Source organism: Camelina sativa, chromosome 9 (genome assembly GCF_030686135.1).
Source record: "Camelina sativa cultivar CO46 ecotype springtype chromosome 9, ASM3068613v1".
In the NCBI taxonomy this organism is placed as follows: domain Eukaryota; kingdom Viridiplantae; phylum Streptophyta; class Magnoliopsida; order Brassicales; family Brassicaceae; genus Camelina; species Camelina sativa.
This window is the reverse complement of record NC_141888.1, coordinates 27,687,690-27,831,868: the sequence shown is the minus strand read 5'-3', so window position 1 is coordinate 27,831,868 and position 144,179 is coordinate 27,687,690. Positions and strand designations below refer to the sequence as shown.

Genomic DNA, 144,179 nt, shown 5'->3' with positions numbered 1-144,179 from the left:
TTACTAAAAAGTTTATCATTCCAGGCCTTCCAGATATACCACAAAATCCAAGGAAAGATTTCCTGATTTTGAATATTTGGGAACCGCCAAAAAAGAAAATCCATATTTGTGAAGATTGATTCCAAGGGAAAAACACCTGGGGCCGTCGGAAACTGCGACAAGGCCCAAACCTGGCAAGCTGGCGGACATTCAAAGAGGGTATAATTAATCGTCTCGTCCCCAATTCCACAGAGCCCACATGTAGCATCACAACTCAGACCATATTTCCGTAGATTAGTTGTAACCGCCACACAACCCGAAAGCACTTGCCACATAAAATTCCAAATTTTTGGTGGACATCGAATTTTCCACACAAAGGCATGAAGGGGCACAACAGTCGGTCCAAAAACCTCTGGCCCGGCAGGAGCCATCGAACTGGAACGAAGAATGTGGTACCCTGATTTAACCGAGTATTTATTAGACTTGGTAAAATGCCATCCCAATAGATCCAATTTATCCGGTTGTCGCAATGGTAAGTCATAAATTATAGCCACATTTTCCGGTACAAACGTAGCCGTAAGCTGGGCCATATCCCAGGAATTGGAACTGATGTCAATAAGATTTGTAACGCGGAGTAGAGGATCAAAAGGTAACCCTGTACTCAGTGCTGGTCTCGGAGATTGAGCAGGGATCCATGGGTCAGACCATACAGAGATGGACACACCAGATCCTACCCGTTTAATAAGTCCTTTATTAACCAGAGAGCGAGCATAAACTATACTTCGCCACCCATAAGACGGCGAGTAAGATTTAATTGGATCTAAAGGATCAGAATGTCGATAGTAACGTCCTTTAAATACCCGTGCAAAAAGTGAATCCAGTACTGTGATCAAGCGCCAAAGCTGCTTCGCCAATAGAGCGGTGTTAAAATCATCTAGGCAGCAAAAACCCAGACCCCCTACATCTTTACCATTACATAGTTTATCCCACGCCACCAAATGTAAGTCTCTGGATTCTGCAGAGGAGCTCCACCAAAAATTAGAAATCGCACTTATCAACTTCCGCGTGACCTTCTTAGGCAGTCAAAAGCACGACATGACAAAAGTAGGAACCGCCGTAGCAACAGATTTAATTTTTATCTCTTTGCCTCCTTTCGATAACAATCTAGCCGGCCACCCACTTGCTCTGGCTTGCAATTTGTCTTGAACAAACGAAAAAATTTTCGTCTTTGCCCCGCCCAGGCTTTCCGGGATCCCTAAATAGGATCCCATTCCACCCAAATTTGTGATCCCCAACACCCCTTTAAACTCCTCACGCAAAGCATTATCCACCGTATGACCAAACTGGACCGAAGATTTCTGGAAATTGATTTGTTGGCCAGAAACCCGCTCACACTTCTTAAGGATACCTAAAACCACCTCGCATTGCTCCCGCGTGGCCCGACAGAAAAAAAACTATCATCCGCAAACAAAAGATGGGAAATGGTTGGACTAGCAGTCGAAACCTTCATACCGGTAAGAAGTTTCAGCTGTTTGGCTTTCCAAAAATGTGCAGTAAGCACCTCCATACAAAGAATGAAAAGATATGGCGAAAAGGGGTCCCCTTGACGTAGCCTCCTATGAGGAATAATGGAACCATATGCCTGACCATTAATAAGGACCCTTGTATTGAACCGACTTGATACAACACATAATCCAGGATATCCACTTTTCACAAAAACCAAACCGGCGAAGCAAATACTCAACAAAAGACTACTCCACCCGGTCGTAGGCCTTACGCATATCCGTTTTAATGGCCATGAACTTACCCTTACAATAAGGATTAGTCCGCAAACCATGAAACATTTCTTGAGCAATCAAGATGTTATCCAAAATTAACCGACCCTCCACAAACGCTGACCGCGTCTTTAAGACTAGAGATGGTAAATTAGTGCGGAGTCGCTGACATAGAACCTTAGAAATAATTTATACCCGACATTACACAGCCTAATAGGCCGTAACTCCGTCATCCTCGTTGGCTTGTCCACCTTTGGAATGAGACATATGTTTGTCACATTTAACCGTTTATCAAAATCCCCATTATGCAAGAAGGAATTGACAACCAGTACCAAATCTGCTTTAATCGTGGCCCATGCTTTTTGGTAGAAAAGGGCAGTCATACCATCCGGGCCTGGAGCCTTACCCAGATGCATTATGAAAAGTGCGTGTCTGATCTCTTGCTCGGGGAAATAGATGGTTGGATCTCATCCAACATCTCCACAAAATCCGATGGGTCCGAGTAAGTAAATAAATCCTGAAAGTAGGAGACTGCAATATTCTGAATATCACTCTCCTCCATCATCCAATTACCGTCCTGGTCATGGAGTCCAACAATGCGATTCCGGACCCGTTGTTGCTTCGTCTAAGCATGAAAATAACTGGTATTACGGTCACCAAACCGCATCCACCGACTCCTGCTCTTTTGATACCAATATACCTCCTCGTCCTGATACGCTTCCCGTAACCGCCAAGTAAGCTCCGCAAGCTCAGCAACCAAAGTAGCATCATTTTCCTGGGCAACCGCTTGTTTGGACTTTAAGTCCTCAATTGTCTCCCGCCTGTGAGGCACTTGCTCCTTCCGCCACCGAGATATGGCTCGGCGACATTTTGAAATTTTATCCACCAGGGTGGGAGCGGATGCTTTCCCTTGCGTAGACTCCCAACCCGCGGCAACCACACCTAAGAAACCCTCCTTGTCCAGCGTCTGTTAAAACGAAAACCACTCCGACCCCGCCGAGTGTTATCCTCAATAACAGCCCACAAGGGTTTATGATCCGACGCAATCATTGGTAGATACTCCGTAAACGAATCCTTGAACAAGTCATGCCATCCCTCATTTGCCAAAGCCCGGTCTAAACGACAGCGGATTGGTTTCTTGTCCCTCCACCCTCTCTAGGAAATACTATCCCCAAGAGCAGGGAACTCAAATAATCCGTAGTGTCGGATCATTGTGTTGAAAGGCACAAAAGAAGAGGCATGGCGCAAGGCACCACCCCGCTTCTCATGATTACCTTTTAACTCATTGAAATCCCTAATTAAAAACCAAGGAGAATCTCGACTTAACCCAATCCTTGTTAACCGTTCCCAAACCAAATACCGTTTCTTTGGAACCGAATCACCATAGATAAAAGAAATATAAATTAATTGTCTCTTAAATACAATTTCCACATCAATAATACTGTTGGACTCATAAAAAATGGAAACATTATTATTATTATTATTATTATTATTATTATTATAAAATAGTGCAAGACCACCACTACAACCAACAGGTTCAACCGCTTTTAAATCTGAAAAACCAAATTAACAAACAAAAGGCTCTAAAACAGAAAAAGATTGTCTAGTTTCATAAAGAAACAGAAAATCTGGCCTATGTTTCCCCCATAAATCCCTAAGATACCCAATAGAGGCTTTGTTACCAAGCCCTTGGAAATTCCAGCTTAAAATCTTCATTTATCAATCTTTGGAAGTGGTGGCTTGGATCCACCTGTTGCACCCGTATCCTCCTCCTTCGGTTTCGGGTTAGTCGGCTCCCCAGCCTGGCCACCGTTCTTTAAAGCAGGCCTCCTTCGGTTTTGGGTTAGTCGGCTCCCCAGCCTGGTGTGCCCCATAGATACAGATTGAGCTTCTTTGAGCCCACACCCTTCAGGCCCATTAATCCTTTGCCCTTGCGTGATTTGTCCAGCAAGCCCGAAGGTGCACCCGCAACCACCGAAGGTAAATCAGTGTCCATGGAAACATCAGTAGGGTTGGTGTAATGACCCTCACCAAGATTAAAAATCCAAATTAAAATTTTGGAGAAAAAGACTCGAAAAGGACTCAGCCAGAAAAATAATAGAAAAATAATAAGAATTGCTGAAGGGAAGACCGACGAAAAATCAACGAGTCGGGAGATGGCCGGTGATTGGTGGTCAAGAGGCTAAGTCGAAAAGAAAACCGAAGAAGAAGGAGGTTCGAGCCAAAAACCACAAAATGGCCAAAATGCGGTTTGGACACATCGGACGTAACTGGACGGAGACAAACCAGACGGACGAGGATGGCCAAAGACGTTACGGACGCATCGGACGAACATGGCCAAGCACAGACCGGACGCACTGAGACACACCGAGGATTACCGAGAAGTACCGAGACGCACCGAGAAGTACCGAGAAGTACCGAGAAGTGCCGAGACGCACCGAGAAGTACTGAGGATTATCGAGAAGTACCGAGGCATATCAAGAAGTACCGAGAAGTACCGAGGATTACCGAGACACACCGAGGATTACCGAGAAGTGCCGAGACGCACCGAGAAGCACTGAGACGCATCGAGGAAAGCTTAGGCGCACCGAGAGTGCTGAGAAACTTGCGGTACTGCCGAGGATTTGCGGTACTACCGAGAGACTACGGACGAGACCGAATAACCATTGGACGTATCGGGCTTGACCGAGAAATGCCGGATGCAGCCGACGATTGATGGACGCAACACCGAGGAGCCGACAGCGTTCCGGATTTTGCGGCGTTTGTTGGCGGCGCAAGGAGGAGAGAATATTTTTTTTCTCTTGAATCAACCAACGAGGTTTCATGCAACCTTAAAAGTATAATCATTGTGTTGTTGAATCATAAGAAAGGAGACATAATCAATTTGTCTTTGGGAATTGGCCAATGGATGATCAAGGAGTGGAAAAGTGGAGGACAAAGGAGATTCATCCCCCACAAATCGCCCAATACTATTACATGCAAGGAGGAGAGGAGTTTCACTTGATCTTGTATAGCTTGCTCACCAAGTCGCCAAAGGAGTGGGGGAGAAGTAAGCAATGTGTTCGACATGCATTGGAGAAGTGCACCGCCCATAAACCTCTATAAAAGGAGAAGTTCAGTTCTCAAGTGTGACATTCTCTCAAACACAAAGAAAGCTCAAAAATTATCTAAGTATTTGCTCTTCTAAATCGAGAGAGCGAGAGAGAGAGAGAGACGGAGTTGAGAGGCGAGATGCTGATCGAAGACAAGGCGAGACGATGATCGAAGACGAGGCCAGACGCGGTTTGAGACAATGGAAGACGATGTTCAGAGACAAAGCAGGCGCGAAGAGAGGTTGTCTGATCCGTGGTGCCGTGAATCTCAAGACATCGATCCGCCGAAATCATTGTGAGTTCTGTGGTAGTTTTGTGTGGGGTACCGCATGGATCCTACGGACCGTGTGCGTACCTATTGCTTGCTGCATTTAGTCTAGGTTCATGTTAGAACTAGGTAGATGTTGCATGCTTAATATGGTAGGATTTATGCTAGAATTCATGCTAAAACACATAGAATTATGCTAGGAATCACCATGCATGTGAGAATTGAGTAGAATTGAACCGCATATTTTCATGATGAATTTTAAGCTATTTTAGCAATATTGGCTTGCTTAAAATTTGGACTATGGAATTGCATGTAGAAAGAACTGATAGATTTTTTAACCGCAATAAATTCTTGCTTAAAAATTGGTAGATCGGTTGCATGCATGTAGAACAATCTAGGATTGCTTGAATTTCTATTCTTGTTGCTGTTGCTTGTTGTGTGTTTCTTGCTTGATTTTTGTTGATTGCCTTGCTTGATTTAAGAGTAGAGAGTCTAAGTTTCGAGTCCAAGTTGAGTCTTGCTTGAACTAACCCTCTTTGATTGCTTGTTTGTTATTTACTTACGCTATCGTTTCTGTTGCGTTTGCTTTGATTGATTTGCTTTCTTGTTTCCTTGTTTGTTGGGGTAGTTGGGTTGGGGAAAAAGTAGAATGCATATCTAGGTTGGGGTACCCAGGCTCACTGAGTAATATTAGATTACTCATGATAATATTTTGTCTCGTAGGTAGTCTAGGTGGAGTCTAGTGCTGGAGCAAACTTAGGGTACCGGATAGGGCTTGTTTTCATGTGTTTTTGTAAAAACCCTATATTTTCAAAGACGTATTCTATGAATTATCCGACTATTTGCGTGTATTGCTTGATAAACTATTTTCAATGTAATAATTATTAAGTAATATAATCGGTGTTCAAGGAAACATGGCAAGTTGCATTTGATACATTGGCCTTGTCTGGGCCAACACAACGCGCCATGGCCGCGAGGGTTGCAAAGCCTAAGCGAACCTCGGCCGCGGGCGGAGTCGCGTCCAGGAGGAGTGGTCGGGAAGCTGCAGCTTCCGTCCCTCGACCGGACCACCAGGGTGCGGTTCCCATACGTAGCATTCCGCGGGCCGTCCATGCTCTTGTCCGGGGCTTAGGACCGGTTTGGGGGCGTTACAGTTGGGATCATCACGAGGGACCAGAGTCTCCACAGCGGACTCATCCCTAATACCATTCGTGCTAGAGTCCCCTTCCCCCTCGACCGAAACCTCCGTACCATCAGCAGCTACACCTCCTGACATGGTAGTATCCTCCACATCCTCCATAGCCAAACCTGCAACACCCATAATAATACATGTATCCGGTAATCCAGAATCAGCACCCTGAGTAGTGTCATCTCCAGTAGAAGCAGCCATTGGATCCGCTACAGGCAGCACCGGTACCATATCGCCTGAAGTGGCCATAAGACCATCTGTCCTGGTAGCAGCAACCGGGTCATCAACCGCAACCACTTCCTCGGTCTGCTGTACAGACTCTGCAACTGCAGGCACCAAGACGTCCACCTCACCGTCCTGAAATAAAGCTTTACGGACCACCTCGACTGCTACAGAAAGGTTATCCTTGCCCCGAGAAGTGGATGCCCTTGTGTCCTCCGCCTCTGCTTGCGGGTGGACTGGTTCCTGAGCAGCAGCAGCAGCCCTCGAGAACCTATGGTCATTGTATTGCACATAGGTTTGAAAACGCCGTTGCTTTGCCAAAGGTTCACCTACTACTGACTCCGATTGAGGCTTTGAGCTCCTCCCAAGCTTCCCTTCAAAAGGACGCTTGCCCTCAGCCTGAGAACCTTCCCCATTGGACCTCCCTCGATATCCCCTACGAGAAGGACCAGCCTTTTCATACCCTTGCTTCCGATCGGACTTAACAGCCCCCTTGTAACTCTGGTTGCGTCTGACATCAACCACCTCTGGTAGAGGGAGCACAACTGCCTCCTCAGGAACCACTTGCAACAGTGGACAATGCACCTTATCATGACACAAACTGAAACAATGAGAGCAGTAACCAAACAGAGGCTCATAGCGGAGAGATACAATGGTTTCTTTGCTATTATAGAACTCCACCTCAGTCTGAAAGCATAAGGGTTTAAACCCATCAACCATCACCTGAACTCGCCCCACCCCATCAATATCGACCTCCTGGACACGCCCGATGTCCTCACCAATGCTCCAGAAAGTAGGTTCAGCCCAGAACTGAAAGGGGACCCCCATGACACGAACCCAAAAGATCAAGGACGAAGGATACATGGGATCGATAGTAGGTTTCCATCGAACCATAGACACCATCCAGTGATCGAAGTGGAAAGGAGCCATTTTCAGCACCTCAATTATGTCCGCTTTATCGTCGAAATCAAACTGGAATTTACCCATTCCTAAGTCAGCACCAACAACCTTGCCCTCTAAATGCCAGATGCGAGGAAACATGAACAAAAGCATCTTCATGTCCTGCGATCGTGGGTTCATGCACCTGCCGATCACCGTCTTGGAATAACCCTCAATCAACGCCATATTATCGAAGTAAGGAATCTTGACCTTGCGTATCACAACCGCTGGTACTACACTCTTTGTAGCCGAACTCTGACTAAGAACCATGCTCTGAGACATGATGAAAAGCCAAGAAAAAGACGGGAGAACAAAAAGAAGCAACAACTGAACTCGACAAGAGGCAAAAGAAACCAGAGAGAAGTGTGTGCGATGAATCTGCTCAAACGAGGGAAGAATCCGTTTATACACCTGCACTAGAGAGATCCGCATATCCTCCGTCTCAAACCACACAATCAAATCACAATCAATCAGATCCCGCAGAGGAGGGCAAACCTCGATACCATTAAAGTATAGATCCAAAGAATCGTCCCAAAGCCCAGACCAGAACGGATCCTTACCCCCATTCAACCAATCAATCTGGATCTGTGATACTGCCAAAACTATTTGCTTTCCCTTTTCGTAATAGATGATGAAGAAAGCCTATAAATGAAAATCCTCAAAAAGATCGATAAACGATCGAGGACACCGTGAGATCCCAAGTTTCCAAAGGTTTCTTCAAATGCAAAATCGGATCTGCAATCCAATCATAAGGAGAAACAAGCGGAGATGAAACTCCAAGATCCCCAATATACCATCGTAATAACCATAAAAAACCAAAAGCACAACCGAATGAAACACTCGCATCAGAGATCAAAACCATGGGAACATTATCGCCATCGCTGTCGCTTAGGGTTTTTTCCTCTTAATGTGGATGTAAGAGTTTTTTACTCGGTTTAACTTTAAATACTACTAAATTTACATAATTTTAGAATTACTGTACTTGTTTTTAATATAGATGTCAATTTTGAAATGATGGTTTATTATAGTGTATATAGAGATGGTTTATTTTGAATATGGGATAGCTTGTGTTTCCCTTAGTATTATAGATTTCCTTTGTATCACTTGAATGAAGATATTTTTTCAAATTTTTTTTATCTCCGGATCAGTTAAAGTGTATTTATTTTGGTTGAACTGTCTTGAAACCTCTCTCTTCGGTAGCGTTCGCCCTAGCCATCATTTTCAGATCTACGAAAGAGCCTCCGCTCTCCGGCGCCGGTATAGCTTCGGCTTGCCGGCGTCGGACCTTGTCCTCGTCTTGATGCTCCGTTGTTCTCCCGTCAAATCCAAGTCCGTCTCGTTCCAAGATCTCGTCTAAACCGCACTTGCGGTGTCTTCTCCGGCGTTATTTCCGTCGTGAGTTGTCTCCTCCTCTCGCCTCTGGTGGCCTTTCACCTCCGCTCGCCTATTGGTGTTGTGGGTTCTTCGGATACTTCTCCGGGGTTTGCCCTTCTGCTCTCGCTCTTCAGTCAGTTTCTGGGGCTGAGATCTCCTCGATGAGCCTATGGAGACCCTTCCTCTCCCAACCCGTCGGCTTCCGCCTCCCGTCTAAGCTCTCAACCGCCTCTCTCCTTCTGGGCTACTTCTGTGATTTTCCGGATATGCCTCCTCCCAATTTAAATAAATGTCAATCGAAGTTTTTCTTATGTTAATAATCAAAACTCACAGGTTTTGGAAAACAGAATGGAATCAAATTGTTGTTTTCTTTGTTTACAAAGGATTCACATATAGAACATCTTCAAAACACAACAGAATGTGTGATTAAATATATGATAGTTTCTATTTCCATATTGATTGCTTTATTTTTTAGTTGGAATAAAATGTAAAATATTTAGGAAACAAAATCTGGAGTAATGTTAATTTTAGAAAATATTTAGGGGTTAATATTGTAAATAAATTTTTAAATAAACAAAAGTAAAAAAGCATAACACAAAATGTACTTAAAAAATGTTAATATAAATTTATCACTGATGCAAATAATTTATAGATGATGGAATTTTTTTTCTTTTTTTTTTTACATAGGGTCAAAGACCAAGCTTTAGGAATATTGCGGAAATGTATCTATCCTAAGTATATCACTCAAATGTGCCGAACGAGCTAAAATCTCATAACACCCTTTCTATCAAAACAAATTCTCAAAACTCCCTCAATGGTAAAAGGACAATATTACCCTTAATGAAGATTGTTTTAGGTTAAATATAATTAAATAAGTAATTGTTCAACGAAAAACACAGTAGCTTAGTGGTTGTGAGCTCCATGCGCACGCGCGCGCGCCCAGGGTTCGAATCCCACTATGCGCGGTACAACTGGTACAACTAGGGTGCAACTGGTACAACTAGGAGATATATGGTACAACTATGCGAGGTGCAACTGGTACAACTATGGTGCAACTGGTACAACTAGGGGATATATGGTACAACTATGCAAGGTGCAACTAGGAGATATATGGTACAACTATTCTTTAAAAATTGTTAGAGGGGTAGTTTCGTCCTTTCGTTAAAAAAAGGGGTAGTGAGATTAAGTGGGGGTAATGCAGAGATGAATTTCTGGTATAGGGACACTAGAGATGAATTCTCCTTTAAGGGGATTACTATTATCTTAACCTTTTTTTGTTGTACACCGAACTTTTATATTAAATCAAAAAATGTTTCCCTTATACAAACTTAAACATAGCTTCGCAACAGAGTCAGCCAGTGGTGGATCTAGGAATTATTTTTATCGGGGTCAAAACATAACTAAAACTTTTTTTTATATAAATATAAAAACATCTTACAAAACTATTCTAAGAGTTTTAAAATCCGGAAATCTCTTTTTCACAGTTTCATTTGTAATAGATAAAAAATACATCTTTTTCGATAAAAAAAACTAAACAGTCATTCAAAAACTGATCTACAATCTGATTGCGTTGATGAGTTTTCACAATCTTCATCGCTAAAAAGCATCTCTCAACAGTTACAGTAGCAACAGACAAAATCAAAAACAACTTCAACAGTCCAAACACCAAAGAATGTGACATATATATATATATTACTAAATATATGTATACTAAATTTTTACTAAACTAATATATGTATTACTAATTTTAAAAAAAATTAATGAGAAGTCAATTGACCCCACACCCTTGTACGTGGATCTGCCCTTGGAGTCAGCTAACACATTTGCTGCTCGTGGGATATAACGACAGGTAAAACTAAGAAAACTATCTGCTCCCAACAGGATATCCGATAATACACCATGAACTTCCAAAAGAATTGATCGAGAGTTGATAGTTCCAACTAATTGTAGACAATCCGATTCAAGATAAAAATGCTTGACTCCCATTCTGATCGCATCCTGAATTGCAGCTCTGCATGCAAGGCTTTCCGCCATTAGAGCTGAAGATACATTCTTACAAATAGCAGAATGTTGAGTGAGAACACCAGACGATAAGAAGGTTCTTGTCCAACCAAGCCCCGCAACTCTTAGCTCTGCCCTCCAAGCGGCATCTGAGGTACTAGCCATACTTACCCCCGGCACTCGAATGGGCTCTGGAGTAGTTCACTTTTGTCTGGGACATGAAGAAACTAGAGAGAGTTTCTGGAATGAAAACCACTCCTTGGCATCCGCAATAGCTTTTGTCATGGTCTCTTGTGCAATAAACAAGCGATCACTGAAGACACTTTGATTTCTTGATTTACAAAGATTCCATCAGACCCACGGTGCCAAAGGACCTGCACTGATCCCAACGGTGGGAGGCAAATTTGGAAATTTGCCAACTTCAGACCATTTCTTACGTTTTCCACCTGAATACAGGGAAGTACCTGCTTAAAAGGCGCAACTCGCCAAACATCTTGTACAAAAAGACATGTGAAAAGTAAATGCACAATAGATTCAGATTCTTTACACCGGGGACAGGCTACATCAGTGTTAACATGTCTTTCCGCGAGATTTTGCTTTGTGGGTAAAGCCCCCAGAAGAGCCTTCAAGAGGAAAAGCTTAATCTTAGGCGCTGTAACAACAGACCAGACCTCAGCAATCCAATCTACTACTCCTAGATGCTGTCCCGGCACCAAGCTTTAGGAATATCGCGGAAATGTCTCTATCCTAAGTATATCACTCAAATGGGATTACTATTATCTTAACCTTGAAACCAATATTAAGTAGTAGATTGTTTGATGTTGTGATTGGATGGTGCTTTAGAGTCGGTAGTTTTAAAAAATGAAGTCACAGCCCAAAAATTTTAAAAGAAATTATATTGGCTGTGAGAAACAAGTCTTTTTCTTACCATTTTTCTTGTTACAAATTGAATAGAAACTGAACTTCATAGTCTTTTTTCTCATGAACTCTTAATAACTCTTAAGTATTATCTATTGGAACAAAAAAAACACTTCCGCTTTATTATCTACAGAAATTGAGTAAAATATATTTTTTTAAATTTTAAATAATATAAGGTCAACATATATATATAGTAACAGCTAAAAAAAGGGGAAAAATTATGGACATATATGCAAAAAAATACTTAAAAGATAAGATTATATGAAAATCATGACATGTGGTGATAAACAAATGGAGAAATTTGAATTACAAAAGAGAAAGAATCTTTTAAGTAATAGTTTTCATTTTTCATTCTTTCCCCTTCCAAGTTTGAATTATGGGAAAAATGTCATTAAAATCCCCAAGTCTACATTTTCGTTGATTTAAATCCCAAACTCTGCTTTTGGAGGAAAAAAACACCAATTATTTGTTGATTTCCAAATAAATCGCAAACTCTTGTTGACCTAGCCTTTTGAGGCACAACATTAAGTGGTCAAACGGAAAAATTAAACGGGGTTAATTATCTGTTAACGAGATCCGTTAATAGCAAAACGACGCTGTTTATAACACCCTAAAACCCCCAAATTAAGAAATCGATTCTCAATTCTCTCAATTCACAAACCCTAATCGATCTCAATTTATCTTTTTTTCTTTATTTTCAATTTTCTTCTTCGGTTTCTCTCTTCTTCTTCGAGTTGACGAGATGAGTTCTAGCTCAAAGACATCGGTGGTAGCTTCGTTCGACCGTGGAGTGCCATTGAAGTTTGTTTGTGGAGCCGGTGTAACGATCTTTACATCGAGAACTGAAGAGAATCTTGGTCGACCGTTCTTCCGGTGTATAACAAAAAGAGATCTGGAATCTTCTCGTCATCGAAGATATCATGTTCGACTAGGGTTAGATCGATTAGGGTTTGTGAATTGGAGATATTGAGAATTGATTTCTCAATTTGGGGGGTTTTAGGATGTTATAAACAGCGTCATTTTGCTATTAACGGATCTCGTTAACAGATAATTAACTCCGTTTAACTTTTCTGTTTGACCACTTAACGGTGTGCCTCAAAAAGCTAAGTCAACGAGAGTTTACAATTTATTTGGAAGTCAATAAATAATTAGTGTTTTTTTCCTCCAAAAACAGAGTTCGGGATTTAAATCAACGAAAATGTAGACTTGGGGATTTTAATGACATTTTTCCCTTTGAATTATCAATTATAACAAAGAAATATTCCATTTTTTTATTTCGTCTAATCACATTTTTGGCGTAGTAAAGACTAATGAAATTACATGAGTATCCATCCATCCCCATCACTCCTCACTTCAAGTCATGAAAATGAAATCTCAAATGTACCAGCGAGTCCCAACAATGTCCACAGCCTCTTCAATGATGCTTTACCCGAACTATCCTTTTCTCATGTCATCATTTGGCCGCTCAGATGACCGTTGTGAGTCTGACGAGCAATTCAATTTCACTAGGATGTCGTGATGGGACATATGATTGGAGAAGGAGACAAGGCCACGTCTACAAAGGAATGTGAGTTTCACCCCTCTCTTTTAAAAATATATTTTTTAAATAAAAGATCACGATATTGCTAATATTATATACACAAATCAGAGCTGTTTGTAATATATACAACTCTACATTTAATAGATGCAACTTTCTAAAGAGACGTTACCATATAATCTTTTTGTCAAAAGAATAATTAAATAATATTTTTTAATGAAAAGTCACGATAAAAAGACGCAACTGAATTTTTTAATAAAAAGTCACAATTTTTTGAATAAAAAGTGTCACGATGAAAAGACGCAATTGTTCTTTGCATTTATTCATGCTAATATTATATACAAAAATCTCAACTGTTTGTAAAAGACACAACTCTACATTCAACAGATGCAACTTTCTAAAGAGACGTAACTATATAATTTTTTTGTCAAAAGAATAATTAAATAATATTTTTTTTGAATGAAAATTCACGATGAAAAGATGCAACTGAATTTTTTTAATGAAAAGTCACAATTTTTTTAATAAAAGATCAAGATGAAAAGATGCAATTGTTCTTCCCATTTATTCATATTGCTAATCTTATATACAAATGTCTTCGTATTTATTCATATTGTTAATATTATATACTTTCGCATTTATTCATATTGCTAATATTATATACAAAAGTCACAACTGTTTGTAAGAGACACAGCTCTACATTCAACAGATACAACTTTCTAAAGAGACGCAACCATATAATTTTTTTGTCAAAAGAATAATTAAATAAATTTTTTTTAATGAAAAGTCACGATGAAAAGATGCAACTGAATTTTTTTTAATGAAAAGTCACGATGAAAAGATGTGATTGTTCTTCGCATTTATTCAGATTGCTATTATTATATACATTAAACATCTCTAGGTGATATGGGAAACAAATAAATGTATGTAGATAGAAATTTGAAAGAATACCTCAAACGACCTATCGTCTTTTAGATAATTTTTTTTGTCCTATTTTTTTTGTTTTTTGTCAATCTTGCTCTAAGATTAAATCACTTTATTTAATCTTGAAAATAAATTTCAAATTATTTTGGTGGAACAGACGGAAAAATAAAAGAGCAACTTTGGTAGATGACCATGTCATTTTGTAAAATAGAGAAAATATCATAGTGGCAGAAAAACTTAGTAAATAACGTTTTCTGGGGGGCTGAAAAATCGAAACAATCCTCGGCGAGTAGGCGGGAGTAAAGGTGCCCCACCAGTAGGTTATCCTATATAGGGAACAACTTTGGTAGGAGGTAATGATGACTGATATAAATTAAAATAACTTGTTACAACAACCGTTGTTTGGTTGTAATTTTTTTGGAGATAAACTGAGTATAAGCAGATGACACCTACGAATATTATTTACGATTCCCTTCTAAACGCATATTGTAGATTGTGCATAACTCATGCTTTGACGTAATAATTGATCGAGTGATTATGCAATGGCTTGATTTATTCCTGTACATGTAATACTAGTACGCATGCATTCGTGAAACTCCATTCCTGGAAATAACATATGTATGTCGTAGAACACTCACATGTACCCTACGTTATGCATTTGTGGGTTTCCGTTGTCCCTGTTCCAGGTTCTTTTGTACAAGTTTGACATACAGGTTCTTCGATATATGGAAAACGTTAACGGACCGCTAGTGGTGGTTACGGAAGGAAGTTTTAATCAAGTAAGCCCATGGGCCAAAAAAATGATTCTCGAGGAAGATCAATTAAAAACTGGTCCGATTGATAAACCAAATTTGGAAGATCAAACAAAAATAACACGCAATTTTATAAGAACCCACGAATCATGACATCACAATTTGAGTTGCTCCAAAAGTCGTCCACTATACGGTCGACATGACACATTAAGGAGAGAGAAAACCTATCGGTGATACGTATCTAAGACATTTAATGCAGATGCATAGCCAGTAGCAGCTAGGACAGTAGCATTAGGAGGAAAACATTTTGGACTATCAATATATAGTATAATAACATGGGTTAATCTCATACAACAGAAACGCAAATTTGTATCCTGGCCACACGTGTATCGAAGGCAGCTAATACTCGCTAAGAAAAACATTGAAATACGCGGATGGTGTATGACTATCTCAAAAAATATCATGGTGCAGAAAGGTTAAACATTGTCACTTTGACATGACAGCCGCTTTGCTGTGTAAACCTTCCTATCGCATCCCTCGGTTTATGGGGGGGGGGAATAATGAGGATTCGAAAATTTAAAATATGTGGACACTAGCCCCACATACACTATTCAGCAAAATATCTGAGTAAATATTGTAGCCCTAAAGTGGTTCTGCCTCGTTGACATATATATCTGATGCCGCCATAGCTAGCATTTACAGAGGAACACACTTATAAAAAAAAAACAAAGGTTGGCAAAAGAAGATCAAGGTAGAAGTAAAAGTTGCAGAGGTAGGTAAATACACTGTGGGTATAAGACAACTTAAATATTTCGTTTTGTTTTTTTAGTACAACTACATCTACTTTGCTACATTTAATAATGTATATCCTTCTCATAGGTACAAATGGTTGTTATAACTGAAATAACAGACCATAATGTTCGAGTAGTCAGCGGTTCATGGGGCATCGGTGGCGATAGTAGTTGGGTCTTCATATCAAACCCATTCAACGCCATGCGGAGAATGACTATACGTGAAGGAGAACGAGTAACAGTTGTTCGTGAGCTCGTTAGAGCCGCGTTCGGGTTGGAATATGATGGATGGGAAGTCCACCTTTCATATCAATGGCCGGAGTGGATGGATCTCAAATTCTCCACCGGCTGTCAGGTCCAGACCCGTTACAATACGTACTGACAAGACCATGACCATATTCCAAGCACTCCATCTTGACCTAGACAATATTTGTCTGTATTTGTCAAAGGTTTCGATCGACGGAATATAAACGTACGATGGCAACAGCGCAGCGGCGAGCGCTGAGTTGCGCAACAACCCCGACAACTTTAGGCTATGTAAAGGAATGATGGATACTGATGTTGGTAGCACATCGGCAGCCCATGACAAGCGGGACAAAGGAAAACTGCCAATGGCATTTGATGGTCTCCCTCCACTCCCGAGTTACGACTCCAGTCTTGCGGAAAAACTACTCGATGAAGAAGCCATTCTATGTTGGATGATGGCAACAAAAAAAACTAATGAAAGCAATGGTGATTCGTCTTCTATGAACAAATATGATGGACAACGCAGTGACGCATGCCGCCAACTATTTTTCGACGAAGAAGATTCCGACACTGTATCAACACCAGAGGTACGTCTACAAACGCGTATACACCATATCATAGTAATACACGTACATGATACTAATGTGTGTTTTTGTCTAATACATGACATAGTGTAGATGTCAGCCCGGTTGAAGTGGATTTCCTGGCTCACCTTGGTAGCCAAACAATTAACTTAGGAGATGCTACCGAGCCAGACTTTGAAATTGATGCAAGTGATGGAGTTGTACCAGTAAAGGAGTGTATTTTCTTTGGACCGTCGGCAAACTATATGGCTGAACCATTAAACCATGAACTGGACCTCAGGGTCCCCCTTCAGGCGGCGCTTGAAGATATGTGTCTCAACTTCGCATCATTCAATCGAGATGCACAACCAACCCTAGATGAGCAACGAGAAGAAGGTAATGATATTTAATACATGATATATAGTAAAAACACATGCTATCTTAGTTATAACAGAGTCTCATATTTAACAAATGTAACATGCTAAGAGTATTTGTGTGATATATGAACAGATCGACTAGGGATGGAACTAGCTGTGCATGATGTATTGTACAAAGGGGACGAACTGTTCGTTGGGTGGGTTTTCAAAAATAAACAAGATTGCAACGTCAAATTAGCAGTTCACGCACTAAACCGGCGTTTTCATTTTCGAAGGGATCGGTCATGCAAAAAACTTCTCACGCTGAAATGCATTTCACCAACTTGCCCATGGCGTGTCTACATAATCAAACTAGAAGACTATGACAACTACCAAATCAGGAGTGTTACGCTGACACACACGTGCACCATCGAAGAGCGCAGCAATTACCATAGACAAGCAACCACGCGGGTGATCGGTAGCATCATGCAGTAAAAATTTGAGGGAAACACACGCGGTCCCCGGGCAGTCGACCTCCAGTGCCTCTTGCTAGCAGATCACTCTGTAAGGATCTCATATTGGAAGGCGTGGAAATCAAGAGAAGTGGCCATGGAGGGCGCACAAGGATCAGCTGCTAATAGTTACTCCCTCCTGCCGGCTTTCATACATGTTTTACAGCAGGCAAATCCTAGCTTTGTCATTAAACTAAAAACAGAGATCGATGCTGTCGGGCAGTATAGGTTCAATTACATGTTCTTAGCATTTGCTGCATCGCTAGAGGGATTGCGGATCGTTATCGACGGGACACACTTGAAGGGGAAGTATGGTGGCTGCCTGTTAACGGCGAGCTGTCAAGATGCGAACTTTCAAATATTCCCACAAGCATTTGCCATAGTTGATAGCGAGAACGACACTTCTTGGTCATGGTTCTTCCGTGTTTTGATCTCTGCCATACCAGATTCGGAGAAACTGACTTTCGTCTCTGACAGACATTCTTCAATTTACACAGGCTTGCGAAGGGTACGTTTCTTAAGTATTGCTCAACCAATAGCTCTATTATTTTTGATTTTACAATAGAAAATAGTACTAAACATGTTAGCGTACAAGTTACATGACCATCAGCATAATATACGATGGCTGCAATGACATAGAATACAGGAATAATGTATGCAAGTAAATTGTCATGTTACATTACATAGTGCCTTGTTATAATGTTAAAGAACTTATGTAAAAAAGTAAAATGACATGTTACATTAAATAGTGTCTTGTTATTCTGTTACAAAAGCGTATTGGTATTAGTATATTATTAACAACCATGTCGTGCCTTACAACGGCGTACATGTTTTAAACGTAACCTAATCGTATTCACCACGTGTTGATCATACAGGTTTATCCCAGGTCACATCATGGTGCATGTATTGTTCACCTACAATGCAACATCACATCAAGTTTTAAGAAGAAATTTCTGGCGTTTCACGTGTAAAGGGCGGCAAGAGCATACCATATTTTCGACTTCCATACGTACTTCAACGAAGTCATCAAGCTTGATCCAGCATGTGGGGCTTACCTTGAAAACATCGGGTTCAACCACTGGACACGTGCTTACTTTCTTGGCAACAGATACAATGTTGTGACAAGCAACGTAGCTGAATCATTTAACTCGGTTCTCAAGGAGGCACGGGAGCTACCGGTAATCCCACTAGTGGAATTTATTTGGACGACCCTTATGAGCTGGTTTGCAATGCGTCGTGAAGCATCAAAGAAAGAGATGTCAACACTACCACCAAAGATGCGTGAAGTAACTCATCAGAACTTCGAAAAATCTGTAAGCTTCTCGGTCAAGAATGTTGACAAGTTCGATAACCAAGTCTAGTCAAACAGTGGTGGAAATTACCATGTTAACCTAGGGAAAAGGTCCTGCACGTGTAGAGCGTTCGACATGCTACGTTACCCTTGCCCACATGCCATATCTATAGCAGTGACAGAAGGCATAACACTGCAGTCCATCATGGCGTCGGAGTACTCGGTAGACAATTGGAGGCAATCCTACAAGTCGTCCATCAAGCATGTTCCAGATGTTTCCAACGCGTATACACTACCAGCCTCGATTGCATCTCTAGATTTGCAGCCCCCATTCATGCGTAGGCTACCAGGAAGACCAAAGAAAAAACGCATAGCATCACGTGGAGAGTTCAAGGTAATGCGATACCGGAATTACACATTTGTTTTTTTTTGGCGTAGGCCGCGTTTAGTACATTCAAATAGAGCTAAGTATTAATTATCATTTTCAGGGGAGGCGGAGGAACGAGACTAGGTGTTCATGGTGTAATGGTGTGGGGCATATTCGTTCTACATGCACTGTGCCTATATGAAGGTAAAAAAAAAAACATGTTTCTTATACATCATGCATGAGAACCACCTCAACATTACTAATAATCACTTCGCATTAGGTTGCAATGAAGTGGGGGTTCTCGTGTCTTAGCAATGGGTTCTACTCAGTAGGGGAAGTCCATCAACGTATGGAAGAATTAAGTGGAGGGTTCTTACTATCTTGTACATATACGCATGGAGGTACTGTACTTTATGGTTGCAAATGGGGGTACAGGAGTCTGAATGTGTTGAAGAACCTACCACAAGCAGCCAGTGGCGCGTTTCTTATCTTCAGTTTTTTGTTGTTTCAGTATGTATAATATTGCACCTATCCCCCTTATTTTATGTATAACCCATGCTATTTAATGAAAACACGAGTGTTTAATATATATATCTGAAAACGATCACTATTACTGCCTTAAATAGGATGCTAGATGAGGTTCATCCAAAAACCTATGCTTGGAGTTATTCACTTATCTTCTTTGAAATTTGGTGAGTATTTATTGAAGAAGTGCCACTGACCAACTTCCTACCCACTTTTAACATAAATGAAGGGGTTTGCATTAAACTACTATAAATTCATATTTGAGGAGACACTACCACAACCACAAAAATGGGAGAAAACGTGTGGGGAGGGATAATGCGGCAGTTTTTAGAACATCCTTCACAGATGACTAAACATGGCATGTTCAGGAAGCAGTTCGAGAGAGCGTTGGCAGACGAAATACCGGAGGCAGACTACCTGGAAGGATTACGTTTAGCTTGCTGGGAGAAATATCTGACTTTAGCAAAAAAAACACATGTTCAAGGCGGTGAACAGAGTCGATGAGGCTGTTTTCGTCATGGCGATGTTGGCTGCGTGTGGTGAGGAGACAGACGTAGGAGAGTTCTTCACGGAGCAATTGATAGGCATGCCCTGGGCAACTGTTCTGGGAATGGGGGAACAGTATTTGCAACACTGGAAAGAATGAAGGTCAGACAGGGAACCACGTACACCCTAACATGGAACTGTGCTGTACCAGAATGTTCAGAATTCCACAATATCTACGACCGCTGTGAGGAATGCTACATTTTCTGGTGCACCAAAGAGTTTTGCCGCCGTTGCTAACTCTTTATGTTTTATATCCTACGCATGTTTTAAAACGAAAACAGCCTATGAAGCAAAAAAATCAAAACCGTATAAACATGTTGTCTAATATATTATGAGTGAACTACTTTCAATTTTTAAATGAATGCGTATAACTTCTACAATTACCAAGGCAGACTTTGAATTAACAAATGAGTTTTGGAAAATCAAACTTATGTTTACATGAAACTTTTGTTTAAAGCATGTGTTTGCGATACTAACGTTGTGAGAAAATAAAATAACATTGTTTAAAAACAACCCCCATGTTCGCAGTAGTACTGAATTGCTTAACGCATATAGACAGATATAGTTTCGTCGGACCGGTAAAAAATCGTGTCTACCATTTTACAGGCCAATCAAAGAAGAAGGAAAAAAGTTGTGGAGGTATAAATCAGGCCGGCCCGTTCGCATGCTTGTAGGCGTCAATGAAAAGTTTTTTCGCAGCCGCAAAAACATCACACACCTTCACTTCCCTGCAGCCATCATTGCCAGCTGCCGCATGCAGTTCAATCAGGTGAGCTGTCATGACACCAGAATGCCGACGCAGACAAGCCTGTGGGATATCCTTATATCGCTGAATAGTCAAAGGTGCGAAATTGACGTTCTTCTTTCCAACCTGAGAGGACGCAAGCCAGAGTAGGTATGGGATCATCTCAGCCAATGGGAGAAGGCATGTTTTTATCTTCGACTCCCGCCAAAAAAGACACAAAGCAGTCAAGAACATACATGTGTCAGTCAGCCATTCTAACACACAGACCAACCCATTGTTGTTTGTCCAAACTATAAGGCATGTATAACCAGTCCACCCCACAGGGACATAGAGCAAGAGTAGCTGCATCAAACGCATACATTCCTTTCTCCGTCGCCTTACAGAATTTTGGGTAATGCTTCATCAACGCGGAGACGAATTCAGAATCACAGAACGCAACATTTTGTTCAACCGTTGCACACCATCCTGACGCCCAATTGTCCCTGATGCTATGCATGAAAGTGTCCATAATCTGCAAGAAAAACAGTAATGGGTTACTAAATATAGAAGCATAGCTATATTGAACAGTAACAACTTTGGCTAGGTAACCTCTGTAGAAATGTCTTCACGCATCTCAACAATATCTACAACAAATTTCACCGGAAATACCCGACCGCCACCAAAGTAAACATCACTAAAACAACAAGGAACATGAGTTCAGTTCGAACACATTAGACATATGTTATTGTAGCCAAATATTACTAACTTGGTTGTAGATGTGATGGCATACAATCTTCTCTAATTGCAACAAGTCATAGTCGGAGATTTGACTGGGCACAATTGCGGTTGACACTGAGGCATTCGAAGATTTAGCCTACAAATGAACGCATGCAATATTAGCTGTACATGAATAAAAGCCATGGGATATGAAATAAAAAATACTTAACCCTAAACCATGAACCCGTCCAATTTAAAAAAAAAAAAAAAAACCAACACATGTAACATACCAGTGAGGGGATAGCAACAACATTTCATACATGTGGGTTGCCATGTTGTGAAACTTTGGTTGGAGGCAAAGGGTCAATCTCGGATGCCTTGGTAGATGCTAATACATGGTCCGTTTCGTCTGCATCAGGAACTCCGTCTATATCAGCAACCACATGTCAAGTTTCTTCTGTAGAACCCTATGAGTAAAGTAAACATGCGTGCATTGAGTTTGCTAACTAGAAACAAATGAAGTGTTACACGGTGGCAGTACAAGCATTTTCCAACAGATAAGCGTAAGAAATATTGACGTTTATCAACAAAAACACATGAGATGAAATGAAACCAAATGCCGTAAGATGTTAAAACATGTTTTAAAAAAAATCGAAGCTAAACCACTACAAAGAATATACTCTAAATGGGCATGGGATAAACAGATATATATTTGTGGCAGACATGGTTACCTCAGAGATAACATGGCAATATGGTTTCACAACTTCTGCGCTAATTCTGTCTTGTCCAAATATATCATATGTTGTCCTCTTCTTCTACAATGCAAAGAAAATATTAAAAACGGAAACGGTTAGATAGTACCCAGAACCAACTAAGTATCTTGGGCATACCAAACAACTATGCGACGCTTTTGCTTGGAGATCCATTGCCGTTTCGGCTAGGGACTCTTTTGGATGGATATAAAGTAAGATGCAAAGTAAGGAGATTTATGTATTAAACATACTAACGCAGGTAGACGTCTTGAAAAACAAATGTTCAAAGTGGACATACCAAAGGTGGTCCCTGAATGTTTACGTGATGATTAGAACTGCTACAATTCCCAACGTTTCCTGTGAGAGGCCGACCGTTTTCCACATTGGAAGAGACTGTTGGCACAGTTCCGACCGGGGAAGAAGAAGTTTGAGGCACTCAAACTGGATCAGAAGCCGAGGCTCCCTTGTCTGATTTGTCTACTTTCTAGCCAAAAGACCCGGATGTCATTTTCTGGATGGCCTGTGTTATCATATCCGATATCCTAACCTCTGAGTCTGCTATGGCTTTCATGACACGTTTCTCAGACCGTTTAACCTTCGTTTCCACATATTCTTTCAGCCCCTCCGATAGGTGATCATTTGCCTTCCGCTTCCCATTTGAGCCTGGTCTCTGCTCAGATGGTATGCCTGGTTCTACACCTTTGCAAACTGTTGTGTCTATGCTACAAAGGTTGCTATTTTCATTCTTATCAACCCCGATGTCATCACTGTTCTTACCTCCCGCAAACATTGTATCCATAAAGTTGCAGTTGTCGTTGATCATCTCCAATAGTCTATCAACCCCTTCGTCTGGCTTGTCGTCAATGGCATCACCTAATTTGGGTCCAAGCAGAGAGTTAACTGTACACTACACGGACAAAAAGAAACATGTCAGATGGCAATCATAGAAAATATTAAGCACCAATCATCTATCATTGCAAATCGCCATCGTTACTATGGGTACTATGTCTAACAGCATAAAACTGTTAGCGAAATAGCGCAGATGCACGTTTACCCTGTGTTTTTATCGGAAATCACATATCTTTTTAATATAACACATGGATTTATCGAACATTCAAGCAAAGATGAGTGCAAAAACATACGACATGACTTACAACATAGTGTGCACGCGGACATCATGCAACAAAATTAAAAACAATCACACATTCTTCTGACAACATGTTATTTACTGAAATAAAGTGGGATTCTACAAAAGAACGTAAACGGATTATTCAATTGACGGAAGGACTTCGTGTGATTTAATAGTTAAAGGTATACTAAATGGTTTGGAAATCGAGATCTTACCGCTGCTTTACCATCGACTTTCCAAACAACATCCAGCTTCAATGTCCAGAGGCGCTCAATCACTTGTGTTTCTTCCATATCAGAATCACCATCATCGTTAGGGCCCAAAAACTGCACCTTGATCTGTGGAACGGCTTGAAGAAGTACCAGTTGCAGCGCTAAAGGAAATCCTTGTACGATTGTTGATTTCTTCTTTAATTTACGTGGCCCCCTCGCCTTTATAGAACGCATCGTTAGTTTGAAAGCCTCTGTCCCCCAAGGATAATTCAGAAACTCTTCCAAATTCTCAGACAGGTCAACGTGTACCGGCGAGATTTTGCTTTTCGCAGAAGTAGGGCAAAGGACCCCATCGAGCAGAGCAAGTACGGCGTAACGGATCGGATTATCCCTCTCAGGGACGAGGTGCCTCTTTAATCTGCTGACTAGCCAGTCGGCAGATACATCGGCCCGGTCAAAGTATTTATACCAATATTTACCGGCGACTACTTTCAGTTTGCCCTTCTTCTCTTTTCCGTAGGAAGCTTCTCGCATCTTAAACTGGTGACAGCTGTAAATTCCACAATTGAGAACCGAATCGGGAACCCACCATAAATAACCCATATTTCGTAGTCTTTCTTCACCAGGAGTTGTCTCGTCAATAGAAAATGAATGAGTTTTCCAGAATAAGCCGCGCTCTCCGGTACCTCAAAAATTTTCCCAAACTGAGAGGATTTTATGATCTCGAGTTCAGATGGGACCAAGATTGAGGCGAGATCGTCTATGATAGAGAGCTCGCTGTACGAGTGTACCCTCTCACCGATGGGTTCGGATCCTTTAGCAAACATTCGTTCTGGCAAGCCCAGATTCGCCATCTAAATAGAGAAAATAACAACAGAAAATCAGTTGATCACGAAATAGAGACGAATCAAATGGAATCACCAGTTAATATGAAAACGAACCTCTCTATAATCGGCGACTGCTGTGAGTAAGGATGTCGGGAACGGCCGCCCAAAAAGCTGAGCCAAGTAAAACACAGTGGTTTTTTAGGGTTGGAGAGAACCGGCAGTTGTAAATATTTAGTTTCTTTATTTTTTGATGTTGTGAAACCCTAAAAACCACTGTGTGACTTTTGGGTTGCGAGTGAAATGTACAATCCTTTATGGGGAAACTATTAGAATACTAAATGACAAATGTGTGAGAGTAGATAACTTTCAAAATTCAAACTAGGTAATCATTTTGTGGCAGACAAATGGGTCCCTTGTGTTTGGTGGACACGGGAGGAGACAACGTAATTTTATGTTGCATAGGAAACATACAGACATGGCTCATAGTCATTTTATGAATTATTCTAAAAAGTATAGACATGGCTCATAGTCATTTTATGAAGATCGCCTTAAAGGTTCACAAGGTTTGGGAGGCAATTGAACCTGAAACAGCAGCAGCCGACAATGAAAAGAATAACATGGCTATGGCTCTACTGTTTCAGTCCATACCCGAGGCTCTAGTTCTGCAAATTGGTGATCTGGATACGGCGAGAAAGATTTGGGGCGCCATTAAATCGAGACATGTTGGGGAAGAACATGTTAAAGAAGCACGTCTACAAACACTTATGGCCAATTTCGAGAGACTTAAGATGCAAGATACAGAGAAAATTGATGAGTTTGCAGGAAAGATGTCCGAGATAGCCCCAAAGTCCGCTTCTCTTGGTGTAGTGATTGAAGAAGCCAAGATGGTTAAGAAATTTCTTAACTGTCTTCCTCCCAAGAAGATAGTGGCATCTTTAGAACATGTGTTGGACCTTAATACCACTATGTTTGGAGACATCATCGGACGTCTCAAGGCCTACGAAGAGAGAATCAGTGAAGTCGGTGATGTGCAAGAGGGTCAATCTAAACTCATGTATGCAAAAATGGAGACACATAACTACAGTCGCGAGTATAAAAGCGATTTTTGGAACAGAGGACGAGGAGGTCGCTTCTACAGAGGGAGAGGGAGAGGACGAAGTAGTGGAGAAGCATTACAAGCTTAAGGAGGAGAATGTTGGAGTAAGCTTGACGCATAAGCAAGCCTAAAGAGATTAGAATTGGAAGTTTAGAAAGTTGTGAGAAATAAGAAAATTGTCTTCCTAGAGAGATTAGGAAAGTGAGGTTATGAAGTTCGTTATAAATAGAGATGTCGGGTTATGACTTCCTATCATTCAAGATGTGAGAGTTTGTGAGCTTTAGGTTTTTGAGGTATTTTTCCTAAAATAATAAAGAGAGTTCTTTTGAGGTTGTGTTAATTCTCTTTCTTGAATCCTAGAAGTTACGTCTTCCTACTTGTATTTTGGATGTCGTCTCACTATTACGTATTTACGATTTGGGTTAGCGGCGTTCAGTTTTGTATTAGGGATTAAATTTCACAGATTTAAATTTACACGGTTTTTTTTTTTTGTCAACCATTGGGTCACAACTGGCCGGTCCATTAGCCAAATTCCTACATTCATAGGAACCGGGACTCGATCCCGGGTGTGATGGTACCTTCTACAAATAGATTTACCCCCTGCCACTGCACTAAAGTCACTTCACATTTACACGTTTTTTTATAGATGTCAACTTTGAAAATTATGGCGTATTTATTTGGGTTGAACCATCATGAAAAAAAAAAAAACTCTTATCCATTATATATATCCATTCCTAAAATAACAATCTATTTAATTTTGGTAGATAAAACATCTTCATCGCCTATCCAAATATTTGGATATGTATAAGATATACAAATTGTGTAGGTAAGTTATAATCTATTCAAAAAAGCTGTAGCAATTTTAGCAAAGACTTAATGTTTTCTTGTATATATAATAACCTTAATGACCAAATTCTGCAGGATAATTGATATTTGTGATTCCTACTTGCATTTCTGATGTATCACTATTACTTATTTACGATTAGGATATAGGGTTAGGTTTTATATTTCTTATTTACAGTTTAACTTTTAACAGTATACAGGATAGACCCAAACAAGCCAATGCGAAGGAACATTGTTTACATAGGTAACTAGGTGCGGAACTGTGCGAACACGTCGCGCTAAACTATCCGCTTTACCATTCTGAGAGCGAGGGACATAGACTAGGGCAAAGGAAACAAACTCCTCTCTATCCGCCTGGATGTCCTCCAAGTAAGGTGTAAAGGCTGGCCACTCGAAAGGCGAAGACACCATCTTCACTAAATCAGAACAGTCGGTGAGGAAGACGACAGATTGATTATCCGCCCCAATCATACAACACATAGCCCAGATAAGGGCTTCAAACTGGGTGTAAAGAGGAGAAAGACTGCGGCGAAGGTTGGCAGCACCCATAGTGGGATTGTCACCCCAAAGCGACGTGCAAAACCATCCTCTTCCCGCAAAAAGATCTACTATTTTCGAGGAACCATCAATATAACAAGTATAACTTGAGAAAGACCTAGGAACCCCAAAACTCCCCCTCACACAGGGGACAGCCGTACTGGTAGTATCCGGTGCTAAGACCACATCGTCTGTCTGAGCCAGAACCCATGCTTTTGCCTCATCCTCCGCTAACCACAAGATGGCTAGGGGGTTGGAATCCATATTACTAAAAAGTTTATCATTCCAGGCCTTCCAGATATACCACAAAATCCAAGGAAAGATTTCCTGATTTTGAATATTTGGGAACCGCCAAAAAAGAAAATCCATATTTGTGAAGATTGATTCCAAGGGAAAAACACCTGGGGCCGTCGGAAACTGCGACAAGGCCCAAACCTGGCAAGCTGGCGGACATTCAAAGAGGGAATAATTAATCGTCTCGTCCCCAATTCCACAGAGCCCACATGTAGCATCACAACTCAGACCATATTTCCGTAGATTAGTTGTAACCGCCACACAACCCGAAAGCACTTGCCACATAAAATTCCAAATTTTTGGTGGACATCGAATTTTCCACACAAAGGCATGAAGGGGCACAACAGTCGGTCCAAAAACCTCTGGCCCGGCAGGAGCCATCGAACTGGAACGAAGAATGTGGTACCCTGATTTAACCGAGTATTTATTAGACTTGGTAAAATGCCATCCCAATAGATCCAGTTTATCCGGTTGTCGCAATGGTAAGTCATAAATTATAGCCACATTTTCCGGTACAAACGTAGCCGTAAGCTGGGCCATATCCCAGGAATTGGAACTGATGTCAATAAGATTTGTAACGCGGAGTAGAGGATCAAAAGGTAACCCTGTACTCAGTGCTGGTCTCGGAGATTGAGCAGGGATCCATGGGTCAGACCATACAGAGATGGACACACCAGATCCTACCCGTTTAATAAGTCCTTTATTAACCAGAGAGCGAGCATAAACTATACTTCGCCACCCATAAGACGGCGAGTAAGATTTAATTGGATCTAAAGGATCAGAATGTCGATAGTAACGTCCTTTAAATACCCGTGCAAAAAGTGAATCCAGTACTGTGATCAAGCGCCAAAGCTGCTTCGCCAACAGAGCGGTGTTAAAATCATCTAGGCAGCAAAAACCCAGACCCCCTACATCTTTACCATTACATAGTTTATCCCACGCCACCAAATGTAAGTCTCTGGATTCTGCAGAGGAGCTCCACCAAAAATTAGAAATCGCACTTATCAACTTCCGCGTGACCTTCTTAGGCAGTCAAAAGCACGACATGACAAAAGTAGGAACCGCCGTAGCAACAGATTTAATTTTTATCTCTTTGCCTCCTTTCGATAACAATCTAGCCGGCCACCCACTTGCTCTGGCTTGCAATTTGTCTTGAACAAACGAAAAAATTTTCGTCTTTGCCCCGCCCAGGCTTTCCGGGATCCCTAAATAGGATCCCATTCCACCCAAATTTGTGATCCCCAACACCCCTTTAAACTCCTCACGCAAAGCATTATCCACCGTATGACCAAACTGGACCGAAGATTTCTGGAAATTGATTTGTTGGCCAGAAACCCGCTCACACTTCTTAAGGATACCTAAAACCACCTCGCATTGCTCCCGCGTGGCCCGACAGAAAAAAAACTATCATCCGCAAACAAAAGATGGGAAATGGTTGGACTAGCAGTCGAAACCTTCATACCGGTAAGAAGTTTCAGCTGTTTGGCTTTCCAAAAATGTGCAGTAAGCACCTCCATACAAAGAATGAAAAGATATGGCGAAAAGGGGTCCCCTTGACGTAGCCTCCTATGAGGAATAATGGAACCATATGCCTGACCATTAATAAGGACCCTTGTATTGAACCGACTTGATACAACACATAATCCAGGATATCCACTTTTCACAAAAACCAAACCGGCGAAGCAAATACTCAACAAAAGACTACTCCACCCGGTCGTAGGCCTTACGCATATCCGTTTTAATGGCCATGAACTTACCCTTACAATAAGGATTAGTCCGCAAACCATGAAACATTTCTTGAGCAATCAAGATGTTATCCAAAATTAACCAACCCTCCACAAACGCTGACCGCGTCTTTAAGACTAGAGATGGTAAATTAGTGCGGAGTCGCTGACATAGAACCTTAGAAATAATTTATACCCGACATTACACAGCCTAATAGGCCGTAACTCCGTCATCCTCGTTGGCTTGTCCACCTTTGGAATGAGACATATGTTTGTCACATTTAACCGTTTATCAAAATCCCCATTATGCAAGAAGGAATTGACAACCAGTACCAAATCTGTTTTAATCGTGGCCCATGCTTTTTGGTAGAAAAGGGCAGTCATACCATCCGGGCCTGGAGCCTTACCCAGATGCATTATGAAAAGTGCGTGTCTGATCTCTTGCTCGGGGAAATAGATGGTTGGATCTCATCCAACATCTCCACAAAATCCGATGGGTCCGAGTAAGTAAATAAATCCTGAAAGTAGGAGACTGCAATATTCTGAATATCACTCTCCTCCATCATCCAATTACCGTGCTGGTCATGGAGTCCAACAATGCGATTCCGGACCCGTTGTTGCTTCGTCTAAGCATGAAAATAACTGGTATTACGGTCACCAAACCGCATCCACCGACTCCTGCTCTTTTGATACCAATATACCTCCTCGTCCTGATACGCTTCCCGTAACCGCCAAGTAAGCTCCGCAAGCTCAGCAACCAAAGTAGCATCATTTTCCTGGGCAACCGCTTGTTTGGACTTTAAGTCCTCAATTGTCTCCCGCCTGTGAGGCACTTGCTCCTTCCGCCACCGAGATATGGCTCGGCGACATTTTGAAATTTTATCCACCAGGGTGGGAGCGGATGCTTTCCCTTGCGTAGACTCCCAACCCGCGGCAACCACACCTAAGAAACCCTCCTTGTCCAGCGTCTGTTAAAACGAAAACCACTCCGACCCCGCCGAGTGTTATCCTCAATAACAGCCCACAAGGGTTTATGATCCGACGCAATCATTGGTAGATACTCCGTAAACGAATCCTTGAACAAGTCATGCCATCCCTCATTTGCCAAAGCCCGGTCTAAACGACAGCGGATTGGTTTCTTGTCCCTCCACCCTCTCTAGGAAATACTATCCCCAAGAGCAGGGAACTCAAATAATCCGTAGTGTCGGATCATTGTGTTGAAAGGCACAAAAGAAGAGGCATGGCGCAAGGCACCACCCCGCTTCTCATGATTACCTTTTAACTCATTGAAATCCCTAATTAAAAACCAAGGAGAATCTCGACTTAACCCAATCCTTGTTAACCGTTCCCAAACCAAATACCGTTTCTTTGGAACCGAATCACCATAGATAAAAGAAATATAAATTAATTGTCTCTTAAATACAATTTCCACATCAATAATACTGTTGGACTCATAAAAAATGGAAACATTATTATTATTATTATTATTATTATTATTATTATTATAAAATAGTGCAAGACCACCACTACAACCAACAGGTTCAACCGCTTTTAAATCTGAAAAACCAAATTAACAAACAAAAGGCTCTAAAACAGAAAAAGATTGTCTAGTTTCATAAAGAAACAGAAAATCTGGCCTATGTTTCCCCCATAAATCCCTAAGATACCCAATAGAGGCTTTGTTACCAAGCCCTTGGAAATTCCAGCTTAAAATCTTCATTTATCAATCTTTGGAAGTGGTGGCTTGGATCCACCTGTTGCACCCGTATCCTCCTCCTTCGGTTTCGGGTTAGTCGGCTCCCCAGCCTGGCCACCGTTCTTTAAAGCAGGCCTCCTTCGGTTTTGGGTTAGTCGGCTCCCCAGCCTGGTGTGCCCCATAGATACAGATTGAGCTTCTTTGAGCCCACACCCTTCAGGCCCATTAATCCTTTGCCCTTGCGTGATTTGTCCAGCAAGCCCGAAGGTGCACCCGCAACCACCGAAGGTAAATCAGTGTCCATGGAAACATCAGTAGGGTTGGTGTAATGACCCTCACCAAGATTAAAAATCCAAATTAAAATTTTGGAGAAAAAGACTCGAAAAGGACTCAGCCAGAAAAATAATAAGAATTGCTGAAGGGAAGACCGACGAAAAATCAACGAGTCGGGAGATGGCCGGTGATTGGTGGTCAAGAGGCTAAGTCGAAAAGAAAACCGAAGAAGAAGGAGGTTCGAGCCAAAAACCACAAAATGGCCAAAATGCGGTTTGGACACATCGGACGTAACTGGACGGAGACAAACCAGACGGACGAGGATGGCCAAAGACGTTACAGACGCATCGGACGAACATGGCCAAACACAGACCGGACGCACTGAGACACACCGAGGATTACCGAGAAGTACCGAGACGCACCGAGAAGTACCGAGAAGTACCGAGAAGTGCCGAGACACACCGAGAAGTACTGAGGATTATCGAGAAGTACCGAGGCATATCAAGAAGTACCGAGAAGTACCGAGGATTACCGAGACACACCGAGGATTACCGAGAAGTGCCGAGACGCACCGAGAAGCACTGAGACGCATCGAGGAAAGCTTAGGCGCACCGAGAGTGCTGAGAAACTTGCGGTACTGCCGAGGATTTGCGGTACTACCGAGAGACTACGGACGAGACCGAATAACCATTGGACGTATCGGGCTTGATCGAGAAATGCCGGATGCAGCCGACGATTGATGGACGCAACACCGAGGAGCCGACAGCGTTCCGGATTTTGCGGCGTTTGTTGGCGGCGCAAGGAGGAGAGAATATTTTTTTTCTCTTGAATCAACCAACGAGGTTTCATGCAACCTTAAAAGTATAATCATTGTGTTGTTGAATCATAAGAAAGGAGACATAATCAATTTGTCTTTGGGAATTGGCCAATGGATGATCAAGGAGTGGAAAAGTGGAGGACAAAGGAGATTCATCCCCCACAAATCGCCCAATACCATTACATGCAAGGAGGAGAGGAGTTTCACTTGATCTTGTATAGCTTGCTCACCAAGTCGCCAAAGGAGTGGGGGAGAAGTAAGCAATGTGTTCGACATGCATTGGAGAAGTGCACCGCCCATAAACCTCTATAAAAGGAGAAGTTCACTTCTCAAGTGTGACATTCTCTCAAACACAAAGAAAGCTCAAAAATTATCTAAGTATTTGCTCTTCTAAATCGAGAGAGCGAGAGAGAGAGAGAGACGGAGTTGAGAGGCGAGATGCTGATCGAAGACAAGGCGAGGCGATGATCGAAGACGAGGCCAGACGCGGTTAGAGACAATGGAAGACGATGTTCAGAGACAAAGCAGGCGCGAAGAGAGGTTGTCTGATCCGTGGTGCCGTGAATCTCAAGACATCGATCCGCCGAAATCATTGTGAGTTCTGTGGTAGTTTTGTGTGGGGTACCGCATGGATCCTACGGACCGTGTGCGTACCTATTGCTTGCTGCATTTAGTCTAGGTTCATGTTAGAACTAGGTAGATGTTGCATGCTTAATATGGTAGGATTTATGCTAGAATTCATGCTAAAACACATAGAATTATGCTAGGAATCACCATGCATGTGAGAATTGAGTAGAATTGAACCGCATATTTTCATGATGAATTTTAAGCTATTTTAGCAATATTGGCTTGCTTAAAATTTGGACTATGGAATTGCATGTAGAAAGAACTGATAGATTTTTTAACCGCAATAAATTCTTGCTTAAAAATTGGTAGATCGGTTGCATGCATGTAGAACAATCTAGGATTGCTTGAATTTCTATTCTTGTTGCTGTTGCTTGTTGTGTGTTTCTTGCTTGATTTTTGTTGATTGCCTTGCTTGATTTAAGAGTAGAGAGTCTAAGTTTCGAGTCCAAGTTGAGTCTTGCTTGAACTAACCCTCTTTGATTGCTTGTTTGTTATTTACTTACGCTATCGTTTCTGTTGCGTTTGCTTTGATTGATTTGCTTTCTTGTTTCCTTGTTTGTTGGGGTAGTTGGGTTGGGGAAAAAGTAGAATGCATATCTAGGTTGGGGTACCCAGGCTCACTGAGTAATATTAGATTACTCATGATAATATTTTGTCTCGTAGGTAGTCTAGGTGGAGTCTAGTGCTGGAGCAAACTTAGGGTACCGGATAGGGCTTGTTTTCATGTGTTTTTGTAAAAACCCTATATTTTCAAAGACGTATTCTATGAATTATCCGACTATTTGCGTGTATTGCTTGATAAACTATTTTCAATGTAATAATTATTAAGTAATATAATCGGTGTTCAAGGAAACATGGCAAGTTGCATTTGATACATTGGCCTTGTCTGGGCCAACACAACGCGCCAGGGCCGCGAGGGTTGCAAAGCCTAAGCGAACCTCGGCCGCGGGCAGAGTCGCGTCCAGGAGGAGTGGTCGGGAAGCTGCAGCTTCCGTCCCTCGACCGGACCACCAGGGTGCGGTTCCCATACGTAGCATTCCGTGGGCCGTCCATGCTCTTGTCCGGGGCTTAGGACCGGTTTGGGGGCGTTACAGTTGGGATCATCACGAGGGACCAGAGTCTCCACAGCGGACTCATCCCTAATACCATTCGTGCTAGAGTCCCCTTCCCCCTCGACCGAAACCTCCGTACCATCAGCAGCTACACCTCCTGACATGGTAGTATCCTCCACATCCTCCATAGCCAAACCTGCAACACCCATAATAATACATGTATCCGGTAATCCAGAATCAGCACCCTGAGTAGTGTCATCTCCAGTAGAAGCAGCCATTGGATCCGCTACAGGCAGCACCGGTACCATATCGCCTGAAGTGGCCATAAGACCATCTGTCCTGGTAGCAGCAACCGGGTCATCAACCGCAACCACTTCCTCGGTCTGCTGTACAGACTCTGCAACTGCAGGCACCCAAGACGTCCACCTCACCGTCCTGAAATAAAGCTTTACGGACCACCTCGACTGCTACAGAAAGGTTATCCCTGCCCCGAGAAGTGGATGCCCTTGTGTCCTCCGCCTCTGCTTGCGGGTGGACTGGTTCCTGAGCAGCAGCAGCAGCCCTCGAGAACCTATGGTCATTGTATTGCACATAGGTTTGAAAACGCCGTTGCTTTGCCAAAGTTTCACCTACTACTGACTCCGATTGAGGCTTTGAGCTCCTCCCAAGCTTCCCTTCAAAAGGACGCTTGCCCTCAGCCTGAGAACCTTCCCCATTGGACCTCCCTCGATATCCCCTACGAGAAGGACCAGCCTTTTCATACCCTTGCTTCCGATCGGACTTAACAGCCCCCTTGTAACTCTGGTTGCGTCTGACATCAACCACCTCTGGTAGAGGGAGCACAACTGCCTCCTCAGGAACCACTTGCAACAGTGGACAATGCACCTTATCATGACACAAACTGAAACAATGAGAGCAGTAACCAAACAGAGGCTCATAGCGGAGAGATACAATGGTTTCTTTGCTATTATAGAACTCCACCTCAGTCTGAAAGCATAAGGGTTTAAACCCATCAACCATCACCTGAACTCGCCCCACCCCATCAATATCGACCTCCTGGACACGCCCGATGTCCTCACCAATGCTCCAGAAAGTAGGTTCAGCCCAGAACTGAAAGGGGACCCCCATGACACGAACCCAAAAGATCAAGGACGAAGGATACATGGGATCGATAGTAGGTTTCCATCGAACCATAGACACCATCCAGTGATCGAAGTGGAAAGGAGCCATTTTCAGCACCTCAATTATGTCCGCTTTATCGTCGAAATCAAACTGGAATTTACCCATTCCTAAGTCAGCACCAACAACCTTGCCCTCTAAATGCCAGATGCGAGGAAACATGAACAAAAGCATCTTCATGTCCTGCGATCGTGGGTTCATGCACCTGCCGATCACCGTCTTGGAATAACCCTCAATCAACGCCATATTATCGAAGTAAGGAATCTTGACCTTGCGTATCACAACCGCTGGTACTACACTCTTTGTAGCCGAACTCTGACTAAGAACCATGCTCTGAGACATGATGAAAAGCCAAGAAAAAGACGGGAGAACAAAAAGAAGCAACAACTGAACTCGACAAGAGGCAAAAGAAACCAGAGAGAAGTGTGTGCGATGAATCTGCTCAAACGAGGGAAGAATCCGTTTATACACCTGCACTAGAGAGATCCGCGTATCCTCCGTCTCAAACCACACAATCAAATCACAATCAATCAGATCCCGCAGAGGAGCTCAAACCTCGATACCATTAAAGTATAGATCCAAAGAATCGTCCCAAATCCCAGACCAGAACGGATCCTTACCCCCATTCAACCAATCAATCTGGATCTGTGATACTGCCAAAACTATTTGCTTTCCCTTTTCGTAATAGATGATGAAGAAAGCCTATAAATGAAAATCCTCAAAAAGATCGATAAACGATCGAGGACACCGTGAGATCCCAAGTTTCCAAAGGTTTCTTCAAATGCAAAATCGGATCTGCAATCCAATCATAAGGAGAAACAAGCGGAGATGAAACTCCAAGATCCCCAATATACCATCGTAATAACCATAAAAAACCAAAAGCACAACCGAATGAAACACTCGCATCAGAGATCAAAACCATGGGAACATTATCGCCATCGCTGTCGCTTAGGGTTTTTTCCTCTTAATGTGGATGTAAGAGTTTTTTACTCGGTTTAACTTTAAATACTACTAAATTTACATAATTTTAGAATTACTGTACTTGTTTTTAATATAGATGTCAATTTTGAAATGATGGTTTATTATAGTGTATATAGAGATGGTTTATTTTGAATATGGGATAGCTTGTGTTTCCCTTAGTATTATAGATTTCCTTTGTATCACTTGAATGAAGATATTTTTTCAAATTTTTTTTATCTCCGGATCAGTTAAAGTGTATTTATTTTGGTTGAACTGTCTTGAAACCTCTCTCTTCGGTAGCGTTCGCCCTAGCCATCATTTTCAGATCTACGAAAGAGCCTCCGCTCTCCGGCGCCGGTATAGCTTCGGCTTGCCGGCGTCGGACCTTGTCCTCGTCTTGATGCTCCGTTGTTCTCCCGTCAAATCCAAGTCCGTCTCGTTCCAAGATCTCGTCTAAACCGCACTTGCGGTGTCTTCTCCGGCGTTATTTCCGTCGTGAGTTGTCTCCTCCTCTCGCCTCTGGTGGCCTTTCACCTCCGCTCGCCTATTGGTGTTGTGGGTTCTTCGGATACTTCTCCGGGGTTTGCCCTTCTGCTCTCGCTCTTCAGTCAGTTTCTGGGGCTGAGATCTCCTCGATGAGCCTATGGAGACCCTTCCTCTCCCAACCCGTCGGCTTCCGCCTCCCGTCTAAGCTCTCAACCGCCTCTCTCCTTCTGGGCTACTTCTGTGATTTTCCGGATATGCCTCCTCCCAATTTAAATAAATGTCAATCGAAGTTTTTCTTATGTTAATAATCAAAACTCACAGGTTTTGGAAAACAGAATGGAATCAAATTGTTGTTTTCTTTGTTTACAAAGGATTCACATATAGAACATCTTCAAAACACAACAGAATGTGTGATTAAATATATGATAGTTTCTATTTCCATATTGATTGCTTTATTTTTTAGTTGGAATAAAATGTAAAATATTTAGGAAACAAAATCTGGAGTAATGTTAATTTTAGAAAATATTTAGGGGTTAATATTGTAAATAAATTTTTAAATAAACAAAAGTAAAAAAGCATAACACAAAATGTACTTAAAAAATGTTAATATAAATTTATCACTGATGCAAATAATTTATAGATGATGGAATTTTTTTTCTTTTTTTTTTTACATAGGGTCAAAGACCAAGCTTTAGGAATATTGCGGAAATGTATCTATCCTAAGTATATCACTCAAATGTGCCGAACGAGCTAAAATCTCATAACACCCTTTCTATCAAAACAAATTCTCAAAACTCCCTCAATGGTAAAAGGACAATATTACCCTTAATGAAGATTGTTTTAGGTTAAATATAATTAAATAAGTAATTGTTCAACGAAAAACACAGTAGCTTAGTGGTTGTGAGCTCCATGCGCACGCGCGCGCGCCCAGGGTTCGAATCCCACTATGCGCGGTACAACTGGTACAACTAGGGTGCAACTGGTACAACTAGGAGATATATGGTACAACTATGCGAGGTGCAACTGGTACAACTATGGTGCAACTGGTACAACTAGGGGATATATGGTACAACTATGCAAGGTGCAACTAGGAGATATATGGTACAACTATTCTTTAAAAATTGTTAGAGGGGTAGTTTCGTCCTTTCGTTAAAAAAGGGGTAGTGAGATTAAGTGGGGGTAATGCAGAGATGAATTTCTGGTATAGGGACACTAGAGATGAATTCTCCTTTAAGGGGATTACTATTATCTTAACCTTTTTTTGTTGTACACCGAACTTTTATATTAAATCAAAAAATGTTTCCCTTATACAAACTTAAACATAGCTTCGCAACAGAGTCAGCCAGTGGTGGATCTAGGAATTATTTTTATCGGGGTCAAAACATAACTAAACTTTTTTTTATATAAATATAAAAACATCTTACAAAACTATTCTAAGAGTTTTAAAATCCGGAAATCTCTTTTTCACAGTTTCATTTGTAATAGATAAAAAATACATCTTTTTCGATAAAAAAAACTAAACAGTCATTCAAAAACTGATCTACAATCTGATTGCGTTGATGAGTTTTCACAATCTTCATCGCTAAAAAGCATCTCTCAACAGTTACAGTAGCAACAGACAAAATCAAAAACAACTTCAACAGTCCAAACACCAAAGAATGTGACATATATATATATATATTACTAAATATATGTATACTAAATTTTTACTAAACTAATATATGTATTACTAATTTTAAAAAAAATTAATGAGAAGTCAATTGACCCCACACCCTTGTACGTGGATCTGCCCTTGGAGTCAGCTAACACATTTGCTGCTCGTGGGATATAACGACAGGTAAAACTAAGAAAACTATCTGCTCCCAACAGGATATCCGATAATACACCATGAACTTCCAAAAGAATTGATCGAGAGTTGATAGTTCCAACTAATTGTAGACAATCCGATTCAAGATAAAAATGCTTGACTCCCATTCTGATCGCATCCTGAATTGCAGCTCTGCATGCAAGGCTTTCCGCCATTAGAGCTGAAGATACATTCTTACAAATAGCAGAATGTTGAGTGAGAACACCAGACGATAAGAAGGTTCTTGTCCAACCAAGCCCCGCAACTCTTAGCTCTGCCCTCCAAGCGGCATCTGAGGTACTAGCCATACTTACCCCCGGCACTCGAATGGGCTCTGGAGTAGTTCACTTTTGTCTGGGACATGAAGAAACTAGAGAGAGTTTCTGGAATGAAAACCACTCCTTGGCATCCGCAATAGCTTTTGTCATGGTCTCTTGTGCAATAAACAAGTGATCACTGAAGACACTTTGATTTCTTGATTTACAAAGATTCCATCAGACCCACGGTGCCAAAGGACCTGCACTGATCCCAACGGTGGGAGGCAAATTTGGAAATTTGCCAACTTCAGACTATTTCTTACGTTTTCCACCTGAATACAGGGAAGTACCTGCTTAAAAGGCGCAACTCGCCAAACATCTTGTACAAAAAGACATGTGAAAAGTAAATGCACAATAGATTCAGATTCTTTACACCGGGGACAGGCTACATCAGTGTTAACATGTCTTTCCGCGAGATTTTGCTTTGTGGGTAAAGCCCCCAGAAGAGCCTTCAAGAGGAAAAGCTTAATCTTAGGCGCTGTAACAACAGACCAGACCTCAGCAATCCAATCTACTACTCCTAGATGCTGTCCCGGCACCAAGCTTTAGGAATATCGCGGAAATGTCTCTATCCTAAGTATATCACTCAAATGGGATTACTATTATCTTAACCTTGAAACCAATATTAAGTAGTAGATTGTTTGATGTTGTGATTGGATGGTGCTTTAGAGTCGGTAGTTTTAAAAAATGAAGTCACAGCCCAAAAATTTTAAAAGAAATTATATTGGCTGTGAGAAACAAGTCTTTTTCTTACCATTTTTCTTGTTACAAATTGAATAGAAACTGAACTTCATAGTCTTTTTTCTCATGAACTCTTAATAACTCTTAAGTATTATCTATTGGAACAAAAAAAACACTTCCGCTTTATTATCTACAGAAATTGAGTAAAATATATTTTTTTAAATTTTAAATAATATAAGGTCAACATATATATATAGTAACAGCTAAAAAAAGGGGAAAAATTATGGACATATATGCAAAAAAATACTTAAAAGATAAGATTATATGAAAATCATGACATGTGGTGATAAACAAATGGAGAAATTTGAATTACAAAAGAGAAAGAATCTTTTAAGTAATAGTTTTCATTTTTCATTCTTTCCCCTTCCAAGTTTGAATTATGGGAAAAATGTCATTAAAATCCCCAAGTCTACATTTTCGTTGATTTAAATCCCAAACTCTGCTTTTGGAGGAAAAAAACACCAATTATTTGTTGATTTCCAAATAAATCGCAAACTCTTGTTGACCTAGCCTTTTGAGGCACACCATTAAGTGGTCAAACGGAAAAATTAAACGGAGTTAATTATCTGTTAACGAGATCCGTTAATAGCAAAACGACGCTGTTTATAACACCCTAAAACCCCCAAATTAAGAAATCGATTCTCAATTCTCTCAATTCACAAACCCTAATCGATCTCAATTTATCTTTTCTTCTTTAATTTCAATTTTCTTCTTCGGTTTCTCTCTTCTTCTTCGAGTTGACGAGATGAGTTCTAGCTCAAAGACATCGGTGGTAGCTTCGTTCGACCGTGGAGTGCCATTGAAGTTTGTTTGTGGAGCCGGTGTAACGATCTTTACATCGAGAACTGAAGAGAATCTTGGTCGACCGTTCTTCCGGTGTATAACAAAAAGAGATCTAGAATCTTCTCGTCATCGAAGATATCATGTTCGACTAGGGTTAGATCGATTAGGGTTTGTGAATTGGAGATATTGAGAATTGATTTCTCAATTTGGGGGGTTTTAGGATGTTATAAACAACGTCATTTTGCTATTAACGGATCTCGTTAACAGATAATTAACTCCGTTTAACTTTTCTGTTTGACCACTTAACGTTGTGCCTCAAAAAGCTAAGTCAACGAGAGTTTGCAATTTATTTGGAAGTCAATAAATAATTAGTGTTTTTTTCCTCCAAAAACAGAGTTCGGGATTTAAATCAACGAAAATGTAGACTTGGGGATTTTAATGACATTTTCCCTTTGAATTATCAATTATAACAAAGAAATATTCCATTTTTTTATTTCGTCTAATCACATTTTTGGCGTAGTAAAGACTAATGAAATTACATGAGTATCCATCCATCCCCATCACTCCTCACTTCAAGTCATGAAAATGAAATCTCAAATGTACCAGCGAGTCCCAACAATGTCCACAGCCTCTTCAATGATGCTTTACCCGAACTATCCTTTTCTCATGTATTCATTTGGCCGCTCAGATGACCGTTGTGAGTCTGACGAGCAATTCAATTTCACTAGGATGTCGTGATGGGACATATGATTGGAGAAGGAGACAAGGCCACGTCTACAAAGGAATGTGAGTTTCACCCCTCTCTTTTAAAAATATATTTTTTAAATAAAAGATCACGATATTGCTAATATTATATACACAAATCAGAGCTGTTTGTAATATATACAACTCTACATTTAATAGATGCAACTTTCTAAAGAGACGTTACCATATAATCTTTTTGTCAAAAGAATAATTAAATAATATTTTTTAATGAAAAGTCACGATAAAAAGACGCAACTGAATTTTTTAATAAAAAGTCACAATTTTTTGAATAAAAAGTGTCACGATGAAAAGACGCAATTGTTCTTTGCATTTATTCATGCTAATATTATATACAAAAATCTCAACTGTTTGTAAAAGACACAACTCTACATTCAACAGATGCAACTTTCTAAAGAGACGTAACTATATAATTTTTTTGTCAAAAGAATAATTAAATAATATTTTTTTTGAATGAAAATTCACGATGAAAAGATGCAACTGAATTTTTTTAATGAAAAGTCACAATTTTTTTTAATAAAAGATCAAGATGAAAAGATGCAATTGTTCTTCCCATTTATTCATATTGCTAATCTTATATACAAATGTCTTCGTATTTATTCATATTGTTAATATTATATACTTTCGCATTTATTCATATTGCTAATATTATATACAAAAGTCACAACTGTTTGTAAGAGACACAGCTCTACATTCAACAGATACAACTTTCTAAAGAGACGCAACCATATAATTTTTTTGTCAAAAGAATAATTAAATAAATTTTTTTTAATGAAAAGTCACGATGAAAAGATGCAACTGAATTTTTTTTAATGAAAAGTCACGATGAAAAGATGTGATTGTTCTTCGCATTTATTCAGATTGCTATTATTATATACATTAGACATCTCTAGGTGATATGGGAAACAAATAAATGTATGTAGATAGAAATTTGAAAGAATACCTCAAACGACTTATCGTCTTTTAGATAATTTTTTTTGTCCTATTTTTTTTGTTTTTTGTCAATCTTGCTCTAAGATTAAATCACTTTATTTAATCTTGAAAATAAATTTCAAATTATTTTGGTGGAACAGACGGAAAAATAAAAGAGCAACTTTGGTAGATGACTATGTCATTTTGTAAAATAGAGAAAATATCATAGTGGCAGAAAACTTAGTAAATAACGTTTTCTGGGGGCTGAAAAATCGAAACAATCCTCGGCGAGTAGGCGGGAGTAAAGGTGCCCCACCAGTAGGTTATCCTATATAGGGAACAACTTTGGTAGGAGGTAATGATGACTGATATAAATTAAAATAACTTGTTACAACAACCGTTGTTTGGTTGTAATTTTTTTGGAGATAAACTGAGTATAAGCAGATGACACCTACGAATATTATTTACGATTCCCTTCTAAACGCATATTGTAGATTGTGCATAACTCATGCTTTGACGTAATAATTGATCGAGTGATTATGCAATGGCTTGATTTATTCCTGTACATGTAATACTAGTACGCATGCATTCGTGAAACTCCATTCCTGGAAATAACATATGTATGTCGTAGAACACTCACATGTACCCTACGTTATGCATTTGTGGGTTTCCGTTGTCCCTGTTCCAGGTTCTTTTGTACAAGTTTGACATACAGGTTCTTCGATATATGGAAAACGTTAACGGACCGCTAGTGGTGGTTACGGAAGGAAGTTTTAATCAAGTAAGCCCATGGGCCAAAAAATGATTCTCGAGGAAGATCAATTAAAAACTGGTCCGATTGATAAACCAAATTTGGAAGATCAAACAAAAATAACACGCAATTTTATAAGAACCCACGAATCATGACATCACAATTTGAGTTGCTCCAAAAGTCGTCCACTATACGGTCGACATGACACATTAAGGAGAGAGAAAACCTATCGGTGATACGTATCTAAGACATTTAATGCAGATGCATAGCCAGTAGCAGCTAGGACAGTAGCATTAGGAGGAAAACATTTTGGACTATCAATATATAGTATAATAACATGGGTTAATCTCATACAACAGAAACGCAAATTTGTATCCTGGCCACACGTGTATCGAAGGCAGCTAATACTCGCTAAGAAAAACATTGAAATACGCGGATGGTGTATGACTATCTCAAAAAATATCATGGTGCAGAAAGGTTAAACATTGACACTTTGACATGACAGCCGCTTTGCTGTGTAAACCTTCCTATCGCATCCCTCGGTTTATGGGGGGGGAATAATGAGGATTCGAAAATCTAAAATATGTGGACACTAGCCCCACATACACTATTCAGCAAAATATCTGAGTAAATATTGTAGCCCTAAAGTGGTTCTGCCTCGTTGACATATATATCTGATGCCGCCATAGCTAGCATTTACAGAGGAACACACTTATAAAAAAAAAACAAAGGTTGGCAAAAGAAGATCAAGGTAGAAGTAAAAGTTGCAGAGGTAGGTAAATACACTGTGGGTATAAGACAACTTAAATATTTCGTTTTGTTTTTTTAGTACAACTACATCTACTTTGCTACATTTAATAATGTATATCCTTCTCATAGGTACAAATGGTTGTTATAACTGAAATAACAGACCATAATGTTCGAGTAGTCAGCGGTTCATGGGGCATCGGTGGCGATAGTAGTTGGGTCTTCATATCAAACCCATTCAACGCCATGCGGAGAATGACTATACGTGAAGGAGAACGAGTAACAGTTGTTCGTGAGCTCGTTAGAGCCGCGTTCGGGTTGGAATATGATGGATGGGAAGTCCACCTTTCGTATCAATGGCCGGAGTGGATGGATCTCAAATTCTCCACCGGCTGTCAGGTCCAGACCCGTTACAATACGTACTGACAAGACCATGACCATATTCCAAGCACTCCATCTTGACCTAGACAATATTTGTCTGTATTTGTCAAAGGTTTCGATCGACGGAATATAAACGTACGATGGCAACAGCGCAGCGGCGAGCGCTGAGTTGCGCAACAACCCCGACAACTTTAGGCTATGTAAAGGAATGATGGATACTGATGTTGGTAGCACATCGGCAGCCCATGACAAGCGGGACAAAGGAAAACTGCCAATGGCATTTGATGGTCTCCCTCCACTCCCGAGTTACGACTCCAGTCTTGCGGAAAAACTACTCGATGAAGAAGCCATTCTATGTTGGATGATGGCAACAAAAAAAACTAATGAAAGCAATGGTGATTCGTCTTCTATGAACAAATATGATGGACAACGCAGTGACGCATGCCGCCAACTATTTTTCGACGAAGAAGATTCCGACACTGTATCAACACCAGAGGTACGTCTACAAACGCGTATACACCATATCATAGTAATACACATACATGATACTAATGTGTGTTTTTGTCTAATACATGACATAGTGTAGATGTCAGCCCGGTTGAAGTGGATTTCCTGGCTCACCTTGGTAGCCAAACAATTAACTTAGGAGATGCTACCGAGCCAGACTTTGAAATTGATGCAAGTGATGGAGTTGTACCAGTAAAGGAGTGTATTTTCTTTGGACCGTCGGCAAACTATATGGCTGAACCATTAAACCATGAACTGGACCACAGGGTCCCCCTTCAGGCGGCGCTTGAAGATATGTGTCTCAACTTCGCATCATTCAATCGAGATGCACAACCAACCCTAGATGAGCAACGAGAAGAAGGTAATGATATTTAATACATGATATATAGTAAAAACACATGCTATCTTAGTTATAACAGAGTCTCATATTTAACAAATGTAACATGCTAAGAGTATTTGTGTGATATATGAACAGATCGACTAGGGATGGAACTAGCTGTGCATGATGTATTGTACAAAGGGGACGAACTGTTCGTTGGGTGGGTTTTCAAAAATAAACAAGATTGCAACGTCAAATTAGCAGTTCACGCACTAAACCGGCATTTTCATTTTCGAAGGGATCGGTCATGCAAAAAACTTCTCACGCTGAAATGCATTTCACCAACTTGCCCATGGCGTGTCTACATAATCAAACTAGAAGACTATGACAACTACCAAATCAGGAGTGTTACGCTGACACACACGTGCACCATCGAAGAGCGCAGCAATTACCATAGACAAGCAACCACGCGGGTGATCGGTAGCATCATGCAGTAAAAATTTGAGGGAAACACACGCGGTCCCCGGGCAGTCGACCTCCAGTGCCTCTTGCTAGCAGATCACTCTGTAAGGATCTCATATTGGAAGGCGTGGAAATCAAGAGAAGTGGCCATGGAGGGCGCACAAGGATCAGCTGCTAATAGTTACTCCCTCCTGCCGGCTTTCATACATGTTTTACAGCAGGCAAATCCTAGCTTTGTCATTAAACTAAAAACAGAGATCGATGCTGTCGGGCAGTATAGGTTCAATTACATGTTCTTAGCATTTGCTGCATCGCTAGAGGGATTGCGGATCATTATCGACGGGACACACTTGAAGGGGAAGTATGGTGGCTGCCTGTTAACGGCGAGCTGTCAAGATGCGAACTTTCAAATATTCCCACAAGCATTTGCCATAGTTGATAGCGAGAACGACACTTCTTGGTCATGGTTCTTCCGTGTTTTGATCTCTGCCATACCAGATTCGGAGAAACTGACTTTCGTCTCTGACAGACATTCTTCAATTTACACAGGCTTGCGAAGGGTACGTTTCTTAAGTATTGCTCAACCAATAGCTCTATTATTTTTGATTTTACAATAGAAAATAGTACTAAACATGTTAGCGTACAAGTTACATGACCATCAACATAATATACGATGGCTGCAATGACATAGAATACAGGAATAATGTATGCAAGTAAATTGTCATGTTACATTACATAGTGCCTTGTTATAATGTTAAAGAACTTATGTAAAAAAGTAAAATGACATGTTACATTAAATAGTGTCTTGTTATTCTGTTACAAAAGCGTATTGGTATTAGTATATTATTAACAACCATGTCGTGCCTTACAACGGCGTACATGTTTTAAACGTAACCTAATCGTATTCACCACGTGTTGATCATACAGGTTTATCCCAGGTCACATCATGGTGCATGTATTGTTCACCTACAATGCAACATCACATCAAGTTTTAAGAAGAAATTTCTGGCGTTTCACGTGTAAAGGGCGGCAAGAGCATACCATATTTTCGACTTCCATACGTACTTCAACGAAGTCATCAAGCTTGATCCAGCATGTGGGGCTTACCTTGAAACCATCGGGTTCAACCACTGGACACGTGCTTACTTTCTTGGCAACAGATACAATGTTGTGACAAGCAACGTAGCTGAATCACTTAACTCGGTTCTCAAGGAGGCACGGGAGCTACCGGTAATCCCACTAGTGGAATTTATTTGGACGACCCTTATGAGCTGGTTTGCAATGCGTCGTGAAGCATCAAAGAAAGAGATGTCAACACTACCACCAAAGATGCGTGAAGTAACTCATCAGAACTTCGAAAAATCTGTAAGCTTCTCGGTCAAGAATGTTGACAAGTTCGATAACCAAGTCTAGTCAAACAGTGGTGGAAATTACCATGTTAACCTAGGGAAAAGGTCCTGCACGTGTAGAGCGTTCGACATGCTACGTTACCCTTGCCCACATGCCATATCTATAGCAGTGACAGAAGGCATAACACTGCAGTCCATCATGGCGCCGGAGTACTCGGTAGACAATTGGAGGCAATCCTACAAGTCGTCCATCAAGCATGTTCCAGATGTTTCCAACGCGTATACACTACCAGCCTCGATTGCATCTCTAGATTTGCAGCCCCCATTCATGCGTAGGCTACCAGGAAGACCAAAGAAATAACGCATAGCATCACGTGGAGAGTTCAAGGTAATGCGATACCGGAATTACACATTTGTTTTTTTTTGGCGTAGGCCGCGTTTAGTACATTCAAATAGAGCTAAGTATTAATTATCATTTTCAGGGGAGGCGGAGGAACGAGACTAGGTGTTCATGGTGTAATGGTGTGGGGCATATTCGTTCTACATGCACTGTGCCTATATGAAGGTAAAAAAAAAAACATGTTTCTTATACATCATGCATGAGAACCACCTCAACATTACTAATAATCACTTCGCATTAGGTTGCAATGAAGTGGGGGTTCTCGTGTCTTAGCAATGGGTTCTACTCAGTAGGGGAAGTCCATCAACGTATGGAAGAATTAAGTGGAGGGTTCTTACTATCTTGTACATATACGCATGGAGGTACTGTACTTTATGGTTGCAAATGGGGGTACAGGAGTCTGAATGTGTGGAAGAACCTACCACAAGCAGCCAGTGGCGCGTTTCTTATCTTCAGTTTTTTGTTGTTTCAGTATGTATAATATTGCACCTATCCCCCTTATTTTATGTATAACCCATGCTATTTAATGAAAACACGAGTGTTTAATATATATATCTGAAAACGATCACTATTACTGCCTTAAATAGGATGCTAGATGAGGTTCATCCAAAAACCTATGCTTGGAGTTATTCACTTATCTTCTTTGAAATTTGGTGAGTATTTATTGAAGAAGTGCCACTGACCAACTTCCTACCCACTTTTAACATAAATGAAGGGGTTTGCATTAAACTACTATAAATTCATATTTGAGGAGACACTACCACAACCACAAAAATGGGAGAAAACGTGTGGGGAGGGATAATGCGGCAGTTTTTAGAACATCCTTCACAGATGACTAAACATGGCATGTTCAGGAAGCAGTTCGAGAGAGCGTTGGCAGACGAAATACCGGAGGCAGACTACCTGGAAGGATTACGTTTAGCTTGCTGGGAGAAATATCTGACTTTAGCAAAAAAACACATGTTCAAGGCGGTGAACAGAGTCGATGAGGCTGTTTTCGTCATGGCGATGTTGGCTGCGTGTGGTGAGGAGACAGACGTAGGAGAGTTCTTCACGGAGCAATTGATAGGCATGCCCTGGGCAACTGTTCTGGGAATGGGGGAACAGTATTTGCAACACTGGAAAGAATGAAGGTCAGACAGGGAACCACGTACACCCTAACATGGAACTGTGCTGTACCAGAATGTTCAGAATTCCACAATATCTACGACCGCTGTGAGGAATGCTACATTTTCTGGTGCACCAAAGAGTTTTGCCGCCGTTGCTAACTCTTTATGTTTTATATCCTACGCATGTTTTAAAACGAAAACAGCCTATGAAGCAAAAAAATCAAAACCGTATAAACATGTTGTCTAATATATTATGAGTGAACTACTTTCAATTTTTAAATGAATGCGTATAACTTCTACAATTACCAAGGCAGACTTTGAATTAACAAATGAGTTTTGGAAAATCAAACTTATGTTTACATGAAACTTTTGTTTAAAGCATGTGTTTGCGATACTAACGTTGTGAGAAAATAAAATAACATTGTTTAAAAACAACCCCCATGTTCGCAGTAGTACTGAATTGCTTAACGCATATAGACAGATATAGTTTCGTCGGACCGGTAAAAAATCGTGTCTACCATTTTACAGGCCAATCAAAGAAGAAGGAAAAAAGTTGTGGAGGTATAAATCAGGCCGGCCCGTTCGCATGCTTGTAGGCGTCAATGAAAAGTTTTTTCGCAGCCGCAAAAACATCACACACCTTCACTTCCCTGCAGCCATCATTGCCAGCTGCCGCATGCAGTTCAATCAGGTGAGCTGTCATGACACCAGAATGCCGACGCAGACAAGCCTGTGGGATATCCTTATATCGCTGAATAGCCAAAGGTGCGAAATTGACGTTCTTCTTTCCAACCTGAGAGGACGCAAGCCAGAGTAGGTATGGGATCATCTCAGCCAATGGGAGAAGGCATGTTTTTATCTTCGACTCCCGCCAAAAAAGACACAAAGCAGTCAAGAACATACATGTGTCAGTCAGCCATTCTAACACACAGACCAACCCATTGTTGTTTGTCCAAACTATAAGGCATGTATAACCAGTCCACCCCACAGGGACATAGAGCAAGAGTAGCTGCATCAAACGCATACATTCCTTTCTCCGTCGCCTTACAGAATTTTGGGTAATGCTTCATCAACGCGGAGACGAATTCAGAATCACAAAACGCAACATTTTGTTCAACCGTTGCACACCATCCTGACGCCCAATTGTCCCTGATGCTATGCATGAAAGTGTCCATAATCTGCAAGAAAAACAGTAATGGGTTACTAAATATAGAAGCATAGCTATATTGAACAGTAACAACTTTGGCTAGGTAACCTCTGTAGAAATGTCTTCACGCATCTCAACAATATCTACAACAAATTTCACCGGAAATACCCGACCGCCACCAAAGTAAACATCACTAAAACAACAAGGAACATGAGTTCAGTTCGAACACATTAGACATATGTTATTGTAGCCAAATATTACTAACTTGGTTGTAGATGTGATGGCATACAATCTTCTCTAATTGCAACAAGTCATAGTCGGAGATTTGACTGGGCACAATTGCGGTTGACACTGAGGCATTCGAAGATTTAGCCTACAAATGAACGCATGCAATATTAGCTGTACATGAATAAAAGCCATGGGATATGAAATAAAAAATACTTAACCCTAAACCATGAACCCGTCCAATTTAAACAAAAAAAAAAAAAACCAACACATGTAACATACCAGTGAGGGGATAGCAACAACATTTCATACATGTGGGTTGCCATGTTGTGAAACTTTGGTTGGAGGCAAAGGGTCAATCTCGGATGCCTTGGTAGATGCTAATACATGGTCCGTTTCGTCTGCATCAGGAACTCCGTCTATATCAGCAACCACATGTCAAGTTTCTTCTGTAGAACCCTATGAGTAAAGTAAACATGCGTGCATTGAGTTTGCTAACTAGAAACAAATGAAGTGTTACACGGTGGCAGTACAAGCATTTTCCAACAGATAAGCGTAAGAAATATTGACGTTTATCAACAAAAACACATGAGATGAAATGAAACCAAATGCCGTAAGATGTTAAAACATGTTTTAAAAAAAATCGAAGCTAAACCACTACAAAGAATATACTCTAAATGGGCATGGGATAAACAGATATATATTTGTGGCAGACATGGTTACCTCAGAGATAACATGGCAATATGGTTTCACAACTTCTGCGCTAATTCTGTCTTGTCCAAATATATCATATGTTGTCCTCTTCTTCTACAATGCAAAGAAAATATTAAAAACGGAAACGGTTAGATAGTACCCAGAACCAACTAAGTATCTTGGGCATACCAAACAACTATGCGACGCTTTTGCTTGGAGATCCATTGCCGTTTCGGCTAGGGACTCTTTTGGATGGATATAAAGTAAGATGCAAAGTAAGGAGATTTATGTATTAAACATACTAACGCAGGTAGACGTCTTTGAAAAACAAATGTTCAAAGTGGACATACCAAAGGTGGTCCCTGAATGTTTACGTGATGATTAGAACTGCTACAATTCCCAACGTTTCCTGTGAGAGGCCGACCGTTTTCCACATTGGAAGAGACTGTTGGCACAGTTCCGACCGGGGAAGAAGAAGTTTGAGGCACTCAAACTGGATCAGAAACCGAGGCTTCCTTGTCTGATTTGTCTACTTTCTAGCCAAAAGACCCGGATGTCATTTTCTGGATGGCCTGTGTTATCATATCCGATATCCTAACCTCTGAGTCTGCTATGGCTTTCATGACACGTTTCTCAGACCGTTTAACCTTCGTTTCCACATATTCTTTCAGCCCCTCCGATAGGTGATCATTTGCCTTCCGCTTCCCATTTGAGCCTGGTCTCTGCTCAGATGGTATGCCTGGTTCTACACCTTTGCAAACTGTTGTGTCTATGCTACAAAGGTTGCTATTTTCATTCTTATCAACCCCGATGTCATCACTGTTCTTACCTCCCGCAAACATTGTATCCATAAAGTTGCAGTTGTCGTTGATCATCTCCAATAGTCTATCAACCCCTTCGTCTGGCTTGTCGTCAATGGCATCACCTAATTTGGGTCCAAGCAGAGAGTTAACTGTACACTACACGGACAAAAAGAAACATGTCAGATGGCAATCATAGAAAATATTAAGCACCAATCATCTATCATTGCAAATCGCCATCGTTACTATGGGTACTATGTCTAACAGCATAAAACTGTTAGCGAAATAGCGCAGATGCACGTTTACCCTGTGTTTTTATCGGAAATCACATATCTTTTTAATATAACACATGGATTTATCGAACATTCAAGCAAAGATGAGTGCAAAAACATACGACATGACTTACAACATAGTGTGCACGCGGACATCATGCAACAAAATTAAAAACAATCACACATTCTTCTGACAACATGTTATTTACTGAAATAAAGTGGGATTCTACAAAAGAACGTAAACGGATTATTCAATTGACGGAAGGACTTCGTGTGATTTAATAGTTAAAGGTATACTAAATGGTTTGGAAATCGAGATCTTACCGCTGCTTTACCATCGACTTTCCAAACAACATCCAGCTTCAATGTCCAGAGGCGCTCAATCACTTGTGTTTCTTCCATATCAGAATCACCATCATCGTTAGGGCCCAAAAACTGCACCTTGATCTGTGGAACGGCTTGAAGAAGTACCAGTTGCAGCGCTAAAGGAAATCCTTGTACGATTGTTGATTTCTTCTTTAATTTACGTGGCCCCCTCGCCTTTATAGAACGCATCGTTAGTTTGAAAGCCTCTGTCCCCCAAGGATAATTCAGAAACTCTTCCAAATTCTCAGACAGGTCAACGTGTACCGGCGAGATTTTGCTTTTCGCAGAAGTAGGGCAAAGGACCCCATCGAGCAGAGCAAGTACGGCGTAACGGATCGGATTATCCCTCTCAGGGACGAGGTGCCTCTTTAATCTGCTGACTAGCCAGTCGGCAGATACATCGGCCCGGTCAAAGTATTTATACCAATATTTACCGGCGACTACTTTCAGTTTGCCCTTCTTCTCTTTTCCGTAGGAAGCTTCTCGCATCTTAAACTGGTGACAACTGTAAATTCCACAATTGAGAACCGAATCGGGAACCCACCATAAATAACCCATATTTCGTAGTCTTTCTTCACCAGGAGTTGTCTCGTCAATAGAAAATGAATGAGTTTTCCAGAATAAGCCGCGCTCTCCGGTACCTCAAAAATTTTCCCAAACTGAGAGGATTTTATGATCTCGAGTTCAGATGGGACCAAGATTGAGGCGAGATCGTCTATGATAGAGAGCTCGCTGTACGAGTGTACCCTCTCACCGATGGGTTCGGATCCTTTAGCAAACATTCGTTCTGGCAAGCCCAGATTCGCCATCTAAATAGAGAAAATAACAACAGAAAATCAGTTGATCACGAAATAGAGACGAATCAAATGGAATCACCAGTTAATATGAAAACGAACCTCTCTATAATCGGCGACTGCTGTGAGTAAGGATGTCGGGAACGGCCGCCCAAAAAGCTGAGCCAAGTAAAACACAGTGGTTTTTTAGGGTTGGAGAGAACCGGCAGTTGTAAATATTTAGTTTCTTTATTTTTTGATGTTGTGAAACCCTAAAAACCACTGTGTGACTTTTGGGTTGCGAGTGAAATGTACAATCCTTTATGGGGAAACTATTAGAATACTAAATGACAAATGTGTGAGAGTAGATAACTTTCAAAATTCAAACTAGGTAATCATTTTGTGGCAGACAAATGGGTCCCTTGTGTTTGGTGGACACGGGAGGAGACAACGTAATTTTATGTTGCATAGGAAACATACAGACATGGCTCATAGTCATTTTATGAATTATTCTAAAAAGTATAGACATGGCTCATAGTCATTTTATGAAGATCGCCTTAAAGGTTCACAAGGTTTGGGAGGCAATTGAACCTGAAACAGCAGCAGCCGACAATGAAAAGAATAACATGGCTATGGCTCTACTGTTTCAGTCCATACCCGAGGCTCTAGTTCTGCAAATTGGTGATCTGGATACGGCGAGAAAGATTTGGGGCGCCATTAAATCGAGACATGTTGGGGAAGAACATGTTAAAGAAGCACGTCTACAAACACTTATGGCCAATTTCGAGAGACTTAAGATGCAAGATACAGAGAAAATTGATGAGTTTGCAGGAAAGATGTCCGAGATAGCCCCAAAGTCCGCTTCTCTTGGTGTAGTGATTGAAGAAGCCAAGATGGTTAAGAAATTTCTTAACTGTCTTCCTCCCAAGAAGTTCATCCACATAGTGGCATCTTTAGAACATGTGTTGGACCTTAATACCACTATGTTTGGAGACATCATCGGACGTCTCAAGGCCTACGAAGAGAGAATCAGTGAAGTCGGTGATGTGCAAGAGGGTCAATCTAAACTCATGTATGCAAAAATGGAGACACATAACTACAGTCGCGAGTATAAAAGCGATTTTTGGAACAGAGGACGAGGAGGTCGCTTCTACAGAGGGAGAGGGAGAGGACGAAGTAGTGGAGAAGCATTACAAGCTTAAGGAGGAGAATGTTGGAGTAAGCTTGACGCATAAGCAAGCCTAAAGAGATTAGAATTGGAAGTTTAGAAAGTTGTGAGAAATAAGAAAATTGTCTTCCTAGAGAGATTAGGAAAGTGAGGTTATGAAGTTCGTTATAAATAGAGATGTCGGGTTATGACTTCCTATCATTCAAGATGTGAGAGTTTGTGAGCTTTAGGTTTTTGAGGTATTTTTCCTAAAATAATAAAGAGAGTTCTTTTGAGGTTGTGTTAATTCTCTTTCTTGAATCCTAGAAGTTACGTCTTCCTACTTGTATTTTGGATGTCGTCTCACTATTAAGTATTTACGATTTGGGTTAGCGGCGTTCAGTTTTGTATTAGGGATTAAATTTCACAGATTTAAATTTACACGGTTTTTTTTTTTTGTCAACCATTGGGTCACAACTGGCCGGTCCATTAGCCAAATTCCTACATTCATAGGAACCGGGACTCGATCTCGGGTGTGATGGTGCCTTCTACAAATAGATTTACCCCCTGCCACTGCACTAAAGTCACTTCACATTTACACGTTTTTTTATAGATGTCAACTTTGAAAATTATGGCGTATTTATTTGGGTTGAACCATCATGAAAAAAAAAAAACTCTTATCCATTATATATATCCATTCCTAAAATAACAATCTATTTAATTTTGGTAGGTAAAACATCTTCATCGCCTATCCAAATATTTGGATATGTATAAGATATACAAATTGTGTAGGTAAGTTATAATCTATTCAAAAAAGCTGTAGCAATTTTAGCAAAGACTTAATGTTTTCTTGTATATATAATAACCTTAATGACCAAATTCTGCAGGATAATTGATATTTGTGATTCCTACTTGCATTTCTGATGTATCACTATTACTTATTTACGATTAGGATATAGGGTTAGGTTTTATATTTCTTATTTACAGTTTAACTTTTAACAGTATACAGGATAGACCCAAACAAGTCAATGCGAAGGAACATTGTTTACATAGGTAACTAGGTGCGGAACTGTGCGAACACGTCGCGCTAAACTATCCGCTTTACCATTCTGAGAGCGAGGGACATAGACTAGGGCAAAGGAAACAAACTCCTCTCTATCCGCCTGGATGTCCTCCAAGTAAGGTGTAAAGGCTGGCCACTCGAAAGGCGAAGACACCATCTTCACTAAATCAGAACAGTCGGTGAGGAAGACGACAGATTGATTATCCGCCCCAATCATACAACACATAGCCCAGATAAGGGCTTCAAACTGGGTGTAAAGAGGAGAAAGACTGCGGCGAAGGTTGGCAGCACCCATAGTGGGATTGTCACCCCAAAGCGACGTGCAAAACCATCCTCTTCCCGCAAAAAGATCTACTATTTTCGAGGAACCATCAATATAACAAGTATAACTTGAGAAAGACCTAGGAACCCCAAAACTCCCCCTCACACAGGGGACAGCCGTACTGGTAGTATCCGGTGCTAAGACCACATCGTCTGTCTGAGCCAGAACCCATGCTTTTGCCTCATCCTCCGCTAACCACAAGATGGCTAGGGGGTTGGAATCCATATTACTAAAAAGTTTATCATTCCAGGCCTTCCAGATATACCACAAAATCCAAGGAAAGATTTCCTGATTTTGAATATTTGGGAACCGCCAAAAAAGAAAATCCATATTTGTGAAGATTGATTCCAAGGGAAAAACACCTGGGGCCGTCGGAAACTGCGACAAGGCCCAAACCTGGCAAGCTGGCGGACATTCAAAGAGGGTATAATTAATCGTCTCGTCCCCAATTCCACAGAGCCCACATGTAGCATCACAACTCAGACCATATTTCCGTAGATTAGTTGTAACCGCCACACAACCCGAAAGCACTTGCCACATAAAATTCCAAATTTTTGGTGGACATCGAATTTTCCACACAAAGGCATGAAGGGGCACAACAGTCGGTCCAAAAACCTCTGGCCCGGCAGGAGCCATCGAACTGGAACGAAGAATGTGGTACCCTGATTTAACCGAGTATTTATTAGACTTGGTAAAATGCCATCCCAATAGATCCAGTTTATCCGGTTGTCGCAATGGTAAGGCATAAATTATAGCCACATTTTCCGGTACAAACGTAGCCGTAAGCTGGGCCATATCCCAGGAATTGGAACTGATGTCAATAAGATTTGTAACGCGGAGTAGAGGATCAAAAGGTAACCCTGTACTCAGTGCTGGTCTCGGAGATTGAGCAGGGATCCATGGGTCAGACCATACAGAGATGGACACACCAGATCCTACCCGTTTAATAAGTCCTTTATTAACCAGAGAGCGAGCATAAACTATACTTCGCCACCCATAAGACGGCGAGTAAGATTTAATTGGATCTAAAGGATCAGAATGTCGATAGTAACGTCCTTTAAATACCCATGCAAAAAGTGAATCCAGTACTGTGATCAAGCGCCAAAGCTGCTTCGCCAACAGAGCGGTGTTAAAATCATCTAGGCAGCAAAAACCCAGACCCCCTACATCTTTACCATTACATAGTTTATCCCACGCCACCAAATGTAAGTCTCTGGATTCTGCAGAGGAGCTCCACCAAAAATTAGAAATCGCACTTATCAACTTCCGCGTGACCTTCTTAGGCAGTCAAAAGCACGACATGACAAAAGTAGGAACCGCCGTAGCAACAGATTTATTTTTTATCTCTTTGCCTCCTTTCGATAACAATCTAGCCGGCCACCCACTTGCTCTGGCTTGCAATTTGTCTTGAACAAACGAAAAAATTTTCGTCTTTGCCCCGCCCAGGCTTTCCGGGATCCCTAAATAGGATCCCATTCCACCCAAATTTGTGATCCCCAACACCCCTTTAAACTCCTCACGCAAAGCATTATCCACCGTATGACCAAACTGGACCGAAGATTTCTGGAAATTGATTTGTTGGCCAGAAACCCGCTCACACTTCTTAAGGATACCTAAAACCACCTCGCATTGCTCCCGCGTGGCCCGACAGAAAAAAAACTATCATCCGCAAACAAAAGATGGGAAATGGTTGGACTAGCAGTCGAAACCTTCATACCGGTAAGAAGTTTCAGCTGTTTGGCTTTCCAAAAATGTGCAGTAAGCACCTCCATACAAAGAATGAAAAGATATGGCGAAAAGGGGTCCCCTTGACGTAGCCTCCTATGAGGAATAATGGAACCATATGCCTGACCATTAATAAGGACCCTTGTATTGAACCGACTTGATACAACACATAATCCAGGATATCCACTTTTCACAAAAACCAAACCGGCGAAGCAAATACTCAACAAAAGACTACTCCACCCGGTCGTAGGCCTTACGCATATCCGTTTTAATGGCCATGAACTTACCCTTACAATAAGGATTAGTCCGCAAACCATGAAACATTTCTTGAGCAATCAAGATGTTATCCAAAATTAACCGACCCTCCACAAACGCTGACCGCGTCTTTAAGACTAGAGATGGTAAATTAGTGCGGAGTCGCTGACATAGAACCTTAGAAATAATTTATACCCGACATTACACAGCCTAATAGGCCGTAACTCCGTCATCCTCGTTGGCTTGTCCACCTTTGGAATGAGACATATGTTTGTCACATTTAACCGTTTATCAAAATCCCCATTATGCAAGAAGGAATTGACAACCAGTACCAAATCTGCTTTAATCGTGGCCCATGCTTTTTGGTAGAAAAGGGCAGTCATACCATCCGGGCCTGGAGCCTTACCCAGATGCATTATGAAAAGTGCGTGTCTGATCTCTTGCTCGGGGAAATAGATGGTTGGATCTCATCCAACATCTCCACAAAATCCGATGGGTCCGAGTAAGTAAATAAATCCTGAAAGTAGGAGACTGCAATATTCTGAATATCACTCTCCTCCATCATCCAATTACCGTGCTGGTCATGGAGTCCAACAATGCGATTCCGGACCCGTTGTTGCTTCGTCTAAGCATGAAAATAACTGGTATTACGGTCACCAAACCGCATCCACCGACTCCTGCTCTTTTGATACCAATATACCTCCTCGTCCTGATACGCTTCCCGTAACCGCCAAGTAAGCTCCGCAAGCTCAGCAACCAAAGTAGCATCATTTTCCTGGGCAACCGCTTGTTTGGACTTTAAGTCCTCAATTGTCTCCCGCCTGTGAGGCACTTGCTCCTTCCGCCACCGAGATATGGCTCGGCGACATTTTGAAATTTTATCCACCAGGGTGGGAGCGGATGCTTTCCCTTGCGTAGACTCCCAACCCGCGGCAACCACACCTAAGAAACCCTCCTTGTCCAGCGTCTGTTAAAACGAAAACCACTCCGACCCCGCCGAGTGTTATCCTCAATAACAGCCCACAAGGGTTTATGATCCGACGCAATCATTGGTAGATACTCCGTAAACGAATCCTTGAACAAGTCATGCCATCCCTCATTTGCCAAAGCCCGGTCTAAACGACAGCGGATTGGTTTCTTGTCCCTCCACCCTCTCTAGGAAATACTATCCCCAAGAGCAGGGAACTCAAATAATCCGTAGTGTCGGATCATTGTGTTGAAAGGCACAAAAGAAGAGGCATGGCGCAAGGCACCACCCCGCTTCTCATGATTACCTTTTAACTCATTGAAATTCCTAATTAAAAACCAAGGAGAATCTCGACTTAACCCAATCCTTGTTAACCGTTCCCAAACCAAATACCGTTTCTTTGGAACCGAATCACCATAGATAAAAGAAATATAAATTAATTGTCTCTTAAATACAATTTCCACATCAATAATACTGTTGGACTCATAAAAAATGGAAACATTATTATTATTATTATTATTATTATTATAAAATAGTGCAAGACCACCACTACAACCAACAGGTTCAACCGCTTTTAAATCTGAAAAACCAAATTAACAAACAAAAGGCTCTAAAACAGAAAAAGATTGTCTAGTTTCATAAAGAAACAGAAAATCTGGCCTATGTTTCCCCCATAAATCCCTAAGATACCCAATAGAGGCTTTGTTACCAAGCCCTTGGAAATTCCAGCTTAAAATCTTCATTTATCAATCTTTGGAAGTGGTGGCTTGGATCCACCTGTTGCACCCGTATCCTCCTCCTTCGGTTTCGGGTTAGTCGGCTCCCCAGCCTGGCCACCGTTCTTTAAAGCAGGCCTCCTTCGGTTTTGGGTTAGTCGGCTCCCCAGCCTGGTGTGCCCCATAGATACAGATTGAGCTTCTTTGAGCCCACACCCTTCAGGCCCATTAATCCTTTGCCCTTGCGTGATTTGTCCAGCAAGCCCGAAGGTGCACCCGCAACCACCGAAGGTAAATCAGTGTCCATGGAAACATCAGTAGGGTTGGTGTAATGACCCTCACCAAGATTAAAAATCCAAATTAAAATTTTGGAGAAAAAGACTCGAAAAGGACTCAGCCAGAAAAAGAATAGAAAAATAATAAGAATTGCTGAAGGGAAGACCGACGAAAAATCAACGAGTCGGGAGATGGCCGGTGATTGGTGGTCAAGAGGCTAAGTCGAAAAGAAAACCGAAGAAGAAGGAGGTTCGAGCCAAAAACCACAAAATGGCCAAAATGCGGTTTGGACACATCGGACGTAACTGGACGGAGACAAACCAGACGGACGAGGATGGCCAAAGACGTTACGGACGCATCGGACGAACATGGCCAAACACAGACCGGGCGCACTGAGACACACCGAGGATTACCGAGAAGTACCGAGACGCACCGAGAAGTACCGAGAAGTACCGAGAAGTGCCGAGACGCACCGAGAAGTACTGAGGATTATCGAGAAGTACCGAGGCATATCAAGAAGTACCGAGAAGTACCGAGGATTACCGAGACACACCGAGGATTACCGAGAAGTGCCGAGACGCACCGAGAAGCACTGAGACGCATTGAGGAAAGCTTAGGCGCACCGAGAGTGCTGAGAAACTTGCGGTACTGCCGAGGATTTGCGGTACTACCGAGAGACTACGGACGAGACCGAATAACCATTGGACGTATCGGGCTTGACCGAGAAATGCCGGATGCAGCCGACGATTGATGGACGCAACACCGAGGAGCCGACAGCGTTCCGGATTTTGCGGCGTTTGTTGGCGGCGCAAGGAGGAGAGAATATTTTTTTTCTCTTGAATCAACCAACGAGGTTTCATGCAACCTTAAAAGTATAATCATTGTGTTGTTGAATCATAAGAAAGGAGACATAATCAATTTGTCTTTGGGAATTGGCCAATGGATGATCAAGGAGTGGAAAAGTGGAGGACAAAGGAGATTCATCCCCCACAAATCGCCCAATACCATTACATGCAAGGAGGAGAGGAGTTTCACTTGATCTTGTATAGCTTGCTCACCAAGTCGCCAAAGGAGTGGGGGAGAAGTAAGCAATGTGTTCGACATGCATTGGAGAAGTGCACCGCCCATAAACCTCTATTAAAGGAGAAGTTCACTTCTCAAGTGTGACATCCTCTCAAACACAAAGAAAGCTCAAAAATTATCTAAGTATTTGCTCTTCTAAATCGAGAGAGCGAGAGAGAGAGAGAGACGGAGTTGAGAGGCGAGATGCTGATCGAAGACAAGGCGAGACGATGATCGAAGACGAGGCCAGACGCGGTTTGAGACAAAGGAAGACGATGTTCAGAGACAAAGCAGGCGCGAAGAGAGGTTGTCTGATCCGTGGTGCCGTGAATCTCAAGACATCGATCCGCCGAAATCATTGTGAGTTCTGTGGTAGTTTTGTGTGGGGTACCGCATGGATCCTACGGACCGTGTGCGTACCTATTGCTTGCTGCATTTAGTCTAGGTTCATGTTAGAACTAGGTAGATGTTGCATGCTTAATATGGTAGGATTTATGCTAGAATTCATGCTAAAACACATAGAATTATGCTAGGAATCACCATGCATGTGAGAATTGAGTAGAATTGAACCGCATATTTTCATGATGAATTTTAAGCTATTTTAGCAATATTGGCTTGCTTAAAATTTGGACTATGGAATTGCATGTAGAAAGAACTGATAGATTTTTTAACCGCAATAAATTCTTGCTTAAAAATTGGTAGATCGGTTGCATGCATGTAGAACAATCTAGGATTGCTTGAATTTCTATTCTTGTTGCTGTTGCTTGTTGTGTGTTTCTTGCTTGATTTTTGTTGATTGCCTTGCTTGATTTAAGAGTAGAGAGTCTAAGTTTCGAGTCCAAGTTGAGTCTTGCTTGAACTAACCCTCTTTGATTGCTTGTTTGTTATTTACTTACGCTATCGTTTCTGTTGCGTTTGCTTTGATTGATTTGCTTTCTTGTTTCCTTGTTTGTTGGGGTAGTTGGGTTGGGGAAAAAGTAGAATGCATATCTAGGTTGGGGTACCCAGGCTCACTGAGTAATATTAGATTACTCATGATAATATTTTGTCTCGTAGGTAGTCTAGGTGGAGTCTAGTGCTGGAGCAAACTTAGGGTACCGGATAGGGCTTGTTTTCATGTGTTTTTGTAAAAACCCTATATTTTCAAAGACGTATTCTATGAATTATCCGACTATTTGCGTGTATTGCTTGATAAACTATTTTCAATGTAATAATTATTAAGTAATATAATCGGTGTTCAAGGAAACATGGCAAGTTGCATTTGATACATTGGCCTTGTCTGGGCCAACACAACGCGCCAGGGCCGCGAGGGTTGCAAAGCCTAAGCGAACCTCGGCCGCGGGCGGAGTCGCGTCCAGGAGGAGTGGTCGGGAAGCTGCAGCTTCCGTCCCTCGACCGGACCACCAGGGTGCGGTTCCCATACGTAGCATTCCGCGGGCCGTCCATGCTCTTGTCCGGGGCTTAGGACCGGTTTGGGGGCGTTACAGTTGGGATCATCACGAGGGACCAGAGTCTCCACAGCGGACTCATCCCTAATACCATTCGTGCTAGAGTCCCCTTCCCCCTCGACCGAAACCTCCGTACCATCAGCAGCTACACCTCCTGACATGGTAGTATCCTCCACATCCTCCATAGCCAAACCTGCAACACCCATAATAATACATGTATCCGGTAATCCAGAATCAGCACCCTTAGTAGTGTCATCTCCAGTAGAAGCAGCCATTGGATCCGCTACAGGCAGCACCGGTACCATATCGCCTGAAGTGGCCATAAGACCATCTGTCCTGGTAGCAGCAACCGGGCCATCAACCGCAACCACTTCCTCGGTCTGCTGTACAGACTCTGCAACTGCAGGCACCAAGACGTCCACCTCACCGTCCTGAAATAAAGCTTTACGGACCACCTCGACTGCTACAGAAAGGTTATCCTTGCCCCGAGAAGTGGATGCCCTTGTGTCCTCCGCCTCTGCTTGCGGGTGGACTGGTTCCTGAGCAGCAGCAGCAGCCCTCGAGAACCTATGGTCATTGTATTGCACATAGGTTTGAAAACGCCGTTGCTTTGCCAAAGGTTCACCTACTACTGACTCCGATTGAGGCTTTGAGCTCCTCCCAAGCTTCCCTTCAAAAGGACGCTTGCCCTCAGCCTGAGAACCTTCCCCATTGGACCTCCCTCGATATCCCCTACGAGAAGGACCAGCCTTTTCATACCCTTGCTTCCGATCGGACTTAACAGCCCCCTTGTAACTCTGGTTGCGTCTGACATCAACCACCTCTGGTAGAGGGAGCACAACTGCCTCCTCAGGAACCACTTGCAACAGTGGACAATGCACCTTATCATGACACAAACTGAAACAATGAGAGCAGTAACCAAACAGAGGCTCATAGCGGAGAGATACAATGGTTTCTTTGCTATTATAGAACTCCACCTCAGTCTGAAAGCATAAGGGTTTAAACCCATCAACCATCACCTGAACTCGCCCCACCCCATCAATATCGACCTCCTGGACACGCCCGATGTCCTCACCAATGCTCCAGAAAGTAGGTTCAGCCCAGAACTGAAAGGGGACCCCCATGACACGAACCCAAAAGATCAAGGACGAAGGATACATGGGATCGATAGTAGGTTTCCATCGAACCATAGACACCATCCAGTGATCGAAGTGGAAAGGAGCCATTTTCAGCACCTCAATTATGTCCGCTTTATCGTCGAAATCAAACTGGAATTTACCCATTCCTAAGTCAGCACCAACAACCTTGCCCTCTAAATGCCAGATGCGAGGAAACATGAACAAAAGCATCTTCATGTCCTGCGATCGTGGGTTCATGCACCTGCCGATCACCGTCTTGGAATAACCCTCAATCAACGCCATATTATCGAAGTAAGGAATCTTGACCTTGCGTATCACAACCGCTGGTACTACACTCTTTGTAGCCGAACTCTGACTAAGAACCATGCTCTGAGACATGATGAAAAGCCAAGAAAAAGACGGGAGAACAAAAAGAAGCAACAACTGAACTCGACAAGAGGCAAAAGAAACCAGAGAGAAGTGTGTGCGATGAATCTGCTCAAACGAGGGAAGAATCCGTTTATACACCTGCACTAGAGAGATCCGCATATCCTCCGTCTCAAACCACACAATCAAATCACAATCAATCAGATCCCGCAGAGGAGGGCAAACCTCGATACCATTAAAGTATAGATCCAAAGAATCGTCCCAAAGCCCAGACCAGAACGGATCCTTACCCCCATTCAACCAATCAATCTGGATCTGTGATACTGCCAAAACTATTTGCTTTCCCTTTTCGTAATAGATGATGAAGAAAGCCTATAAATGAAAATCCTCAAAAAGATCGATAAACGATCGAGGACACCGTGAGATCCCAAGTTTCCAAAGGTTTCTTCAAATGCAAAATCGGATCTGCAATCCAATCATAAGGAGAAACAAGCGGAGATGAAACTCCAAGATCCCCAATATACCATCGTAATAACCATAAAAAACCAAAAGCACAACCGAATGAAACACTCGCATCAGAGATCAAAACCATGGGAACATTATCGCCATCGCTGTCGCTTAGGGTTTTTTCCTCTTAATGTGGATGTAAGAGTTTTTTACTCGGTTTAACTTTTAATACTACTAAATTTACATAATTTTAGAATTACTGTACTTGTTTTTAATATAGATGTCAATTTTGAAATGATGGTTTATTATAGTGTATATAGAGATGGTTTATTTTGAATATGGGATAGCTTGTGTTTCCCTTAGTATTATAGATTTCCTTTGTATCACTTGAATGAAGATATTTTTTCAAATTTGTTTATCTCCGGATCAGTTAAAGTGTATTTATTTTGGTTGAACTGTCTTGAAACCTCTCTCTTCGGTAGCGTTCGCCCTAGCCGTCATTTTCAGATCTACGAAAGAGCCTCCGCTCTCCGGCGCCGGTATAGCTTCGGCTTGCCGGCGTCCGACCTTGTCCTCGTCTTGATGCTCCGTTGTTCTCCCGTCAAATCCAAGTCCGTCTCGTTCCAAGATCTCGTCTAAACCGCACTTGCGGTGTCTTCTCCGGCGTTATTTCCGTCGTGAGTTGTCTCCTCCTCTCGCCTCTGGTGGCCTTTCACCTCCGCTCGCCTATTGGTGTTGTGGGTTCTTCGGATACTTCTCCGGGGTTTGCCCTTCTGCTCTCGCTCTTCAGTCAGTTTCTGGGGCTGAGATCTCCTCGATGAGCCTATGGAGACCCTTCCTCTCCCAACCCGTCGGCTTCCGCCTCCCGTCTAAGCTCTCAACCGCCTCTCTCCTTCTGGGCTACTTCTGTGATTTTCCGGATATGCCTCCTCCCAATTTAAATAAATGTCAATCGAAGTTTTTTTTATGTTAATAATCAAAACTCACAGGTTTTGGAAAACAGAATGGAATCAAATTGTTGTTTTCTTTGTTTGCAAAGGATTCACATATAGAACATCTTCAAAACACAACAGAATGTGTGATTAAATATATGATAGTTTCTATTTCCATATTGATTGCTTTATTTTTTAGTTGGAATAAAATGTAAAATATTTAGGAAACAAAATCTGGAGTAATGTTAATTTTAGAAAATATTTAGGGGTTAATATTGTAAATAAATTTTTAAATAAACAAAAGTAAAAAAGCATAACACAAAATGTACTTAAAAAATGTTAATATAAATTTATCACTGATGCAAATAATTTATAGATGATGGAATTTTTTTTCTTTTTTTTTTTTACATAGGGTCAAAGACCAAGCTTTAGGAATATTGCGGAAATGTATCTATCCTAAGTATATCACTCAAATGTGCCGAACGAGCTAAAATCTCATAACACCCTTTCTATCAAAACAAATTCTCAAAACTCCCTCAATGGTAAAAGGACAATATTACCCTTAATGAAGATTGTTTTAGGTTAAATATAATTAAATAAGTAATTGTTCAACGAAAAACACAGTAGCTTAGTGGTTGTGAGCTCCATGTGCACGCGCGCGCGCCCAGGGTTCGAATCCCACTATGCGCGGTACAACTGGTACAACTAGGGTGCAACTGGTACAACTAGGAGATATATGGTACAACTATGCGAGGTGCAACTGGTACAACTATGGTGCAACTGGTACAACTAGGGGATATATGGTACAACTATGCAAGGTGCAACTAGGAGATATATGGTACAACTATTCTTTAAAAATTGTTAGAGGGGTAGTTTCGTCCTTTCGTTAAAAAAAGGGGTAGTGAGATTAAGTGGGGGTAATGCAGAGATGAATTTCTGGTATAGGGACACTAGAGATGAATTCTCCTTTAAGGGGATTACTATTATCTTAACCTTTTTTTGTTGTACACCGAACTTTTATATTAAATCAAAAAATGTTTCCCTTATACAAACTTAAACATAGCTTCGCAACAGAGTCAGCCAGTGGTGGATCTAGGAATTATTTTTATCGGGGTCAAAACATAACTAAAACTTTTTTTTATATAAATATAAAAACATCTTACAAAACTATTCTAAGAGTTTTAAAATCCGGAAATCTCTTTTTCACAGTTTCATTTGTAATAGATAAAAAATACATCTTTTTCGATAAAAAAAACTAAACAGTCATTCAAAAACTGATCTACAATCTGATTGCGTTGATGAGTTTTCACAATCTTCATCGCTAAAAAGCATCTCTCAACAGTTACAGTAGCAACAGACAAAATCAAAAACAACTTCAACAGTCCAAACACCAAAGAATGTGACATATATATATATATATATTACTAAATATATGTATACTAAATTTTTACTAAACTAATATATGTATTACTAATTTTAAAAAAAATTAATGAGAAGTCAATTGACCCCACACCCTTGTACGTGGATCTGCCCTTGGAGTCAGCTAACACATTTGCTGCTCGTGGGATATAACGACAGGTAAAACTAAGAAAACTATCTGCTCCCAACAGGATATCCGATAATACACCATGAACTTCCAAAAGAATTGATCGAGAGTTGATAGTTCCAACTAATTGTAGACAATCCGATTCAAGATAAAAATGCTTGACTCCCATTCTGATCGCATCCTGAATTGCAGCTCTGCATGCAAGGCTTTCCGCCATTAGAGCTGAAGATACATTCTTACAAATAGCAGAATGTTGAGTGAGAACACCAGACGATAAGAAGGTTCTTGTCCAACCAAGCCCCGCAACTCTTAGCTCTGCCCTCCAAGCGGCATCTGAGGTACTAGCCATACTTACCCCCGGCACTCGAATGGGCTCTGGAGTAGTTCACTTTTGTCTGGGACATGAAGAAACTAGAGAGAGTTTCTGGAATGAAAACCACTCCTTGGCATCCGCAATAGCTTTTGTCATGGTCTCTTGTGCAATAAACAAGCGATCACTGAAGACACTTTGATTTCTTGATTTACAAAGATTCCATCAGACCCACGGTGCCAAAGGACCTGCACTGATCCCAACGGTGGGAGGCAAATTTGGAAATTTGCCAACTTCAGACCATTTCTTACGTTTTCCACCTGAATACAGGGAAGTACCTGCTTAAAAGGCGCAACTCGCCAAACATCTTGTACAAAAAGACATGTGAAAAGTAAATGCACAATAGATTCAGATTCTTTACACCGGGGACAGGCTACATCAGTGTTAACATGTCTTTCCGCGAGATTTTGCTTTGTGGGTAAAGCCCCCAGAAGAGCCTTCAAGAGGAAAAGCTTAATCTTAGGCGCTGTAACAACAGACCAGACCTCAGCAATCCAATCTACTACTCCTAGATGCTGTCCCGGCACCAAGCTTTAGGAATATCGCGGAAATGTCTCTATCCTAAGTATATCACTCAAATGGGATTACTATTATCTTAACCTTGAAACCAATATTAAGTAGTAGATTGTTTGATGTTGTGATTGGATGGTGCTTTAGAGTCGGTAGTTTTAAAAAATGAAGTCACAGCCCAAAAATTTTAAAAGAAATTATATTGGCTGTGAGAAACAAGTCTTTTTCTTACCATTTTTCTTGTTACAAATTGAATAGAAACTGAACTTCATAGTCTTTTTTCTCATGAACTCTTAATAACTCTTAAGTATTATCTATTGGAACAAAAAAAACACTTCCGCTTTATTATCTACAGAAATTGAGTAAAATATATTTTTTTAAATTTTAAATAATATAAGGTCAACATATATATATAGTAACAGCTAAAAAAAGGGGAAAAATTATGGACATATATGCAAAAAAATACTTAAAAGATAAGATTATATGAAAATCATGACATGTGGTGATAAACAAATGGAGAAATTTGAATTACAAAAGAGAAAGAATCTTTTAAGTAATAGTTTTCATTTTTCATTCTTTCCCCTTCCAAGTTTGAATTATGGGAAAAATGTCATTAAAATCCCCAAGTCTACATTTTCGTTGATTTAAATCCCAAACTCTGCTTTTGGAGGAAAAAAACACCAATTATTTGTTGATTTCCAAATAAATCGCAAACTCTTGTTGACCTAGCCTTTTGAGGCACAACATTAAGTGGTCAAACGGAAAAATTAAACGGGGTTAATTATCATGTTTCGTCTCGATTAGGGTTTGTGAATTGAGAGAATTGAGAATCGATTTCTTAATTTGGGGGTTTTAGGGTGTTATAAACAGCGTAAGATGGCAACAGCGCAGCGGCGAGCGCTGAGTTGCGCAACAACCCCGACAACTTTAGGCTATGTAAAGGAATGATGGATACTGATGTTGGTAGCACATCGGCAGCCCATGACAAGCGGGACAAAGGAAAACTGCCAATGGCATTTGATGGTCTCCCTCCACTCCCGAGTTACGACTCCAGTCTTGCGGAAAAACTACTCGATGAAGAAGCCATTCTATGTTGGATGATGGCAACAAAAAAAACTAATGAAAGCAATGGTGATTCGTCTTCTATGAACAAATATGATGGACAACGCAGTGACGCATGCCGCCAACTATTTTTCGACGAAGAAGATTCCGACACTGTATCAACACCAGAGGTACGTCTACAAACGCGTATACACCATATCATAGTAATACACGTACATGATACTAATGTGTGTTTTTGTCTAATACATGACATAGTGTAGATGTCAGCCCGGTTGAAGTGGATTTCCTGGCTCACCTTGGTAGCCAAACAATTAACTTAGGAGATGCTACCGAGCCAGACTTTGAAATTGATGCAAGTGATGGAGTTGTACCAGTAAAGGAGTGTATTTTCTTTGGACCGTCGGCAAACTATATGGCTGAACCATTAAACCATGAACTGGACCTCAGGGTCCCCCTTCAGGCGGCGCTTGAAGATATGTGTCTCAACTTCGCATCATTCAATCGAGATGCACAACCAACCCTAGATGAGCAACGAGAAGAAGGTAATGATATTTAATACATGATATATAGTAAAAACACATGCTATCTTAGTTATAACAGAGTCTCATATTTAACAAATGTAACATGCTAAGAGTATTTGTGTGATATATGAACAGATCGACTAGGGATGGAACTAGCTGTGCATGATGTATTGTACAAAGGGGACGAACTATTCGTTGGGTGGGTTTTCAAAAATAAACAAGATTGCAACGTCAAATTAGCAGTTCACGCACTAAACCGGCGTTTTCATTTTCGAAGGGATCGGTCATGCAAAAAACTTCTCACGCTGAAATGCATTTCACCAACTTGCCCATGGCGTGTCTACATAATCAAACTAGAAGACTATGACAACTACCAAATCAGGAGTGTTACGCTGACACACACGTGCACCATCGAAGAGCGCAGCAATTACCATAGACAAGCAACCACGCGGGTGATCGGTAGCATCATGCAGTCAAAATTTGAGGGAAACACACGCGGTCCCCGGGCAGTCGACCTCCAGTGCCTCTTGCTAGCAGATCACTCTGTAAGGATCTCATATTGGAAGGCGTGGAAATCAAGAGAAGTGGCCATGGAGGGCGCACAAGGATCAGCTGCTAATAGTTACTCCCTCCTGCCGGCTTTCATACATGTTTTACAGCAGGCAAATCCTAGCTTTGTCATTAAACTAAAAACAGAGATCGATGCTGTCGGGCAGTATAGGTTCAATTACATGTTCTTAGCATTTGCTGCATCGCTAGAGGGATTGCGGATCGTTATCGACGGGACACACTTGAAGGGGAAGTATGGTGGCTGCCTGTTAACGGCGAGCTGTCAAGATGCGAACTTTCAAATATTCCCACAAGCATTTGCCATAGTTGATAGCGAGAACGACACTTCTTGGTCATGGTTCTTTCGTGTTTTGATCTCTGCCATACCAGATTCGGAGAAACTGACTTTCGTCTCTGACAGACATTCTTCAATTTACACAGGCTTGCGAAGGGTACGTTTCTTAAGTATTGCTCAACCAATAGCTCTATTATTTTTGATTTTACAATAGAAAATAGTACTAAACATGTTAGCGTACAAGTTACATGACCATCAGCATAATATACGATGGCTGCAATGACATAGAATACAGGAATAATGTATGCAAGTAAATTGTCATGTTACATTACATAGTGCCTTGTTATAATGTTAAAGAACTTATGTAAAAAAGTAAAATGACATGTTACATTAAATAGTGTCTTGTTATTCTGTTACAAAAGCGTATTGGTATTAGTATATTATTAACAACCATGTCGTGCCTTACAACGGCGTACATGTTTTAAACGTAACCTAATCGTATTCACCACGTGTTGATCATACAGGTTTATCTCAGGTCACATCATGGTGCATGTATTGTTCACCTACAATGCAACATCACATCAAGTTTTAAGAAGAAATTTCTGGCGTTTCACGTGTAAAGGGCGGCAAGAGCATACCATATTTTCGACTTCCATACGTACTTCAACGAAGTCATCAAGCTTGATCCAGCATGTGGGGCTTACCTTGAAACCATCGGGTTCAACCACTGGACACGTGCTTACTTTCTTGGCAACAGATACAATGTTGTGACAAGCAACGTAGCTGAATCACTTAACTCGGTTCTCAAGGAGGCACGGGAGCTACCGGTAATCCCACTAGTGGAATTTATTTGGACGACCCTTATGAGCTGGTTTGCAATGCGTCGTGAAGCATCAAAGAAAGAGATGTCAACACTACCACCAAAGATGCGTGAAGTAACTCATCAGAACTTCGAAAAATCTGTAAGCTTCTCGGTCAAGAATGTTGACAAGTTCGATAACCAAGTCTAGTCAAACAGTGGTGGAAATTACCATGTTAACCTAGGGAAAAGGTCCTGCACGTGTAGAGCGTTCGACATGCTACGTTACCCTTGCCCACATGCCATATCTATAGCAGTGACAGAAGGCATAACACTGCAGTCCATCATGGCGCCGGAGTACTCGGTAGACAATTGGAGGCAATCCTACAAGTCGTCCATCAAGCATGTTCCAGATGTTTCCAACGCGTATACACTACCAGCCTCGATTGCATCTCTAGATTTGCAGCCCCCATTCATGCGTAGGCTACCAGGAAGACCAAAGAAAAAACGCATAGCATCACGTGGAGAGTTCAAGGTAATGCGATACCGGAATTACACATTTGTTTTTTTTTGGCGTAGGCCGCGTTTAGTACATTCAAATAGAGCTAAGTATTAATTATCATTTTCAGGGGAGGCGGAGGAACGAGACTAGGTGTTCATGGTGTAATGGTGTGGGGCATATTCGTTCTACATGCACTGTGCCTATATGAAGGTAAAAAAAAAAACATGTTTCTTATACATCATGCATGAGAACCACCTCAACATTACTAATAATCACTTCGCATTAGGTTGCAATGAAGTGGGGGTTCTCGTGTCTTAGCAATGGGTTCTACTCAGTAGGGGAAGTCCATCAACGTATGGAAGAATTAAGTGGAGGGTTCTTACTATCTTGTACATATACGCATGGAGGTACTGTACTTTATGGTTGCAAATGGGGGTACAGGAGTCTGAATGTGTTGAAGAACCTACCACAAGCAGCCAGTGGCGCGTTTCTTATCTTCAGTTTTTTGTTGTTTCAGTATGTATAATATTGCACCTATCTCCCTTATTTTATGTATAACCCATGCTATTTAATGAAAACACGAGTGTTTAATATATATATCTGAAAACGATCACTATTACTGCCTTAAATAGGATGCTAGATGAGGTTCATCCAAAAACCTATGCTTGGAGTTATTCACTTATCTTCTTTGAAATTTGGTGAGTATTTATTGAAGAAGTGCCACTGACCAACTTCCTACCCACTTTTAACATAAATGAAGGGGTTTGCATTAAACTACTATAAATTCATATTTGAGGAGACACTACCACAACCACAAAAATGGGAGAAAACGTGTGGGGAGGGATAATGCGGCAGTTTTTAGAACATCCTTCACAGATGACTAAACATGGCATGTTCAGGAAGCAGTTCGAGAGAGCGTTGGCAGACGAAATACCGGAGGCAGACTACCTGGAAGGATTACGTTTAGCTTGCTGGGAGAAATATCTGACTTTAGCAAAAAAACACATGTTCAAGGCGGTGAACAGAGTCGATGAGGCTGTTTTCGTCATGGCGATGTTGGCTGCGTGTGGTGAGGAGACAGACGTAGGAGAGTTCTTCACGGAGCAATTGATAGGCATGCCCTGGGCAACTGTTCTGGGAATGGGGGAACAGTATTTGCAACACTGGAAAGAATGAAGGTCAGACAGTGAACCACGTACACCCTAACATGGAACTGTGCTGTACCAGAATGTTCAGAATTCCACAATATCTACGACCGCTGTGAGGAATGCTACATTTTCTGGTGCACCAAAGAGTTTTGCCGCCGTTGCTAACTCTTTATGTTTTATATCCTACGCATGTTTTAAAACGAAAACAGCCTATGAAGCAAAAAAATCAAAACCGTATAAACATGTTGTCTAATATATTATGAGTGAACTACTTTCAATTTTTAAATGAATGCGTATAACTTCTACAATTACCAAGGCAGACTTTGAATTAACAAATGAGTTTTGGAAAATCAAACTTATGTTTACATGAAACTTTTGTTTAAAGCATGTGTTTGCGATACTAACGTTGTGAGAAAATAAAATAACATTGTTTAAAAACAACCCCCATGTTCGCAGTAGTACTGAATTGCTTAACGCATATAGACAGATATAGTTTCATCGGACCGGTAAAAAATCGTGTCTACCATTTTACAGGCCAATCAAAGAAGAAGGAAAAAAGTTGTGGAGGTATAAATCAGGCCGGCCCGTTCGCATGCTTGTAGGCGTCAATGAAAAGTTTTTTCGCAGCCGCAAAAACATCACACACCTTCACTTCCCTGCAGCCATCATTGCCAGCTGCCGCATGCAGTTCAATCAGGTGAGCTGTCATGACACCAGAATGCCGACGCAGACAAGCCTGTGGGATATCCTTATATCGCTGAATAGCCAAAGGTGCGAAATTGACGTTCTTCTTTCCAACCTGAGAGGACGCAAGCCAGAGTAGGTATGGGATCATCTCAGCCAATGGGAGAAGGCATGTTTTTATCTTCGACTCCCGCCAAAAAAGACACAAAGCAGTCAAGAACATACATGTGTCAGTCAGCCATTCTAACACACAGACCAACCCATTGTTGTTTGTCCAAACTATAAGGCATGTATAACCAGTCCACCCCACAGGGACATAGAGCAAGAGTAGCTGCATCAAACGCATACATTCCTTTCTCCGTCGCCTTACAGAATTTTGGGTAATGCTTCATCAACGCGGAGACGAATTCAGAATCACAGAACGCAACATTTTGTTCAACCGTTGCACACCATCCTGACGCCCAATTGTCCCTGATGCTATGCATGAAAGTGTCCATAATCTGCAAGAAAAACAGTAATGGGTTACTAAATATAGAAGCATAGCTATATTGAACAGTAACAACTTTGGCTAGGTAACCTCTGTAGAAATGTCTTCACGCATCTCAACAATATCTACAACAAATTTCACCGGAAATACCCGACCGCCACCAAAGTAAACATCACTAAAACAACAAGGAACATGAGTTCAGTTCGAACACATTAGACATATGTTATTGTAGCCAAATATTACTAACTTGGTTGTAGATGTGATGGCATACAATCTTCTCTAATTGCAACAAGTCATAGTCGGAGATTTGACTGGGCACAATTGCGGTTGACACTGAGGCATTCGAAGATTTAGCCTACAAATGAACGCATGCAATATTAGCTGTACATGAATAAAAGCCATGGGATATGAAATAAAAAATACTTAACCCTAAACCATGAACCCGTCCAATTTAAAAAAAAAAAAAAAACCAACACATGTAACATACCAGTGAGGGGATAGCAACAACATTTCATACATGTGGGTTGCCATGTTGTGAAACTTTGGTTGGAGGCAAAGGGTCAATCTCGGATGCCTTGGTAGATGCTAATACATGGTCCGTTTCGTCTGCATCAGGAACTCCGTCTATATCAGCAACCACATGTCAAGTTTCTTCTGTAGAACCCTATGAGTAAAGTAAACATGCGTGCATTGAGTTTGCTAACTAGAAACAAATGAAGTGTTACACGGTGGCAGTACAAGCATTTTCCAACAGATAAGCGTAAGAAATATTGACGTTTATCAACAAAAACACATGAGATGAAATGAAACCAAATGCCGTAAGATGTTAAAACATGTTTTAAAAAAAATCGAAGCTAAACCACTACAAAGAATATACTCTAAATGGGCATGGGATAAACAGATATATATTTGTGGCAGACATGGTTACCTCAGAGATAACATGGCAATATGGTTTCACAACTTCTGCGCTAATTCTGTCTTGTCCAAATATATCATATGTTGTCCTCTTCTTCTACAATGCAAAGAAAATATTAAAAACGGAAACGGTTAGATAGTACCCAGAACCAACTAAGTATCTTGGGCATACCAAACAACTATGCGACGCTTTTGCTTGGAGATCCATTGCCGTTTCGGCTAGGGACTCTTTTGGATGGATATAAAGTAAGATGCAAAGTAAGGAGATTTATGTATTAAACATACTAACGCAGGTAGACGTCTTTGAAAAACAAATGTTCAAAGTGGACATACCAAAGGTGGTCCCTGAATGTTTACGTGATGATTAGAACTGCTACAATTCCCAACGTTTCCTGTGAGAGGCCGACCGTTTTCCACATTGGAAGAGACTGTTGGCACAGTTCCGACCGGGGAAGAAGAAGTTTGAGGCACTCAAACTGGATCAGAAGCCGAGGCTCCCTTGTCTGATTTGTCTACTTTCTAGCCAAAAGACCCGGATGTCATTTTCTGGATGGCCTGTGTTATCATATCCGATATCCTAACCTCTGAGTCTGCTATGGCTTTCATGACACGTTTCTCAGACCGTTTAACCTTCGTTTCCACATATTCTTTCAGCCCCTCCGATAGGTGATCATTTGCCTTCCGCTTCCCATTTGAGCCTGGTCTCTGCTCAGATGGTATGCCTGGTTCTACACCTTTGCAAACTGTTGTGTCTATGCTACAAAGGTTGCTATTTTCATTCTTATCAACCCCGATGTCATCACTGTTCTTACCACCCGCAAACATTGTATCCATAAAGTTGCAGTTGTCGTTGATCATCTCCAATAGTCTATCAACCCCTTCGTCTGGCTTGTCGTCAATGGCATCACCTAATTTGGGTCCAAGCAGAGAGTTAACTGTACACTACACGGACAAAAAGAAACATGTCAGATGGCAATCATAGAAAATATTAAGCACCAATCATCTATCATTGCAAATCGCCATCGTTACTATGGGTACTATGTCTAACAGCATAAAACTGTTAGCGAAATAGCGCAGATGCACGTTTACCCTGTGTTTTTATCGGAAATCACATATCTTTTTAATATAACACATGGATTTATCGAACATTCAAGCAAAGATGAGTGCAAAAACATACGACATGACTTACAACATAGTGTGCACGCGGACATCATGCAACAAAATTAAAAACAATCACACATTCTTCTGACAACATGTTATTTACTGAAATAAAGTGGGATTCTACAAAAGAACGTAAACGGATTATTCAATTGACGGAAGGACTTCGTGTGATTTAATAGTTAAAGGTATACTAAATGGTTTGGAAATCGAGATCTTACCGCTGCTTTACCATCGACTTTCCAAACAACATCCAGCTTCAATGTCCAGAGGCGCTCAATCACTTGTGTTTCTTCCATATCAGAATCACCATCATCGTTAGGGCCCAAAAACTGCACCTTGATCTGTGGAACGGCTTGAAGAAGTACCAGTTGCAGCGCTAAAGGAAATCCTTGTACGATTGTTGATTTCTTCTTTAATTTACGTGGCCCCCTCGCCTTTATAGAACGCATCGTTAGTTTGAAAGCCTCTGTCCCCCAAGGATAATTCAGAAACTCTTCCAAATTCTCAGACAGGTCAACGTGTACTGGCGAGATTTTGCTTTTCGCAGAAGTAGGGCAAAGGACCCCATCGAGCAGAGCAAGTACGGCGTAACGGATCGGATTATCCCTCTCAGGGACGAGGTGCCTCTTTAATCTGCTGACTAGCCAGTCGGCAGATACATCGGCCCGGTCAAAGTATTTATACCAATATTTACCGGCGACTACTTTCAGTTTGCCCTTCTTCTCTTTTCCGTAGGAAGCTTCTCGCATCTTAAACTGGTGACAGCTGTAAATTCCACAATTGAGAACCGAATCGGGAACCCACCATAAATAACCCATATTTCGTAGTCTTTCTTCACCAGGAGTTGTCTCGTCAATAGAAAATGAATGAGTTTTCCAGAATAAGCCGCGCTCTCCGGTACCTCAAAAATTTTCCCAAACTGAGAGGATTTTATGATCTCGAGTTCAGATGGGACCAAGATTGAGGCGAGATCGTCTATGATAGAGAGCTCGCTGTACGAGTGTACCCTCTCACCGATGGGTTCGGATCCTTTAGCAAACATTCGTTCTGGCAAGCCCAGATTCGCCATCTAAATAGAGAAAATAACAACAGAAAATCAGTTGATCACGAAATAGAGACGAATCAAATGGAATCACCAGTTAATATGAAAACGAACCTCTCTATAATCGGCGACTGCTGTGAGTAAGGATGTCGGGAACGGCCGCCCAAAAAGCTGAGCCAAGTAAAACACAGTGGTTTTTTAGGGTTGGAGAGAACCGGCAGTTGTAAATATTTAGTTTCTTTATTTTTTGATGTTGTGAAACCCTAAAAACCACTGTGTGACTTTTGGGTTGCGAGTGAAATGTACAATCCTTTATGGGGAAACTATTAGAATACTAAATGACAAATGTGTGAGAGTAGATAACTTTCAAAATTCAAACTAGGTAATCATTTTGTGGCAGACAAATGGGTCCCTTGTGTTTGGTGGACACGGGAGGAGACAACGTAATTTTATGTTGCATAGGAAACATATAGACATGGCTCATAGTCATTTTATGAATTATTCTAAAAAGTATAGACATGGCTCATAGTCATTTTATGAAGATCGCCTTAAAGGTTCACAAGGTTTGGGAGGCAATTGAACCTGAAACAGCAGCAGCCGACAATGAAAAGAATAACATGGCTATGGCTCTACTGTTTCAGTCCATACCCGAGGCTCTAGTTCTGCAAATTGGTGATCTGGATACGGTGAGAAAGATTTGGGGCGCCATTAAATCGAGACATGTTGGGGAAGAACATGTTAAAGAAGCACGTCTACAAACACTTATGGCCAATTTCGAGAGACTTAAGATGCAAGATACAGAGAAAATTGATGAGTTTGCAGGAAAGATGTCCGAGATAGCCCCAAAGTCCGCTTCTCTTGGTGTAGTGATTGAAGAAGCCAAGATGGTTAAGAAATTTCTTAACTGTCTTCCTCCCAAGAAGTTCATCCACATAGTGGCATCTTTAGAACATGTGTTGGACCTTAATACCACTATGTTTGGAGACATCATCGGACGTCTCAAGGCCTACGAAGAGAGAATCAGTGAAGTCGGTGATGTGCAAGAGGGTCAATCTAAACTCATGTATGCAAAAATGGAGACACATAACTACAGTCGCGAGTATAAAAGCGATTTTTGGAACAGAGGACGAGGAGGTCGCTTCTACAGAGGGAGAGGGAGAGGACGAAGTAGTGGAGAAGCATTACAAGCTTAAGGAGGAGAATGTTGGAGTAAGCTTGACGCATAAGCAAGCCTAAAGAGATTAGAATTGGAAGTTTAGAAAGTTGTGAGAAATAAGAAAATTGTCTTCCTAGAGAGATTAGGAAAGTGAGGTTATGAAGTTCGTTATAAATAGAGATGTCGGGTTATGACTTCCTATCATTCAAGATGTGAGAGTTTGTGAGCTTTAGGTTTTTGAGGTATTTTTCCTAAAATAATAAAGAGAGTTCTTTTGAGGTTGTGTTAATTCTCTTTCTTGAATCCTAGAAGTTACGTCTTCCTACTTGTATTTTGGATGTCGTCTCACTATTACGTATTTACGATTTGGGTTAGCGGCGTTCAGTTTTGTATTAGGGATTAAATTTCACAGATTTAAATTTACACGGTTTTTTTTTTTTTGTCAACCATTGGGTCACAACTGGCCGGTCCATTAGCCAAATTCCTACATTCATAGGAACCGGGACTCGATCCCGGGTGTGATGGTGCCTTCTACAAATAGATTACCCCCTGCCACTGCACTAAAGTCACTTCACATTTACACGTTTTTTTATAGATGTCAACTTTGAAAATTATGGCGTATTTATTTGGGTTGAACCATCATGAAAAAAAAAAAAAAACTCTTATCCATTATATATATCCATTCCTAAAATAACAATCTATTTAATTTTGGTAGATAAAACATCTTCATCGCCTATCCAAATATTTGGATATGTATAAGATATACAAATTGTGTAGGTAAGTTATAATCTATTCAAAAAAGCTGTAGCAATTTTAGCAAAGACTTAATGTTTTCTTGTATATATAATAACCTTAATGACCAAATTCTGCAGGATAATTGATATTTGTGATTCCTACTTGCATTTCTGATGTATCACTATTACTTATTTACGATTAGGATATAGGGTTAGGTTTTATATTTCTTATTTACAGTTTAACTTTTAACAGTATACAGGATAGACCCAAACAAGCCAATGCGAAGGAACATTGTTTACATAGGTAACTAGGTGCGGAACTGTGCGAACACGTCGCGCTAAACTATCCGCTTTACCATTCTGAGAGCGAGGGACATAGACTAGGGCAAAGGAAACAAACTCCTCTCTATCCGCCTGGATGTCCTCCAAGTAAGGTGTAAAGGCTGGCCACTCGAAAGGCGAAGACACCATCTTCACTAAATCAGAACAGTCGGTGAGGAAGACGACAGATTGATTATCCGCCCCAATCATACAACACATAGCCCAGATAAGGGCTTCAAACTGGGTGTAAAGAGGAGAAAGACTGCGGCGAAGGTTGGCAGCACCCATAGTGGGATTGTCACCCCAAAGCGACGTGCAAAACCATCCTCTTCCCGCAAAAAGATCTACTATTTTCGAGGAACCATCAATATAACAAGTATAACTTGAGAAAGACCTAGGAACCCCAAAACTCCCCCTCACACAGGGGACAGCCGTACTGGTAGTATCCGGTGCTAAGACCACATCGTCTGTCTGAGCCAGAACCCATGCTTTTGCCTCATCCTCCGCTAACCACAAGATGGCTAGGGGGTTGGAATCCATATTACTAAAAAGTTTATCATTCCAGGCCTTCCAGATATACCACAAAATCCAAGGAAAGATTTCCTGATTTTGAATATTTGGGAACCGCCAAAAAAGAAAATCCATATTTGTGAAGATTGATTCCAAGGGAAAAACACCTGGGGCCGTCGGAAACTGCGACAAGGCCCAAACCTGGCAAGCTGGCGGACATTCAAAGAGGGTATAATTAATCGTCTCGTCCCCAATTCCACAGAGCCCACATGTAGCATCACAACTCAGACCATATTTCCGTAGATTAGTTGTAACCGCCACACAACCCGAAAGCACTTGCCACATAAAATTCCAAATTTTTGGTGGACATCGAATTTTCCACACAAAGGCATGAAGGGGCACAACAGTCGGTCCAAAAACCTCTGGCCCGGCAGGAGCCATCGAACTGGAACGAAGAATGTGGTACCCTGATTTAACCGAGTATTTATTAGACTTGGTAAAATGCCATCCCAATAGATCCAGTTTATCCGGTTGTCGCAATGGTAAGGCATAAATTATAGCCACATTTTCCGGTACAAACGTAGCCGTAAGCTGGGCCATATCCCAGGAATTGGAACTGATGTCAATAAGATTTGTAACGCGGAGTAGAGGATCAAAAGGTAACCCTGTACTCAGTGCTGGTCTCGGAGATTGAGCAGGGATCCATGGGTCAGACCATACAAAGATGGACACACCAGATCCTACCCGTTTAATAAGTCCTTTATTAACCAGAGAGCGAGCATAAACTATACTTCGCCACCCATAAGACGGCGAGTAAGATTTAATTGGATCTAAAGGATCAGAATGTCGATAGTAACGTCCTTTAAATACCCGTGCAAAAAGTGAATCCAGTACTGTGATCAAGCGCCAAAGCTGCTTCGCCAACAGAGCGGTGTTAAAATCATCTAGGCAGCAAAAACCCAGACCCCCTACATCTTTACCATTACATAGTTTATCCCACGCCACCAAATGTAAGTCTCTGGATTCTGCAGAGGAGCTCCACCAAAAATTAGAAATCGCACTTATCAACTTCCGCGTGACCTTCTTAGGCAGTCAAAAGCACGACATGACAAAAGTAGGAACCGCCGTAGCAACAGATTTAATTTTTATCTCTTTGCCTCCTTTCGATAACAATCTAGCCGGCCACCCACTTGCTCTGGCTTGCAATTTGTCTTGAACAAACGAAAAAATTTTCGTCTTTGCCCCGCCCAGGCTTTCCGGGATCCCTAAATAGGATCCCATTCCACCCAAATTTGTGATCCCCAACACCCCTTTAAACTCCTCACGCAAAGCATTATCCACCGTATGACCAAACTGGACCGAAGATTTCTGGAAATTGATTTGTTGGCCAGAAACCCGCTCACACTTCTTAAGGATACCTAAAACCACCTCGCATTGCTCCCGCGTGGCCCGACAGAAAAAAAACTATCATCCGCAAACAAAAGATGGGAAATGGTTGGACTAGCAGTCGAAACCTTCATACCGGTAAGAAGTTTCAGCTGTTTGGCTTTCCAAAAATGTGCAGTAAGCACCTCCATACAAAGAATGAAAAGATATGGCGAAAAGGGGTCCCCTTGACGTAGCCTCCTATGAGGAATAATGGAACCATATGCCTGACCATTAATAAGGACCCTTGTATTGAACCGACTTGATACAAAACATAATCCAGGATATCCACTTTTCACAAAAACCAAACCGGCGAAGCAAATACTCAACAAAAGACTACTCCACCCGGTCGTAGGCCTTACGCATATCCGTTTTAATGGCCATGAACTTACCCTTACAATAAGGATTAGTCCGCAAACCATGAAACATTTCTTGAGCAATCAAGATGTTATCCAAAATTAACCGACCCTCCACAAACGCTGACCGCGTCTTTAAGACTAGAGATGGTAAATTAGTGCGGAGTCGCTGACATAGAACCTTAGAAATAATTTATACCCGACATTACACAGCCTAATAGGCCGTAACTCCGTCATCCTCGTTGGCTTGTCCACCTTTGGAATGAGACATATGTTTGTCACATTTAACCGTTTATCAAAATCCCCATTATGCAAGAAGGAATTGACAACCAGTACCAAATCTGCTTTAATCGTGGCCCATGCTTTTTGGTAGAAAAGGGCAGTCATACCATCCGGGCCTGGAGCCTTACCCAGATGCATTATGAAAAGTGCGTGTCTGATCTCTTGCTCGGGGAAATAGATGGTTGGATCTCATCCAACATCTCCACAAAATCCGATGGGTCCGAGTAAGTAAATAAATCCTGAAAGTAGGAGACTGCAATATTCTGAATATCACTCTCCTCCATCATCCAATTACCGTGCTGGTCATGGAGTCCAACAATGCGATTCCGGACCCGTTGTTGCTTCGTCTAAGCATGAAAATAACTGGTATTACGGTCACCAAACCGCATCCACCGACTCCTGCTCTTTTGATACCAATATACCTCCTCGTCCTGATACGCTTCCCATAACCGCCAAGTAAGCTCCGCAAGCTCAGCAACCAAAGTAGCATCATTTTCCTGGGCAACCGCTTGTTTGGACTTTAAGTCCTCAATTGTCTCCCGCCTGTGAGGCACTTGCTCCTTCCGCCACCGAGATATGGCTCGGCGACATTTTGAAATTTTATCCACCAGGGTGGGAGTGGATGCTTTCCCTTGCGTAGACTCCCAACCCGCGGCAACCACACCTAAGAAACCCTCCTTGTCCAGCGTCTGTTAAAACGAAAACCACTCCGACCCCGCCGAGTGTTATCCTCAATAACAGCCCACAAGGGTTTATGATCCGACGCAATCATTGGTAGATACTCCGTAAACGAATCCTTGAACAAGTTATGCCATCCCTCATTTGCCAAAGCCCGGTCTAAACGACAGCGGATTGGTTTCTTGTCCCTCCACCCTCTCTAGGAAATACTATCCCCAAGAGCAGGGAACTCAAATAATCCGTAGTGTCGGATCATTGTGTTGAAAGGCACAAAAGAAGAGGCATGGCGCAAGGCACCACCCCGCTTCTCATGATTACCTTTTAACTCATTGAAATCCCTAATTAAAAACCAAGGAGAATCTCGACTTAACCCAATCCTTGTTAACCGTTCCCAAACCAAATACCGTTTCTTTGGAACCGAATCACCATAGATAAAAGAAATATAAATTAATTGTCTCTTAAATACAATTTCCACATCAATAATACTGTTGGACTCATAAAAAATGGAAACATTATTATTATTATTATTATTATTATTATTATTATAAAATAGTGCAAGACCACCACTACAACCAACAGGTTCAACCGCTTTTAAATCTGAAAAACCAAATTAACAAACAAAAGGCTCTAAAACAGAAAAAGATTGTCTAGTTTCATAAAGAAACAGAAAATCTGGCCTATGTTTCCCCCATAAATCCCTAAGATACCCAATAGAGGCTTTGTTACCAAGCCCTTGGAAATTCCAGCTTAAAATCTTCATTTATCAATCTTTGGAAGTGGTGGCTTGGATCCACCTGTTGCACCCGTATCCTCCTCCTTCGGTTTCGGGTTAGTCGGCTCCCCAGCCTGGCCACCGTTCTTTAAAGCAGGCCTCCTTCGGTTTTGGGTTAGTCGGCTCCCCAGCCTGGTGTGCCCCATAGATACAGATTGAGCTTCTTTGAGCCCACACCCTTCAGGCCCATTAATCCTTTGCCCTTGCGTGATTTGTCCAGCAAGCCCGAAGGTGCACCCGCAACCACCGAAGGTAAATCAGTGTCCATGGAAACATCAGTAGGGTTGGTGTAATGACCCTCACCAAGATTAAAAATCCAAATTAAAATTTTGGAGAAAAAGACTCGAAAAGGACTCAGCCAGAAAAAGAATAGAAAAATAATAAGAATTGCTGAAGGGAAGACCGACGAAAAATCAACGAGTCGGGAGATGGCCGGTGATTGGTGGTCAAGAGGCTAAGTCGAAAAGAAAACCGAAGAAGAAGGAGGTTCGAGCCAAAAACCACAAAATGGCCAAAATGCGGTTTGGACACATCAGACGTAACTGGACGGAGACAAACCAGACGGACGAGGATGGCCAAAGACGTTACGGACGCATCGGACGAACATGGCCAAACACAGACCGGACGCACTGAGACACACCGAGGATTACCGAGAAGTACCGAGACGCACCGAGAAGTACCGAGAAGTACCGAGAAGTGCCGAGACGCACCGAGAAGTACTGAGGATTATCGAGAAGTATCGAGGCATATCAAGAAGTACCGAGAAGTACCGAGGATTACCGAGACACACCGAGGATTACCGAGAAGTGCCGAGACGCACCGAGAAGCACTGAGACGCATCGAGGAAAGCTTAGGCGCACCGAGAGTGCTGAGAAACTTGCGGTACTGCCGAGGATTTGCGGTACTACCGAGAGACTACGGACGAGACCGAATAACCATTGGACGTATCGGGCTTGACCGAGAAATGCCGGATGCAGCCGACGATTGATGGACGCAACACCGAGGAGCCGACAGCGTTCCGGATTTTGCGGCGTTTGTTGGCGGCGCAAGGAGGAGAGAATATTTTTTTTCTCTTGAATCAACCAACGAGGTTTCATGCAACCTTAAAAGTATAATCATTGTGTTGTTGAATCATAAGAAAGGAGACATAATCAATTTGTCTTTGGGAATTGGCCAATGGATGATCAAGGAGTGGAAAAGTGGAGGACAAAGGAGATTCATCCCCCACAAATCGCCCAATACCATTACATGCAAGGAGGAGAGGAGTTTCACTTGATCTTGTATAGCTTGCTCACCAAGTCGCCAAAGGAGTGGGGGAGAAGTAAGCAATGTGTTCGACATGCATTGGAGAAGTGCACCGCCCATAAACCTCTATAAAAGGAGAAGTTCACTTCTCAAGTGTGACATCCTCTCAAACACAAAGAAAGCTCAAAAATTATCTAAGTATTTGCTCTTCTAAATCGAGAGAGCGAGAGAGAGAGAGAGACGGAGTTGAGAGGCGAGATGCTGATCGAAGACAAGGCGAGACGATGATCGAAGACGAGGCCAGACGCGGTTTGAGACAAAGGAAGACGATGTTCAGAGACAAAGCAGGCGCGAAGAGAGGTTGTCTGATCCGTGGTGCCGTGAATCTCAAGACATCGATCCGCTGAAATCATTGTGAGTTCTGTGGTAGTTTTGTGTGGGGTACCGCATGGATCCTACGGACCGTGTGCGTACCTATTGCTTGCTGCATTTAGTCTAGGTTCATGTTAGAACTAGGTAGATGTTGCATGCTTAATATGGTAGGATTTATGCTAGAATTCATGCTAAAACACATAGAATTATGCTAGGAATCACCATGCATGTGAGAATTGAGTAGAATTGAACCGCATATTTTCATGATGAATTTTAAGCTATTTTAGCAATATTGGCTTGCTTAAAATTTGGACTATGGAATTGCATGTAGAAAGAACTGATAGATTTTTTAACCGCAATAAATTCTTGCTTAAAAATTGGTAGATCGGTTGCATGCATGTAGAACAATCTAGGATTGCTTGAATTTCTATTCTTGTTGCTGTTGCTTGTTGTGTGTTTCTTGCTTGATTTTTGTTGATTGCCTTGCTTGATTTAAGAGTAGAGAGTCTAAGTTTCGAGTCCAAGTTGAGTCTTGCTTGAACTAACCCTCTTTGATTGCTTGTTTGTTATTTACTTACGCTATCGTTTCTGTTGCGTTTGCTTTGATTGATTTGCTTTCTTGTTTCCTTGTTTGTTGGGGTAGTTGGGTTGGGGAAAAAGTAGAATGCATATCTAGGTTGGGGTACCCAGGCTCACTGAGTAATATTAGATTACTCATGATAATATTTTGTCTCGTAGGTAGTCTAGGTGGAGTCTAGTGCTGGAGCAAACTTAGGGTACCGGATAGGGCTTGTTTTCATGTGTTTTTGTAAAAACCCTATATTTTCAAAGACGTATTCTATGAATTATCCGACTATTTGCGTGTATTGCTTGATAAACTATTTTCAATGTAATAATTATTAAGTAATATAATCGGTGTTCAAGGAAACATGGCAAGTTGCATTTGATACATTGGCCTTGTCTGGGCCAACACAACGCGCCAAGGCCGCGAGGGTTGCAAAGCCTAAGCGAACCTCGGCCGCGGGCGGAGTCGCGTCCAGGAGGAGTGGTCGGGAAGCTGCAGCTTCCGTCCCTCGACCGGACCACCAGGGTGCGGTTCCCATACGTAGCATTCCGCGGGCCGTTCATGCTCTTGTCCGGGGCTTAGGACCGGTTTGGGGGCGTTACAGTTGGGATCATCACGAGGGACCAGAGTCTCCACAGCGGACTCATCCCTAATACCATTCGTGCTAGAGTCCCCTTCCCCCTCGACCGAAACCTCCGTACCATCAGCAGCTACACCTCCTGACATGGTAGTATCCTCCACATCCTCCATAGCCAAACCTGCAACACCCATAATAATACATGTATCCGGTAATCCAGAATCAGCACCCTGAGTAGTGTCATCTCCAGTAGAAGCAGCCATTGGATCCGCTACAGGCAGCACCGGTACCATATCGCCTGAAGTGGCCATAAGACCATCTGTCCTGGTAGCAGCAACCGGGTCATCAACCGCAACCACTTCCTCGGTCTGCTGTACAGACTCTGCAACTGCAGGCACCAAGACGTCCACCTCACCGTCCTGAAATAAAGCTTTACGGACCACCTCGACTGCTACAGAAAGGTTATCCTTGCCCCGAGAAGTGGATGCCCTTGTGTCCTCCGCCTCTGCTTGCGGGTGGACTGGTTCCTGAGCAGCAGCAGCAGCCCTCGAGAACCTATGGTCATTGTATTGCACATAGGTTTGAAAACGCCGTTGCTTTGCCAAAGGTTCACCTACTACTGACTCCGATTGAGGCTTTGAGCTCCTCCCAAGCTTCCCTTCAAAAGGACGCTTGCCCTCAGCCTGAGAACCTTCCCCATTGGACCTCCCTCGATATCCCCTACGAGAAGGACCAGCCTTTTCATACCCTTGCTTCCGATCGGACTTAACAGCCCCCTTGTAACTCTGGTTGCGTCTGACATCAACCACCTCTGGTAGAGGGAGCACAACTGCCTCCTCAGGAACCACTTGCAACAGTGGACAATGCACCTTATCATGACACAAACTGAAACAATGAGAGCAGTAACCAAACAGAGGCTCATAGCGGAGAGATACAATGGTTTCTTTGCTATTTTAGAACTCCACCTCAGTCTGAAAGCATAAGGGTTTAAACCCATCAACCATCACCTGAACTCGCCCCCCCCCATCAATATCGACCTCCTGGACACGCCCGATGTCCTCACCAATGCTCTAGAAAGTAGGTTCAGCCCAGAACTGAAAGGGGACCCCCATGACACGAACCCAAAAGATCAAGGACGAAGGATACATGGGATCGATAGTAGGTTTCCATCGAACCATAGACACCATCCAGTGATCGAAGTGGAAAGGAGCCATTTTCAGCACCTCAATTATGTCCGCTTTATCGTCGAAATCAAACTGGAATTTACCCATTCCTAAGTCAGCACCAACAACCTTGCCCTCTAAATGCCAGATGCGAGGAAACATGAACAAAAGCATCTTCATGTCCTGCGATCGTGGGTTCATGCACCTGCCGATCACCGTCTTGGAATAACCCTCAATCAACGCCATATTATCGAAGTAAGGAATCTTGACCTTGCGTATCACAACCGCTGGTACTACACTCTTTGTAGCCGAACTCTGACTAAGAACCATGCTCTGAGACATGATGAAAAGCCAAGAAAAAGACGGGAGAACAAAAAGAAGCAACAACTGAACTCGACAAGAGGCAAAAGAAACCAGAGAGAAGTGTGTGCGATGAATCTGCTCAAACGAGGGAAGAATCCGTTTATACACCTGCACTAGAGAGATCCGCATATCCTCCGTCTCAAACCACACAATCAAATCACAATCAATCAGATCCCGCAGAGGAGGGCAAACCTCGATACCATTAAAGTATAGATCCAAAGAATCGTCCCAAAGCCCAGACCAGAACGGATCCTTACCCCCATTCAACCAATCAATCTGGATCTGTGATATTGCCAAAACTATTTGCTTTCCCTTTTCGTAATAGATGATGAAGAAAGCCTATAAATGAAAATCCTCAAAAAGATCGATAAACGATCGAGGACACCGTGAGATCCCAAGTTTCCAAAGGTTTCTTCAAATGCAAAATCGGATCTGCAATCCAATCATAAGGAGAAACAAGCGGAGATGAAACTCCAAGATCCCCAATATACCATCGTAATAACCATAAAAAACCAAAAGCACAACCGAATGAAACACTCGCATCAGAGATCAAAACCATGGGAACATTATCGCCATCGCTGTCGCTTAGGGTTTTTTCCTCTTAATGTGGATGTAAGAGTTTTTTACTCGGTTTAACTTTTAATACTACTAAATTTACATAATTTTAGAATTACTGTACTTGTTTTTAATATAGATGTCAATTTTGAAATGATGGTTTATTATAGTGTATATAGAGATGGTTTATTTTGAATATGGGATAGCTTGTGTTTCCCTTAGTATTATAGATTTCCTTTGTATCACTTGAATGAAGATATTTTTTCAAATTTGTTTATCTCCGGATCAGTTAAAGTGTATTTATTTTGGTTGAACTGTCTTGAAACCTCTCTCTTCGGTAGCGTTCGCCCTAGCCGTCATTTTCAGATCTACGAAAGAGCCTCCGCTCTCCGGCGCCGGTATAGCTTCGGCTTGCCGGCGTCGGACCTTGTCCTCGTCTTGATGCTCCGTTGTTCTCCCGTCAAATCCAAGTCCGTCTCGTTCCAAGATCTCGTCTAAACCGCACTTGCGGTGTCTTCTCCGGCGTTATTTCCGTCGTGAGTTGTCTCCTCCTCTCGCCTCTGGTGGCCTTTCACCTCCGCTCGCCTATTGGTGTTGTGGGTTCTTCGGATACTTCTCCGGGGTTTGCCCTTCTGCTCTCGCTCTTCAGTCAGTTTCTGGGGCTGAGATCTCCTCGATGAGCCTATGGAGACCCTTCCTCTCCCAACCCGTCGGCTTCCGCCTCCCGTCTAAGCTCTCAACCGCCTCTCTCCTTCTGGGCTACTTCTGTGATTTTCCGGATATGCCTCCTCCCAATTTTTCCAGCATTTCAGCCTCCGCCTCTGCTCCTAGCCTGAAGAACCAGATGCCTTCTGGCGCGGCCTCTGCTACTCTTGACTCCTTAGTGGATCTATTGGGTCTCTGGTCCAACCAAAGTGTCATTCTGTTCTGCCCCTTTCCTCCCGCCATCACCTCCCAGAGCATTGGATACTTCTCCTGCTCCTCTCTGCCTGCATCGGATACTTCTCCGGCGGGTCCAGTTAGCCTTCAATCTAGTACCACTGATGTTGGTTTAGATTCCGTCCTGGTTGGACGATGCTTGATCACCGGCTCTGCTTCTGGTGTTCATCGAGGTTGCCTTCAACCTGTAGCCACTTGTATCGGCTCAAAATCTGTATTAAAGTCACAATGTTTGGTGACTCCCCCGCACTACCAGTTGAGGTCTTTGTGTTTGACATTGCTCCTGGTTCTCTATCAAGCATTGTTATGCTTGTGTCTCTATCTTTGTTACTTGCTGGTTTATTGTATTTTATTTTTCAAGACTGCGATTCGGATGTGTCCGATAGCTTATCCTCTTGTAACTCTTTAGTTTGAATGAAGAATTTGGTGCACAAAAAAAAAAAAAAAAAAAAACTGTCTTGAAACTAAAAGTTCCATCTTTTCTATATATCCCATTTCCTAAAAATAGTAATCTATTTACAGTAGAACCTCTATAAGTTAATACTCGGTAAATTAATAATCTCTATAAATTAATAAATTTCTCTGGTCCCAAGTTGGGACTAGTGTAATTTTGGACACTATTCAATAATATAATAAAATAATATTTTTTTTGAAACTCCTTTGTAAATATATGGTCCTATCAATAATATAAATTAATAATTATATAAAATTATGTAAATATATGTATATATCTATACATTAATTTTTATTAAAGTTTATTTATAATATTTTTACTATATAAAAATCTTTGAGTGCTATCTTCAAAACATGATAATTGTTATTTTCATTGTAATTGATTTTATAAAAATATTAGTTATAAAGATTAAATCATATTTTTAATATTTTTTACCAAATTAGGAAAGTCTCCTCTATAATTTAATAATTATTAATTTATCAATAAATTAAAACCTCTATAAATTAATAAAATTTCATGGTCCCGACTTTATTAATTTATAGAGGTTTTACTGTAATTTTTGTCGATCAAAAGCGTTCATTGTAGATCCAAATATTTGAGTTAATATAAGTACTTTGTAGGTAAAATCTAATCTATTTAAGAAGGTTATCTCGATCGTAACAAGTTCTAATGATTTTTCTTGTATATTAACCTTCCATTGATGATGTCTCACTATTATGAAATTACGTTTAAGAAGAAGAAAGTAATGAGTAGGATACTTCCTTTCTTCAAGACGTTCTTTACACCGAATGGGTGAAATGCACTTTTTGTGTGTTTTCCATAAATATGAAGATAATTTTTAGCTTCGTTTATTGCAAAACTCAGAGAAAGTTGGTAGACTAATTAAGAAAATGACAAGACTGAAGATTTTGTCATATGTTTGTTTTGTTAGCGTTTTTATAACTTTTGCAACATTTATTTAAAAGAGGAGCAAAAACAGAGGAGATTGTTTAAAAAAACATGGTTAGAATCTTGTTGCAAGCCAGAGGTGCAGTCTTTCAGCATACGGCACATCACCACCAAGGTTGATTGCTAGCAATTGTTGGTTCCGAATTTGTCTGTCAATCCTTTTGATAAGTTGTGCATGTGCGTTTAGAAAAGTCCCATGACGATGATCATTCTGCTCCTTCCAAAGGGTGTGGACTGTAATTTGTGGTATATATCGAGCAAGAAACCATGCTACCGGATTTGTCCATTGAGTAGAGACACAGTCAATAATTGCTTGCCAACCTGTGGAGTACCGTGTTGTGTAGATGTGCGAAAGGAGATCTTTCCAAATGCCAGTTGAAAAATCACTAGAGAAAAAAAAAGATGATCTCTCATTTCAATAGCATTATTGCAGAGCAAACAAGTGGCATCAGCTCCCCTATTCCATAACAGCATCATATCTTCAATGGAAAGACAGTTTTGGACGGCTAACCAGACAAAAAAAGAGTATTTCGGGGTGGCAGACGTGAACCACACACCACTGCTCCAGGGAACTGCAGTAGAAGGTAGCGATTCTAATATTGTTCCATGTATCTCTGGTGGAAAACCGTGGGCGAAACTCATCATTCTTCCCCCTCCACAGAACCGTGTCTGCTTCTGGCTTTCTAGCAGTCCATTGTTTTGCTAGTTCTGTTGGAAATAAATTGAAGTGATGGAGAAAGTGTTTTGAGTGTTTTGAGTATTTGAGAGGGTAGTTTAGAAAATAAAACTTTTATTACTTTGATTTTAACTTGGAACAACTTCACAACATCTTAGTTACAAATGAGAGTAGGAGGAGGTATTTATAGCCTCCATATTACAAAATATCTAGAATATTTTAATCCTTAATCTAGATTATTCTATCACAATATCTAGACTATAATAATATAATTATTTAGATAATTCTAATTAAATATCCAGATTTTTATGTTTAAGGAAGTGATACATTATTCTAGAACTTAGATATTTTTTAAGGAAGTGGAGATTTTGATATTTCTAGAGAGAACTCTAAAACATGGATTTAATTAACCTTGATTAAAAATCAAGTTTAACTCTCAACAAGTTCGTCCTCAATTTAATTTAGATGGGTAGTACCATGTCGTCGCCTGCAACGGTTTTCCCAAGCCTAGGCGACTTATGTAATTCGGCTAATTTCCATGCTGATTATCTCAATTGTAATAAGTTTTAATGATTTTTCTCATGCTAAACCTTCCCATTGATAACAAAATTTTGCAGGATAAAAGATAGTTGCATCTTCCTACTTGTATTGTGGATGTCTCACTATTATGTATTTACGATTTGGGTTAACGGCTTTAAGTTTTCTATTTAGGAAATTTCATAGATTTAAATTTACGTAATTATAGAATTACACGTTTTGTATTAGCTGTCAACTTTGAAAATTACGGTGTACTTATTTCGGTAGAACCTTCGTGAAATTTTAGAAAACTCTATCCTTTATATATATTCATTCCTGAAATAACTATTTATTTAATTTTGGTAGATAAAATGTGATCATCGCCTATCAAAATATTTGGATATGTCATATGTATAATATATGTAAACTTTGTAGCAAAGATTTATGGGAAAATTATAAATAAAGGATCTTTTTCCAAAAATTTGGCTATCTACATTTTTTTTTTAAAGTTTGGTCAAATAGGTTTTAAGGGTTAAAAAAAGTCAATAATACCCTAAATAAAATTTTCAGACATAATTTGTTGATTTTTAGTAACTGAAATTAATAAAACAGTTTGAACAAACTATTTGTTTTTGTTGGGTCTTATTTTGAAATCGAGTGGGCCTTATTTGGGTCTTAATTTACAATTGAGAATACAAAAAAACTGAGGAAGAGTTAAAAAAAAATTTACTCGAAACAAAACCTTGTTTCGCCTTCCGCCGTCTCTCTCCGTCATCTGGTTCTCACCATCGTTTCGCCGTCCGCCGTCTCACCGTCCGCCGTCTCACCGTCTCTCCGTCTTCACCATATCTTTTTCTTTCGCTGTCCGCCATCTTTCTCTGTTGTCTGGTTCTCACCATCGTCTTTCACCGCCTCTCCATCTCACCTTCTCTCCGTCTTCACCATCGGTTCATCTCTTCATGTATTGGGTATGTAGAATTCTTTATTTTCTTGAGATTATGTAAATTTTATAACTTGATTTCAACCCAGATTTGTGTAAATATAAGTTTAGATCCGTTTTGCAATTTGACCATATAATTCTTGATTTTTTTGCATGTTGATTATTATGATGTCTTAGTTTCATTAGCTTATGTCATTATTTTAAAAATCGATTTCAGTCCAGATTTGTGTATATATAAGTTTTATACAATAAATTTCAATGATTTTACTTAATAATGTGAATATGATGAAATTGAAGCTCTTCGTTTGTTTTAATTTTAGTATTCTATTGACTTTAAAGTAAAAATTGTGTACTAGGGTTGATGAAACAAGATCGATAAAGCTAATTAACAAGAACAAGAGTGATGATCGAAACATGTGTGAACACTTTTTTTTGAACACGTTTGCATAAATCTCTTTTTCATATAAAGTTCTTCGTTTTTTCTTTTTCTTAGTTTGTTTGATTCTAAGTAGGGTGATATGAGCTTAGATATGAGTGATTACGGTGTTGATTGAAGCTTATCCACACTTGTAGCAGCAACAGATAGTAACGTTGTTTTGTTTTTATCATCATTTAGTGAAAAAGTTTGCATACATCTCTTGATTTTAGCTGTGTTTGTGAAAGTTTGCATTAATCACATGGACCTATTGACTTCCTGTCTATATCAGTCATGACCCTCTTTATATTCTCTTTGCAGTCAATTATATTTGTCAGAGATTGACCTTGGCTGAGAGCAGAATTGGATCATAAGGAGCTTTTGTCAATGTCCTCATCAAAAGCATCATCTGATTCTGATACAAGTAAGAACCGTGATTTTTTTTTTAAAGTCGTATCTCGTTTGTTCTTTTTTTTTTTTTTCAAGTTCCTGTTTGCATCTAAATGATTAGTAGTCTTAGTTTTCATTTATGCCAGATAAAAAAGGTTTGCGTATGTTACTTGTGAATCATTTTATTTAACTGTGAATTATTTTTTGGGTTTTATATATCTGGAATCACGGTTTGGTTCCTTTTTGCATATGTTATTGTTTTTAAAATCATGTGTTGCATCTAAATGATTAATAAACAAAGTTTTTTTGTTCTTAAATTATAGCTTTAGTAATCTTTATTTTTTTAAACTAAATGCTTGTTTGGTAGGAATTATATCTTGTTTGTTGACCTTATAAGCATTATATTTACACAAATACATTATCTCAATAAATTGAGTAAGCATCATCTCACGGTTCCTTTTTACGTATGTTGCATCTAAATTATTAATAAACATAAACAGATTTTTTTTGTTCTTAAATCATAGCTTTAGTAATCTTTAGTGTGTGATTCTATTGGTTCTATTGGGTTTATGATTGACTCTTTTGGTTCTATGGACTTATAAATCATACGTTTAGTAATCTGTTTTTTTGTTTTGCAAAATTTGTTGATTTATTTCAGTTTTGGCTAATTTATACTAATTCATTTTTTTACTTTTTTCGGCAGGAATGGAAAAGAAGTACCCTAAACGGCTTATGGAAGATGGAAGCGAGCCACAAGTTGGGCAGATAAATAACACTTGTCGAATGTCAATCTTACACAAAATCAAGAAGGTATTACCAGAAGAGTATGAGATTGTGAAGGGTGATCCAGTTTTCGCATCTGTATTTGCATTGTATGAGAATGGTCTTGGGTACTCAGCTCGGTTGATACACAGCATCATGTGTAGGCAGTTGGTGACTAAGAGAAGACATGAGTTGTGGTTTGTGTTTGGTAAGAAGCCGCTTAGATTCTCAATGCAAGAATTCCATGCAGTTACTAGTCTTAAGTACTCAGCCGATTTCAGTCATGATTCAGAGAGTTGGACAGATGATAATGGGTTTTGGAGCAAATTGTTGAAGAGAGGTGGTATCATTACGATTCAATACTTGATGAAGACCCACCTTGAAGCAGCTCCATCGTGGAGAAAACAAGAAGATAGAATTCAGTTTGTGTATATTTGTGTGATTGCTGGGTTGGTAGTGGCTAAGGATGAGAAAAAAGCTATACCACATTCATACATCAAGCTGGTCATGGATCTAGAGAAGGTTAGGACTTATCCTTGGGGTCTTGTAGCTTTTGACCATTTAGTTAGCTCTATAGTGGAAGCAAGAAAGAAACTGAAGAACCCCATTAGTTACATCCTCAATGGTTTCTCATATGCTCTTCAAGTTTGGGTTATGGAAGCCATTCCTCTCATTGGACAACTTATGGGAGAGAAGATTGACACAGAGATTACACTTAGCCGAATCTCCAATTGGAAAGGTGCTGCTAAAGTATCATATGATGAGCTCCTCCTTTTAGAGAAATCAATTGGAAAGAAGGTCAGTTGACTTCTTCTTTTTTCTTTTAATTTTAAATTCGAATACATTGAGTTTTGTTTTGAATTGGTTTCTTTGTTTTTGTTTTTTCAGGATGTTGTTTATCCATGCATTTCCTCCACTGGAAACTTTGATGTATTGGAGTCCATTGAATTTTTGAGGGGTGATGAAATTGAAGATTGTGAAGTCGACAACTTGGAAGCCTTGATCAGATCTGACTATGATTTTGGAGATCATATTTGGGAGAGTGTCGAAGGATATGGTGTGGAAGCTGATAACATTGAGGATGTTGGTGTGGAACAATCTCAGACTGTTGGAGGGGACAATGAAGTTCCGGTTGGAGAGGAGAGTGGTGAGAAGCAAGCTGATATCCCAGAAGTGTCTAGCTTGAAGAAGAGGAAGAAGAAGCTTGTTGACCATGGAGCAGAGACACAGAAAAGAATGGTCTTAAATCAGAGAGCATCAACTTCACATTGTTCTTGTGGAGATGATATGAAGCGGTTCTTTAAGGAGTTGATTGACTCTTCTTTCAAGAGCTTCACAGAGACCTTTGGGGAACGATTGCTAACTTTGGAGAAAGATGTATCAGATATCAAGACCTTGATATCCAGACCAGCAGCAGTGGATCCTAAGCCAGCAGCAGTGGATCCTAAGCCACCAGTAGTGGATCCTAGTCCATCACGAGTGAAGCCCAAAACTTTGGTACGTAAGAAGTAGCTCAATGCCTTGTTTCGATTGTAATATGTTGTGTGGTCTTTCCTTTTTGTTGTTTCCTTGTTTGTATGTGTATGTTGTAAACATAATTTATGTGTTGTAACTTATGTGTTGTAACTTATGTGTTGTAACTTATGTGTCGTAAACTTATGTGTCATAATTTATGTATTGTAACTTTAACTAAAGCCTTTTCATAATTTTTTTTTTTTTTTTTTTTTTGACAGGTTCAACTGTTTGATTTAGATAATTTGTTGATAGACCTCAATGTAGATACACAAGTCAATTTTTAGCGGTGTGTGCCTTGGAGGGGCTTGTGTGGCCTTTGTGGCAGAATTTTGAGTTAGTGTGTGCCCGTGTGTGGCGGTCTTCTGAGACATTGTGTGGCCGATGTGCTTACTGGTGTTGTTGGAGGTCCAGCAGGTTCTGTGAGTGTGGTAACAGGTTTTGCTCAGACCGAGATGACCTTATTGCAGATTTAATAAGATGATTAGTTCTTATGAAATTTTGACGAGGGATGGGTTAAGGGATTATGTGATTCTAGGAGTGGGAAGTTTCCATAAATAGAAAGTTTCTAAATATGGAAAGTGTTTAGGGAGATAGAGCTTTGCTGTTTATGGAAAGTGTCGTTGCAAAGGAAAAATAAAAAGTTCCAGAAAAGGGAAGTTTCCATAAATAGAAAGTTCTATGAATAGATAGGACTTGACTATTTTTGGAAAGGGGATGTGGAATGCCTGGAGTGGCGGGAATGTTTAGAGGTTGACCTGAAGAGTGGTCACAGATGAGATGATTGGTTCTCAAAGATTTTTGATTGGTGGTGTTACGGTGCTACGAGATGTGCGGGTTCTAAAAATGAGAAGTTTTATGAATAGTTAAAGCTTGCCTATTTACGGAAAGTGCGATTGCAAATAAATAGAAAGTTCTATGAATAGTTAGAACTTGTCTATTTATGGAAAGGGCGTGTGCAAACACCCAAATGGTTGAGATGTTTTGAGTTGGCCTGAAGAGTGGTCATGGTGGTGGTGATATTCTGGTGAGAGAATATGGTGATTGGTAGTGCATTGCGATGTTTTACGTGAATCACATGAGGTAGTTCCCGTCGGGAGATGCTTATTGACGTTAGGACTTGTTTGCTCACGTGGAGATGATTAGTTCTCTAGAGGAGATGATTAGTTCTCCTGTGGAGATGATTAGTTCTCCTGAGGGGATGATTAGTTCCCCTGGTGCACCGCGGGCTTGACGGGTTGCGACCCTGAGGGCGGTAGAGGAGATGATTAGTTCTCCTAGGGGATGATTAGTTCCCCGGAGGGGATGAGTAGTTCCCCTGGTACCGAGATCTCGAGGGTGACGATCCGAGAGTTAGACGGTATGGCTCGAGGACGACGGTCTGAGAGTGCAGGCGGTGCAGTTTGAAGGTTGCGACCTAAGAATGTATGAGTGAGAGATCAAACAATGTCTAGAACGTGGTTATGAGCGTAGTGACTGGATGTAAACCTCGGAGGTCGGGATTGATCTCGTGTTTTGGGTTGTCTTGACTAGTGGGGCCAGGGTTATGTGGACCGTTGGGTCATATGGATGTGCGGGCTGTTGCGACAGTTGCACGGAAAACCTTTACTGACGGTATTCAGTCCGGTCGGGGAATGTGCGGGCCATAGTGACGGTTGCACGGAGGTCCTTGGTGGAGGGACAATGCTCTCAGATTCGAGGACGAATCTTTTGTTAGAGGGGGAGAATTGTAACGTCCGTGTCCCAAAGAAAAGTGGAAGAACCGATCAATTTATGTGAAATCATGAAATTGCCCGGTTTGGTTTAAGTTCACCCGGTTTAGAGCAGGTTTTGGGAAACCCTAAGTGATATATTTATAATGAAATGGACGCCTCTTCTCTCTATTTGGTCGTGGCTGATATTCAATACTTGTGTTGAGAGGAAGAAAGAGATATAGAGAGAGGAGAGAGCCTATTGTGGTGTGAAGGAGATTAAAGGAGAAGGAGCAGAATCGTTAGGGTTTGGGAAGAAACAGTTTCGATATATCAAATCGTTGTCAAAGGTAACGAAATTTGGTAGTGTTATTCTCAAGCCTTTCATCGTCATTCTCCTTTTTACAGAAGTGGATTTGGATTTAAACTCGATGAGTTATGTGCAGTTTCGTGAGACACGTTTTCTCAGACGCGAGTTGTAACCATCGGGGATTGTAACTGAGATCGTGGTTTCGTCTGGTTTCTGATCGGCACGAGATTTTGTGGGAAGCTTCGTGACGTCTCGGACTAGCTTTCACCGGAGGGATTTGATAGTTAACGGTTGGTTTTTATTTTAGGGTTTCGTCTTTAAGATTGTTCTTTTCTGATGTTTCTGTCCAGTTTGCTTCAAGGTTGTTTTTGGTTGTGTCACTTGTTGTAGGACGTTTCTGGACTGTTTCAGACGCAAGGAGAATTTCTCCTGGTTGTATTTGTTGTTAGAATCAGCTTGATAAGGTGAGTGCGTGACTATGAGCTTATCTAAGCGATTGGGTTGTATAACTTGTTTTGTGTGAAGTTGTGTAGGTGTGATGAATGTGTTATTGGATGTTCTGTTCAATGTCTGGTTTGTTATGTTTTATTTGTGGTTGTACTCTTGATTTGCTTGTGTGTATAGCTCGTAGATGGGAGGATCGTCTCACTGGGTATTTCTGGTAATACTCACGCATCTCATTGTGTTTGTGGTGCAGGTATTGTGTGGTGTGGAATCATGGCGATGAGGAGGAGGATGATCTAGGGTCTCGGTTGTGTGTTGTTGGACTTGGTTATATTGTTTATGTTGGAACCTTGGATAGAGTTATGCTAGGTTGATGGATAGAATGCTTAGGAATGTTATTGCATTGATGATGTGTTGGTTCTGTATATTGGTATGTTTCCGCTGTGCATATTGGTTGTTATCGGTTTAATGAGGAATTGTGGTTTGGGTGGTTTAATTAAGTAGTATGAGATGCTTAATTATGTATTGCACTTATTTAAAAAAAAAAAACGGGTCCGGTTGTTTTACCTGTAAAGCTTCCTTACTGCTGAAATATTCATCCTTTTTTACCATTGAATCTTCTAACTTTAAACCAGCAGCATCACCAAGATACAAATCAGTAGGATTTTCTAATATATCAGTAGTCCGCTTAGGTGAATTCCTTGAAATAATACCTACTGATTTTCCCACATCAACTTCCACATTACAACCATTGCTACTATCAACTGGGAACTTATTCAGATCGAACTGGACTTTACTCCTATCACATCAACTACTCTTTTGAATGTAACACACAACCGAATCATGTTTATCTTTTTCAGATATGCAAGAAAATTTTTCATACCTCTATCATTTGTCAATACAACAGGAGGACAATCAACTTTAACCTCTGTGGGTAGATAACTGAATTCCACATCAAACATATTTTGCTCTATTTCATAGTCTTCTGAAACCATCACCTTCAACTCTTCAAGAGATGTAGTGGGTTGCAAAGTCAGTAACCTAGCACGTTTTTCTTCATCATCAATAAATCTCCACTCTTTCTTGGCATCTAGTGTCCATACACCACAAGTAACATAGATTTGCATCATAAACAGGTAAGTGAAAGTTTTTTGTGGAAGGTGGAAGAGATGGTGACCGATCATAAACAGTTAAGGTATAATGTCGATTTTTCTTAATTTGTTTATCTTCTAAAGAATTTAGAATACGCATTCTAAATTGTAGTAGAACAAATCTAAACAGTAATTACGAAATCTTAACCATAAATGAAGAATATTTAAAAAATATTTACTTTCCTTATTTAATTTATTTTCTTTCTATTTTTGGGTATTCTAAGGTTTACAGATTACAAGTTCTAAAAATTTCTATGATACATCTTCTACTTCTTTTAGTATATAGGGTAAAACGTAGAAAATGAATTCTGAATTGATATAGAATGAAGAAAAACGTAGAATACATATTCTTAATTTTGTAAAACATACAAAATTAAGGTTCTGAAATTTTTAGAACAATTTTCCGTCTAAACTTCGTAGAACATGTACAAACTGTAGAATGAACAATCTAAATGTTTCAGAAAGAGGAAAAAACGTAGAAAGTCTATTCTAAACAATTTAGACCAGAAATCAGTAATTTACAAACTGATTTTTGACACCCAAAACATTTTTTTTTCAAATTTTTTTTTTCACAGTTGTATACTAACATGGGTTTTCTGTTTGATTATTGGTTCAAACTCTAAAAAACTTCAATATTTCTATTAGTAGGGGCATTTTCGTCACAATTGACAATCTTGAAAAAAAAGTGTAGATGGCCAAATTTTTGGAAAAAGATCCTTTATTTATAATTTTCCCAAGATTTATTGATTTTCTTGTATATATAACCTTCCATTGATGACAAAATTCTGAAGGAAAAATTATATTCGCATCTTTCTACTTGCAGTTGTGATGTCTCACTATTACTTACAATTAGGGTTTAGGGTTAGGCTTTATATTTCTTAATTAATGTTTAAATTTTAATACTTCTAAATTTACGTAATTTTAATTTGAGCTACAACAAGTTTTTATATATATGTCAATTTTGAAAATGACGGTGTATTAGAGTGTATATAGAGTTGGTTTAGTTCCGGTTATCTATCTTTTGTATAGTTTGGTTTTCCCTTAGTGTTTAAGCTTTCTCTTGTATTGAATGAAGATAGTTTCTCAAATCTGTTTCTATCCTAATCAATTTGAGAGTATTTATTTTAGTTGAACTGTCTTGAGATTAAAATTCCCATCTTTTCTACATATCCGATTTCATAAAATAGTAAGCTTTTTTTTTTACAACAAAATACTAGATCAGCTCAAACGAACCAATTGAAGGAAAAATCATTTACATAGGTAATTAAATGCGAAGCAACACGAGCACGACACGCCAGCTTTTCCGTTTTACCATTCTCCGATGGGGGGCTAAGACTAAAGAAAAGGAGAAAAATTCATCCTTATAAACTTCAATCTCATCCAAATAAGTCTGGAATGCAAGCCACTCGGAGGGCGACGACACCATCTTCACCAAGTCGAAACAGTCGGTAAGGAATACGACATTCTGATTATCTGCACCAATCATACACCACATTGCCCAGACTAGAGCTTCTACCTCTGCATGAAGGGGGGAAAGACTACGTAGGAGATTAACGGCACCATAATGGGGGGGCTCCCCCATAGGGGAAATACATTACCATCCTCGACCAACATATTGGTCTATTGTCTTCCAATACCCATCCACAAAACACCGATATCTTGTTACATGCCTATCCACTACCAAATTATCGTTGTCCCTAAAACCAGGTCGGGACCGAACTTGTGGAAGTTCCCCCAAAGCATCATCCTGTGCCGAGGACCAAACCTTTGATTCCTCCTCCGCTAAGCATAGAATCGCTAGTGGATTAGAATCCAGATTACTAAAAAAATTATCATTCTGAGCCTTCCAAATATACCATAGAATCCAAGAATAGATATTCGCCGAAGAAATCTGCTAGAATCTCCGAAACAAAGAATCCATGTTTGCATAAATAGACTCTGAGGGAAAACACCCCGGAGTTGTCGGAAACGGGGATAAAGCCCAAACTTGTCTCGCCTGAGGAAACTCAAACAGAGCATGATTGATTGTCTCTTTCGAACAGGCCCAAAGCGCACACTTGATATCACAGCTTATTCCATGTTTCCAAAGATTAGTTGTTGTTGCTACGCAACCAGTGATTGCCTGCCACAAGATATGCCGAATTTTTGGAGGGCACCGGAATTTCCAAACAAAGGCTTCTAATGGAGTTATATTTGGGCCAAAAGCTTTCAGAGCAGAGGGAGAAACCTGATGCTGCCGTAAAGCATTATACCCATATTTAACCGTATAGAGACCAGTTTTTGTCAAATGCCAATCCAGCCTATCCGGTGATTTTGGACTACCCAAAGGTAAAGCATAATGATGGCAACATCCTTCGGCGCAAAAGTGGCCGAAAGCAAAGCCAAATTCCAGGAATTTGAGGTCATGTCAACGACGGTTTTAACTCGAAGTGCATGATAGAAAGACAATCCTGAACTGCAATGCTGGTCTCGGGAGTTGAGCAGGAATCCAGGGATCAGACCATACTAAGATGGAATCACCATATCCTACCCATTTAATAAGTCATTTGTTTACCAGAGAGCGAGCATACACCATACTTCTCCATCCAATGAGGAGAGATATTTAATTGGATCCAACGGATCAGAATGCCTATAAGGCTATAATAGCGGTCTTTAAAAACCCTGACAAATGGTAAATCTGGGACTGTAATCAATCTCCAAAGCTGTTTAGCCAACAAAGCAGTGTAACAGTCATCTAAACATCGAAAACCCAATCCCCCATCCAGCTTACTAACACACAACTTGTCCCAAGTGACCAAATGTAAACACCGCGATTCCTCAGATGAGCTCCACCAAAAATTAGATATCGTATTAGTAAGTTTTCGTGTGACCGTTTTTGTTAGACAAAAGCAAGACATGACAAAAATAGGGACAGCTGTAGTCACCGACTTAATCATCACTATATATTGTTTGTTATTAAGGAATCTTTGATTTTGTAAAGAATAGTTGAAACTGAGTTAAAGATCACATTATCCAACTTTACTATTATCTCTATATTCCCTGTTCTTTATCAAGGAATATTTTGACTTTTTTTAATATGGTTAGGTAATTAGGGAATCTTAAAACTAATTGGAACTGAAATTAACACAGTAGCTCGGACGCGACAAGTTCTCGACATCCGTTGTTTTCGTAATTATGGGACCGATTATTTTTATTTTTGTATCACGAAGTGTGAGCATTTCAAAACGTCGATAGGTTTATGTAGTAAACGTATGGGTATCAAATATATAATCATTGATGATGTGTGTTACATTTCTTATTTCTGTCGTCCGTGTGTGTTACAAATATTCAAACCCGAAAAATATCCTATAAATTTAATTTAACTCTGCCAAAGTACCGGCCTTCTTTATAATACATTGTCCACTCCACCCGAATATATACGTATAGTATATGCATGTGAATTATTTGAACATATATCGTAAATATTAATCTTCTCGTCTTATACACCTACATATGTAATCAACTTACTGTGTGAATATCGCAAACAAAGTCTGGTCCCCAATGAGATTCAGCCTATAGTTTGTTCGAACTAGTTAATCCAGTTGACATGGTAATGATTGTAGATTTACTACAAGTACTGGATGTGTCGACTCTGACTTGATTTGCGTAGAGAGAAATAATGTAAAAATACAGTCGTTACAACTTGCACTCTCCTAATTTCGTAAAGATGATAAGAAATTATAATCTAACAAACGAAATGAGAAGTAGGACTAGCATTAAGTTGTAAAACATAATTTCACAGCTTATGTATATTGTAAAACACCACCGTCTCTTTTTTTTTATTATTATTATTGAACCGGCACTTCAGCAAATGCTCAAGCCCTCACACTTAGGAAACTTACACTGTTAAACATGCTTACGAGAGTGAAAATAATACAATATTGATGGGCTTTTAAATCTCAACGATATCTAACTAATAAGCCCATATTGAGTCTTGTTTCCATTACAAAGGTCGAAATTGAAGTGTTAAAACTAGAAGATAAGAAGCTTCCTCCCTAAGTGGTGAGTGTGTGTTGTGTTCGGTCTTATGGCAATGCCTAAACCCTAACATGTATTTGCTAGGTTTTTATTTCAATTTTTTTTTTTTTTCGAGTTCTACAAATGGGAACACTTATTTAATGTAGCTCTTTTGATATGGTGGATATTCTGACCTAATCATATAAGCTCGATCGGCAACAAAATCTCATTTTATGGAAACATTTATTTAATGTAGCTCTTTTGAGATGGTGGATGTTTATACATTGGCATGGCGTTCTACAAATGGGAACACTTATTTAATGTAGCTCTTTTGAGATGGTGGATATTCTGACCTAATCATATAAGCTCGACCGGCAACAAAATCTCATTTTATGGAAACATTTATTTAATGTATAGCTCTTTTGAGATGGTGGATGTTTTATACATTGGCATGGCGTTGTCAACTTATATGTGATACATATATAGTCACATAGACTGGAACAGAAATATCGTAGGAAAGATGGACGGTAAGTTTTTTTTTTTTTTTTTTGTTAAAAAAAGATGGACGGTAAGTTTGAAAATCTTTTCGTCATATGTCTATAATATCGAAGAACCCCATATGTCTTACTCGGTTGCGAACGTCATTGGCTGTGAGTACATTAGTATGTAAACTATAAACAAAACTAGGATACAATGGACCTTGGTTACCTGATTATTTTATCTAATCTTTAATCATAAAAATTGATAGAAGATTATATTATCAGTCAGTCATGAAAATTATTGGCAATGAAAATAAGATTTATTTAAAAAACAATATATAAAATTTTATAGATATAAAATTAATAAAATGTATAGTAATTCCAGATTTGTTACCATCTTTCTCCTGCTATATACAATACATTGCTGTATACAGCTCATGCATAAAAAGTTTTTCCAAAAGAGTTGCACATAGAGTCCACATATATTGTTAAACATATTAAGAAAAAAGCTACTTAAAGATAAGATTATAAGAAAATCAAGAGATGTGGTGGTGAAAGGACAAAAAAAAAAAAATTAAAGATAAGCTTGGTAAACGAGACCATTCATGCTCATTGGTAAACATTTACTGTAATACTAATTAGTATTGATTTTCTCGTTTTTATACTATTAATTGTCAATTAACATTTTTAGCCAACATACACGTCGAATAACAACTCGTAAGATTACAGAATCAACCCCACATGTTGTAGTATTATAAATAAGCCCAAGCATTTCCTCTATCACTCATCATCATCAACACTTCATCTTTCACTAATCATCCTTAGTCCTCTCAATCACTTCCAGCCTTAGCGCTGGACTAATGGCTTTCTCAAACAAGAAATTCAATTTCAGTATCAGCAGGGAATTGCTTCTCAACCCAAACGATGTCTCAGTGGGAGAGATGATTGGAGAAGGAAGCCACTCCATCGTCTACAAAGGATTGTATGTTCCATCTCTCTCTTATTTTTTATAATGATGAGATGAATTTAACATAATGGATAAACTAATCCGTTTAATTAAAAGTTATCACCTATTTCGTATGTTCTTTATAATAATTTTATAGGTTCAGAAACCGAGTTCCCGTTGCTGTGAAGATAATGCAACCAAGTGTAAAATCTGCTGTAAGCATAATGGACAAAAAGAAGTTTCAAAATGAAGTTTTGTTACTATCCAAGATGAGACATGCCAACATTGTGAAGGTAAAAAATGAGAAAAAATAATTAGTTATATTGGTGTTTTATCAATATAATAGTGAGAAACTAAACATGGTTTTTGGTGATGGTATAGTTTGTTGGAGCTTGCATAGAGCCGCAGCCCGCGATAGTTACCGAACTCATGGAAGGCGGCACTCTTCAGAGGTTCATGTGGAGTTCTCAGTCGAAACCTCTAGATCTACATAAAATCTTGTGAATAGAGAAACAAATTTGAAATTTTGGTGTGTTGGTTGGTGTAGCGAATTTGTTGTTAACCGGTGATCACAAGCATGTGAAATTGGCTGATTTTGGAATTGCTAGAGAAGAGAATAGAGATGGCATGACCGGTGAGGCTGGCACTTGTAAATGGATGGCTCCTGAGGTAATGATTCTTTTGAGCTAAATCTTCTATTTCGAAACATATAAAATGATTGATTTTTTCTGTTTTTGTAACCGTAGGTAAGTAGTCGTGAGGCACTGAGAGTTGAGGAGCCAAAGCACTATGATCATAAAGTGGATGTTTACAGCTTTGCTCTAGTTTTCTGGGAGCTGCTTAATGGTGTAGAGCCATTCCCTGACGTGCCTAACATTTGTGTTCCCCCACTTGTACAACATGTAAGGTCACAAATCAACTTATAAAATCTAAAAAGGGTGAAGAATTTTAAATGCTGGATTTGCTTTCCTTACAGGGTGAGAGACCAAGTCTTGCGAATACACCAGAGGAAATGATCCCCATCCTTGAATTATGTTGGGCACAAGATTCGGATGCGCGTCTTGAGTTCAAGGACATTAGGCAATTGTTAACAAGCCTGTTAACAAATTTGACCTCAGATGATAGTATTGACACACTACTACTATCGGATGAGGAAGCTTATGACGGTGATATCGATGAGGATTCGGAGACCCCTCCTCTGAGTCTGAGTCAAGAGCATTGTTGCAAGGTGAACAAACCTAAGGAGAAGAAGAAGAAAATACTGGTGAAGATGATGCGTCCTTTCGTTAAGATGTTCAGGGCTTGTTACAAGCCATGATCATGTCTTTCGTTGTTTTTTTTTTGTCCTCGTTTTTTCTTGTTGTAATAAGATTTTTCTTTTAAGAAAAAGCAATGCAATTCTCATTCTTCTTTTCATGGACATTTCAATTTGCTTTCTTTACCGAAAATATATTCTTGTGGTCATCATATATAAGCTGAATAAATCACAAGTTGATACTGGTAAAATTCAACATTCTTCATTAGAATTGATAATCATAGTAAATGACAAAAGATTGTTGAAGGTACTCAATTGTCTAAGGAAGAAGTACACAATCCTTTTAACAATCCTTTGCTAAGATTTTATTTGAAAACATCTTTCCTCACTCACTCAAAGGACGAAGTACCATTCAAAGCGCCTCCGTATGTATTCTTTTTCTTGAAAGATAGATAAAATTACAACACATTTATCACTTAACATGAAAATGATTTTTCGATGATGGAATTTTTTATTTTTTATTTTAATGAAACAGACTAAAATTGCATATAGTAATAGGTATATTTATTAAACCTTGAAACCAATATCAAGTATGTCGTTTGATGGTGTGATTGGATCTACAATTAGTGCTTTAGAGTCAGTAGAAAGTTTTTTTTTTAAAAAGGCCTAATTGTGAACCAGTCATTCTGTAGTTTTAGAAAATGAAGGCATAGCCCGAAAAGTTAAAAAGACATTACAGGTTGGCTGTGAGAGTCAAGTCTTTTTCTTACCATTTTACATGTTACAAGTTGGATAGAAACTGAACTGCAGAGTCTTTTTTTTTTCATGATCTGTTAACTCTTAAGTATTATTTGACGCAACAAAAAAACACTCCCTCTTATTATCTACAGAAATTGACTTAAATATATATTTTTCAATTTTAAATAAGTTTAGTTTGCATACAGAGTCAACATATATATAGTAGGGATTTTTGCCATTTATGCTGTTATGAATATAGAGTTTAGGGATAAAGCTCTTGTGTATTCTTATTGATTATTCTCAAGGTTACATGCATATATATAGTAGAGTACAAGTCTAGACTTAAACCGACATAAGGAAGGAATGGCCGAATAAGGCTTCGGCTAATGGGCCGAAGGTGTGCGGACTGAGTATAGCCGATGGACCGAGACTCCATGGATAATATGTGGGCCGGTCTAGTGAGTCCACTAAGTGTTTCACAACACTCCCCCTTGGACGAAACGACCGTGCCTATGTTGGATGGGATCGCTGCAATGTGCTTAGGGGATGCTGCCTCATTAAAACCTTACCAGGAAAACCCATTGGGACAAAACCTTGGTGAACAAAAAAGAGTACAGCACACATTGCTCCCCCTGTTTCAAACATCACTCTAAGTTCCTAAGTCTCCGCATCCCAATCTGGTGCGCGAGCTTCTTGAACGTTGTTGTCGGTAGCGATTTGGTGAAGAGATCGGCTGAGTTATCACTTGACTGAACTTGCACTATAAGAACTTCTCCGGCCTTTTGTAGTTCATGTGTATGGAAGAACTTCGGTAATATGTGCTTCGTCCGATCTCCCTTGATGTAACCTTCCTTGAGCTGTGCGATGCATGCTGTGTTATCTTCATAAATTACGGTTGCCTCTTTGCTGTCTTCCAATCCACTGTCTGTCCGAATATGCTGAGTCATGGACCGCAACCAAACACATTCACGGCTGGCTTCATGCATTGCTAGTATCTCTGTGTGATTTGATGATGTGGCTACAAAAGTTTGCTTCATAGAACGCCAAGAGATTGCTGTACCACCGTGTGTAAACACATAGCCTGTTTGTGATTTCCCATTGTGTGGATCGGATAGATAACCTGCATCAGCAAAACCAACTAAACCATCTATGTTATAGTTAGTGTAATATAGACCAAAGTCTGTCGTACCCTGTAGGTATCACAGAACATGTTTTATACCATTCCAGTGCCTTATGGTCGGACAAGAACTATATCTTGCTAGGAGGTTCACGGCAAAACTTATGTCTGGTCTAGTGTGGCTAGCCAAGAACATTAACGCTCCTATAGCACTGAGGTAAGGCACTTCAGGTCCGAGAACTTCTTCATCGGCCTTCTTAGGAGCAAATGGATCTTTATCAACATCTGTGCTTCTCACAACCATGGGGCTAGTCAATGGGTGAGCTTGCTCCATATTAAACCTCTTGAGTACCTTTTCTATATATTCCTTTTGATGCACAAGGATACCATTGTTTCTGTACTCAAGCTGCAATCCCAAACAAAATTTTGTCTTGCCTAGGTCTTTCATCTCAAATTCTTTCTTGAGGTATTCTACAGTTTGGGCGATTTCCCCAGAGGTTCCAAGGATGTTTAAATCATCCACATAGACTGCTATTATCACAAATCCTTTGTTTGCAAACTTCTTTATAAATATACATGGACTGATGGGGTCATTCCTATAGCCTTTCTTTGCCAAAAATTCGCTAAGTCTATTATACCACATTCGACCACTCTGTTTCAGTCCATAAAACAATTTGTCTAGCCTTATGCAGTACTGTTCTCGAGAACCACTCTTATCTTTGAGTTCTATTCCCTCTGGTAATCTCATATAGATTTCATTATCCAGTGGACCATATAAGTAAGCAGTTACAGCATCCATTAACCGCAAATCCAGTTTTTCTCTTACAGCCAGACTTATTAGATATCTAAAAGTCGTTGCATCCATCACAGGGGAGTATGTCTCCTCATAATCTATTCCTGGTCTTTGAGAGAATCCTTGTGCTACAAGCCGTGCTTTGTATCTCACAATTTCATTCTTCTCATTTCTCTTTCTTACAAAGACCCACTTATGTCCAACTGGTTTAATTTCAGGTGTTATCCTTAAGATCGGACCAAACACACTTCTCTTCTTCAAAGAGTTTAACTCCACATCAATAGCTTCTTTCCATCTAAGCCAATCTTTGCTTTGAGTGCACTCTAATATAGATGTGGGTTCTAGATCCTCATTTAGCTCAAGTGCTACCTTGTATGCGAATATATCATCGATGTCGACATCCTTACGATTCCAAGTAATTCTAGACATGCTATAATTTATTGAAATCTCATTATTATCAATATTCTCAGGACCTAGAGGTTCAGCGTCCTGAACCCCATCCGGCTCCTTATCATTTGCTGCGGCCATGTCTGTACTCTCGGTAATTCCCTGAACCTCGGTCTGTTTTGCACCCTTAGACTTTCGAGGATTTTTATCTTTGGAACCTAATGGTCTACCTCGTTTCAAACGGGTTTTAGACTCTGTTTCAATGCACTCTAATATTGAACATCAATTCGTACTGGTGCATTGCAAGCTGGTATGTACGATTTTGTCACTCTCTTTGGGTCAGCAAAGGAATCTGGCAATTGATTAGCTAGCTGCTGTAAATGTATAATCTTTTGAACCTCTGCATCACATGCTAGAGTTCGAGGATCTTGCCAATTTAAGGATGTTTGATTCCATGTTAATTTCTTGACCAGCTTGCTAGTCTCACCACACAATACAGGGAATTCGGACTCAATAAATTGACAGTCCGTGTATCTGGCCTTAAATAAATCTCCTGTGAGTGGCTCGAGATACTTTATGATGGTGGGAGACTCATATCCAACATATATTCCCATCCTCCTCTGAGGTCCCATCTTAGTTCTCTGTGGTGGAGCAATCAGTACATAAACGGCACAACCGTATGTTTTGAGATGGGATATGTCTGGCTCATGACCCGTTAATAGTTGGGATAGTGAATATTTGTGTTCACTAGATGGCCTGATGCGCATGAGCTCTGCTGCATGCAATACTGCGTGTCCCCAAGCCGACACAGGGAGCTTCGATCTCATTAACAATGGTCGAGCTATCATTTGTATTCGTTTAATGAAGGACTCAGCCAGTCCGTTTTGTGTATGGACATGTGCCACATGATGTTCCACACTCACCCCCATGGACATACAATAATCATTAAACGCTTGGGATGTGAATTCACCAGCATTATCTAGACGTATAGTCTTAAGTGGAAAGTCTGGAAAGTGTGCTCTTAGCCTTATAATTTGAGCCAACATCTTTGCAAATGCAAGGTTTCTTGTAGATAACAAGCAAACGTGCGACCATCTGGTTGATGCATCTATCATCACCATAAAATATCTAAACGTCCCACTAAATGGGTGTATTGGTCCACATATATCACCTTGTATCCTTTCCAGAAAGTTTAAAGTCTCTCTTGTGACTTTTACTGGTGAAGGCCTTATAACAAGTTTCCCTTGTGCGCATGCTACACACGTGAGATGTTTAGGGATAACTTTCCTTTCGCTTAGGTTGTGCCCATTCGAACTCTTAATCAGTTTACGCATCATGTTCGAACCCGGGTGGCCTAGCCGGTCATGCCATAAAGTGAACTGTTCATTAAACATTCTATGCTTTGCCAAGTTAGCCTCTATCATGTTAAGCTTAGCATGGTATAAACCAGTGGCTAGTGCAGGTATAGTCTCTAGGACCTTCTTTTGTCCTTTTACATTTTCTGTAATATATAGGAACTCTCTAGTTCCTTCACCCTTGGTTTCCACATGATAACAATTTAATCTTATATCTTTAAAGCTCAACAAGTTTCTCTTGGAGCTGGGTGAATATAAGGCATCACTTAATTCAATATGTGTGCCATTAGGCAACAAAATGTGAGCCTGGCCGTAGCCCTCTATAAGGTTTGCTATACCCGCAATTGTACTAACATTGGCATTTTTCATGGTGAGGTTTATAAAATATCTTTTATCTCTTAAAATAGTGTGGCTGGATCCACTGTCCACCACTAGTTCACTCATATACTCAGCCATGTCTATATAAAACAACATTTGTGTTTTAATTCAATAAGGCAAATAATTTATAAAATAAATCCTTGAATTTAAACCAAATCAATTATCCAATACATAGAAATAAATCAAAGCATAAAAGCATAGTTTTAAACCAAAATAAAACCGAAAATCATTCATCCTCTTTAAGGAGATCGGAAGTCTCTAGGGAGTCATCATTCTCATGATCGAAGTCTCCTTCATCATCGAGATGCACCAAGTTGGCTTCTGGGTTTTTCTTCAAACTTTCTTGGTATGCATCAATAAGATGTTTGGGAGTTCTGCAGTTTCTCATCCAGTGGTTAGACATACCACATCGGTGACAAACCGATTTTGCCTTAGCTTGTGGCTTGGAAATACCACGGCCTCTACCACCACGCCCGCGGCTAGCTTGGCCTCCTCGACCACCACGTCCTCTGCCACCATGGCCACGGCCGTAGTGTCTCTCTCTGTGGACGTAGTTGGTCTCTTTAGGCTCTTTAGGCTCCTTAGGCTCTGCAGCACTTTTCTTTCCCAAATCAACTTTGTGTGCTTCTGGTAATGGGGCTGTACCAGGAGGTCTCATAGCACTATTCATCAGCAACAGTTCATTGTTCTGCTCAGCTAGCAGTAACACCTCATTGAGTGCCCCATACTCGACATACTTTGTTTGCCGGTATTGTTGCTAAAGAACCATGTTGTTAGGACTAAAGGTAGACAAAGTCTTATCGATTAGCTCCTTTTCTGTTACCACAGTACCACACAGCCTAAGGACTGAGACAATCCTAAAAAGCTCAGAATTATTTTTGTCCAGGGTTTTGAAATCCTGGATCCTTAGGTGTTTCCAATCATACTCGGCCTTTGGAAGGAGCACCGTCTTTTGGTGCCCGTATCTGTGTTTAAGCGTTGTCCAAAGGTCGAGAGGATCTTCAATGTATAGGTACTGGTTCTTGAGACTCTCAGCAATGTGGTGATGCATGTGCTAGATACACTTATTCTTTTGCTTGTCCGAGGACTTATCACCCTCTTCGACGCACTCGAACAAGTCTTTTGACTTCAGGTTGATCTTGGTGTTCATTGCCCATAGCAAGTAGTTGTCACCAGAAGCATTCAAGACTGTATAGTCTAAGCTCTTGAGGCTTGCCATCTGCATATAACAGAAATAGACATCCGAATATTAGCATGCGATATTTGAGATCGAACCATGCATTCAATCAATAGGACACGCGATATTTGAGATCGAACCATGCCTTAGGCCATGCGATATTTAAGATCGAACCATGCCTTGCCATATTTGGTTTTTTGGTTTAAATTCATGCATGCAACAAAAGCAAATAGTCTAAGCATGTAACAATTTTAGATAGGATTTCCTTTTTCTTAAGTTTCCTATTTAGTCTAGGATTTAATATCTTAATACTTTGGATAATTGCTAAATTAATTTAGGAACTTATCCTAATGTTTTAATTCCGAAAATATATGTTTTTCATGTTTATGGATATCTAACAAAATTTTCTCTTGATCGGATTCAATCCTAGAACAAGACTAATTCATGCAGCCGATTTTCTAACATTCTATACATGGCCCGATTTCAATTTATGATGCATGAAACAATCCAAGTTTATCATCCTAGAACAGCTTGATCAAATTCTATCTTATGATCCTAACAACATATAGTTCTAGGTTCTTATGCAACACAACAATTCAAGCAACTTTAAACAATCAATTCCGATTTTAAGCTTGACAAAGTTTGGTGCAATTATCAATCAATCTAACAACCTAACAATCCGATTTTAAGTCTTAGGATTTATGGAATTTAAACTTTGTTAGATTGTGTACTTGGATGTTTTAGGGTCCGATAGTTTTAAGGTTCAATTCGGTCATAGGGTTTTAAGAGGGTTCGATATTGTTTACCTTAACACCACAAGGATTCTGACCGGATATGATCTGGGAGCTAAAGACCTCAGATATCTCACGAACCTCGAACCTCGAACAGCTTCCACGAACCACGAACTGCTTCCCGCAAACTCGAACTGCTTCCCGCGAACAACTCCTTGCGCGCGAACTCACCCCCGAACCAAGTAACCACAAACCTCGATAAGGTTTTGAGAAGATCTCGATCACGAGCTAAGGATGCTCGTGTATCAATAGAAAAAAACTTTGAGACCAAGAGAAGATCTCGAAGGAGATGAAGAACAAGAGGCGGTTTAGGGTTTTAGGGAAGAAGAGAGAATCGGCGGCTGCCTTTAGGGTTTTTAGGGTTTGAGGCTATCGTGCTGATAACGTGTTATGAATATAGAGTTTAGGGATAAAGCTCTTGTGTATTCTTATTGATTATTCTCAAGGTTACATGCATATATATAGTAGAGTACAAGTCTAGGCTTAAACCGACATAAGGAAGTAATGGCCGAGTAAGGCTTCGGCTAATGGACCGAAGGTGTGCGGACTGAGTATAGCCGATGGACCGAGACTCCATGGATAATATGTGGGCCGGTCTAGTGAGTCCACTAAGTGTTTCACAACATATGCCATATTTTCTGTAATTGTTTTGCAATGTGCCATATTCAAAAAACATTTTCAAATCTGCCATATTCAATAAACATGGCAGTATAAGTTTTACTAGATTACCCTCCTTATTACATTATTTCGACGGCGGCACGATGAGAGGGGACGGGCGCGTGGAGAAAATATGAGCGAGTTGAAGAGGGCGCGTGGTTAGAAGCTGAGCGAGTTAACGCGGCAGTCTGGAAGTTGTAAAGAATATGTGTAAAATTGTGGACAAATATAATTATCAACGAGGTGTAAAATTTCCCGAGAATCAATAAAGCTATTATGGACAAATATAATTATAGACGAAGTGTTAAATTGGTGGACATAAATCCGTGGACTACATACAATGTAGACAAGATACAATATCGAGAAAAGTAAGTGACGAATATAATTATAGACGAAGTGTAAAAGTGGTGGACTTTTAGTAATCCTATTTGAAGTTGTCTACCAAACATAATTCCGTGGACAAGATACATTGTAGACAATAAACCATGTGGAGATAAGTTAGTGAATGGTATGAATTACTAATAGACCCTCCAAATTGGCGGGATTAAAAGTGTAGTTGAGCGGCCTCATTAGCGATTGACAAGACGTCTAGTTAATGCCTATGGGTTGGATAATAGGGTGTTTGTTGAATAATTTGCAGAGGATCCTGTTATTTTAAGATTGTGAGAAATTGGACCAAAAAAATTCAACCTGGAAACCAAGAGTTGGAGGAGGTGATTTTTTAAGAGACGACCGTCGTGAGGATTTGTATGGTGGTGGTGGACAAAAATTTGACGGAGAAGCTTTACGTGTTGTCCTCCGAGGCAGCCATATAAGGTATAGTCGTCCGCCATAAATGATGGTGGTTGGGGAGATGTACAGGTTCTCTCAATAAATATCGTGGGACTTATATAAAGGTGTAATTTCGAATTTTGTTTCATGGTTTTTGGCAGGACTTAGGGTTTAAAACATGAAGAAACCATATGTGCCCTTCGTGGCAAATGGGAATGTTGTGAAACCGGAGAATGGAAATTTTTCCCTGCCCATGGTGAAATGGGAAGATGTGTGCCATATGGAATTGAAACATGTTTCCGGGAGTTTGAAACATGCATAAAAACGTTTTTCGTTTAAACAAGGAGTATAGCGTTTTTTTGACTATTTGTGATTCTTCAGGGGAAACAGGGCCATTAAGTAATGGGAAAATGCCCCCTGTTATAGTAAGCAACAATGTCGAGTTGGCGCTATTGAAAAGGAGAAATAGTCAATTTGTTGGGATGAGGCTGTATGTTACAGTTAAGGAAGTTGTGGAGGCTGATGTGTGCGGAGTGGAAGAAGAAGGTCTTTCGGATGATGTCCTGATAGCGTATCTGGAAGGATTAGAAGCACAGGAAAAAGGTGATAGAGTCGACGGTGTAGCGATTGGACAAGAAGGGCTAAAGTCGCACGATGAAGATCAAGAAAGAGCGTCAACTTTTATGGATGACTATATGTCTACAAGGTTGTCGTCCACCACGACATTATTGGAGAATGATGGTGGACAAATCGAAGGTCGTCCAAACAAGCCGATGAGTAATATGATGGTATGTTCTTGGGGTCCAGCTTGAGTAACGCTGTGATAGATTTAAGCGTTGACAGGACAAGTGAAATTCATGCGTCACAGACCAACTTGTCGACGGAAGACAGCCTGGTAGAAGATGAAATTAGGTCAACGAATACATTTACTAATGATGAAGATATGAGGGATGTAGAAGGATCTGTTTATGTTTCTGATGATGAGCCAGATTACAATTTCGATGAGTGGAGTGAGAGAATTAACAACGATTATCCACTTGACTGGGATCCTTACGCAGGAACGGGTACAGTGGAGGGTGTTGTGCCTGTTGAAGGAGAGACGGCAATAGGAGACATTGGGTTGAGGATGGGTGATGAATTAGATGTGTTTAGGGAGGGTTTAGGCAATAATAATGTTTTGGAAGAAAACCCAAGAACAGGTAGCCAGGACAGCATTGGGGATGAGGAGTTTGAGAGAGCTAGATCTGCAATACTTGACGTTCATGACCCCTTGCTGTTGGAAGATGCTCCACCATTTCATGATAATGTAAAAGGTGTGCCACGCCAGGAGAGAAACATGGACCTTAAAAGAGAAGAAGATTCAATTTATATATGACGAATTTTTGAAAGCAAGGGAGCCCTTCGACAAGCACTGTGTGTATATGCCATGAAAAGGCTATTTAAATTTATAATTTGGAAGTCGGACAAAGGCCAGGTCATTGCAACATGCGTGGACAAGAACTGTGGTTGGCGAGTATATGCAACCAACCACCCGAATTCGCTCAATGTGGAAATCAAGACTGTATGCTTGAAACATAGCTGTGATGTTTCGTCCAGGTCTAAATATGGGGATAAAGCGACAGCAAGGATTTTGTCCGAATTAATACAAGCAAAATTTGCAAATGGGAAGAGAGGTCCACGAGCGTGTGATATACCTGAGATGGTGCTGGCGGAGCAAAACGTTACAATTTCCTATATGAAAGCATGGAACACATAGGAATTGGCCATGAATGCTGCCCGTGGGAATGAAGAAGAAGGTTATCGTTTTTTGGCAACATATTTTCATTTGGTTGCGTCCACGAATCCAGGGACTATCTACGATATTCAGACATGCGTTGATAAAAAAGGGAACACTAAGTTTAAATATTTATTTTTTGCGTTTGGTGCGTCCATCAGCGGGTTTAAGTATCTGAGAAAAGTTATTGTCATTGACGGATCAGCTATGAAAGGTAAATACAAATGATGTTTGGTTGCTGCAAGTGGCCAAGATTGGAATATGCAGATCTTCCCCCTCGCTTTTGGAGTGGTCGAAGTGGAGAATGATAGTGGTTGGTTATGGTTTATTAAACATTTACAACAGTTTGTTCCTGACGAAGAAGATTTGGTATTTGTATCAGACAGACATCCATCCATTTACTCTGCACTTGGCAAGGTTTATCCACTAGCCCACCATGTCGCATGTGCAGTCCACCTTTTTAGGAATGTGAAGCATAAATTTAAATGCGGTGGACTTGCTAGCATGGTTTCAAAAGCTGCAAGGGCATACACAGTAGGTGATTTCGAGTACTGGTGGAAAGAAATTGAGGACCGGAAGCCAGCTTGTGCCGTCTATCTTAGAGAAATTGGTTTGTCTCATTGGACTCTTTCTCACTTCTCTGGAAATCGGTACAATGTAATGAGTAGCAACATCTCTGAGTCCCTAAATGCAGCAATGGTTAGGGCGGTGGATTACCCTATTGTTTTGATGGTAGAATTCATAAAAGCTATGTTGATGAGGTGGTTTTGGTGTAGGAGGACAAAAGCACGTAAAACGAAGACAAGATGTACACCAGAAATGGAAGAAATGTTGATAGACCACTTAGAAGCGTCGGTGGATTGTGCTGTATCATCCGCCAGTGATTGGATATATCAAGTTAACGACGGAATCGGTTGTGTTTTTACAGTAGATCTGGAGAATAAAACATGTACCTGCAGGCGGTTTGACGTGCTCAAGATTCCTTGTTGTCACGCTTTGGCAGCCTCACAAGTTGGGGGAGTTGATAAGTACACTTTGGTTGATGAAAATTATTTTGTAGGTCCGTGGATCAACAAGTACAAGGGTATAATTATGCCAGTCCCTAATGAGAAAGACACGGTTGTCCCAGAAACATGTACGGAGGTTGATGTGAATCCACCAAACACAAAAAGAGGTGGTGGAAGACCACGTAAAAAAAAGGATACCATCTCAGGGGGAAGGGTATCACGTAAGTAGTGTAAATTCTCTCTATACTTCAGACTTTGGACTTTTTGTTTACTTAGCTAACATGTTATAATCATTGTTTAACAGGGCAAGCAAAAAGGAGGAAAGCAGAAGAAAATCCGTAAATGTGGCAGATGCAATAAAGTTGGCCACAACAGGAAGACATGCTCCACTCTTATATGAAAGGGGTGGCTGCCATTTTAAAGTTTGCTGACGAAAATGTGTGCCACTCAAATGTATTTCGGGGGGGTTGTTAACGGTTGTTAGCATATTAAGTTTTGAGGACACCTTACTTTTATCTATAGATGTCTACCAATCGTGTGATGGACAAATTAAGTTGATAGACAACTGAATTTTATTAATAGATGTCTACCAATCGTGTGATGGACAACTTAATGGTATGTTTTAGTTGTCTACATTTTAAATGATAGACAACTTAATATCAATTGAATTTGTCAACAACTTAATGGTATGTTTTACTTGTCAACCCTTTAATTGATAGACAACTTAATATCAATTAAATTAGTCAACTAGTCGTGTGATGGACAAGTTGATACGTTAAGTTGTCTACAAATCACACGATAGACAACTTAAAAAGTCGGACAAACAGCAATACTACGATGGACAACTTTTAATAAGTAGGTAGACAACATTCATAATAACGTTGTCTACCTATCAATTGATAGACAACTTAATAAACAGCAATACTACGATGGACAACTTTTACTAAGTACGTAGACAACATTCACAATAATGGACATACATATGATAGGACATACATATATAGATAGACAACATTCATAATGGACATACATCTGATCGACGAATGGGAGATGAACAAAGACGTCGAAATAGTTTAACAAGGGAGATGAACGACCAACTTAGTTTAAGAAGACCTGTCCCGTGGACAAACGCTACAAATAAAACTATGGACTTCTTGAATGCATAATAAAGGGTGGCAACCAAGACAAAGAGGAGAAACCCAATCGCAACCCCTAGGAGAACATGAAACGTACTGTTTCGTGTTACAGCTAATCCAGAATAGTTTGACCCTTGGTTTTTGATGTTCCCCCTCACTTCATCCAGTAGCTCCGTGTAGCCATCAACTGTGGGACGGATTTGATGCCTCAGTTCCCTCATTTCTTGACCCAGGAATTTGACTTCAGCCAACATCCTTGACGGTTCGATGGTTTCGCCACCAGGTCCTAGAGTGAGGTACGATATATGGTCCTCCTGTTGAAGAATCTTCATGTGGAGGTCGTGAATCTCGTCTAAGACAGCTTTTTCCCAGGACTTGACGAGATGAAGGCCACCGTCCTAACCAAGATGGAAAACAGTATTTTAGCAGAGATTAGTAGATCTACTTTGTATAAAATAGTGGTTGGGGCTTACCGTGTAATTTTCATACGTGTAGAATAAGCGGCTGTGGCCATTATTGATCTCTGGTTCCAGAAACAAGGCACCACCAAAGTTACACTTCTTAGGGATCCCAAATTTTCCGCTACGTCGGTCTCGGGAATTGATTGACGAGGCGGATGAGGCAGATGAGGAAGAGGGTTAGCTATAGCTATAACGACTCATTCTCAGGAGAACTTGTTTGCAGTTGATTCTCTTAGTTCTCAGGGAGGAAAAAATTAGGGTAATAATGTAGGAGATATTAATTTTTTGTAGGTGTTATCGGTATTAACAAAAAATATAAATAAATAAAAGAGAGATCTCTATTAACCAGTTCTGACAACACGCAAAGGGTTTGATTTAGTACAGTGCATAGTGCATACAAGTAGGTTGATGGACCCCATCTTATAATAAACGTACACAATTTAATTGTTTAAACGATTAATGTTGTCACAATGTCAATTAAGTTCTTGTAGACAAAAGTAGACAACATTATAAAGAACAGACAACATTAAGAACGGACAACATTAAAAAGAAGGACAACATTAAAACGGACAACACATAAATAGAAGGCACAAGAAGCATTGTTTAAGGTATTAGGAACAATTGTTTAAACCTTTGGCATCGCCACCAAGTGTAGCATGTCGGACACCTGTTGCAGGGACAACACTTCGCGCAAATGCTTCTACATCTTTCACCATCTCGACAGTTTTTTCGAAGCTCTCACAGTAGATGAGTCGCAAAGTAATATACCCTCAACAATTACAATTAGCGCCAATTGCAACCTCCTTGCGCCATCCATTTTCTTCGACTTTGGAAACCTCTTGTCTAGCTTCAACATATTAACAATCTCTTGTATAGTATATGAGTTGTTAGGTCCTAAAAGAGACTTACAGTAAGGTTCATCACCTTCCCCCGGATTCTGCAATTTGGCAATTTCATTTTGACTTGGCAATTGGTCGTAGTTCAAACCAGTGACAATAGCAAACTCTTTGAGTGAAAATCGTATGGGATGACCGCCAAATACAAACCAGAGCTCATTTCTCTTCTTAGTAAGAATCGATCAACAAAGTATTTGATGGACCAGTTTTCCTGACAGCAAACTCTTCCTTACTGGTAGGCGGAACAAACAACCAAAGGAAGACGACTTAAGCCAATCAAACTCTTTCGTCTCATCCAAGACTTCAACAATGTCAAGGAGATACTCTGGTTTCGAGTAAGAGTTAATACGTCCTTTCTGAGGATAGCGATCAGCTGCGAATAGGCGAGGAGGCAACGTTTCGTTATTAGTCCGCAAGACTGTCGGTGTGGGGTTCAGATTCCTGTTAAAAGAGAGACAGGTACTTAAAACGAAGTATGTAAAAGTTCTACGAAGGATAATAATGATGGTGGACAACATTGTCCTTCTTAATAGACAATATCTAATACGAAAACGTAATAGACAATAAAGTTGGTGATAGACAACTTAATAGACAATATCTAGTACAATAGCGGTAGACAACAGTGACCAAAGGACAATAAAGTTGGTGAAAAAGAGGACAACAATGTAATAGACAATCTGTAAGGTAATATATGAAAATGTAATAGACAACATTGACTGGTAGAAATATATGAAAATGTAATAGACAATATGTAAAGGACGATAGACTACAACAATGTAGGGAGCAAAGTATACGGTAGACATGTTATGGTGGACAAAATTAAAATTCATTATTCTCGTCCACATTCCTTATAATGGACAACATATACGATATTGACAGATCTGGTCCACAATATGATGAAAACCTAGCCCGCTGTGGTCCACTAGAATTGAGAAATTTTTTTTGAATATGCTTACCCTTCGGCTCCTTCGGCTGTGTTGTCGACGGAATCAGAGGCATCTGTTGGACGACTGTGACATAATTGAAAGATTATAAGTGAATTATAATTGAAAGAGATCCGTTATATCTATAAATATATAACGGCGGGAAATAATGAAAAAAGTACCCTCCGACGACAGCCAAGAGAGTAGAGAAACTCATAGCCGCGAAGGCGAAGTGATTTCCGGCGGAAATAAGTGACGAAGGAGATATTCAGTGACGAGGACCGGCGGCTATGACAGAAGATTTGACTTAGTAGAGACGAGTATACGGAGTGAGGAAAGGCGATTACCGGAGACGACGTTTGAGTTTTACAAAGGAGTTAGTTTTTAATTTTTTCAATATTTTAGTCGAAGGTTAATTGGGTAATTTGACTCCACACCCAATGCCATCGAGATGGCAGATTTCAAAAGGCTTTAGCGTATATGGCAGATTTGATAACTTTATTCACTGTACATGGCACATTTGTTAGATTTCTCTATATAGTAACAGCTAAATAAAAAGGGAAATAAAGTTGACACATATGCAAAAGACACTACAAAAATCAAGGTAGAAGGCGTCAGTTATTTAACGTCATAAGTTAAATCGACGTTAAAAGTTTAAGTGGGAAGCAATATAAGACCATCTACACCGGTCATACTCAGACAGTTACTCAGTCATTAAACATAAATAAATAATAATAAAAGAGGAAAGAAGGTGAGAAAATGAAGGAGAGAGAAGAGAAACGATTCTTCAAGAAGTAATTGTAGTACCGTTTCTCAGACACATGTCACATAATTAGTAGTTAATTTTTTTTCCTGATTTAATCTTTAAATAAATATTCATATTATATTAAAATAATATATATAGAGTAACCCATTTGGTTTTAACCAGTGGAGGAGACTCTTGCTTTTAACCCTCTCGGCGCCGGTGGAGCTTCTGCTCGCCGGCGTCGAGATAATTTCACTATCACCTCCTTTTGTTTCGAGATCCTGCTCTTGTTGTTTTTCTTTTCAAGTTCTCCTCCTAGTTTTTCATTATTTTTTTCAAGCTTTTCAAGCCATTTTGAACTCTTTATATCCGATGGCTGTTTATCAATCAAAGGATAGAAGCGGTTTCCGGTGAATTCCCTCTCTCAACATGTATTCGCAGCACCAAAACAAAAGCTTCTGAAATTCAGCGAGTTACAAAAGTTAGTGCAGTACTTACAGATGAATGGCTCCTGAAGTAATGAATTGATTATTTCCAGACCTAAATCTTCTTTTTGTAACATATCAGTTCATAATTTTATGTTTTATATCCACAGGTATGTAGCCCTGAGCCACTCAAAATTGGAGGGAAGAAACAGTATGACCACAAAGTGGAATCCAGCTTTGCACTAATTTTCTGGGCATTGTAGACTAATCAAACACCATTCAGTGGGATAAATAGGGCTTCTCTGTTCTCTATTTTGTGAAATAGGCAATTTATTAAATGTTACAAATCAACACTTTTAACTTGAAATTGGAGAGGAGTTAAAGATTATGGACCTTCTTAATTTTCCTTCTAGGGCAAGAGACCAAGCTGTAAAGGTATAGAGAACACAACACACACTATAAAACCCTTGGAACGCGCCAAGCGAACGCTTTATTTAATCTTATAAAATCTTCCGTTTCTTACAAGACTTGAACCTAAGCTTACTCTCTTATCTATCTAACACAACACCCCGTGTAGATCTAAAAGAGTTAAAAACACACACTCTCCTTCAAGGCTTTTTGTTTCTTGAAGGTTTACAATTCTCACCACTTTATCCCCACGAGTGCTGACTCTTTTTGTGGCTAGCCCTCGTCTCTTTATACCCTACACAAATGATCTCTAACCTAGATCTTTGTGAATCCCTAACTAAAAGAAAATATTCTTTATCCTAAAAAATATCCTACCTTATCTCTCTCGATCAAATATACTCTCAATATTTACGTGTATATCTTGATCCTCTACTTTCTTCCTTCCCACGCATCTTGTCACGGCATCCATAATATTTCTCCACGTCAGTCCATCAGCCACGTCAGCAAATCAGCACTCTGAGACACTTCACAGGCTCCTGTCGTCTTCAGAGCTCTGATGCACTTTCAATCTCCCCCTTTTTGACTGAATCTTGCCACACAAGCAACCATCGCATTTAACCTGTCAACAACAGAAACAACCAGCAACAACCAACAACCAGACACAACTGCACTCACAGTGCATCACAGCTTACAAAAGCATCAGAAGATTAAATGACCAGCAAGTAAGCATTTCAACCAGGCATAAAGCTCAGATAAACCAGAACCAGTCTCAAAACCCAAACAAACCAAGTTCAAAGCAAAGAAAAATGAGCAGGAGTATAACATCAGAACCAATAAACAATAAACAGAAAAACAACAGCTCCCCCACAGCTCAAACTCCCCCTCAAGCATCTGAATCAGACTCATCTCCCCCTGCTTGGTGGACACAGATTAGTCAAAAATGTCAACATACACACGAAGGAATAGCCAGAGATGTGACAACTTACCAGCGCCCAAGGCGTCTTGCAGAATTTGAATAGCCAACCGGATGGCTTTACGCTCTGCGGATGAACCACTACGAATAGTCTTCTCTGCGGGCCGTGACACAGTCTTCTTTCCCTTTGTCATTTTCGCGTCTTGTTGCTGAAGACTCGGAACAGGGCGCTGAGCTTCCAGGAGCTGATGAATAAGGCTGGGAAAAGGTAGACAAAACCCTGACTGAGCTTGCAGGCCCAATTGTATGATCTGCTCATAGATCATTCTCCTAAAATCAAACGGAATGCGATGCATGATCATGTAGATTACCATGGCTCTGTTCGCTGAAATGTACCCTGTATTCACCGTGGGAGACCAGTTGCTGCAGCAAATCTTATGCAAATCCTTGATCACTGGGTCCTTGATTGCCGTCGACACCAGCTTGCAGGTCTTCACTTGACCACCAGATAGAAAGAGCGCAAGATACTCCTCCAGGATTGCAGCTATCTGTAGCTTTTGTTCACGTACATCAATAGCTTGAAGACCGAACAAGGCATTAATGCGGCTTGGGGAAAACTCATACATCCAATCTCTGACAAGCACATCAACTGAGTTTCCTTCAACCTTAACTGTTGGAAGATTTGCCCAGACTCATAAACAACCTCAGAATCATAAGAGACGATTTGGGTGACTGTTTTCAACAGACCAGCTTGATCAAGCAGCTCCCTAGCAGAGACACCTACTCCCTGAGTATAGAAAACCTCAGCAGCAATGGTTCGAGAGGTGAAGAAACTATACCATCGAGCAGCCTCAGCAGACATGAACCGTTTTGTGTCAAATTCCTTTGACGATGCACCGCGTGAAGAGGACACACCCTTGTCCTTATGAAGAGACGGACGCTCTTGGAGTCACGACCGTCTGTATCAGCAGCTGATTGTCTCTTACGCAAACAAGACGAGATTCCCTGATTCGACACAGTGGGAACAGGAGCATCACCAGTGAGATCGACCACCAGAAACCTAGAATTCACCTCTCTCGGCGGAGAAGACGAAGAGTCGCAGGTCTCGTGATTCCCGTGAGAAGGCGAGGGAAACGGATCCACCCGAATCGGAGATGCAGTGACGGACTCCTCACGAGGCTGGTATACCACCATGGCTGTCGCGGGATCGATCAAAATGTGTGGAGTTGGCGGAGGCAACGAAGACGGTGGAGTGTGGAGCTCCTCATCCGAGCTGGAGTCATAGTGGAAACCACTAAAGATGGATTTCATGATGTTCAGAGAATTGATCGACAAGAGAGAAGAAGAAGATTGAGCAGAAGTTTAATCGACACAGGATTGAAATCGCAGAGGTGATGAGGAAAACGCCAAAACCCTAGCCGCTCCTTTTTATACACACCCGTGAGTTTCAATGGGCTGCACACCACTCGGCCCAAAACATTAAAGATTTCCTGAAACCACTCAATTAAACATCAGTGTACACCGCATCTATTTCCTCTTTTGACTGGATTCAATCGTTAATTCATTCAATCATAATGAATACCGGTGCATTAATAAATCTCATTCTTCCTCTTTTACGACCCAAATTAGCAGATTCATGACTCAAACACACAGATACATACAACCACTAATCATTTATTCTGAGGGACCCAGATCGAGAATTAAACACACATGAGCATTATTTTTTTTTTAAAAATATTAAAACAGTTCAAAAATCAGAACACTAACCAGACCTTTCTCGTATCAGCCACTTGTTCAGAACCTTCACTAGGAGCTATCACAACCTCTTGAATTGTCGAAGATCAGAGTAATGTTGCATGTGGGTAGTCTTTCACACTGGCATGCCTTTAGCCTTCAGTCCATCGCAACATGTTAAGGCAGCTGGAGTTCATCTCTTTGAAGAGCACACACCTTTTTTTTTTTTTTTCTCTAAACAGCCTCATGATGACTGCTTCAGCATCTTGAGCTTCAGTGACATTATTTGATTGGGACAGTCACTGATTCTGAACTCATCATTCCCTAGGTTATTAAACCTTAGAATGACTGTGCATGTCTCTTCACAGCTCTTTGACCTCCTTAAATTATGACAACGTTTAAGAGGATGGACAGACCGGCATGACAGGCAGCTATTTCCCACATTTTTCAGAAGGATGATCTTCTATATATTCCAGGATTTTCATGATCTGTCCTAGCTCCAGTTCCTGCCTTAGACCAATACAACTCAGAGAAAACTGTTAGAGTTCACAGACACCAATAGACTTCCTCAGATTTATGAATCTGTTGAAGTCCAAAGGCTTAGTAAACAAATCAGCCAACTGAAAATCAGTGCTCACATAATCTATCTCAATCAGTTTCGCCTCAACAAGTTCACGAACAAAGTGGTGTCTAATATCTATGTGTTTTGTTCTAGAATGCTGGACAGGATTCTTAGAGATATTTATTGCACTCAAATTATCACAATGAATTAACAGAGTATCAGAATCCATACCATAGTCAGAGGACATTTGACGCATCCATAGGAGCTGTGTACAACCGCTGCCCAAGGCAATGTATTCAGCCTCAGCGGTTGATAGTGAGACATTGTTTTGCTTCTTACTGTGCCATGATATTAGATTGTTGCCCATAAAGAAGCATCCTCCACTTGTACTTTGACGATCATCCACAGAAACTGCCCAATCAGCATCGCAGTATCCACTCAGACTGGTGTTGGTATCCTTGGTCCCTTTGACGTATTTGATGATCTTCTTGACTGCCAGTAAGTGAGACACCTTGGGCTTGGCCTGGTACCTTGCGCATATCCCCACTGACAGACAAATGTCAGGCCTACTCGCTGTCAGGTAGAGCAAGCTTCCAATCATACCTCTATATAGTCGTTCATCCACATCCTCTCCTTCCTCATCTTTTGAAAGCTTGTCATTGACTCCCATAGGTACCTTAGCTTCTTTACTCTTCCCTAAACCAAACCGCTGTACCAATTCTTTGGCATAGGTGCTTTGAGACACAAAGATCCCATCAGCTGATTGTTCAACTTGCAAACCCAGGAAGTATTTCAGCTCTCCCACCATACTCATCTCAAACTCCTGTGACATGTTTTTCACAAACCTTTGCACCAGAGATTGACAGGTAGAACCAAAAATGATGTTGTCCACATAGATCTGAACAAACATCAGAGCATTGTCGATGTTGAGAACAAACAGTGTCTTGTCTACACTTCCACGAACATAGCCTTGATCCAAAAGAAATGTAGTCAATCTCTCATACCATGCACATGATGCCTACTTTAGTCCATACAGGGCTTTCTTCAGTCGAAAAACATGCTCAGGGTGCTGTGAGTTTCCAAAACTTTTTGGTTGCTCAACATAAACCTCCTCTTGCAGTGTTCCATTTAGAAAGGCACTTTTGACATCCATCTGATGCAAAGTGAACTTAAGAGCACATGCCATACCGATCATAAACCTGATGGACTCCAACCTTGCCACGGGAGCAAAGGTTTCATCAAAATCAATTCCCTCAATTTGAGAGTAACCTTGAGCTACCGACCTTGCTTTGTTAAAACAGCCACTAGCTTCATTCTTATTCTTGAATATCCACTTTGTGTTTACGACGTTGACGTCAGCAGGGCACTGAGTAAGCTCCCAAACATCACTTCGTGCGAATTGTTCAAACTCATCTTGCATAGCAGCAACCCAGAACTCATCACGAAGCGCCTCCTTGGGATTCTTGGGCTCAATGGAAGAGACAAAACATGCAAATTGCACTACATCAGAGACCTGAGAGACAGACTCCGGAACTTCAGGCTTTTGTTTCTTCCCAGCCAACTGAGCAAAATGAATCTGCTTCCCTCTGGTAACTCTACCCCCCTGAATCGCACCTATAACATCAGTAGAGGAGTGACTCCGATGGCCCTGAGAAGGCACATAATCCGGACCAGAAGGTGATATAGGCCTGACAGAGACTACATGACTAGCAGCTTCTATCATAGACTTCGCAACATCAGTTACCAGGTCTGTGCCGGAGACAATAGGCACCTGTGCCACTCGTAGATATGAGGTGTCGTCAAACACTTCATTGACAGTCTTCTGTACGGATCTTAGGCGTTTGTTGTAGGCACGGAAAGCAGTGTTGTGCCCAGAATAACTCAGAAAGGCACCTTCATCACTTTTAGAGTCAAACTTATTCAACTGATCTTTATCATTTAAAATATAACACTGCCATCCAAACACATGAAAGTAGTGCACAGTTGGAGACTTCCCTTTCCACAGCTCATAGGAAGTCTTGCTAGTTCCTGGACGAACATGCACACGATTGATGATGTAACAGGCTGTGTTCACAGCTTCATCCTAGAACCAATGAGGCACTTGATTTCCATGTAGCATTGCGCGTGCCATTTTTTGCAGCATTCTGTCCTTACATTCAACGGCACCATTCTGTTCAGATGTTTTTGGTGCAGAATACTGATGAGTAATCCCTTGATGTTCACAGAATTGCTCAAACTTGTCGTTTTGAATCTTACCACCATGATCGCTTCTAATGGTCTCGATTGAACACTTCTCACATCTAATTTGTATAGGCCCCATCAGATCCATGTGAACCAGCTGTAACGCATGACTTGTGCGAATATCTGTTAGAGACCCATGAGATGCTTTGGTCTGTTTTCCCTTATTGCATGGCCCACATACAAAGTGTGGATCACCTTTCAGCTTTTGCAGTCCATGTACCACCTCTTGGTTTGCCAACTTCACCATTGTGCGAACATTCACCTGACTAAGTTTCTAGTGCCACAGCTCTGCGTCTAACTCAACAGTTGCATTGAAACATGCCCTTTCTGATTTCCACATGTAGCAATTATTCCCATATCGTTTTCCTCTGAGTCTGACAGACCCTTGTTGGTCAACAGCTTTACAGTCTTTCTTTGTGAAAGTAACATCTAAGCCCTCATCACACAGTTGACTGACACTGATCAGGTTGGCCTTCAATCCATCTACCAAGAACACATCATTCAATTGAGGTTGACTGGCATCACTAGTTGTACCCTTCCCTCGAATTGTTCCCTTTCTTCCATCTCCAAACGTGACTCTTTCAGCAGAAACGTCCTCCATGTGAGACAAATTGTCAAGAACTCCTGTCATATGTCTGGAACATCCGCTGTCAAAATACCATTTTGCCTGATCAACTTCAGTTCTATCAGCTGTGTATGCTACATGACAGTAGAGATCATCTTTTTTGACATAGCCTCGTCTCTCTTGATCAACAGGTCAATTAAAACCTAATGTGTACTCCACCACGATCTAGTGGTATCGTTGTAACACTTCAGGATCGAATCCACAGGGACCAAACAATTGCACTAAGAAATTATCAAGATCAAATATAGCTAAAACAATGGAAAAGTTTGTGAATTAAGTAACTATCTAAAAACGGAAAAGTAAATAAGTTGTTTCTAAATCAAAAAGGAAATATTGGGCGCAGGGAATCAGTTAGGGGACATGACCACGAAATTAGATGATAAATTGGGATAGCATTAAACATCGTTCTTGAACTCAAATCTCGAATGTAAAACTAACCTACTGTCGCAGCATTAGCTATCTATGCAAGGAATTGATAAAACTCTAAACTGTCGTTTGAATCTAAACAATCCTAGCAAGCAATAAGTTCAAGTTTGATTATGTTCACAAGGTGCCTCAACTTCAACTGTCGTTGGCTAAGGATCACCTTGCTCACCTATGTTCTTTTCAAGCAACTCAACAACACTTTTGGTGCCCCGATGAATTAAACCTAAGATCTTAATCTAGGTGATCAATCTAGCTTAAGCATTAAGAACAACTATAGATGAAGAACAATAAGATCAATCCCTAATCTAACAAATCTAGCATCAATTAATCATAGAAACCCTTCTGAAATCCTAAACCCAACAGTGAAACTACTCAGACATGGAAAAGCAGAAACAGCAAATCAATGATGAAGATAACATAATTGAATTGCAAAAGAATAGAAAATAGGGTTTAGAAATCTTCTCCAAAGTGTCAAGAAGGATTAGAGATCTTCTCCCTTTGCTCTCAATACAAAATAGTCTCAGAAAATAATGCTTCTGTCTCTGGAGGCCGTGCCTCTAACTTAAATATCAAAATAAAACCCTAAAAGTTGGTTTAAAACAAATAAGGAAAAGTTGCGTCGGGGACGGGAATGGTCGATCTCGCGAGGATCAGTCGATCCGGAAAGTTTTTCTGCTTTCACTCCATCCGCTTACTAGCCCGAATCAGTCTTCAACCAATTAGCTCCAGATGCATGTTTTCATCCCCAAAACGCTCAGATTCCTTCCAAAGTCACCTAGAACCTGTAAAGACTCACAAAGGACTAAAAGGACTCTAAAAGCACACTTGGACCTAGGAAAAGACTCAAAACAAACCTAAAAACTATAGTTAAAACCCTATAAAATGCAGACACATCAATTCCCCCGGACTTGAATCTTTGCTTGTCCTCAAGCAAGAACAGACAAAAACTCAGGAACAGAGAAAAGGTTTGAAAGTGGAAACTCACAAATGCTTGGAAAATTCTTTGTTGCATTCTTCATCACATCAAATTGAGAACTACTTTCTGTACTATGCCCATGATCAGGATCAACACTCCCTACTTTGAACTCCACGGCCTTAGAGAACCTTTAGTCTCCCCATCGTTGTCTCTCTACATCAGATTAGTAAAAAGGTGCGGTCTTACCATGGGAGTATCTATCATTGAACTATTGACTCCTTCAACCTCTTATCGCCCAAGACCTCCTCTTATGCTCCCTTTCCTTTCTCTTTTCTCACTTCCAAAGGATTGATTTCTCCCTAATTTTCTAGGGTATCATTGTATTTTTTTTATCAATCCTTTGCTCTTTTCTTGTGGACAGGTTTCCATGAGTTCCGAAAGATGCACGGGTTTACGCACAACCCTCGGTTCACTTCTTTTATTACCTATATCCTCTTCTTCTTATATTTTTTCTTTTCTCTTTTATTTTACTGAGTACTGAAGGGAAGAGAGAGGGGAAGCATACTTTGTGAGGAGATGCACGTCTTGTAAGGCTTGAAGGGAGGAGTCTTGTCCGATGTATACCAAGCCCAAGGTAAGAAATTAAATCCGGTTAAGTCTTGTCAAAGCTAGAGACAACTTCTGGTTCAACTTAGTGTTCTCCTTGGCGAGTGTCTTTTGGGGCGTGTTGATAATGCTCATGTTCATTCCAAGCTTCATTTCAAATCAGAGGTACAAAAGTAATCACAAGAGTGTTAGTTCAAAGCAAAAGACTCCTAGAAATGATCATAGTTGCCCAAATTTTTTTTTGTTTTTTTTTTATAGACTCGATAAAAATAAGAAAATAACTCAAAGACTCGAAAAATCAAAAGAAAACAACCAAAGAAAACGACATCAGTAACTTGGAGACATCCCTCCCCCGGACTTACTTCACACCGTCCCGGTGTGAAAGAAAAACCAAGAAAAGAATGAATCCGACAAAAAAAATAAGAAAAATGAAAAAGAAAAAGAATGGAAAAGAAAAAAAAACCGGTGATCTCGCATCTGGTTTTGGAGTGGTGTTGGAGTGGTGTTGGCAAGGGTGGGGACCGATCGGTCTCAGGGTGGGATCGACCGATCTGCAACATTATTGAACTTGGAGATACCCGCAGAAAACCAATGGGATCGATCGATCTGTAAGGAGGACTGATCGATCCTAAGCTCCTGGAACAAAACATTTTGCATCTTCTGCGTTTGGAACCTGTTCCTGAAAACACTTAACACCGGACGTGATTTCACCGTAATAAATCCTAAAAACAAAACCAAAATCCTAAGACAAATAAAAATAAAAGGGTAAGCCAGCACAAACCCCATGGGTTGCCTCCCATAAGCGCTTGTTTAAGGTCTATAGCTTGACCGCTCAACACAAAATGTTAATCATAAGTATCAAAAGGCTGAGCCAATGGACCTTTAGTCCTTCTCTTGTTAATGCAATAAACAATATGTGTCATATACTTTGAAATGTAGCATATACTTTGAAATATTCCTTGATGGTTGGATGCTCATGAGGATCAAATGCATTTAATGGGAAAATAAAGTCAATTTCAGGTTCAAACGAGGTTTTCACAAAATAATTAACTTCATCACCATTAACTTCATAAAACACAATATCCTCATTCATATAATCAACCTCAGGGTCTTTTGTTTCATGAAAACTTGTATCAATATCAAGAACACACCCTAGGTAAGATTCTTCAAGAAGAGAGCTAGATACATCAGGTATTGAAAACTTAAACTCGAGATCATGAGCATTCAAAGCACAATGATATTCAATATCAAAACATATTTCATGATAATCCCTAGCAAGTTTTTCTGCTCTTAACATGTCTAGACGTTGAGACTCACATATCAAATCATAGCATTCATCAATGAGCAATGGAGTATCCAAACTAGAAGTCACATCTTCAATGCATGGCATGTGAATATCCTCAAAATCATGAATTTCAAGGGTGGAAACGCATGTACCTTCTATTTGGCTTGGTGGAATCCAATATATTACCTTTTCGCAAAAATGGGCTTCCCTAATCTCTGTGAAAGTGGGCTCCCTCCCTTCAAGTACTGCTCGATGTGAGATGAGATTCAACCGGATCATTGCTGCTAAGTTCCTCCTTTCCGCTGTTGGATTCTCCATGTAAAGCCCATCCAACTTAAATCTTTGATCTGGTGTAAGAACACTCTCATCGAACGGTGGCTCCACATAAGGTTCATCTAGAATGTCTTCATCAAATGTGGTCTCCTCTTCCTGCTGCCAGTCATCGTAATCCATGGCCCCAAAGACATTTTTCATTTTTTTTTATCTACAAAAAAGAGAAAATAAAAATAAATCTTAGACTATACTCAATTCTAAAATCTCAAAGGCAATCGTTTTGGTCCCCGGCAATAGCGCCAAATGTATCAACAGGTCAATTAAAACCTAATGTGTACTCCACCACGATCTAGTGGTATCGTTGTAACACTTCAGGATCGAATCCACAGGGACCAAACAATTGCACTAAGAAATTATCAAGATCAAATATAGCTAAGACAATGGAAAAGTTTGTGAATCAAGTAACTATCTAAAAACGGAAAAGTAAATAAGTTGTTTCTAAATCAAAAAGGAAATATTGGGCGCAGGGAAGCAGTTAGGGGACATGACCACGAAATTAGATGATAAACCTAAAAACTATAGTTAAAACCCTATAAAATGCAGACACATCATCTCTCTTCTCACAGCTGGGTAGAAGCTACCATTATGTACTAGATTTGTCACACGATTCTGAAACCTGAAACACTGGGCCTTGTAGTGATTTAGATGACCACAGTACCAGCATCCTCTTCTCCTACTGAGACCAGCAGGTTGCTGAGTAGTCTGAGGATAGCTCTGCAGACCATACATCCGTCTCCCCGGTACCTCATGCTGCACAAACATCTGCTTGGGATGCATGTTTGCCTTAGGAGCTTGATTATAACGTCCGTTTGATGCATTAGGTTGTCCTTTGAGTTTTGGCTCAGGGTTCTGCCCTTTAACGAACTGAGTAGACTTGTTAGAGCTTATTCCCTGGTAACCTAGACCCCACTTTGCAGTGCTTGATTGTCCTGAACTGAGCAAAGAATCCAGATCTTTAGTTCCTTTACTTAGCATCTTGATGCTCTTCAGCTGTTCTTCCAATTTCTTCTCAAGACGCAGAGACTTGTCTTTTTCTTCACTCAGTTCCTTAGACAACATTGCCATGTTCATCTGAAGCATATCTCTTTCAGCAGATAACTCACTGTTATCTTGCATCTTTGCACAATAGTCTGAATAAGAAGACTTATCTGATCTTCCATCGACAAACCATCATCCTCTCCATCAGAGTCTGACTCATTTTTCTTGTCAATCTCTTCTGTCAACAACCGATCTTCATCTTGTTCATCTTCCTCGATTACTCCCAGCAGAGCCGCAATGTTGTTCAGAATTTCACCTTTGTTATCTTCTTCACGCTTATGAGATTTAGCAAGCCTCTGTTCCTTTATAGCTTTAGGAGCAACTGACTTAGCATTTACCTTCACTTTCTTCTTTTGAAGCAACTCAAAAGCCTCCATCATTCCGACAACTTGATCGTACTTGAGTTCATCAAAGTTCAAAAAACCATCAATAGCAGATCTGTGCAGCTGGAACTTGTCGGGAAGTCCTCGGAGGAATTTTTTGACCAGCTTCTTGTCCTTGTATCGTTTGCCCAAAACAGCAGATTCTTGAGCAATACTACTCAAACGACTACTGTAGTTTGTCACAGATTCGGTTTCAGTCATTTGCAAGTTCTCAAAAACAGATGCAAGATTGTCCAGCTTTGTATGTCTATCACGACAAGTGCCTTCAAACATGACAACCAAAATGTCCCATACCTCCTTGGCTGATACACAATCTTGAACTTGGTTAAAGATAACCCTTGGCAAAAATTCGAAGATGACCAGCAACGCCCGTGAGTTGTGCTTAGACTCATCCTTTTCTTCAGCTGTCCATTTCTCTTTGTGTTTCTGCACCAGTTCAGCTTCCTCATTCTTCTCAGTTGGAAGAGACCAGCCGTCTTCCACTGCAAGCCAAGCTTCCATGCCAATGCTTAAGATGACTTGCTTGATTGAGATTTTCCAGTAACCAAAATATTCTGGATTCAGATTCAATGGTCTTTGTAATACAACCCTCTCCAGTGATTTCTCCATACCCTAGTCACAAGATCTCACCTGTTGAAAAAGATACCAGAACCTTTTATCAGGTGCTTGCTCTGATACCAATTGTAAAGGTATATAGTACACAACACACACTATAAAACCCTTGGAATGCGCCAAGCAAACGCTTTATTCAATCTTATAAAATCTTCTGTTTCTTACAAGACTTAAACCTAAGCTTACTCTCTTATCTATCTAACACAACACCCTGTGTAGATCTAAAAGAGTTAAAAACACACACTCTCCTTCAAGGCTTTTTTTTCTTGAAGGTTTACAATTCTCACCACTTTATCCCCACGAGTGCTGACTCTTTTTGTGGCTAGCCCTCATCTCTTTATACCCTACACAAATGATCTCTAACCTAGATCTTTGTGAATCCCTAACTAAAAGGAAATTTTCCTTATCCTAAGAAATATCCTACCTTATCTCTCTCGATCAAATATACTCTCAATATTTTCGTGTATATCTTGATCCTCTACTTTCTTCCTTCCCACGCATCTTGTCACGGCATCCATAATATTTCTCCACGTCAGTCCATCAGCCACGTCAGCAAATTAGCACTCTGAGACACTTCACAGGCTCCTGTCGTCTTCAGAGCTCTGATGCACTTTCACAAGCTTTAAGAATATTCCAGATGAAAGTGTTCCCATCTTGGAATCTTGCTGGGAAGAGGACTCAAAGGCACGTCTTGAGTTCAGAGAGATCACTATCTTATTGGAAAAAATGTTAAACGACTTGAGCTCAGCTGGGACTAGTAATGAAACAATGATTATATCTGATGAGGAATCTTATTGTTGACAAAAAAAAGAAAAAAAAAAGATGAGGAATCTTATGACGGTGAAATTGAAGATTTGGAGACCAATTATTATTTGAGTCAAAAGGGCTATCGCAGGCTGAAGTTAACCTAAGGTGAAGAAGAAGAATAAAGTGATGAGTATGATACTTCCTTTCTTTAAGACGTATATTTACATATTTATGTTATATTGTGAATATACTCTAATAGGGTTTAGGAAGTTATATTGCTTGGTCTCCAAGTTTAGTATATTCTCGTTTCTCTTTGTATATATACATGATGTAATGCTTTGAGATCAATAACACAAACATTCTGAATACCTAGCAATCTCAAGTCTGACATGGTATCAGAGCGACAGAGCCAAACACCTAAATATAGTTTTTCATTTTGGTGTTCTTGTTTCTCTCGTCTCTTTTTCTTTCTTTGTTTCGTTTTCTTGTTTCTCTCGTACCTCTGTTTCGTTGGATCCTTTTCTTCGTTTTGTCACGATGACAGAAGAAAAAGGAATCGTTTCCAAGGCCCCTAACTCCACCATAGTCACGTCTTATACTTTGTCTTCTGCTGATAATCCCGGGTCTATGATCTCTTCGGTCATGTTGACGGAAGATATTTATTCTTAGTGGGCTACAGAGATGTTTAATGCTCTTTGATCCAGGAGGAACATCGGCTTTATTGATGGATCAATCTATAAATCACGAGAGGCTGGTTCTGAGTTGTAGTCTTGGATGAGTGTGAATTCGATGGTTATTGGCTGGTTGTGAACATTAATCTCTCTGCATGTGAGATTTACGGTGTCTTTTATTGAAGATGCATCTGATCTGTGGGAAAACTTGAAGAGTTGTTTCTCAATTGGGAATAAGGTTCGGATTCACTAGATTGTATGTCAGTTGGCGTCTTGTCGGCATGAGGGTCAATCCATTATGGATTACTATTGTCGACTTGTGAATTTGTGGGACGAACTAAAACGGTATCGTCAACTTCCTACTTGTAGTTGTGGTGCTGCTGCTAAAATTGCGAAGGAAAGAGAAGATGAGAAAGTTCATCAGCTTGCTATGGGACTTGCTAAGTCTCATATTGGGAATGTTGTTTGTCAGATTGTTGATGTTGATACACTGCTGGATTTGGCACAAGCTTATTCCAAAGCTATTCGTGAGGAGCAGAGACTTACTACAAAGAAGAAGAAGCAACAAAATGATACTGTAGGGTTTACAACTCGACGAGACCCACCGTAACAAGAGTCTTCTCCTACGGCTGCTGGAAATGAAGTAGGTGAAGCTTCAAGATTTGTGACTCTCGTTCTAGTTTTTCTCATGGTGATGTGTCTGCATTTTATAGGGTTTTAACTATAGTTCTTACACTTGTTTTGAGTCTTTTGTTAGGTCCAAGTGTGCTTTTAGAGTCCTTTTAGTCTTTTGTGAGTCTATACAAGTTCTAAGCTACTTTGGAAGGAAACTGAGTGTTTTGGGGATGAAAACAAGCATCTGAAGCCAATTTGGTGAAGACTGATCGGACTAGCAAGCAGATGGAGCAAACAGAGAAAAACATCCAGACAGACGGGATACAGTCACATTAGTACAAACAAACAAGTTGGCTGATCCGCATTCGGGATCGACCAGTCCCGTACCCGAAGCAACTTTTCCTTTTTTTGCTTTAAACCGACTTTTAGGGTTTTATTTTGATATTTAAGTTAGAGGCTCGGCCTCCAGAGACATAAGCTTTATTTTCTGAGACTATTTTGTATTGAGAGCTGAAGGGAGAATATCTCTAATCCTTCTTGACACTTTGAAGAAGAATTCTGAACCCTTTTTAATTTCTCTTGCAATTCAAACATGTCTTTTCATATTGGATTTGTGGTTGTTGTTGTTCGATGTTTGAGTAGTCTCTCTGTTGGGTTTCGGGTTTCAAAAGGGGTTTTATGATTCTCTAAACTTAGGTTGTTAGATTTGGGATTGATCTATTGTGTTCTTCATCTATTGTTGTTCTTAATGCTTAAACTAGATTAGCTACCTAGTTTATGATTATAGGTCTAATTCATCTAGGCATCAAAAATGTTGTTGAATTGCTTGAAAAGAACATAGGTGAGCTAGGTGACCCTTAGCCAACGAAAGTTGAAGTTAAGGCACCTTGTGAACAAAATCAAATTTGAACTTATTGCTTGCTAAGATTGCTAGATTCTGATATGATCGTGGCAAGCAAGGAGCCAGAGGCTGCAGAGCAACCGGAGGTGGTGGGAAGGATCACTCGTTCAAGAGCTAAGGAGAGGGCCAAGGAAGCTCATGCACTCATAGTGACCGGTCATTCAACCTACCAAGGATCCAAGTCTTCAACATATCCAAACTGAAGACTTCACCCGGTAATGATGATTACGTAACTTAGGTGAGAAGTTTGTACTCTTTTTCCCATAGCTGAGTTTTGTCCCAATGGGTTTTCTCAGCATGGTTTTTAATGAGGCAAATGGATCACTACGTCGAGTTATCTAGAAGTCATTACCAATGGGGAATAATGTACTTCTGTACTAGTTCAAGTGACTTCTGTACTACTACAGGTCACTTAGACGTTTTGCTGTTTTCTTATTTCCTTAAAACGTTTTGTTGTTTTATTTTTAACTTCCTGCTGTTTTGAGTGTCGAGCCTAGGGTTAATTATAAAACCCACAGCCACGCCTCCTTTGTTCTTTAGCGAAGAAGTATGTTGTAAACACGTTTTGTGAACATTCTTCTCTCAATTTGAATTCTTGAATGCGTTCTTGATTTCTGGGTTTCTATACATTTTGTGATTCAGAAACTCTTCACTTGTTACAATCCATTTTACCACCTAAATAATCTATCTCCATCTAATCATTGTTCTATCATTCGATCATCACCATATCCCTCAATATTCACGATCTCACTTCATCATCCCCACCGTATTTGCCAGTTCCGCACCATCATCACCGAGTCTCATCATCATTCATCAGTCTACAGCCTTCATCAGAGTTTCTATCCTAGGGAGATCCTATCATGTGGTATCAGAGCCAACTCTGTGCCAAGGCTAAGCGATTCTAAGAACCCTAATCTCTTGTGATTTTTTTTAATTTCGTTTGTTTAGTTTTAGGGTTTGAATTTTTGTTGATTCGTTTGTGCCTAGATCGAATAGGGTTTAGTTTATTGTTGATTCGTTTGAGTCTAGGTCAAGTTTTGTGAGTTTAGGATTTAGTTTTGTGTTGTTCGAAATTAGACTGCAAATTAGGGTTTGTTTATTTCGAGTTTGTTCATTATAGGGTTGGTATTGATCGATTTCTCTTGTAGTTTTGTTTGATATTAGGTCTATATCCGTGAGTCTATTGTTTAAAATTCTGAGTCTTAGAGTTTATTTTCGTTTTCTCATTCAAAGAACAAGTTACTGCGAGTTTCTTCTTTAATTTGCAGGTACAATGGAGCTTTCTCCAGAGGCTATGGAAGCTTTGAACCAAGCCATGTCTAAGCAGATAGCTGAAGCAAACAAAACAATGTCTACTCAGTTTCAGCAACAGATGGAGCAGCTCAGTAACAAGTTTGAGAAACAGTTCAAGGACATAGCTCATGCATCTAGTGCTTCAGAACAGAGTTCTTCAGACCCGCCTAGTCCGAGTGAAGCTCTCCGCTTAGCTAAAGGAAAGGCACACGTGGGAGATTCCTCCAAGCACACACGGATCAGAACAGTTAATACACTTACTGGGGGGAGAGAGACTTGTTTCAATCAGAGGAGAAGCACTCAAGGTAAAGAAAGAGAGCATCGCAGAACTGGCAGAGATCACACACGCCCACGACGAGCTGAACAAGTAGCTGGGCATCAGATATACATTGATTCAAAGAGAGATTATTCTGAAGAAGAAGAAGTTTCAGATCATAGTCAAGAAACAATGAGGAGAAACCAAAACAGAGATCATGGTAGGGAATATGATCCTTTGAGGCAGCAGCTGAAACATCTCAAGATTCAGTATCCTTCTTTCCATGGAACCAATGATCCAGAAACTTATCTAGACTGGGAAAAGAAGATGGAATCCAACTTTCAGATTCAAGGTACTTATGAGTTGAACAAGGTGAAGATAGCCATATCCGAATTCAGTGGTTATGCTTTGTTGTGGTGGGAGCAGTTGGGACTTACTAGACATCGACAGAGAGAGCCTGCTATCACTACCTGGGAACAGCTAGTCACGCAGATGAGGAAGAAGTTTGTGCCTACACACTACCAGAGAGAGATTCTTAACAAGCTGAGGCGTCTCACTCAAGGGACTAAGTCTGTAAGAGACTACTATCAGGAGCTGGAAACGCTTATGATCAGAGTTGATTTGAGGGAAAGTGAAGACATGGTTATGTCTAGGTTTCTTGGAGGTTTGAACAGAGAGATTCAAGACAAGATAGAGCTGCAGAACTATGAAGATGTGCAAGAAATGGTACATAAGGCAGAGCTGATTGAATCGCAGATCAAGAGAAAGGGAGTGAGGTCTACATTTACGCCTGACATGTCCAAGCCGAGAGAGTTCAGTAAACCCGCCTTCACCAAGGACAGCAAACCCGTGACAACCACAGTCAAAGAGGAGGTTAAAATCGATTCCAAGCCCAAGAGTAGCACCTCTACAAGTCATATCAGGTGTTTCAAATGCCAAGGGATGGGGCATTATTCCAGAGACTGTCCTAACAAGAAGATGTTTCTTCTTCAAGAGGGAGGAGAGATTGTGCCAGAAGACAGTTCAGAAAGTGAAGCAGAGCCTGAACTAGATGAAGAAGGAGAATACGCAGTCATGGGAGAGATGTTAGTAGCACGCAGAGTTTTAAGTGTACAGATGCATCCAGATGATAGAGGTCAGCGTGAGAACCTATTTCACACCAGGTGTAAGGTTCAAGACAAGGTCTGCACTTTGATTGTCGATGGTGGTAGCTGTACTAATGCAGCTAGTGAAGAGATGGTACAGAAGCTTAATCTCAAGACTACTTCACATCCAAGACCTTATCAGCTACAGTGGTTGAACAACAAGGGTGCTTTGACTGTCACGCAGCAAGTGATGGTGAAACTAGCGATTGGGAAGTATGAGGATGAACTGCTTTGTGATGTTATTCCAATGAAATCAAATCACATCCTTTTGGGAAGACCATGGCAGTTCGACAAAAGAGTGTTTCAAGATGGTTACACCAACAAGCAGTCATTTGAGTTCAAAGGGCGCAAGGTCACTCTTCTACCACTTACACCCAGCGAAATCTACAAGGACCAGCTTCACATGAACCGCAAGGATACAGAGAAAGTGTCTCACAGCCTGTACATCAATCACAGCGAGTTCAACAAGCTATTTGAGCCAGAGATGACCACATTCAAGTTTGGGTATAAAGAGACACTCACCAGCACTACGCCAGCAGAAGAGCTTCCACGCGAAATCATAGAGATTAAAGAGGAGTACAAGTATGAGTTTCCAGAAGAGATATCTCCAGGTTTGCCGCCACTATGTGGGATAAAGCATCAGATCGAATTGGTACCAGGTTCAGCTCTATCGAACAGACCAGCTTACAGAACCAATCCAGTAGAAACTAAAGAGCTTTAGGAGCAAGTAGAAGAGCTGATGAGCAAGGAACACATTAAAGAGAACCTCAGTCCAAGTGCAGGTAAGGATAATGTAATCACAGATGCATTATCCATGAGGTACATTCTCATTTCTACTTTGCCTTCTAATCTAGTAGGATTTCATGAGACTGACATCGACTTTGCTGAGAGCTATGGCAAATGCCATAAGTTTGCTTTTGAAAACTACTATAGGCAGGATGGGTATCTGTTCTTTAATGATAGATTGTGCATATCAAGAGGATCCATGAGAGAGATGCTAATCAGAGAAGCTCACGGAGGAGGACTAGCTGGACATTTCGGAGTGTCAAAGACTCTACTTGGACTGCAAGAACACTTCTATTGGCCTCAAATGCAGAAAGACGTTGAGAAGGTTTATTCTAGGTGCCATATCTGCAAAATGGCAAAGGGTAAGGTACAACCTCACGGCTTGTACACTCTTCTAACGAATCCTTCTCAACCTTGGACTCAAATTTCTATGCATTTTGTTCTTGGCTTACCTCGAACCAGAAATGGTAGAGATTCTATTTTTGTTGTGGTTGACAGGTTTAGCAAGTTGGTTCATTTCATTGCAAGTCACAAGACGGATGATGCTGTTATTGTAGCTAATTTGTTTTTCAGGGAAGTCATAAGGAGGATTAATGACAACGCATATCAGACTGATCTTCAAGGTAAGTATACCATATCATCAACAGTCAATGTTTCTGACTTGCTCTCTTACTATGCAGATTCCGATTTGAGGAAAAATCCTTTTGAAGAGGGGGAGGATGATATGATCGTGGCAAGCAAGGAGCCAGAGGCTGCAGAGCAACCGGAGGTGGTGGGAAGGATCACTCGTTCAAGAGCTAAGGAGAGGGCCAAGGAAGCTCATGCACTCATAGTGACGGGTCATTCAACCTACCAAGGATCCAAGTCTTCAACATATCCAACCTGAAGACTTCACCCGGTAATGATGATTAGGTAACTTAGGTGAGAAGTTTGTACTCTTTTTCCCATAGCTGAGTTTTGTCCCAATGGGTTTTCTCAGCATGGTTTTTAATGAGGCAAATGGATCACTACGTCGAGTTATCTAGAAGTCATTACCAATGGGGAATAATGTACTTCTGTACTAGTTCAAGTGACTTCTGTACTACTACAGGTCACTTAGACGTTTTGCTGTTTTCTTATTTCCTTAAAACGTTTTGTTGTTTTATTTTTAACTTCCTGCTGTTTGGAGTGTCGAGCCTAGGGTTAATTATAAAACCCACAGCCACGCCTCCTTTGTTCTTTAGCGAAGAAGTATGTTGTAAACACGCTTTGTGAACTTTCTTCTCTCAATTTGAATTCTTGAATGCGTTCTTGATTTCTGGGTTTCTATACACTTTGTGATTTAGAAACTCTTCACTTGTTACAATCCATTTTACCACCTAAATAATCTATCTCCATCTAATCATTGTTCTATCATTCGATCATCACCATATCCCTCAATATTCACGATCTCACTTCATCATCCCCACCGTATTTGCCACTTCCGCACCATCATCACCGAGTCTCATCATCATTCATCAGTCTACAGCCTTCATCAGAGTTTCTATCCTAGGGAGATCCTATCAGATTCAAACAACGGTTTAGAGTTTAATCAATTCCTTGCATAGATATGTTAGTTTTACATTCGAGATTTGAGTTCAAGAATGGTGTCTAATGCTTTCCCAATCTATCATCTGAATTAGTGATCATAACTCCTAAAAGACTCCCAACGCCCAATACTCTTCTCTGAATTTAAACACTCTTTAATTTTCCTGTTTTGATAATTACTTGTTACTCAAATTTCCTTTTGCCTTAGCTAGACTTGATCTTCACAATTTTATAGTGCATTGTTTGGTCTCTGTGGATTCGGCCTTAAAGTGCTACGACGACACCACTAGATCGTGGTTGAGTGCACCTGGGGTTTTAATTGACCTTTGATCAATTTGGTGCTGTTGCTTGGGACCAAAATGATTGCATTTGAGATTTTAGAATTGAGTATAGTCTAAGATTTCTTTTTGTTTTACTAATTATTATTATTTTCTCTTTTTTGTAGATTAAAAAAAAAACAATAAAAAATGTTTTTGGGGCCATGGATTACGATGACTGGCCATAGGAAGAGGAGACCACATTTGATGAAAACATTCTAGATGAGCCTTATATGGAGCCACCGTTTGATGAGAGTGTTCTAACACCAGATCAAAAAGTTAAGTTGGATGAGCTTTACATGGAGAATCCAACAGCGAAAAGGAGGAACTTAGCAGCAATGATCCGGTTGAATCTCATCTCACATCGAGTAGTACTTGAAGGGAGGGAGCCCACTTTCGCAGAGATTAGGGAAGCTCATATATTGGGTTCCACCCAGCCAAATAGAAGGTACATGCGTTTCCACCCTTGAAATTCATGATTTTGAGGATATTCACATGCCATGCATTAAAGATGTGACTTCTAGTTTGGATACTCCATTTCTCATTGATGAATGCTATGATTTGATATGTGAGTCTCAACGTCTAGACATGTTAAGAGCAGAAAAACTTGCTAGGGATTATCATGAAATATGTTTTGATATTGAATATCATTGTGCTTTGAATGTTCATGATCTCGAGTTTGAGTTTTCAATGTCTGATGTATCTAGCTCTCTTCTTGTAGAATCTTACCTAGGGTATGTTCTTGATATTGATACAATTTTTCATGAAACAAAGGACCCTGAGGTGGATTATATGAATGAGGATATTGTGTTTTATGAAATTAATGGAGATGAAGTTAATTATTTTGTGAAAACCTCGTCTGAACCTGAAATTGACTTTATTTTTCCATTAAATGCATTTGATCCTCATGAGCATCCAACCATCAAGGAATATTTCAAAGTATATGCTACATTTGTAGTAAACTTCCTTGATGTGTATTTTATCGTTTTGCCATGGATAGTTATGTGTTACTTGACACATATTGTTTATTGCATTAACAGGAGAAGGACTAAAGGTCCATTGGCTCAGCCTTTTGATACTCATGATTAGCATTTTTGTGTTGAGCGGTCAAGTTATAGACCTTAAACAAGCGCTTATGGGAGGCAACCCATGGGGTTTGTGATGGCTTACCCTTTTATTTATATTTGTCTTAGGATTTTGGTTTTGTTTTTAGGATTTGATACGGTGAAATCACGTCTGTTGTTGAGTATTTTCAGGAACAGGTACGAAATGCAGAAGATGCGATTTTTTTGTTCCAGGCGCTTAGGATCAATCGGTCCTCATTACAGATCGATCAATCCCGGTGGTTTGTTGCGGGCATCTGCAATTTCAATAATGTTGCAGATCGGTCAATTCCACCCTGAGACCGATCCGTCCCCACCCTTGCCAACACCACTCCAACATCTGATGTGAGATCACCGGTTTTTGTTTCTTGTCCTTACTTTTTCTTTTTCTTTTTTTTCTTATTTTCTTTGTAGGATTCCTTAGGGATGTCTCCAAGTTACTAATGTCGTTTTCTTTGGTTGTTTTCTTTTGGTTTTTCTTTTCTTTGAGTCGTTTTATCGAGTAAACATTGTCTGGAAACTATGAGCTTTTCTAGGAATCTTTTGCTTTTAATTAACACTCTTATGATTACTTTAGTACTTTTGATTTTAGAATGAAGCTTGGAACGAACATGAGCAGAATCAACACGCCCCAAAAGACCCTCACCGAAGAGAACATTAAGTTGATCCAACGTTGTCTCTAGCTTTGAAAGGACTTAACCGGATTTAACTTCTTTCCTTGGGACTTGGTATACATCGAACAAGACTCCTCCCTTAAGCAACACAAGACATGCATCTCCTCGCAAAGTATGCTTCCCCTCTTTCTTCCCTTCAATACTCAATAAAAAATAAAATAAAATAAAAAAATAAAAAAGAAGAAGAAAGAAAAAGAAGAGGATATAGGTAATAAAAGAAGTGAACCAATGGTTGTGCGTAAACCCATGCATCCTTCGGAATCCATGGAAGCTTGTCCGCAAGAAAAGAGCAAAGGATTGATAAAAAAAAAAATACAATGATACCCTTGAAAATTAGGGAGAAATCAATCCTTTGGAAGTAATAAAAGAGAGAGGAAAGGGAGCATATGAAGGAAGTCTTGGGCATTAAACGGTTGAAGGAGTCAATAAGTTCAGTGATCGATATTCTCTCGGCAAGACTGCACATTTTCACTAATCTGATGTAGAGAGACAACAATGGGGATGCTGAAGGTCCTTTAAGGTTGTGGAGTTCAGAGTAGGGAGTGTTGATCATCATCAAGGGCAGAGTACAAAAAGTAGTTCTTAATTTGATTTGATGAAGAGTGCAAAGTAGCGCGTCCCAAGAATATGTGAGTTTCCACTTTCAAACATTTTCTCTGTTCCTGAGTTTTTGTCTGTTCTTGCTTGGGGACAAGCAAAGATTCATGTCAGGGGGAATTAATGTGTCTGCATTTTATAGGGTTTTAACTATAGTTTTTACACTTGTTTTGAGTCTTTTGTTAAGTCCAAGTGTGCTTTTAAAGTCCTTTTAGTCTTTTGTGAGTCTGTACAGGTTCTAAGCTACTTTGGAAGGAAACTGAGTGTTTTGGGGATGAAAACAAGCATCTGAAGTCAATTAGGTGAAGACTGATCGGACTAGCAAGCAGATGGAGCAAACAGAGAAAAGCATCCAGGATTGGCTGATCCGCATTCAGGATCGACCAGTCCCGTACCCGAAGCAATTTTTCCTTTTTCGTTTTAAACCGACTTTTAGGGTTTTATTTTGATATTTAAGTTAGAGGCTCGGCCTCCAGAGACATAAACTTTATTTTCTGAGACTATTTTGTATTGAGAGCTGAAGGGAGAAGATCTCTAATCCTTCTTGACACTTTGGAGAAGAATTATGAACCCTTTTTAATTTCTCTTGCAATTCAAACATGTCTTTTCATATTTTATTTGTGGTTGCTGTTGTTCGATGTCTGAGTAGTCTCTCTGTTGGGTTTCGGATTTCAAAAGGGGTTTTATGATTCTCTAAACTTAGGTTGTTAGATTTGGGATTGATCTATTGTGTTCTTCATCTATTGTTGTTCTTAATGCTTAAACTAGATTAGCTACCTAGTTTATTATTATAGGTCTAATTCATCTAGGCATCAAAAATGTTGTTGAATTGCTTGAAAAGAACATAGGTGAGCTAGGTGACCCTTAGCCAACGAAAGTTGAAGTTAAGGCACCTTGTGAACAAAATCAAATTTGAACTTATTGCTTGCTAGGATTGCTAGATTCAAATGACGGTTTAGAGTTTAATCAATTCCTTGCATAGATAACTAACACTGCGATAGTATGTTAGTTTTACATTCGAGATTTGAGTTCAAGAACGGTATCTAATGCTTTCCCAGTCTATCATCTGAATTAGTGATCATAACTCCTAAAAGACTCCCAACGCCCAATACTCTTCTCTGAATTTAAACACTCTTTAATTTTCCTGTTTTGATAATTACTTGTTACTCAAATTTCCTTTTGCCTTAGCTATACTTGATCTTCACAATTTTATAGTGCATTGCTTGGTCTCTGTGGATTCGGCCTTAAAGTGCTACGACGACACCACTAGATCGTGGTTGAGTGCACATGGGGTTTTAATTGACCTTTGATCAATTTGGCGCTGTTGCCTGGGACCAAAATGATTGCATTTGAGATTTTAGAATTGAGTATAGTCTAAGATTTCTTTTTGTTTTACTAATTATTATTATTTTCTCTTTTTTTGTAGATTAAAAAAAAACAATGAAAAATGTTTTTGGGACCATGGATTACGATGACTCGCGACAGGAAGAGGAGACCACATTTGATGAAAACATTCCAGATGAGCCTTATGTGGAGCCACTGTTTGATGAGAGTGTTCTAACACCAGATCAAAAAGTTAAGTTGGATGAGCTTTACATGGAGAATCCAACAGCGAAAAGGAGGAACTTAGCTGCAATGATCCGGTTGAATCTCATCTCACATCGAGCAGTACTTGAAGGGAGGGAGCCCACTTTCACAGAGATTAGGGAAGCTCATGCTTGCGAAAAGGTAATATATTGGGTTCCACCCAGCCAAGTAGAAGGTACATGC

At 40.5% G+C, this 144,179-nt stretch overlaps 10 protein-coding genes, 1 long non-coding RNA gene and 1 pseudogene across 11 annotated transcripts in view; 4 read left to right on the top strand and 8 right to left on the bottom strand.

Moving 5' to 3' along the window:
* Positions 1 to 2,170, bottom strand: part of LOC147938880 (uncharacterized) — a 2,786-nt gene extending 616 nt beyond the window's left edge. Inside the window, exons 1-4 of the mRNA XM_087465797.1 lie at positions 1,950 to 2,170; positions 1,541 to 1,655; positions 1,160 to 1,433; positions 1 to 994 (exon numbers count right to left, since the gene is read on the bottom strand). The exon at positions 1 to 994 is cut by the window's left edge and continues 616 nt beyond it. Coding sequence (XP_087321923.1) covers positions 1 to 994; positions 1,160 to 1,433; positions 1,541 to 1,655; positions 1,950 to 2,170 — 1,604 coding nt within the window. The remainder of the gene's footprint in view (positions 995 to 1,159; positions 1,434 to 1,540; positions 1,656 to 1,949) is intronic.
* A 20,671-nt stretch (positions 2,171 to 22,841) lies between these two features.
* LOC147938879 (uncharacterized) lies at positions 22,842 to 24,552 on the bottom strand. The gene is made up of 3 exons (XM_087465796.1): positions 24,322 to 24,552; positions 23,702 to 24,238; positions 22,842 to 23,264 (listed from the first exon to the last, which is right to left on the bottom strand). The coding sequence occupies exons 1-3, from the start codon at positions 24,550 to 24,552 to the stop codon at positions 22,842 to 22,844; spliced, it is 1,191 nt and encodes a 396-aa protein (XP_087321922.1).
* Positions 24,553 to 26,650: 2,098 nt separating this feature from the next.
* On the bottom strand, positions 26,651 to 29,436 carry LOC147938878 (uncharacterized). The gene is made up of 4 exons (XM_087465795.1): positions 29,216 to 29,436; positions 28,807 to 28,921; positions 28,426 to 28,699; positions 26,651 to 28,260 (listed from the first exon to the last, which is right to left on the bottom strand). The coding sequence occupies exons 1-4, from the start codon at positions 29,434 to 29,436 to the stop codon at positions 26,651 to 26,653; spliced, it is 2,220 nt and encodes a 739-aa protein (XP_087321921.1).
* Positions 29,437 to 50,096: 20,660 nt separating this feature from the next.
* LOC147938877 (uncharacterized) lies at positions 50,097 to 51,807 on the bottom strand. Its single transcript, XM_087465794.1, has 3 exons — positions 51,577 to 51,807; positions 50,957 to 51,493; positions 50,097 to 50,519 (listed from the first exon to the last, which is right to left on the bottom strand). Exons 1-3 carry the CDS (start codon positions 51,805 to 51,807, stop codon positions 50,097 to 50,099), a joined length of 1,191 nt encoding a protein of 396 aa, XP_087321920.1.
* Positions 51,808 to 53,943: 2,136 nt separating this feature from the next.
* On the bottom strand, positions 53,944 to 56,699 carry LOC147938876 (uncharacterized). Its single transcript, XM_087465793.1, has 4 exons — positions 56,479 to 56,699; positions 56,070 to 56,184; positions 55,689 to 55,962; positions 53,944 to 55,523 (listed from the first exon to the last, which is right to left on the bottom strand). Exons 1-4 carry the CDS (start codon positions 56,697 to 56,699, stop codon positions 53,944 to 53,946), a joined length of 2,190 nt encoding a protein of 729 aa, XP_087321919.1.
* A 12,866-nt stretch (positions 56,700 to 69,565) lies between these two features.
* Positions 69,566 to 69,998, top strand: LOC147938875 (uncharacterized). Its single transcript, XM_087465792.1, has 2 exons — positions 69,566 to 69,823; positions 69,918 to 69,998. The coding sequence occupies exons 1-2, from the start codon at positions 69,566 to 69,568 to the stop codon at positions 69,996 to 69,998; spliced, it is 339 nt and encodes a 112-aa protein (XP_087321918.1).
* Positions 69,999 to 73,543: 3,545 nt separating this feature from the next.
* Positions 73,544 to 75,254, bottom strand: LOC147938874 (uncharacterized). The gene is made up of 3 exons (XM_087465790.1): positions 75,024 to 75,254; positions 74,404 to 74,940; positions 73,544 to 73,966 (listed from the first exon to the last, which is right to left on the bottom strand). Exons 1-3 carry the CDS (start codon positions 75,252 to 75,254, stop codon positions 73,544 to 73,546), a joined length of 1,191 nt encoding a protein of 396 aa, XP_087321916.1.
* Positions 75,255 to 77,363: 2,109 nt separating this feature from the next.
* On the bottom strand, positions 77,364 to 80,149 carry LOC147938873 (uncharacterized). Its single transcript, XM_087465789.1, has 4 exons — positions 79,929 to 80,149; positions 79,520 to 79,634; positions 79,139 to 79,412; positions 77,364 to 78,973 (listed from the first exon to the last, which is right to left on the bottom strand). Exons 1-4 carry the CDS (start codon positions 80,147 to 80,149, stop codon positions 77,364 to 77,366), a joined length of 2,220 nt encoding a protein of 739 aa, XP_087321915.1.
* Positions 80,150 to 95,561: 15,412 nt separating this feature from the next.
* LOC147938872 (uncharacterized) lies at positions 95,562 to 96,353 on the top strand. Its single transcript, XR_015565347.1, has 3 exons — positions 95,562 to 95,894; positions 95,991 to 96,144; positions 96,245 to 96,353. It is a non-coding gene; the product is annotated as an uncharacterized LOC147938872 (long non-coding RNA).
* A 6,357-nt stretch (positions 96,354 to 102,710) lies between these two features.
* On the top strand, positions 102,711 to 104,286 carry LOC104715530 (serine/threonine-protein kinase STY17-like). The gene is made up of 5 exons (XM_087463952.1): positions 102,711 to 102,906; positions 103,028 to 103,163; positions 103,252 to 103,539; positions 103,617 to 103,772; positions 103,847 to 104,286. Exons 3-5 carry the CDS (start codon positions 103,498 to 103,500, stop codon positions 104,186 to 104,188), a joined length of 540 nt encoding a protein of 179 aa, XP_087320078.1. The 5' UTR covers positions 102,711 to 102,906; positions 103,028 to 103,163; positions 103,252 to 103,497; the 3' UTR covers positions 104,189 to 104,286.
* Positions 104,287 to 109,119: 4,833 nt separating this feature from the next.
* On the bottom strand, positions 109,120 to 109,944 carry LOC147938871 (uncharacterized). Its single transcript, XM_087465788.1, has 3 exons — positions 109,717 to 109,944; positions 109,539 to 109,650; positions 109,120 to 109,481 (listed from the first exon to the last, which is right to left on the bottom strand). Exons 1-3 carry the CDS (start codon positions 109,942 to 109,944, stop codon positions 109,120 to 109,122), a joined length of 702 nt encoding a protein of 233 aa, XP_087321914.1.
* A 2,523-nt stretch (positions 109,945 to 112,467) lies between these two features.
* Positions 112,468 to 115,470, top strand: LOC104715529 (uncharacterized; annotated as a pseudogene).
* The last annotated feature ends 28,709 nt before the right edge of the window (positions 115,471 to 144,179 follow it).

Bases quoted from the DNA above. Each gene is read 5' to 3' on its own strand.
- LOC147938878 (XM_087465795.1), bottom strand. From the start codon at position 29,436: ATGCATCTGGGTAAGGCTCCAGGCCCGGATGGTATGACTGCCCTTTTC. The intron at 28,922-29,215 runs GTATAAATTATT...TGTTGTATCAAG, and splicing joins ATTAGGCTGTGTAATGTCGG to TCGGTTCAATACAAGGGTCC. The intron at 28,261-28,425 runs GTGGGTGGCCGG...GCTCCTCTGCAG, and splicing joins CAAATTGCAAGCCAGAGCAA to AATCCAGAGACTTACATTTG.
- LOC147938877 (XM_087465794.1), bottom strand. From the start codon at position 51,807: ATGGCGAATCTGGGCTTGCCAGAACGAATGTTTGCTAAAGGATCCGAA. The intron at 51,494-51,576 runs GTGAAGAAAGAC...AGTTGTCACCAG, and splicing joins TATTGACGAGACAACTCCTG to TTTAAGATGCGAGAAGCTTC. The intron at 50,520-50,956 runs GTAAGATCTCGA...TTGTCCGTGTAG, and splicing joins AAGTCGATGGTAAAGCAGCG to TGTACAGTTAACTCTCTGCT.
- LOC104715530 (XM_087463952.1), top strand. From the start codon at position 103,498: ATGACCGGTGAGGCTGGCACTTGTAAATGGATGGCTCCTGAG. The intron at 103,540-103,616 runs GTAATGATTCTT...TTGTAACCGTAG, and splicing joins GTAAATGGATGGCTCCTGAG to GTAAGTAGTCGTGAGGCACT. The intron at 103,773-103,846 runs GTAAGGTCACAA...CTTTCCTTACAG, and splicing joins TTCCCCCACTTGTACAACAT to GGTGAGAGACCAAGTCTTGC.
- LOC147938879 (XM_087465796.1), bottom strand. From the start codon at position 24,552: ATGGCGAATCTGGGCTTGCCAGAACGAATGTTTGCTAAAGGATCCGAA. The intron at 24,239-24,321 runs GTGAAGAAAGAC...AGCTGTCACCAG, and splicing joins TATTGACGAGACAACTCCTG to TTTAAGATGCGAGAAGCTTC. The intron at 23,265-23,701 runs GTAAGATCTCGA...TTGTCCGTGTAG, and splicing joins AAGTCGATGGTAAAGCAGCG to TGTACAGTTAACTCTCTGCT.
- LOC147938874 (XM_087465790.1), bottom strand. From the start codon at position 75,254: ATGGCGAATCTGGGCTTGCCAGAACGAATGTTTGCTAAAGGATCCGAA. The intron at 74,941-75,023 runs GTGAAGAAAGAC...AGCTGTCACCAG, and splicing joins TATTGACGAGACAACTCCTG to TTTAAGATGCGAGAAGCTTC. The intron at 73,967-74,403 runs GTAAGATCTCGA...TTGTCCGTGTAG, and splicing joins AAGTCGATGGTAAAGCAGCG to TGTACAGTTAACTCTCTGCT.
- LOC147938873 (XM_087465789.1), bottom strand. From the start codon at position 80,149: ATGCATCTGGGTAAGGCTCCAGGCCCGGATGGTATGACTGCCCTTTTC. The intron at 79,635-79,928 runs GTATAAATTATT...TTTTGTATCAAG, and splicing joins ATTAGGCTGTGTAATGTCGG to TCGGTTCAATACAAGGGTCC. The intron at 78,974-79,138 runs GTGGGTGGCCGG...GCTCCTCTGCAG, and splicing joins CAAATTGCAAGCCAGAGCAA to AATCCAGAGACTTACATTTG.
- LOC147938876 (XM_087465793.1), bottom strand. From the start codon at position 56,699: ATGCATCTGGGTAAGGCTCCAGGCCCGGATGGTATGACTGCCCTTTTC. The intron at 56,185-56,478 runs GTATAAATTATT...TGTTGTATCAAG, and splicing joins ATTAGGCTGTGTAATGTCGG to TCGGTTCAATACAAGGGTCC. The intron at 55,524-55,688 runs GTGGGTGGCCGG...GCTCCTCTGCAG, and splicing joins CAAATTGCAAGCCAGAGCAA to AATCCAGAGACTTACATTTG.
- LOC147938875 (XM_087465792.1), top strand. From the start codon at position 69,566: ATGCTACGTTACCCTTGCCCACATGCCATATCTATAGCAGTGACAGAA. The intron at 69,824-69,917 runs GTAATGCGATAC...TATCATTTTCAG, and splicing joins CATCACGTGGAGAGTTCAAG to GGGAGGCGGAGGAACGAGAC.
- LOC147938871 (XM_087465788.1), bottom strand. From the start codon at position 109,944: ATGCATCACCACATTGCTGAGAGTCTCAAGAACCAGTACCTATACATT. The intron at 109,651-109,716 runs GTAACAGAAAAG...ATGGTTCTTTAG, and splicing joins TTAGGCTGTGTGGTACTGTG to CAACAATACCGGCAAACAAA. The intron at 109,482-109,538 runs GTACAGCCCCAT...AAAGTGCTGCAG, and splicing joins TAGTGCTATGAGACCTCCTG to AGCCTAAGGAGCCTAAAGAG.